This window comes from Eubalaena glacialis, chromosome 8 (assembly GCF_028564815.1).
Source record: "Eubalaena glacialis isolate mEubGla1 chromosome 8, mEubGla1.1.hap2.+ XY, whole genome shotgun sequence".
Classification (NCBI taxonomy): Eukaryota; Metazoa; Chordata; class Mammalia; order Artiodactyla; family Balaenidae; genus Eubalaena; species Eubalaena glacialis.
This window is the reverse complement of record NC_083723.1, coordinates 116,504,447-116,614,738: the sequence shown is the minus strand read 5'-3', so window position 1 is coordinate 116,614,738 and position 110,292 is coordinate 116,504,447. Positions and strand designations below refer to the sequence as shown.

The window sequence follows — 110,292 nt, the reverse complement described above, 5'->3', positions numbered from 1 at the left end:
CAAAAACAAAACCGAGTTCTAGAGAGTTCTGTCTGTGGCCATTACCAGTGGACTATTACACCCTTACGGTCTAGCTAGGCAAGAAGAGAACTCCTCTCAGGAAGCAGAAGTTCCAGCAGAAAATCTTGTGCTCACTAGGTTCTAAAACCTCTAAGTCAATAAAGCCTAGCTTGCGGTGTTGAACAGCAACATTGTGTGTGGATTATTCAGTGCTATTGCGAGCATTTCACCTTCATGTATGTTATTAGTTGAATTTTTTTTTGCTTTGGAAGAAACAGGTGGTTTTTGCAGGAAAGCACCTCAGCCTCTGTAGATGTTTCCCAGTTTGAAATGGTGCTACAGTTTCAATAGATCATACTGATATCTTACAAAGCCAACTGATCCTAGGTGATGAAGCAGATGGTAAGGTCACTGAATTCCATGGGTATCAGCCTACCGTCTCACTGCTACCAGTAAGGTAAGTAAGGTAACTTCCTTGGTTGGAAAGTACATTCCATTTTTGTGGAATATATAAGGGATTCAAGGATGGTGGTGCTGAGAGTGACGATGGCAAAAGAAAGAAAATCCAAATCTAGAATATGTCGGGAATTCCCTGGTGGTCCAGTAGTTAGGACTCTGCATTTTCACTGCCGAGGGTGTGGGTTTGATTCCTGGTCAGGGAACTAAGATCTCACAAGCCACGTGGCACAGCCAAAAAAAAAAAAATAGAATATGTCATGTGCAGTGAGAACAAATAGCTACTCCCTCCATGACAAAAAGGGGCTCATCTCCCACCACAGGGCTGGTGGGAGACCTGGGGTACCAGTGATATGTCATCATTATATTAAGGGTGAGATTGGTCACCGACACTGGCAAATCGGGTCTTTGCAAGAAGTCTCTGCATATGCTCTGTTTGGTTCCATTGCTCACTTTGTTTGTGGAGCCATTTAAAAACCACCGAGAACAATGAGGAAGGACTTCAGAACAGACCAGCTTGTCTATCTGATCGTTCAAGTCTTCTGCAGTGACAGCATTTTGGTGAGAATTCTCATGGGACACATTTTCCTGCTCCAAGCTGACCTTGAAGAACGCTTGTACATAATTCTTCCTCAAATAGATTATCCCCATTCCCCCGTCTTGCTCTTTCTGACTGCCTACCAGGGAAGACCACCAGCCACTCCTAAGAAATTCAAATAAATCTTGACCTCAAGAAAGAGAACTAGATATGTTGATTGAGCTTTTGTCTCCTGAGAAGAATTCAATTCTCCTTTTTCCTTCATGACATCCCTCTGAAGGGTTTTAATATCACAACAGTACACGTGCAATTGGACCAATATATCAACCAAAGTTATGCATAATCAAGGTGAAGTCTTTTCACCCTCAGTGAACTGTTCAGGGAGAAATCTCTTTGAGGTCATAAGTGTGGATTGAGGAAAGGTTGCCCAGAGCAATTGCTTATGCAACTAATTTGGACACTCGGGGCCTGATTTACCTCTGCTCCATTTATGTTTCTAATTGAGAATGGAATGCTACTGAGCATATCCAAGTTAATGACAAGGAGAGGCAGGTGGTCCCACCTAGAGCAAGTTTCATGGTCAACTGGTGGTCGGCAGTCTGGCATTTAATCTCCACCTGACCCTAGTAGCAAACCAGAAGTTTTTCCCAAAAAGCTACCGTGACTTTGCTACCTAGTTTAGAGATCTCTGTATTGATTTTATTAGGCTTTGCCATACACTTCATCTAGGTTGCTAAAAATACTGTTAGCACCATTGGAGCTACAGAGTTTAAACCCAAGAAACAGAACCAATTGCACTTCAACTTGTGCAGGCTGGAGAATCTTTTCTGACTTAGTCTCTCCCTAAACTAGCAACTTTTTAGATCACTCATTAAATGGCTCAGAGCATGATATCCTAATGAGATATATGTTGCTCATAAAATTTAGAGACCTTCGGACATCACTCTTAATGGTGGAGAGCACAAGTTTCAACAATGCGTTCATTTCAGTGGAGGAACCCACCATACACCCACAAGCTTCACTGCAGAAGCAGGTGATTCTATTTTACTTGTTGCATCACCTACTCATTACCACACATCTGTTTTCCCAAGACATCTGGGAAACTTGCTACTTGCTGTCTGGTCCTATCGACATGATATCATCAATACAGCAGACCAGTATGGTACCCTTTGAGACTGCCAAGTCCCTTAAAGATTACATTCAGGTACAGGGCCAGAGCAATCATGATTGCTCTGGAGGTGAAATATATACTGCTGTTTCTGCCAAATGAAAGCTAAGTAATTCTGAACTTCTCAAAGACAACGTACAAAAATGCACTTGCCGTGATCATAAATGGGTAAACAGATAAAAAAAATGTTGTGGTATAGCCATACAATAGAATACTCCACAGCAATATAAACGAATGAACATTCGATACAACTATCAACATGGATAACCTCAAAATAATTAAGCTGAGTGAAATAAGTCAGACAAAATGAATACGTACAGTATGACTCCAGTTTTATCTACATGCGCACAGATCTACAGTGACTGAAGGCAGATAAGTGGTCTAGTGTAGGCAAGGATGCAGAAAGTGGAGTGAGGGGGAGGTAATGCAAAGGGAAACATTTCTACGCGTGATAAATATGTTCATTATCTTGACTGTGGTGACGATTTAATCACATGTTTAACAAACCTGTCAAACTCATCAAATTGTACGTTTTAAATATATGCAGTTTATCGTATGACAATTATATTTCAATAAAGCTGTTAAACAACAACAACACAAATGCACTTGCTAGGTGAATAGTTGCATACCAAGAATGAAGGACTGTATTTATTTGCTCTGGTAAGGAGGCTACGTATGGAACAGCAACTATAATTGGCATTACCACCTGATTACCTAATAATCGAACACTATCATTCCCCACTACTCTTTTGACTTGGGCTAAGCTGAAGAACTGAATGGGATTATAATAGAAATTACCACCCAGCACAGTTCAGGTCTGTGTTGGTAGTACTGATCTCGGCAATGCGTTCATGCTTTAGATTTACTAAAGGAAGTTTCTGTCAACTTCCTCTTAGCCTTTTCTACAACAAAAGCCCTCCCGTCACAGGCCAGGGAGAGATTGTAATAGTTGTAGCAATTCTACCAGTTGTAGATTAAAAAGTGCACCTCCCCCGACAACAGTACACATAGGAAATAAGGAAATAAATTCAGAGCCCCATTGAATTGCTCTAGGAAAGACTTAGGTTAAAAAAAAAAAAATCCATGAATCCCTCAATTTTCATAAGCTCCTCTCTGATCAGAGGATGGCACGAACCATGTCCTCCCACCACCACAAATTAGAACTCATTCAGGTTCCCTCAAAAAATTCAGCTATGTTCTTGTCCGTGGAGCACAAGTCGCCAGGTAAATAGACACTGGTCACTTTTATATAAGTTCGAAGACTCTCAGTGTTAGAATAGAGTCCATTCTCCAGCTCCCTTCCGCTCAAGGGGCACTGAATCAGTTAACATAACCAACAGGTCTGTGAGCGAGAGAGAAGGCTGTGATACTTTAGCATATTGACTCACATCGGTCCACTGTTATCAGATCTGTTGGTGTTTTTTCTGGCTGGTTTTTTGATCATGTAAATCAAATAAGAACTTGAACTTCCTGTCAATTTCATTCCCGGGGATCCCGTTTTTACGGAGAACCCTTGAGAGAATCCTCTTCAAGGCCCCAAACATCATCATGTAATATCATTCATTTCCATTTTAAGAGTTAGAGAAGCAGGTGAAATTAATAACGTGACATTGTCTATGTTCCTTTAGCAAGTTACATTAAAATGTAAAAGGTTCGGGCTTCCCTGGTGGCGCAGTGGTTGAGAATCTGCCTGCCAGTGCAGGGGATGAGGGTTCGAGCCCTGGTCTGGGAAGATCCCACATGCCGCGGAGCAACTGGGCCCGTGAGCCACAACTGCTGAGCCTGCGCGTCTGGAGCCTGTGCTCCGCAACAAGAGAGGCCGCGATGGTGAGAGGCCCGCGCACCGCGACGAAGAGTGGCCCCCACTTGCCGCAACTAGAGAAAGCCCTCGCGCAGAAACGAAGACCCAACACAGCCAAAAATAAATAAATTAATTAATTTTAAAAAAATGTAAAAGGTTCTTTAGCAGGAGATAAATGACACCGAAGGAGGAGAAAATGTGACACCTACAACGTTCTCCTTCAAGGCTTCTCTGTTCATTTGCATTTTGTGTTTTTAACAGAAAACAGGACGGAGGCTACCCCTCAGTATCCTGAAGGGCGGGATAAGTCTTTCCCATTTTAAGTTGCAGCACTGGGCATCCTGTTGTCATATATCTAAGCCGTATTCTCTATCAGCTCCACAAGTAACATTGCTAGAAATTTCCCTCTCCATCTGCCTTACTCCTTTATCTCTCTCAATTTGTTCAGAATTTATGTAAAGAAAATAGGGGTGTCACTCATTAGCCTCCTCAAATCCTAACAATACGTCAGGATTTGCAGAGCATGTTGTTCCATTGGTGATATGCCCTATAACCGCCATTCTCAAGGCTGAAAAGCTATGATCCCTAAAGCTAAATGTGAATGGATAGGGTCTCACAAAAGCTGGGTGAAGATTAGGCTAGAGCTTGTTCTTGTGCACAGAAATGAACACCAGCTACTGCACTGATGAGACTTTCAAGATGTCTTAGAATTTAATTTAGAATTTCTTCCTTTGTGTATTTACTTCAAGGATGGGAGGATCTGAGAAACCATAAAATGAGCTCTGTTCAGTAGGGAACCAGGGTGGAAAAAAAAAAGCCCTGGTTTAAAGTCACTGGCTCAAACAATTGGAATGGAATCAAATTGCCCAGCGGAAGCTAAAGATGGGGGTTTGAGAAGCTGGGCCAGGGGAGGACACTGACAGGAAACCCCAAGGCCATCACTCCCAGGCCCTTTGAAAACTCACAGTACTAGGCTGCTTGATTATCTTACTCTGCGGTTTCTGGCAACTACTCTGACCAAAATTAAACCAATATGCCATAGAGACAAATGTCTTTCCCTTGTCTTTCTCCCAGTCTATACTTGCTCGTCCCTGGCTCTCCGAAGCCCCAAACCCCTACCCTGATCAATTTAATTGGCACATCTATAATCCGTAGAGTTCCATCTACAACAGCAGCCCAAGACCTGGGTCCAATGCTGTCCTTTGTGAAAGGAGTTTAAACACCCTCCTTATTCAAGTGACTCATCACCAAGCCAAACTTGCTATTACATTTTTCTACCTTAACAGGCCCAATTCTAATGACTGGGCTTCTGTTCTGTTCCTGCAGTAAAGTCACTCTTTGTATCCCAGTTCCATTAATGCTGTCTTTGACTTGACAACCTTGTCTGATTCTCTGGCTCCTATAAGCCTAGGACTCTGCTTTACTCTCCCCAGGTGGTGCTAGAAACCCATAAGAGGCCAGCTTCTTGCTGTCAGAACGTCCTGCTGCTAAGTGCCTGCCATACACTTAGTTTCCCTGGCCTGCCACGCCTCTACTGGCCACCTGGCCCTGACAGCCTGCCTGCTTGCCCTTGTACCCTCACTTCAGTATGCTTTGGTGTTAGCTTAGCTGACTCTCCCCATTATTGTCACCCCCATTCCCTCTTTGACTCCTACCATCTGCCCCTCCACTGCAAGTTCATCTAATTTCTAGATTCCCCCAAAGAGTGACCTAGGGTTAGTGTAGTTGAAAGAGTGTGGATTTGGGATCCAAGCTGGTATTTAATCCTAGCTTCAACAGCTACTAGCTGTGTGTCCTTGGGCAAGTAATTAAGTAATTTAACGTCTCTTGCCTTAGTGTATTTATCTCTCAAATGAGACCCATAATACTTTTCTGGATTGTTGGGAATAAATAACTTATGTAAGGCACGTAGCATAATACTTAGCACATAGTAGGCACTCAAGAAATCATAATTCCACTGAAGCCTTTACCAAGGGATGACTGGGAATCTGTCACCATTTCTTTACATCTGTGCTTATTTCTTCAATTAGAATTAAACTTATTTGCTGGGACTTCCCTGGTGGTCCAGTGGTAAAGACTTCACCTTCCAACGCAGAGGGTACGGGTTTGATCCCTGGTCGGGGAGCTAAGATTCCACATGCCTCGCTGCCAAAAAAACCAAAACATAAAACAGAAGCAATATTGTAACGAATTCAATAAAGACTTTAAAACAACGGTCCACATCAAAAAAAATCTTAAAAAAAAAAGAATGAAAACTATTTTCATGTCCAAACATGTCAGGATTCATCCCAAACCCAGTTTATCCAGTTCATCCCAGTTTATCATCAACAAGCTCCCACCAGCGCACTCTGTGTGTATGCCTAAGCTCAAGGGACCCTTGCGTGGATCCTGAAACCCTAACAATTATTAACTCATTATCAACTCCCCTCTCCCCAAGCCCACCTGTATTTAATCCCCTACCTTCACGTTAGACCCCCTCTTGCTCCCCTACTCAGGGGCCCTGAAACGATGGCATATGGGTATTAAATACTAGCTGTGTTTCTGCTTGGGGCTCAGGAGTCTGAATTATAACCAAGATGTTACACAAAGATATATAACTCCTTTCTTTGCCGCTCGGAACTACAAGCGAAATTTTGAGCTCATGCTTTCTGCTCTCTGAGGACCTTCTAAATGAAAGAATAAGGAAGGAAGAGGGGTAAAATTTGGAGGAAGTAAAGAGGAAACATGCCTCTTATTTCTTGAAAGTCACACCCTACCTAGTAAAATACTGACAACTGAGCAGGCATTTTTATACATTGATGGATTGATTGAGAGAGTGACTGAGACAAAGGAGAACAAGTAGACGGCTGTCGTTGGTGACTGTATTCACGTGCCAGTCCTTCAATTGCACGATCTTCAGACTAATCCAAACTGTGAAGATAACTATGGGGCAGAAGCTGGTTTACACAATCAGAAAATACACTACTTTTCCCTCCAAGTGATTAGATTTAATCAGTACAATTCTGTCTATTCCAGTCTGATCCTGAATCCAGGGTGACTAGCTTGGCCCTTTCCTCACTCTTCTTCTCGGGCCACTCACCTGACCTGCTCCACGCGGTGTGTAGACCTCCCTGCGTTCTCTGACCATATTCGCCAAACAGCCTCTCCTGATGGCATCACCAGCAATGTTTTTTATTTCCCCCAACCAGGGTTTGAACCCTGGGCCCCAGCAGTGAGAGCACTGAGTCCTAACCACTGAACCACCAGGGAATTCCCACATCACTAGCAATGTTATGTGCATCCGCTTTCTGGAGGGGGGCAAAGACGCCTGCCAGGTAACACCTCCCCCATCCCAGTAGTAATGTATTCATTATGCAGAGAGAGGTGTTGAGAGTCCTAGACGTAGAATCAGAATTCCTGTTTTTTGAGACCTGGTTCTACTACTATTAGCTATGTGACATCAGGCAAGTCACCCAAACTCTTGAGCATCCATTTCCCTATTTTTAAAAAAATGGTGGTATGTACTTGCCTAATAGAGCATTTGAAAGTATTGAAGGAGAAAATGAAGTTAAATATACTTTGCAAAGTCACGGACAAATCACTCTTATCAACCTGAAGACGGGAGACTCACAGGACATTGATCAATATTTCCTATCTGAGTAACCAGGGAATAACATTATCCATTCAGTCAAAAAGCATCATTTGAACCCCTACCATCTGCCATTCTGCGAGGGCTAGTTTCATTACCATGGAATCAAGGATACAGGCAATAGTATTAAGGCATATTTCATGGTCTGAGAGAGCAGAATTGCATCCAGAAGTCTCCAGAGAGCTCTCAGGGATTGAGGTTGAAGGGAACCCATCAGAGCAATGGTCCTTTCCATCACTCCAGCCAGATGCTTGGCTGTAGTTGTTTTAAGAACTGCCAGCAGAGGGCCCCAGCTTTCCTTTAAGAGCCGGTGGCCCAGGGCCTCCCTGCCCTACCATCTCCTCTGTATTAAACCGCCTCTTGATGGCCTCTGACTGCGGACCTCCCAGTGATATTCTCAAACAGAGGTACCTTTCCTCGAGAAATCAGAGACTACAGGTATCCAAAGGCCCCCAGGGCTCTGGGCCAGGCTCTCGACCTCCTCCTCAGCCCTGTCCTTGTCCTCTAGAGCCGGGCAGGTGTTCACCACCACACCTGAAAGGGGCTGAGAGAAGACCAACACCTATGGCTGCTGTCATGCCCTTGGTGCAGGTCGTGGAGATCCGTGGGCAGATGGCGCTCCCTGATGGAAAAAACTTCTCACTGCCCACAAGCACTGAGGAAAGAGCAAGTGCCTGCAGCTCTGCACCGCAAACCACCCCCCACCCACCCTGCCATCAGCGACGGGGCTGCCTTTGAAATGCCTCCTTATTCACTCCCTCCCACCCTGCACCCCAGTTACCTGCTCATGTGGTCCACACCGTCTGGGATGGAGAAGCTCCGAGCTGGAAGCAGAGTGGATTAGCTGCAGGCTGGTCTCCCATCTCTGCAGGGGTCTCAGGATGGGGGTCTCTCTCATAACACCTCTCCCGCCGGCTCCCGGCCATTTGTCTGGGGCTGAGCTTCCTCGTTCGGCCCTCACTCCACGTGTGCCCTTCCTCAGCCTGCAGACCCAGTTCTGAGCCATGGCTTTTAGGTCAATATTTGGTAAGTCCTCCGCTACGGAACCCAGATGCTGGTCCTTTCTAGGTCAGGTCCTCTCTGTGGATCTTAATTTTAGAAAGATCGACTTGAGATTGAGGTGTGAGAAATTTAGGCGGTGCTGAGTGCCGAGAATGTGGATCTAATTGGAAAAAACATGTGCTTATTTATTCCAGGGGTGTGAGTGGGGGATCATACGTTGAGATATTCACTCTACCCCTTTTCTGAGCTCCCAGAATTTCTCTGGGGTTCTTTTCAGCACCCCTCTGGGCACTGATACTGGTATTGAAATGCAATATGCTTTTTATACACGCATACTGTGGAGAAAATAGCTAACAGTGATTAAGTGCTTCTACGTGCCTCTGTATTTTCCTAAAGGCTTCACCTGAATTGTGTTGTTTAATCCTAGCAGCAACCTTCTGAGTTGGGTAGAGTTACTGTCTGTACTTTGCAGACACAGAAACTAAGTTTCAGTGAGATGAGGTCTTCCCCAAAGTCCCAAGTGGCAGAGCCAAGGCTGCCCCCAGCCCTGCAGAGCCCACGGGTCGATTGCTGTGCACATTTGGCCGAGTGTCTCTGAAGCGCAATGGGAAAGTGGCAGGGGAGGTCTGCTAGTAGTAAAGAGGCCAGAAGGGAGTCTCTGGGTGGGGAGGAAGCAGGCTGGGGAGGGCCGTCAGGGCAGAGGAGGAGGAGGAGGAGGAGGAGGTTGGGTCTGTGGTTGGGAACCAGGGGTGGTTTTTATTCATTTGCCCAAGAAGGATGTCTCACTGTGTCTTTACTGCAGGTGCAGAATAGGGTTCTGCCCTGGGTCACGTTGGCCACGTGTAGGCTCAGCTCTCTTTCACCGACCCGCGTGGCCCGGTAATCTGCTCCAGGAAGGGATATGACCTCCTCATCCCCAGAACTCCGCAGACTGGCCAGCACCTGTAGCTGCCCCTGGAGATCCTGTTGGTACCAGCTCATCCAGGGGTACTGGGAATCCCTGAGGATGCAGCGCAGGGTTTCAGCCTGTCCGCGAGGTACCAGAACCCACCTGGGGCTTTGCTCCACCAAGCTTGTGTCGGCGTCTGAAACACACAAGCAGGTCAGGCTAAAGGTCCTGGGGGTAGTGGTCACTGCCAGAAATAACTAGTTACAGCCAAATCCTGAAGAGGGGATCCTATGAGTAAGGCCGAGAGGAGGCTGCTGGGATCAGGACGGGCACTCTCACAGGGCGAGGAGATACGTAGAGCTGGGATCAGGGAGCAAAACCTTCTGTACCTACAGGGGCCCCAGTGCCCCAGTCCCTTTTTCCCCCCCTCAATGCACCGAGTGGCTGTCTCTGACCTGTGCTCACTGCAGCCATGAGAAGCCAGCCCCACAGGATAGGAAACGGGGCCATTCCCGGGCCTCTCCAGCAGGGCAGTGGGACGGGGGGCAGTGGGACGGGGGGCCGTGGGACAGCCTAGGCAGGAGAGCCGATCCTGGCCTGTAAGGTGGCGATTAGTGTCTGAGACTCTCTGGGCCCGACACTCAAAAGGGAGTGGCTTTTCCAGGAAACTCAATATCTTATCTCATCTTCTCGCTGAGGCTCGAGGCTCAAACCTCAAACTGGAGTTTCCTGTTTCGGCAGGCCAACACGCACTCACACTCGTACACACCCCCCAGGCTCACTGGGGGCCTAGGTGAAGGTACCTGGCCCTGCACCCTCTCAGCTGCCTTGCAGAGATTCCAAACTGAATCCGTGCCTCAAATTTTTGCAAGGAATTAAAATAACTCATTGCAACGAAGCCACACTTACAGATTGAAGAAAGACATCTTCTCATAGGCATAGAGGCTGCTGCAGGTCAGTGTTGGGCGGTCGGCAATGGACACTCATCTCCAGTGACCTGTGTTTTCCTCTGTAAAAGCAAATACAAACCAAATGGAAGAGGCTCAATTCTCCTGTTGAAAACAAGGGGAGAGACTTCCCTCCCCTCCATTTTCTTAGAGCCTTTACTTTAGAAAACTTGTAAGTTCTTTCTCTGTCTCTTTGAAATGCATACACTCTTCTGAAAAGCTAAATCACCTCTTGCCAGCACTAAGACCCAGGAATGTCTTTCTCAAGGACGTGTAACCATCTCTTCAGAATATAAACATCAAGGAAGATGAGCTTAACTTAGTCTAAAGCAGATGGCTGGCACCGAGTTGCAAAATGACTTCATCATAAAGATATAACATGTTTATTTCTCCTTTGGTAAAGCCAGTTTGCAAACACAGATAGACAGCCCAATTACCAAGTGACTTCAGCATGAACTGTGGATTAACAAAAGGTCCTGTCGAGTCCTCTCGTTTGAGGACTAGTTATTGCTTATCTTGAGAACACGTGTGTAGTGGTTTTGATCTGCTGGCCTGTATGATAGGCCGAAATTTCTTTTTGTCTCTTCAATCTCTTAACAAAATGCTTGTGATGTGTATCACATTCTGACTTAATGATTATTCAATAATAAAACTGTTTTCTTTCTCCTCTACCTTTGTGGAGAGATTCTCTGAGTTGGGAGGGGATTTTGTTTTTAATTGTATTTTCCCAGCAACTCACAGTGCTGTCACTTCCTGGCAGTGTGAACTTGGACTTCAGTTTCTTCCTCTGTAAGACGAAGATAATAATGAAAGCCATTTCATAGGAGTAAGTGGATTCATACATGAACATTTCTGAGAATAAAACTTGGCAGAGACTAATCGCTTAATGAGTTGACCCCTATTATTGCAATTGTAAACTTCCGATAAAAACATAATTATAGTGGCTTTTATTGGTCTTTAATCTCCTATCACTTAGTAATCAACTGAGATTCAAATCACAAGTTCTCATAACTTTTTAACATTGATAAGAGGCCTCGTGTTTTGGTAACCAATGATCTGGGAAATGAGATTTAAAAGACCCACACCTACCGTGGCTACAACCTCAGCATTTTATACACAGAACTATGGAGACACAGAGGGGTCTAGCAACCAAACTTTACTCTTTCAGGACCTGGGGCTGCACAATATTCAAGTTGGTGTCAGGACACTCCATAAATGGAGAAGGGAATTAGAGCAGGGCGAGGCCGCAGACCCATCTTCCGAGAGAGTCTGTGTGTCGGGGCCCAGCAGCGGCCTGGCATCCTGGGGGTCTGTGCCTCCCAGAGTCACTATTTTTTCTAATCTGCTGGAGTTTTAATACATGCAACAATACGGTTCACATGAGTCTGGCAAAAGATAACATTCATTGATGGCATTTGGTAATGGCATAATACAGTTTGGCTCGCTAGCTTTGAAACTGTGTGGTTCCTGATTTTTTAAAAATACAGATTTTCATTATGTACAATTCCGTGTATAACTTCGTTAATATTTTCTATATCACACTTTCAAATTTCCATAATCTAAATGTGCACAAAATGTCAATTGCACTACATTCTAAGTAACATGTGCTGATTCCCTTTTTTGGGGGGGAGGTGGGAATCTGATTTTTGTGTGTGTAAGTTTCAGGTGTACAGCATTATAATTCAACACCTGTACACACTGCAAAGCGATCTCCACCACAAGTATGGTTACCATCCATCACCATGCAGTTGACCCCCTTCACCCGTTTCACCCACCCCCGTGTCCCCTTCCCCTCGGGTAACCTCTGCTCTGATCTCGTGTGCTGAGTCACTCTTTGTCTTTGGCCCCCTTACCTATTCCCAGCCACATCTGTCACTCCAGAGAGGGAGAGAGATGAGCTCTGTGAAGCATTGCCCAAATCACACCTCTTGAATACAGACCAAAGGACACGTCGAGATGGTGTGTCCTCACAAGCCTCATGCACTTAATCCTGAGGTTTGCTGCCGAGAGAGTCAACTCTGGGATTTGGATGATGAAAGGAAAGGGGGCTGGGAGAGGGGAGAAAACCATAACTGGGGAAGAAAAGGAGAAAAAGTCGAGAAAAGCCCCATGGAAAGCCAGACAGACAGGACCCAGGAGAAGAGATTCCCTGAGCTGTGGTGGTCACTGGTCCTCCCCGAGGCCAGCACTCTGGCCGGTGAGCGGATTGCAGGAAAACGGATCCTGGGCCCATCTTGGTTTACAGGGCTGGCAGTCCTATCTCCTGGCCCCCTTCTGCATTTGTCTTAATCCCCAAGTGCGATTGGGATCAGAGTGTCTCTGACACCCCTGTTATCTCCTCCCTGGGCTCCGGTTCCTCAAGGTCGGTGCCTCCTCAGGCTCCTCCTCTGGCCTTGGCCAGGCTCCCGTCCTGGGCCAAAGCAAGCCTCTTCCTTCCAGGTGGCTGCTTAGCTCCCTACCTTCTCTGACTGCTCAGAGGTGGGCGGTATGCTTGTCCTCTTGGGAACGGTGTTTTCTCCCCACCGCACCCCAGTTACTACTCAGGTGCTCACAGCAGCTGCAAACAACCTCAGCTGGATCCTTACCAGCTTTGATGGGCTCCATAGGTAATGAGAAGAATATGCGTGGCCTGAATGGAGGCGTAAACAGCCGTGCCAGCTTCCTCCCACTCTCACTTAAGCTGGATTCCTGTGTGAAGATGTGTGGTCCGGATTCTGTGACGGAGGAGGCCCTCGAGGCATGTATCCTTGTTAGTTTTCAGATCCTCTCCACTGTCTGATGGAGGAAGAACACTGAGGGTCAAATGATTATCAGCTCTGTCACTCACACTGGAAGAAAGAACTCTAGGATTTGAGACTTTGGTCCCCTCCCTAAGGAGCAGCCAGCAAATGACACCAGCTCCCTCCACCAGGACAAGCCATGGTAGAGATGCCTCCAGGGGGCTGCGTGTCTTATGGGTGTCTGTGACCTAAGGAAATAATGGAAAGAGCACCATCCTGGGGGCAGGGCCCCTATGGTCTCGCAGTTAGCTCTGCCACCGACGGGATGGGGGTTCAGGCACTACGCATGTTACTCCCTGATGCTTCCATTTCCTCATCAAAAAATTAAGTGGACTGGAGTTTTTGGAAAATCAAGTGGATCTAAAGTTCCTTTTCACTCTGGTGTTCTGATATTTTAATATTCCTCTGCGTTTCTACTGTTTGCCTTGTACCAAAGAGCTTGCCAGCGGGGAAGTGGGCCAAGACTCCAGTGGAGGGTCCCCGAATGTGACTTCTCCAAATGGCAATTTGTGAGAGGAAGGGCAAAGTGCAGAGCATCCCAAAGGCAAATACACATTTATTCCCCATTTTCTCCCTCTCCTTCCCCACCTCCTCCTCCTCCTCTTTGCCCCTCCCCAGCGATCTGCAGAAACTTGAAGCTGCCCCAGACGTGGCCATCTGGAAAGCTGATTATGGCTCCTTCACCTCTACGTGTCCTTCCATGGATTAGTAGCAAAGACTCCTCCAGGAGACGGAGATCACAGCCTTCCCCTCCCCACCTCCCAACACCTCCTCTCCTCCTGCACTGTAGGGAGGCTGGAAGGCAGGGCCGCTTGGAGTCCCACCTCCACTCCCTGTCTGGGCATCACTTCTATATAGAGACAAAATAGAAAATGCCCATAAGAAGTTGGGGTGAGGGACATGTGCCAGAGGCCAGAGCGCTCAGTAAGAACATCCAAGGATACAGGGATGGTGGGGGCAGAAAGGGAGAGAATGGAAGGAGGAAGAGAGAGAAATAGAGGGAGAGGCAGGGAGAAACAAAACCTCCTTGATTCTGCAGGGTCCCTATGGGTAGGACACTGGTCTTGGGTCAGGATGGAGGAGACTGAGTGATTCATTCCCCAGAATTTCATGCCAGGTCCCTACTCCAGGGCAAGGGCAACCTTCTCTGGGCACCTTACACCTCCAAGTTATGTAAGTGGCACCACTCTGAACTCAGAGATAATCAGATCAGAAGAGCCCCAGTCTGTCCCTCCCCCATGGCATGGTGCCTGGCACAGGCAGAGGTGCATATAAGTCTGTACTTCTTGAGTGTCCATCTAAGGAGAGATGCTTCGGACCCCAGGAGCCACGGCCTGTGCCCTTCTCTTTCGGCTTCTCCTACTTACGGCCCTGCCGACCTCCTCTCAAGGCAACCACCTGGGCCCCACATCGCGTCTGCGTTATTCCACGTTCCTAGTTCCTTCTAATGTCATTTTCCTGCACTGGGACTTTGACCTTGAGGATGAGATCATCACTTTTGAGCTCCAGGTCCGGACAGCTGGCTGGGTGGGCTTGGGTATCACAAATCGCTACACCAGAGTGGGAAGCGATCCGGTTGTTGGAGGAGTCTCGCCGGACGGCAATGTCTATTTCTCGGTGAGTGTGAGGGTGACACCCTCCCAAGCATGAGGGTCTCTTGCTGGGTCTCTTGCTCTGAGTCCAGGAAGGATCCGCATTTTCCAAACACATCCAGGCACAGGCCCAGAGCACCAACTGATGGCTGACCTCTCCCTACAGAAATGGTCCATTGGAGAGTTTGAATCTAGGTCTTCCAGACTGCATGTCTCTAAGTTGCCAAGGGAATGGAGCCATTGGACTGAAAGAGAGAGAGTCCTGGACCACGATCTCAGTGCAGGTCACTGGGGGGAGAGTCAAAGCTGTTTGGTACACAGTCCTCATCTTCAGTTACCTTTAGGCTCAGTCAAATAGACTGCAACATAAAATAATCTAACAACAACATCAGCACCTGCAACAATAATAGCTTAAAATTGTTACTCATTTTTGGTTAAGCAGGCATTGGTCCAAATTCTTTGCACATTAAACCTCACAGCATCACCATGAGGTTTCTTACCCCATTTTACAGATGAAGATGCAGCTCACCCATCTCCCAGTCTCACTCAATCTGAACTTCATTTATATGGCAAAGTGTCCATGTTAAGAGCCCCATGAGAAGAGGAATAGCATAGACAGTTCAGAGAATAAGTGAGCTTTTAAGACTTAGGGATATAGGAATATTAGGATTTATGGAGATGAGATTTGAAATGGGAGAAGTAAAGCAAGGTCAAGTGGTTAAACTCCATCAGACACCGTCCATCCCTCTTCCCCACGAATCCCCGCTCGATGCCATGCTCTGTCCTAGGAGCAAATTATAATACATAATACAGACCTGGGTTCTGCTAATTTGGTACTTTAGAGGGGCTAAATGGACCCAGACTACTCTGAATCCGTGACCATTTAGGGCTCCTGGTTCTTACCCCTTGATCTTCCCTGGACCCCAGGATGAGCACCTGGTGGACGAAGACGCTCTGGAGGAGGACGGGAGCCAGGACGCGGAGCTGCTGGCACTGACAGAAGACGCCGTCTATACCACCATGCGCTTCTCCAGGCCCTTCCGCTCCTGTGACCCTCATGACCAAGACATCACGGTAAAAGAGGGAGGAGAGAGGAGCATTTGCTCACAAGCAGCCTTTCCTTCTAGGAGGTGAAGTCACCCCCAACCTGGAATGGCCGTGCCTGTCAGGCAGCCAGTCTCGGTTCCAGGGCCCTCGTCTCTCTCAGCCTTCCCAGGCACGGCCCCAATCCTGCCGCCTCTGATTTCACCAGCCCTCTACAGGTGGCCTCCCACTGACTCAGCCCCATGCCACCCTCCCTAGTGTCCCCTCCTGAAGAACCTTGTCTGATCTCCTTGAACTTCAGTGTCATGAACCAGATGTGGACACAGGCTCAGAGAGGGGACATGAGAGGGGGTGTGACTTACTCAACATCTCCAGCAAGTCAGCCTCTAGGCAGAACTGGAACCTGGCTAGTTCTGACACCCAGTCTAAAGCGTTCTCCTTTCTGAAACCCCTAGGTGGCGTTTTGGGGGGCTCCAAGGAGCTCTGGTTCTTTATGTCTCAGTGCAGAAAGAATTCAGGGAGAGGCAAAGTGATAGATAAGAAGTGACTTATTAGAATAGGAAGCTTGTGAGGCTTACATCAGGTGGGCGGGAGGGTGCTGCCCCAGAGAACTTAGTGGTCTACAGTTTTACAATCAAAGGAAAAGTGGGGAGGGGGAAAAGACCAACTTCTTCCTCATTCTTGAGTAGACACAATCTTCCATCATCAGCTCCTCCTCCAGGTTGGGCAGGGGAGTTTTCTTGTCCCAAGCCAGGACTGTCATGGCACTATGGAAAAATTATTTCAGGTCTCAGTACAGTGAGGGTCTTTCACTTTGAAATGTCACCTTTCCAGAAATTATTGTTTTTTTATGTGTGCAGAGAGCATGTCCTAGGGGTCATTAACTTACTGAGCTCACTGGGCAGGATGTGGGTCTCATGTCACCATTGTTTTATTGTTTTGGGGCATGTCTCATGCTTCTATGGCATGGTTTTGTTGCTAAGCAAGCCTGCTTGGTTTTGTGGTTAAGTAAACCTGCTTTCTTGAGTAATCATTAACTTACAGGGGTCCGCCATACTTTTTTCTCTACTTACAATCCCCTTGTGGGATTAACTATTTAATCACCTACTTTGCCCCTTTACCCTGTCCCTGTAAGTTCCACTGTGTCGATGTGAGCAAGTGGCTTGTGTCGGTGGTTGGGTGTGGGTGTGTGCAAAGTGCTGCTCATGGGCTGCAGCACCTCGATGCCCTTGACACCCCCAGAGTGACACTGTGAGGGTGCTTGCCGCCTACGGCCCAGATGACACTCTGAAGCTGGATCGGGAGAGTACTTTTGTGAAGTCCATCTTCCTGCTCCAAATTGTCCACCCCGATGATCTCGATGTCCCCAAGGACACCATCATCCATGACTTGGAGATCACTGATGTAAGACCCCTCCTCCCCACCCAGCCGCCTCCAGCCACTGCCCATCTTCCTCTCAATCCAGACCTTCCTCTTGCACCCAATATTAGTACGTTCCTGGAACTGAGGTTCCTCTGACTCCCCTCGGTCCCCCGAGGATGGTCAAACTGGCCCTCAAGTGGCCGCCCTTCCCCGACCTGTCCCTTCCCCTGCTTCTCCGGGAGCCTCCCTACCACCTGCTCAGCCTCTGTGTGTCCTGCTCCAGTTCCTCATCCCAGAGGATGACACCACGTATGCCTGCATCTTCCTCCCTCTCCCCATCGTTAGCAAGAAGCACCATATCTACAAGGTACGATGAAACAGACGGCAGGACATCGTCAAGGTGGTTGAGATAGGCAGTGGGCATGGTTGACTCTGAAGAGATGGTGTTCAGAAAACTGCTGGGAGGATGCAGGAGGGAGGTGGTCAGGAGAACATGGGGACCAGGCCAGGTTTGGTGGAGGTGGCAGTTTCATGATTTCCTGAGCCCAGAACTATAGCTCCCAGCACTGTTTTATTCACACCCCACAGTGCAGCAGCAATTTTGATGACGGTCATTGGTTAATAAGTGTTTGCAAAGAACAAAGTATAAGTCCTGCCCTGGGCCCAGAATTGTGTTCTCTTAGCCCAGGAGGAGGGGCAGGCTGGGGAAACATGGCCAAAGGCTGTCAAGTCTGGAAAGTCTGGCTAGAGGAAACTCAAATCGGTCACCTGACTTCACATTTGAGTGATTTCAATTTTGATCGAATAAATATAAGTATGACCTTACAATGAGTGGCAAATGTGTGGGAGCCATTGTTTTCTTTAGAGAGTGAATCCAACAAGGCATGATCACATGCTCAAATATAGAGAACTGACAAGGTTCTTACGGGAAAGTAGAAAGTCTTGGGATGTTCCCGGCTGGATCAAGTGTGTTGTGGTTTCAGGAAGGGATTTTAAAAGGGTGATGGCTGAGAGAGGAGTCAGGCTGAGTGCAGGGGAAATGATAGGTTGGGGAAGGAGAAAAAACAGAGGAAATGGAAGAGAAAGAGAAAGAGAGAGAAGTGGGGACTGGGCATAGTTTTATTTGGGGAAAAGGAATAGGGGGGATAAGGACATGGCCCAGAAGATCTTGACCACACTCTGTCCTGCGTCCCCCGCCCAGTTTGAGCCCAAGTTGGTCCATCACAAGGAGACGATGGTGCACCACATCATGGTGTGCGCCTGCGGCAAGGCCAGTGCTCTCCCCAAGGGCATCAGCGACTGCTACGGGGCCGACCCCGCCTTCTCCCTCTGCTCGCAGGTCATCGTGGGCTGGGCTGTCGGGGGCACAGTGAGTCGTGTGATGAGAGAAATCGGCGGCTAAGGGGACACGTGTGGTTGGGCAACTGGGATTGTTGGATTGATGGAAGGTGGGGAGACGGGAGGTCTGGGACGAGGGTCAAAAAACAAGGGCGGGCCCGGGTCCCTGCACCTACTTCCCAGCCATTCTTGCCGCCAAATCACCCTCCATCCAATAGAGTTACCAGTTTCCAGGTGACATGGGTATCTCCACTGGGACGCCTTTGGACCCCCAGTGGGTCTGACTGGAGATTCACTACAGCAATTTCCACAGTCTTCCTGGTGAGCACCTAGAGCATTTACGGGAGAGCAGCGGGTGAGGCTGGCTGAGTCCTCTAGGTGTCGGGAAGGGGATGCAGGATGCACGCCTACTCCTTTTGCTTGCAGCCCCCCCTCTCCCCCCCACTTTCCCAGGGCCTCTTTCTCCCCACCATGCGACACGGTCTCCTGCATCCTGTGACTGGTCCTTCCTGCACCAGATGTGTACGACTCCTCGGGGATTCGAGTGTACCTCACGGCGCAGCTGCGCAAATATGACATGGGTGTCCTGCAGCTGGGCTTCTTCACTTTCCCCATCCACTTCATACCCCTGGGCACCGAGTCCTTCGCATCCTACAGGCTGTGTAAGACGGAGAAGTTTGAAGAGGTGAAGCTGGGAGGCACCCCTCCTCCCCTGAGCTTCCCGGTTCCCCATCGCAAATCTGGTGTGACCCACCAGGCACAGCTTGAGCCCCAGACTTGGAGAATGACCACTGCCCGGTGCTCAGGAAAATCGCTCACCTGAATGGGGCAGGGGAGCCAGGAGGCAGGGCTGCGGGGCAGGAAGAGGGGCCCGGAGCTCCAGTAGGGACTAAAGGTGTGTGTCTCAGTCATAAGACGAAGGTGTCAGATATGAAAGGAGGAAACCGAGGAGCGGGGCCAGACAAGAGTTCCTAACAAGCCAGGTGGTCTCCTCCCTGCCACAGATGAACGGGGCCCTGGTGCCTGACATCCAGGTCTGCAGCTACCTGCTCCACGCCCACTTGGCTGGCCGCACTCTGCAGGCCGTGCAATACAGGTAAGGAAGACACAGATTGGAAGCTCTCCCTTCTGTATTTGGAAATAAATGTTAGCAATAATTATTTATTCTGCGGCATGACGTTATGCTCAGTTGGGAGTAGGAGAAGCTAGAACTATCCCTAGAGTAGTGATGACAGGAATATGACAGTGGAGGGAGGAGCTTTTTCGTTTTACGGGCAATCTGTGCCCACAGAATGACCGCACACGCTGCTTCTTTGTTGATAGAACCCCTCCCTGCTTCATCCTCTCCTTATTCCTGTCCCCTCCCCTTGTCCCCCTCCAGAAATGGAACACAACTCCGAACAATCTGTAAAGATGATTCCTACGACTTCAATCTGCAGGAGACTCGAGATTTACCTTCTCGAGTGGCCATCAAGCCAGTGGGAGCCTGGGGGGAGGCATGGCTGGCGTCAGGGGAAGGCAGGGTCAGCACTCACTACTGTTAGCCAAGAGGACTGTACCAGTCCCTCTGTGTCTTACTTTGAGCCTTTGTTTCGCTCTGCACAGGGAGATGAATTGCTGGTAGAGTGTCACTACCAGACGCTGGACCACGACTCCTTGACTTTTGTAAGTACCTCTCTCCCCATCGTGGTCAATGACAGTAGCCTCAGAATAGAGCCCCATCCCTGGCCTTGGCTATCACGTGACTCAGATTATTCCAGCTGAAGCCCCTTTCTTTCTCCAATGGTATTACCCAGGCACATGGGGCTTCATGCTCTCGCATCCCCATGACTGTAAGATGGGTACAAGGATTCCCGTTTTCTCTGTCAACAACCCATTAAGATTATGAAAGGAAAGCATGTGGTAGTGTCTACGAGCGTGGACTCTGGGCCTGATTGCCTGGGTCTGAATGTCAACATGATCATTAATAACTTTATAACCTTAGACAAATTATTCAGATTCCTTGTGTCTCAGTTTCCTAATTCTTAAAAGAATTAATACTATCTATCTCATAAGATTTGGGGGAGAGTTGATTAACATGCCTAAAACATCTAGATCATTGCCCGACTTTTTGTAGATTGTCAGAGTTAGCTATTATTATTACGGTCACAAGGAGCCCACATTTTGTGTGTCAGGAATGGCTCAGTGCCTGTAGGATTCAAAATGGATTGCATGCTTCCAAGGAAGAAAATACAGCCATACAAATGATTACAACACAAGTTAGAAAGTAAAATACACCGTAAGAGAAGAATGGGGAAAATGCACTAGGGGAATTCACAGGGAAAAAAAATCATCAGGTCCTATTACAGTGAAGTGAACATGTGACATATTTGAGTGGGTCCTGCTTTCGACATGTAGAGATGGAGAATTCCAGGGAAGCTCAAAGGGAGTGGCTTTTTTGGGAAAATCGGTATCTTATCATCTTCTCAACCATCTTTTCTCCAACTAGGGCAATAGCAATGGAAATGTAGAGGATGGGGAAGATACATGGGAGATTTCTTTGGAAATAATATCAATAATTGTCCACCAATTAGAACACAGGAGGAGAAAGCAAGTGTGGTGAGAAATAGTAAATAACAATTAGTGAGCTGGCTCAAGGTTAAGGGAAAAGGAAAACAGTCTCATTGGTAGAATGATCACCTAATCTAGTTTCTGCCTACCTTGTTCCCCTCTCTCTGCATGCCTGTGTATCTCTGTCTCTCCATCTCCCTCTCTCTCCTTCTCCAGGGGGGTCCCAGCACCGTTAATGAGATGTGCCTCATCTTTCTCTTCTACTATCCCCGAAACAACATCTCCAGCTGCATGGGGTAACCTGACATCATCTACGTGGCCCATGAGCTGGGGGAGAAGGCATCAGGGTGAGTCATCCTCAAGATAAGACCCTCAAGAGTGACCTCTAGAAGTTAGATCACTTGTGTACAAAGTATCTGTCTGCCTTTTTCTCATGCACTACCTGATTCAAAGACTGTTTACTTTCAAGTAGTGACCCTTAATTACTTGGGACTAAGGGGCCTCCCTGAGACTCTGATGAAAGCGCTGAAACTCCTTTCCAAGAAAAATGCACATCTTTGCAGACACATCCCATTTCACATATAATTTCAGGACATTTATAGTTTCCCTGAAGTCACCCTATCAACCTTCTTGGACTTCATGGCCCCCAGATTAAGAAACACTTCTTTAAAGAGTCAGAACTTTCTCTTTTTCACTTTAAAAAATTCTCTTCTCTGAGCTCTGATGATATTTCTCCCTCTGCCAAGCTCACGGTTGTGCCATTGAGTTGTAAGACATTCCTTACGGTTTATGCCAACATGGAACTGATGCTAACAAAAGTGAGGCTATTTTATACACATTTTGTCAAAGCTTTCAGTCAACCCTAAACTAGTGTCTGTTCTTCCTGCCCATGACAGTTCCATGGAGGGCATGATGGCCATGAACAATGTGGAGTGGACCCCGGAGAACATTAAAAAGGCTGAGAAGGCCTGCAAGGAGGCCCAGCAGACGGTGATAATAAAGACCATTGACGTAAGTGTCCCAGGAGACACCACGCTCCCGGGGTTAGGGATGGAGGGGTGTGGGAGGGTACTGGACGAGGCTGGAAAAGAGAAGAATGAGGGGTATGAATGTCAATGGCAGGAACGCTGGGTCAGAGAAGGAGAAGCTGAGGGAGCAGAAAGAGGGCTGATGCTGCTCTGGGTGTGGATGGTAGCCTCCCAGTTAGCTTGTGAGGCTGCAAGGACTGGGGATTACCAAGTAAGGTCTTAGGAGAGGAAAGGAGGTGGGGATGCTTCCACCTTCACCCATTTTCTCCCTTCTCCTGCAGGAGCTAGTGGAAAACACAACAGGCTGGATTCCGGAAATCATCCCTGCTCCCCGGGGTCCTTGCTTGGAGTCCTCCAGAGGTAAAGTGGAGCCCCAGGACAGAACCCCTGCAGGCTTCAGGGCTGGCCCCATCGCCCTCTCGGGCTCCAGCACTGCCACACCAAGGCACCTCCCCCTGACTGCCCTCTTGTTTGGGCAGGGGGCCGTGTCTTGGCTCCTAGCCACCCTGCAGGCTGGAGCCTGATACCGTCTCCTCATGTCACATACTCAGGCTCCTCTCTGCTCAGGCCTCCCCTTATCACCAAACAGAGAAACTCCTCTCTGCTTTGGCCCCCAAAGTCCTCCATCTGTGCCCTTCTCATGACTTCGGCCATGAAACTGCAGGCTTGGGCATGGCACAGAGTCCATAAAGCCTTTCCCATGACAAGCTCGGCAATCCATCCTTTAAAGCTTTAGAAGCATTGGTGGGACCACACATTTTCCAACAAAATCTGGATTCAAGGCTGGGTGAGGTAGTGGGTCTCTGAGCAGTCCAGTGCCCCAGCTTGATTGAGGGGTTGCTGCGTGGGGAGGAGGGGGCTTGAATGCAGAGGGGGAGCCCTGTAAACCCTCCTCAGCCCATGCTGGCCCTGAAGGGGCTCCGGTTTCTCTTTTCTTCTGACATTTTTGTCCAACCCTCCCTGTGAGGCAGAGGCAGCAAGCCACATGTGTGATTTGCAGTAAAGGAAGGTGCTTTGTTTACAAGAAACAAAGCTCAAGACACCAAATTAAATAGAATTCAACTCGCTTCCTGTTGCCATCTCTTTCCTTTGAGCCTTCGGTCCAGGAGAGGCAGCTGGGAGGTCTCTTGAATGGCTCAGGATAAGGCATCCAGAGGGCATCTGAGGGCCTGGTTGCCCAAAATGCAACATCTAATGCAGGCCTTGCTTGCCTCACCTGTGCCTCCACTGTCAGATGATCTTTATTTACTCAACAAGTATCACTTTCTCAATACTCAGATCACCAGGTGTCAAGAGCCTAACTGGCCAGGGAGGCTGACTTGGGCTCTGAGAACAGGTCAAGGGCATGCTAGTCCGTGAACTGCCTTGCTCATGGCTCCTAACTTCTGGAAGGGACCCCTACCCTGAATATTCCGAGGTGTTTAGAGGGATCCTAATTCCCTGGACATCAGGGATCTAGCCTCCGTAAACTCCTTGCCACTGCTTGAGGGGCCGAGCAAAGAAGAAAACACAGCTTACCCGAAGCCAGAGGGATCGTCTGGGTTCACTGCTGGGCTTCTCTGTTGTCATCATTCAAGGGAAATGAAGGCTCTCCTTTAGGTAATAATCTTAAAATGTGGTTGAGGCCCTTTGGCAGCAGTTTGAAATGCACAAATTGCATTCTACAGCATGAAGAAACACACAGATAAAAATGAATCTAGATAGAAACTTAAAACAATCAAAAGAGACCTTTTCTCTCTGGTTTGCCCAATTAACAGATAAGTCTGACATTTCTATTCCAATCTGTGTTACTCCAAGCCCCCCAAGCAAATTCTTTCAACCGCGATCTTTTAGGTAAAAACAAAAAGACAAAAAAAGAAGAACCTCCTGGCTGGGTTTCTGATGACAAACCTCGGTCTGTGCTACAGCCTTATTCTCGGGTCTGTCTTGACAAGTTCAAGTCAGCTGGGCAGCTACTCCAAGGTTCTGCAGCCAGAATCTTCTAATGCTCCATTTGTATAGCTCATGGCCCTATGCAGTTCCTCTCCTCCATACCCACTTCAAGTTCTGGTTCTTATTAAGCCTTCCTTCTTTCATTTTCTTTTCCTCTCCATCTCTTGATCTCAGCATTTAGTCGCCATGCACATATTCACTGAGCATCCTCTGTGAGCTTGACGTTAGGTCAGAACAGAAGCCACCAAAATGAACAGGAAATGGACAAGCACCCCCCACCCTTGTGGAGCTGAGGTGAAGCTTCTATGAGCCCCTGGCTGGCCATTTTCTCCTTGGGTTCACAGCATCCACCTCTGAGTCTTTCCCAGTGCCATGGATCATTTCTCCCGCTGCTGACTGCCTCCAGAGAGGAACTATATTTATATCAACCTATGGAGAATGATTTGTTTCTATATTTTAAAGGGATGCATTTATATTGATATTATGCACATATATTAGACGGGGGTCTTAGACAATACTGCTGGGGAAATGTTTGAAAACATTCCTACACAGGGTAGGAGCGTGAATTAGATGACCTCAAGTGTTTTTTCCAGTTTATGTGTTTTGTGACTGCAGTTTCCAGAAAGCCTAATGATACACTACAAAAAGAAGGGCTCAGAGTTGAGGTGGAAAGGGATGACCCCAACTTCCTCCTAGAACCTTCTGGCAGATGGGTCTCTGTCATTCCTCATCCCTCAGTGGTCTCTAAGTTCAGGTCAGCTCTGAGTGACTCTCAGACTGTAACTCTTTTTCCATCTCACCTCCTCTACTCAAAACTCCATCTTAAATGTGGAGAGCAAATAAAGGATTTATTCCCTCATTACTTTTTTCTGTGATGACCAGAGGACCCACAGGCTAATGTTTACAAGGATCTGGTCTTTCCTGAGGAATAAGAATATTTTGTTACAATTTCAAATTTATAGGAAAGTCGCAAGAATTCCCATATGCCCTATAATGAGCTTTATCCATTGTTTATATTTTGCCCCATTTCTCTCTCCCTCCCTCTCTCCTCTCTTCCCATCTCTTCTATTTGTCTTCTCCTCCTCCTTCTGCTTCTTCCTCCTTCCCCTGTCTCTCTGTCTCCCTCTCCTTCATGAAGCTGATAACTTAGTTTCTTACCTCTGTTTGCTAGAATTCTCATCACGTTTAAATTCCTGCTATACCTAGCTGAGACGAACAAGAAAGCTCCCCGACTCCACTGCTCCACCGTGGCAGTGACAACCAACCTTGACAGCATATCAGAGTCACCTGGGTGATGGGAGAAGCGTCCAGGCATTAGTGAATGATTAAACTCTCCAGGTGTTTCCAATATGCATCCGAGATTGAGGACCACTGAACCAGAAGTTCAATTGCTCTTAACTAGTCTATTTCCTGGATGGGCAGGAATCCCATTCTGGCTTCACATATTGAAGCCACAGCACAGGCACTGACCAGTCCAAGTGAACGCCGGTGAACAGGAGCCCTGGAAGCCCCCTGATTTCCAAGAGTTAGACTTTTAGTTGCTGGATTGTGAGGATGTGTGGGGATCTCACAGAGGGGGTGCATCTGGAGGGGCTCAGGGAAGAAGCTATTTACCAAGCATCACTCAAAAAATAAATAGCAAAGAAAGAAGAGCCCTTTTAATGCCAAGTAATGAATATAGAGAAAAAAATGTGAAGTTAGAAAATCACCATTTAATAAATGTATAGTAATAAATTGAATCAGAAAAGAATCATCAATGGGTGACAAAATAGGAGAGTAACCCAATAGCTACATAGCCTCAAAGTATCTCCTCATTATATATTTATTAATTATGATGAGAGGAAATAGTAATTTTACGATAGAGAGACCTGGCAGACATCACCTCAAGGAAGTAAGCCAATTAACATCACCAATTATGGACAAACAGACATCACGTGCCTCCTGACAGGCGTACCAGGAAACACATAACATCAATTCTGTTATATCTGTCCAAGAAATGTACAACCTCAGTATAATCATGAGGAAATATTAGACAAACCCCAAATGAGGAATATTCTACAAAGATCTGACTTGTAATTGTGAAAATGTCAAAATCAAGAAGGAAAAAGAGGGGCTGAGGTATAGTTCCACAGTAAACTGAAAAACAAAAATCCAGCTAAAGTAAATGCACCATGTGCTCCTCATCCAAATTACTACCTGCTGCTGTTGTCACTGTTGTTGTTTAGTGTTTTTTGTAAAGAACATTATTGGGATGATTGGTGAAATTTGACTAACGTGTGTGCCTTAGATGGTGGCATTGTATGAACGTTAACTTCCTGACTTGGCTGATTGTATTGTGGTTATGTAAGAATATGTCCTTGTGTTTTAGGAAATACACACTAAAGCATTTTGTGATGTTGAGACATTGTGTCTACAAACTCTCAAATTATATGCACGTGTGCACGTGTGTGAGAGAGGAAATATGGTAAATAATTTATAGTTTATGGATAATATTTGGGAAATCTGGGTGAAGAATATAATGAAGTTTTTATACTATTTTTGCAACTTTTCTCCACACTTATTTCAAAATAAAAATGTTAATTTTAAAAAAAGAAACAAGCATAAGATCTATACAAAAAGAGTATGAAAATGGAGCAAATTTTTTTTTAAAGGCACACAGTTACCTAGAAAAAAAAAAAGTCAATTTAGAAAAATGTCAGCTTTTCCAAGCAAGAGTTTTTGACCACTCTGAGCAGAGAACCTCCAATCTGCAAGCTACAGTGTACCCTTGGATTAATTTCACTGGCAGAAAATATGATGTTTCCCGTATAAAATAATGTGCATGAACTTACACACACACACACACACACACACACACACACACACAGTCCATATGAACTCTATTGGCTATGTCAAAATTGTTCTTGTCTGTTATTTGTTCATACATTTTGTTCTCAGCTAGATCTCTTTAGAAGGCAACATGTGAATATTAGCAAGTATAAAAAGCTTAAGAAAAATTATAGAAAAAATATTATAAAATTAGGATAACTATATCCATTAACCTATTATTTTGTAAAGTGAGGAAAGATGGACATTATTTAATTTAACAGTGAAACATTTTGTCCCAGCTCAAAAAAAAAAAAAAAAAAGCACAAACACAAAAACAAAACCTTTTCCCCAGAAGCACAGTTTGGGACATACTAGAGATACATCTGGGGAACATCTGGAGAACACCTTTCGTTTCCAAAACTTCAGTTTGAAAAAGGAGACTCAGAATAGCCTTATATATTTTTTAACATCTTAATTGGAGTATTGCTTTACAATGGTGTGTTAGTTTCTGCTTTATAACAAAGTGAATCAGCTATACCTATATATATATCCCCATATCTCCTCCCTCTTGCATCTCCCTCCCATCCTCCCCATCCCACCCCTCTAGGTGGTCACAAAGCACCAAGCTGATTGCCCTGTGCTATGCAGCTATTTCCCACTAGCTATCTATTTTACATTTGGTAGTGTATATATGTCCATGCCACTCTCTCACTTCGTCCCAGCTTACCCTTCCCCCTCCCCGTGTCCTCAAGTCCATTCTCTATGTCTGCGTCTTTATTCCTGTCCTGCCCCTAGGTTCTTCAGAACCTTTTTTTTTTTTTTTTAGATTCCATATATATGTGTTAGCATACAGTATTTGTTTTACTCTTTCTGACTTACTTCACTCTGTATGACAGACTCTACGTCCATCCACCTCACTACAAATAACTCAATTTCATTTCTTTTTATGGCTGAGTAATATTCTATTGTATGTAAACACCACATCTTCTTTATCCATTCATCTGTCGAAGGACACTTAGGTTGCTTCCATGTCCTGGCTATTGTAAATAGAGCTGCAATGAACATTGTGGTACATGACTCTTTTTGAATTATGGTTTTCTCAGGCTATATGCCCAGTAGTGGGATTGCTGGGTCTGCACAGCAAAGGACAACATAAACAAGATGAAAAGACAACTCTCAGAATGGGAGAAAATATTTGCAAATGAAGCAACTGACAAAGGATTAATCTCCAAAATTTATAAGCAGCTCATGCAGCTCAATATCAAAAAAACGAACAACCCGATCCAAAAATGGGCAGAACACCTAAATAGACATTTCTCCAAAGAAGATATACAGATTGCCAACAAACACATGAAAGGATGTTCAACATCACTAATCATTAGAGAAATGCAAATCAAAACGACAATGAGGTATCACCTCACACCAGTCAGAATGGCCATCATCAAAAAATCTACAAACAATAAATGCTGGAGAGGGTGTGGAGAAAAGGGAACCCTCTTGCACTGTTGGTGGAAATGTAAATTGATAGAGCCACTATGGAGAACAGTATGGAGGTTCCTTAAAAAACTAAAAATAGGATAGCCTTATTATAAAGTATCAGCACTGAGGAGAAACTGCTCTGCTATCAGGAAATCCAAGGGGAAGAAGAAGAAAAAGCTTAGATATAAGAACACTCAAGGCAATTATATAATAATGATGATAATAATAAACCTTTGCATAGCGTTTTACAGACTGAAAAGCATTTCCATGTACATTGCAGTTCCAATGTTTACTCAACCTTGTAGCTGGGGAATCTGAGGCAAGTAAAGGAAAGGGGCATCCATCTGAAGCAGTGGCCTCTGCACCAACTTGGAACAGGTGGTGATCTTAGAACTGGTCCGATGGAGGCAACCGTATGTGTCAGGGGCTAACGTAAGCACAGGCACCAGCAAAGCTCAAGACTCAGACGCAGCAAACTGACATTGGCTTTCACCTCTTCCCTCTCCCGGTTTTCAGAACCTGGTTCCAGGGCCACATCTTGTACATGGACTGGAGTTTCAATTCTCAAGTTTCTTCAAATGTCTGAAGTAAGCCCAGGTCTTCTTTTTCATGTGTGTTTGTTGTTGTTGTGATCGTAATTTTTCATTTTTATTTTTTTTCATTTTTATTTTATATAGTTGATTAACAATGTTGGGTTAGTTTCAGGTGCACAGCAAAGTGATTTGCTTACACGTATACATGTGCATCCTTTTTCAAATTCTTTTCCCATTTAGGTTATTACAGAATATTGAGCAGAGTTCCTTGTGCTGTACAGTGGATCCTTGTTGATTATCTATTCTAAATATAGCTCTTTGTTTGTTGTTTTTGTTGTTGGCTGTTGTTCTGTTTTCAGGAGTACTGCCCTTTTCAGAATTCCACACTTGCAGTTACAGCCCATTTCTATACACAAAGGGACTGGAGTTCAGTAACTACAGAACTATGGTTGAACAAATTCCCCCTCGGTGTTCCAAATCCCAAGTGCCTTCAGGCATGCCTTTAGCCAATGAATCTGCTCCGGTGTGGCGGGCTGGCAGCAGGATCCCGTGTGCCTTAGGACACAGAGCCCTTTGTCCGGGATCATGGTTTGTGGAGCCAATAAGACAAGTGCCCTGGAGCTCCCTCAGTAAACATACAAGTGAGGGAGCCTGTGATCAAGTCCATTGATAAAGTTTAGAATGATGATTTTTGTTTTGTTTCGTTTTCATAGTATATTTGACCAGGATCTGAGAGTGAAACTAGGATATTGTTGTCCTAGGGAAGTGATTCTCAAACTCTTTGGTCTCAGGATCTCTTTACTTTCAAATTTAGTGAAGACCCTGTGCTTTGTTTGGGTGGATTATATCTACTAATATTTGCTGCATTAGAAATTAAAATTGAGTCATTTGTAAAATATTTATTTCTTTGTTCATTAAAAAAATCAAGTGCATGTTGACACAAATAATATATTTTTAATGAAAGACCACTATATTTTCCAAAGCAAAAAAAAGTTAGTGAAAAGAATGACATGATTTTATAATTTGTAAATCTGTTTAATGTCTGGTTTAATAGAAGACAACTGGATTCTTGTATCAGTTTCTGTATTCATCTATTGTGACACCACAGAACATAGTCTCTGGAAAGTGGCACTGTATACCAATGAGAGAATGAGTGAAAAAGGTAAAAACAATATAGTATTAATATGAAAAGAGGCTCGACCTTGTGGACCCCAGAAAGAGTGTTGGGGCCTCCCATGGTTCCCCAAACTACATTTTCAAAATACTGTCCTAGGGTTAAGCCTTCAATAGCACCCAACTGGCAATATTTGGTTATGACCATGAATCTATTCACAGGGGTCTAGGTGATCTAAGAAAATAATAGATGAGGACTAAATGGCGAATTTGGATATGAAAGACCAAGAGTATGCTGAAAGTCTTAACACACTAAAGGAGAGTCTAGACAGTAAAATAAGAAGGAAAAGCTGGTAAGTAAAAGAAAAAGCAAACAAAACTATGAACTCTGATCCCATGGCAGAGACTGTCTCTCTTATGCCATATCTTTACATACCCATCTGTCTGGGTGATTTCTGGTCTGTAGAAGAGTTAGAGTTTTGTAAGTGAATTCAGTCATTAGCAGAAACAGCAACAGCCTAAGATTAGCTCATAAATAAGTACTAACAGCATCAGTACTTGGAAAAGAAAGAGTACTCAGAAGGAACAATATTACCAGCGCTGGCAGCACTCATACTTACAGAAAAAGGAGTAGTCACAGGAGAAAGAGCATTAGTGCAAATAGCATGAGTATCTGTAGGAGAAGGGGTAGTCATTGCAGAAAGAATATTACTAGTACTATTGTCCCCAGACATTGTAGGGAAAGGAGAATTTGTAATACGAGCATCATTACGAGGGCTGGCAGTAGAAAAAGTGGTTACTGTAGGAGAAGTGGTTACAGTAGCAACAGTAGTGTTCTACTTTCAGAGAAATTAGTCATAATAGAAAAACTGTTGCTAGTAGTATCAGCACCAGTATTTGTAGGAAAAGAGTAGTTGTAATGGACCAGTATTAGTGCTAGTAGCCTCAGTACTTGTTGAAGAATGAGTAGTCATAATAAGAACAGTAGTACCAGTGCTAGTATCAGTAGTCTTGCTGGGAAAGAAGTAGTTGTAATAGGAAGAGTAGCACTAGTTCTAGCAGTAGTAGTATTTGTAGGGAAAGGCACAGTAGTTTTAGGAACATCAGTACTCACAACTTCAATAGCACTTGTTGGGAAAGGCATGGTTGTGACAGGAAGAGTAACATTAGTGCTAGGCAGCAGTAGTATTTGTAGGGGAAGATGTAGTGGTATTAGGGACAGTAGTACCAGTTGAAACTTCAGTAGGACTTGTTGGGAAATGCACAGCTGTGACAGGAAAAGTAACATTAGTGCTATCAGTAGTTGTATTTGCAGGGGGAGATGTGGTATTGGGAACAGTAGTACCAGTTGTAGCTTCAGCAGCACTTGTTGGGAAAGGCATGTTTGTGACAGGAAGAGTAACATTAGTGCTATCAGCAGTAGTATTTGTAGGGGAAGATGTAGTGTTATTAGGAACCATAGTACCAGTTGAAACTTCAATAGTGTTTGCTGGGAAAGGAGTGGTTGTGATGGGAAGAGTAACATTAGTGCTATCAGTAGTAGTATTTGTAGGGGAAGATGTAGTGGTATTGGGAACCTCAGTATGAGTTGAAACTTCAGCAGCGCTTGTTGGGAAAGGAGTGGTTGTGACGGGAAGAGTAACATTAGTGCTATCAGTAGTAGTATTTGTAGGGGAAGATGTAGTGGTATTGGGAACCTCAGTATGAGTTGAAACTTCAGCAGCGCTTGTTGGGAAAGGAGTGGTTGTGACAGGAAGAGTAACATTAGTGCTATCAGCAGTAGTATTTGTAGGGGAAGATGTAGTGGTATTAGGAACAGTAGTACCAGTTGAAACTTCAGCAGCACTTGTTGGGAAAGGCATGGCTGTGACAGGAAGAGTAACAGTAGTGCAATCAGTAATAGGACTTGAAGTAGAAGAACTAGTGTTAATAGTCTCAGAAGTAGTAGGCTTAGTAGTAGAAGGATATAAAGAACTCATTGGGAAGGTATTTGTCATAGCTGTAGTAGAAACTATAGGACCACCGTGAATCCAAGCAGCCTCAGTTAACTTTTCCAGGCTGATAATCTTGTCAGTCAATTGAATAGTTAATGTCTGCCAGAAAAGAAGAGATAAAGTTGGTATTTTAGAACTGCTTAAACATCACACTTAAGTTATACCTCAAATTACAATATAACAAAAAAAGATGTATTCATTCTTTTCCCAGACAGTAACAGAAGGATATGAAGATTCCATTTCAGGCCCCAGTGGTTCTGACAGATAAATATAGAGACACGTGCTGTGTGTATAATCCCTATGCTGGAATCTTTCTTTCCACTTCATTTATTCAGAACCATATTGCTCACAAGTATTTGCAGTTTTGATTAAAACCAATGTTTATAAAGGTCTCTTTATTTTGCCACTAGATTTAACCTTCCTGTTTTCATGTTTCATCATCCCAACACCTAATATAGAACCTAGCACATAATAGGCATCTGACATGCTACAAAGTGTCCCCAAAAGAAGGTATTAAAAGATTTTCTGCATCATCTTAACTGGAAGTAATAACTTGCAATGGGTGGTTTTGAATCCAGTATAGTTCAGGAAAAATGTTTTGAAATACCTAACGAGAAGAGACCATGGAGAGAAAATCTATGTGAGTATTCAAGAGGGTCATTTTCCAAAATCCAAATACCAGCAGGACACTCTTTTTCTCACCTTTTAGAAAACAGGAACTAACGCTTGTCACTTTTCTAGACCACCCCCTATGTGTTAGGAACCACATTTATAACAGGTCTAGTGTTCTATAGTGGGGTATTTTACCTCTGTGGTTACCCTTGGTACCTCTACGGGTAATTCATCTTCCCATTAGTTGGCTCTGGTAACTAAAGCAGACTCCCCTAGAGGGCCCAGTAGGGTCTGTTATTTATGTCATTCTGTTTTACTAACCAAATAATCTTATCTCACACCACTGGTGGAACATATTCATTTTGATGATTACCGCAGTTTACTGCCAATTTTCACAAACATATAAGATCTATCAATTCGACCAGGGATACGAGTAATTTTAGAAAAGTGGGGGAAAATCTCCAACAATTTCAGAGGATGACTCTCTCCTTTGTTTTAGCCTCTGTCACAGAAATTAGTAAGTTTTGTTGCACTAGCCTGGGAGACCAACCTTAACACATAGCACAATTTCTTTGGGACACGCATGGGAAGGATTTCATCAGCCCATTGATCATTGATCCCTGGACTATACTGGGAAGATCACTAATGTGCATGTTACAATACGGTTCAACACTTGCAACTACATATTTATTGCACATATCTATAACCTTTCAAATATAAGTAAATATAACAATGATAATAATAGTGCTAATAACTTTGCAAAAAAAATAAAATTAATGTATGATATGATAATATTCCTTTGAGATATACCTGATTGTAAAGGTCACTCTTGAAATTTATCACAGTGAATTGCTGGTTGTCATAGGTGGAAGTGACTTGTGTTACGTAAGTAGGGTTTATGCCCCAGATTCTAATATATCCAACTTTCAGTGAATTAGAGTCACTCAGATACTTATTGTGTACAGTCTGGATTTGCAATACGTTCTTCAAAGAATGTATAAAGAGGAAAAAATACATAATACATATGTCAACAGACTTTATTCCACATTAAAATGTTTTTAAAAAATCTCAAATTACTATTGTACTGGCTTGCTGTTTTTTTTCTTAAATATTTCATGAAGACCAACTTCTTGAGTACTTGTGACAATAAATTTGAGGTGCCAAAAATAGGTTTGTGTATCAACATTATGAAAGATATTTTACCTATATTATTACTAATTATTACAATGATTTTGAAAAGAAAGCATCATTATTTCTGTTTTACAGATGAGGAAACTGAGGCTCTGGGAGAAGAAATGAGAAGGTCAAGGCCACATAGCTAAAGGACATTTATATGGTTGGAATTATGATGGGCCTATGTGCATAGTACTGTATGAGTTAACACAGGTTGAACAAAGAATTATGGCAAACAGTCCCTAGGCTAAGGACAGTTTGCAACAAATATAGGAACTTATCTAAATCATGAACTGTTTTAAGTATCAACACAAGGATTACAACAATGTGAGAGAAGTCATGAGGTGGTGCATGATTAAGGCCTAAATGAAAATCATCATGAATATTTGTTATGGGTGTTAAGAGAAAGAAAAAAATCACTGTGGGAATAGGGTTGTCAAGAAAGGACTTAGGAAGGACATGCAACTTCAGAAGGCCTGGGAGGATGGATGGAGTTTATAAAGACAAAATGAATAGGAAAAGGGAATGAGGTGGAGGGAGGCACAGACACACTGAATAAAGGCACAGAACAAAGGGTGCTAAGCAGAGAAATTACTGGTTAAGCATGTAAGATAAGATGATGAAGATTTTAGGCAATCAATAAGGAGCCAGTTGTAGTAGAGTGAAGCTATAAACTCCTCCACTCTGATAGCAATCTAGAGAAAATGAAGAAAAGGGAATATAACATGAAGTAAACGGGTGTGCTGGAGCTAGCTCTTAGTGATTTGGGAGAGCCTATAATTGCCTGGAATTTTGCAAGCCAGTCAGTAGCTTGAAATTGGCTAAAATGATGGGAGTATTTACACCACAGAAAATCAGTGAATGCTACAAATCAGCCCCCAACCCCCATAACCTCATACCAGCCAGAATACCATTGATAACAATTACACCCAAGGGAAGCTCTCTTTCACTTCAAGCCACTGATCCTTAGGAAAAATTCCATCAAATATCACATAGAAATAAGAATCCATTTATCACTACTTTGGAGTAACAGAAGGAGGGGGTTTTAGAGGTAAAAGCTATTTATGGGAAACCTAATGTTTTACAATTAAGAAACAGATTAAACAGGAGAAATATCTTCCCTAGGTTGAATAACTATTTAGCAGTAGAAATAGAACTAAAATTCAGGACTTCCAGATCAACATTATAGACATTAGAAAACAATATGTTCAGAGGAAAAATATATAATCTTCAATTCATCTTTTCTTAAATTGAGAACAGAGAAGTTACATGCTTAATTAGTATACAGAGTCTTACGTTTAGTTTCAAAAAGGCAAATGCAGGATGGAGACGGCATGACCAAATAATCATGTCTATGAAAACAATTTGATACATGTGTTTAAAAAATTAACATAGTATGAAGCAATAACAGTAAGAAAACAGAGTCTAGCTAAAAGGAAATAAGAGTTAGGCAATGAACTAAATAAGTGTTTATTGTTGCATGCCACTGAGGTTTTGAGGTTGTCTTTTTTGCAGTAGGAAGTCCATGCTGTCCTATAGAAGTGTAATGCAAACCACACATGTAATTTAACATTTTCTCATAGCCACACTTTTAAAAAGTAAAGAGAAATAGGAGAAACTGATTTGAAAATATGTTTTATTTAACCCAGTATATCCCAAATATTATTATTTTAACATATATTTAACATAAAATATTAATGAGATATTTTATAATCTTTTAAATATCTCAAATTAAGCTAGTCATATTTCAAATGCTCAATAGCCACATGAGGCTAGTGGCTATCTTATTGTATACCATAGTGCAGCTCTAAAATGATCTCTCAATCCTGGGCACCCTGCTTTAAGAGAAATCTAGACTAATTTTAGTCCAGACAGAATAATCAAATCTGGAAACCAGTATAAGCACAAAACAGAGGAAGTATGAAGTTAGCCTGGAGATGTATAACTCCAAGAAGAGAAGACAGAATAAATACATGACAGATACCTGCAAATACTTGAAGCACGGTTATGTAGAAAAAACCCAATAGCTTTGTGTTATACTATTCCTTAGTTAAATCTACAGGTAAAAATTACAGAGAAGCAGATTATTGGTTTGACAGAGAATGATCCTCCTACTCTAACTGGAATTATATAGATTATCCATGGAATCATTTAACATGCCTGGTAGATTGATTGTATTATTGTCTCCAATCGTTCACCCCTCCCTATCCATACCCTTTTCCATGTAATTTTGCAATGCCCTCCCTCTCTGGATGGGGTATTCTATCCCACCTTTGTCTCTGGGGTTGGCCATGTGACTTTGCCTATTAGTCAACTTAATGCAAATGGAGATTTTAAAAAGCACTCAGGCATTTCCACTTCTATTTTTGCCCTCTTGCACAATCATGAATAGGTCATGCTCAGACCTGCCCATAAGGCCATTTTAGATCATCCATGAGCCAGCTGACTCCCCAATATGTGACTGCCGCCTCTGGACAGGTGATCATCCAAGCAGCCTAACATTCCCATGAATGATTGCACATGGATATGAGCCAGTCAAGATCAGCCAAGTCCAGCTTAGATCATTTGAACACTGCAAACTTATGAGCTAAATAAGCATTAATTGTTACATGCTGCTGAAGTTTTGAGGTTGTTTTTTATGCATCATTGTTGTGCAACAGATAGCTGATCTAGCATTTATCCTTCAAAATTTTATCAGCCAGAAAATGTCTCATCTCCTAAAAACATGTTATACATTTAAGGACTCATTTTTTCCCCAGCATTATATGAATTACAAGTTTCTTTTTATAGAGTGATGGTATACTGGACAATTGTCAAAATAAGAACTGTTTCTTCCTTATTTTAATGTCAACAGACCTGATTTATAAATGTAAAGGCAGGAAGATGGGGGATATTATATTTATACAGTTCACTGATAATGTTTAATCTGTAGCTAACTGGGAAAGGATTTATAAAATTCAATAAAACAGTCTTACCTGAGCTGCTATAAAGTTTGCCAAGAAATAGTTTCTATTTTCATAGGTATCTGCAAACAAGAAGAAAGAATAAGCAACTACTCATTGTTTCAACAATAGCAGATAATCTTGTATACAGTCAGAAAATATTTCAGTGGGATCACAATTACTGATCAAGATAATCATGACCTCCCTGAGGAGCACTAAAGATAGTAGCTGAGGGAATATTTTACCCCAGGTTAGTGTGGGGATGTACATATGGAAGAGGGTGTTTTGAGGTGAGCATCAGGAGGTTGTAAATACAAGATAATCTGGATTGAACTAAGAATAGACGGCATAGGTGAAAAAGCATGGAGGCTACTGATTGCTTTTTTCTGTGCCTACACGGCAAGCACACAGCCATGAGAATTCACATGGCTGTGATGATAAAGGCTCAAAGCTGAGAAGAGTGGTTAGGAATTCAGGCTCACAAGTCAGATTGACATGGATTAATATCTCCACTTTTGTATTACTGTGCAAACTCAGGCAAGTTACTTAACATTTCATCATCTGTAGAATGGAGATAATAATAGTACCTAGCTCATAGCAATGAGGTCTACAACATGCTACTTGTGCAGAATAAGTGCTCAAAATTTGTTGTTTCATGATTATCACCAAAGTCATCATCATCTTCATCTTCTTTATTCTTCTCTCCTTACTCTTAGCTCATCCTTCCACAGTGTTCCAGATCCTAAGCCCCCCTCCCTGTATATAACTTATGCCATCAATTCTTCCCCATACTCTTGCTGCTCTTACAGGTCCCAATTATACTCCAGAGCACTCCATTCTGATGCTCTCTGTACCAAGCTATCATGACATCTCCTTTTTAGCGTCACATGTCTCAAAAAAGGTAGCCTCTGCTTGTTACGTCTGGGTGCTCAACTCATAATTCAATCCTATAACTACCACTCTTCAGCTCCTGTGTTTCTTTTTTTTCACCGAATCTGGTCCTTTCAAAATCACCAGTGACAGAGTATATTAAATTTAAATATCTCATCATGACGTTCAAGATTTTTAGCCTCTTTGCCCACACATCTCCTCCTTGAAATACTCCTTAGTTGATGTCTACTTTACTCATTCTCCTCATGTGGCTCCTTTAACTCCTGTTTCTTAGAAGTCATTTTCCTTTCATGTTCTATTCTTGGCCCTTGTCAACATTCCATCTCTAACCAATATTCCAGCATAGTCTCTCCCTGAACTAATAATGATCTTTGTTTTCTAACTTACCTACACTCTTGTGGAAACAAACAATTATAAACCCATATTTTTAAATTTAGCTTTGGCTAGAAAATGTAACCTAAGCAAATACCATAGCCTCTTTTAGCAGTTTTAATTTAAAATTTTTAAAGAATGGGATTCTGTTAATACAGGTGATTTAAGATTAACCTTGACCTAGCTATTGAATCCCCTTAAACCTAAGTAAAGTTTAACAAATAATTACAAATCAGTTAAGAGAAAAATTAAATCAAATCTATACTTATACTGTATCTTCGTATTTTAAATTTTAATTTCTAGGTCTGGTGAAAAAGGGCAAAATGCTTCTCTATAGATCTTAAAAAGTGTAAAAAGTTTAAAACTTTCAGGGACTATTGATTTTTAACTTTGAGGCTAAAATATACTTGTTGTAGGAACCTAAAATTTTATAGAAAATTGGTTTTTTCCCTCATATTTTTCAAATATATTGCTCATAGGGAGCTGATTTTACACACTAACTGTGGTGCTATAAATCCAATACAATATCAATCATCTAGTCTAATCAGCCCAAGCTATATAAAAGGACTCTAGATTTCCTTAAAACATTGGTTCTCAAACAGCAGTAATTCTGCTGGTGAAACATTTAGCAGTATCTAGAGACATATTTGGTTGTTAACATCATGGGGCTGGGGGAATGCTTTTGGCATCTAGTGGGTAAAGGGCAGGGGTGTTGTTAAACATTGTATAATTAACAGTTCAGCCACCACCAATAACAAAGAATTATCTAGCCCCAAATGTCAATATTATCAAGGTCGAGAAAACCTGCTCAAAAAAAAGGCACTTTCTTAAAAATGAAGAAAGTTAGAGAACTCTTGCTTCCTGATTACGAAAGTTACTTCAAAGCAACTGTAATCAAGACAGTTTGGTACTGGCCATTAACTCCTTTTGCTATAATTTTTTGCTCACCAAACAAATTCTTGATTGAAATTTCATCTTTCACATAGACTTCACTGAAGGAAAAAATATGTACTTCCTAATAGATGGGAACACCTTAGCCCATTAATAAATACAGTTCTTAAATTTAAAAATTGGCATTGTGGAATATTATTCTCTTATAAGGTTCAAGTCCCACTCCTTTAAAACCTGGTTTGGGTGGCTGGTTAATCTCCTTTCTCTGATTTTTGGGCTTTTTGTTGTTATGTTAACCACCGTGATTTCAATGTAAGATATCTTAAAAGCTTGTAATGGAATTTTATTATTTATCTTGCACATTAATGATACATTTTATTCAGCACCCATGTGCCAGGAATTCTCTCTCTATATTAAATCAACTAAATCTGCATAAAAAATCTACATGATAAGTAGTATCTTGCAGATTTTAAAAGCTGAGGAAATGTAGGCAGAAAGATATAAAGCCGTAAAGCTTTCCAAAAGACATACAAGTAGTAAATGACTGAAATGGTATTTAAAACCAGATCTATTAAATTCCAACATACCACATATCTCTCCACAGAGTTTACTTAAAAAAAAAAGTCCAAAGACTGAATGGAACTTTGAAAACAGAAGTAATCTAATTCCTTCATATCCCTCCATTTAGCTAGTTCCACCTATAAATGAACAATAAAACATCTCTCTTATATGCTATATTAAATGAGTATAGGCTTCTAATGTATTATCCATACACTAAGAAGAGAAATTTAAAGTGTCATTTGCAACATCATCAAAAACTTAGAAATACTTAGGATATACTTAAAATATGTGTAAGACCCATGCACTGAAAATTACAAAACGTTGCTGAGAGTAACTAAAGAATACCTAAGTAATTTAAGATGATATAGATAGATAGATAGATATCCCAAAATTTATCTTTAGAATCAATGCAATTTCAATTAAAATTCTAACAAGTTTTTTTGTTAGGTATTGACAAGTTGACTTTAAAATTTATATGAAATTCAAAGGAGCTACAATAGACAAAACAATTTTGAAACTACATTAGTCAAGACAGTATGGTATTGGCATAAGGATAAACATATAGATCAATAGAACAAATAATCCAAAAATAAACTCTCAACCACGTATAACCTATTGATAGCTAACAACGGTGTCAAAATAATACAACAGGGAAAAAGATTCTGTTTTCAAGAAGGTGGTGTTTGGGGACTTCCCTGGTGGTCCAATGGTAAAGAATCCACCTTGTAATGCAGGGGACGCCGGTTCGATCCCTGGTCGGGGAACTAAGATCCCACATGCCGTGGGGCAACTGAGCTCGCGTGCCTCAACGAGAGAGCCTGCATGCCGTAAACTACAGAGCCCCCGCGCCCTGGAGCCCACGCACCACAAATAGAGAGAGAAAGTCCACACTCCATAACTAGAGAGAAGCCAGCACGCCTCAGTAAAGAGCCCGTTCACTGCGAGGAGAGATCCTGCATGCCGCAACTAAGACCTGACACAGCCAACAAAATAAAAGAAAATAAATAAATAAATACTAAAAAAAAAAAGGTAGTGCTTGATCAACTGGACACTTATATGGGGAAAAAATTAACCTTGACTATTACATACATACAAAATTTAATACTAAAGAGATGATGGTTCTAAATGTAAAAGCTAAAACTGTAAAACTTCCAAAAATATAGGAGAAAATATTAGTAACCTTGGGTTAGGCCAGGTGATGTTGTGATTTATGATAAATAATATATATATGGTCTTCATCAGAGTTTCTGGTACAGAGCCCTAAAACCCTTGGCATTTCAAGTCATGAGAGCAATCAAGGTGTCTTTTATTATGTTAATGAGGTGACTTTTGGAAAGCATCTCAGAATGGTGTCTGGTTGCCAGGAGAACCAACCATGTGGTTTGAGGGTTGAAACTTTCAGTCCCATCCTGAGACTTCTGGGAGGGGAGAGAGGCTGAAGATTGCATCAATAGGCAATGGCCAGTGATTTAATTACCACACCCATGTAATGAAGCTTTCAAAAAAAACTCCAAAGATTGACATATATACACTACTATGTATAAAATAGATAACTAATAAGGACCTACTGTATAGCATAGGGAACTCTACTCAATGCTCTGTGGTTACCTAATTGGGAAGGAAATCTAAAAAAGAGTGGATATATGTATACGTATAACTGATTCACTTTGCTGTACAGCAGAAACATTGTAAAGCAACTATACTCGAATAAAAATTTAAAAAAAAAAACCCCAAAGGATGAGATCCAGAGAGCTTAGGGGCTGGTGTACACGTGGAGATGTGGGGAGATGACACACCTGGAGAGGGCAGGGAAGCTCTGCAACCCTTCCCACATACCTTGCCCTGTGCATCTCTTCTGTCTGGCTATTCCTGAGTTGTATCCTTGTATACTAAACCCATAAACTAGTAAGCAAAATGTTTCTCTGAGGTTGTTAGCCACTCTAGCAAATTAATCAAACCTGAGGAGGGGGTCATGGGGACCTCTGATTTATAGCCAGTAAGTCAGAAGCACAGGTGACAACCTAAACTTGCAACTGGCATCAGAAGTGGGAGGGGAAGGCAGGAGGAGGAAGTCTTGTGAAACTGACTGGCACTGACAGGGGGATCTGACACTATCTCCAGGTAATTAGTGTCAGAATTGAGTTGAATTGTAGTACATCCAGCTGGTGTCCCAGAATTGCTTGCTGGTGTGGAGAAGCACCCACATACACATATGTTGGAATTGATACCAGAACACTTTTTAGGCCAAGACACAAGAAGCACAAATCATAAAAGAAAAGCATGAATAAATGGATTTTTATCAAAATTAAATTTACTCTTTGCAAGACACCATCATGGAATTGAAATGGCAAGTCACTGACAGGGAGAACAAATCATATATCTGATAAAAGACTGGTATAATACATAACTCGTAGAACTCAATAATGAAAAGACAAATGACACAATAAAAAATGGATGAAGGACTTAAACTGATACCTCACCTAAGAAGGTATACAAATAGCCAATGAACACATGATAAGATGCTCAACATTAAGGAAATGTAAATCAAGTCCATAAACAGATGCTCTATACACCTACTAGAATGGTTAAAATTTTGAAAACTGACAACACCAAGTGTTGATGAGGATGTAGAAAACTGGAACTCTAAATTAGTATTGTTAGTAATGGGAAATAGTACAGCCACTTTAGAAAATAATTTGGCATTTTCTTCAACAGTTAAACATACACTTATCATATGACCCAGCCCAGCAATTCCACTTCCAGGTTTTCACCCAAGAGAAGTAAAAACATATGGTCATTTTGTAACTTATACTCAAATTACCATGGCAGATTGTGCATAATGGTAAAAAAATATGAAACAACTAAAATATTTATCAATAAGTAAATGGATAAATGAATTGGGGTACTCCCACAAGATGGACTATTATTCAGGAGTCAAAAGTAATGAACTTTTACATGCAATAATATGGATAAATTTTAAAAAATATTTTGCTAAGCGAAAGAAGCTAAACGCATAAAGAGTGCACACTGTATGATTCGATTTACTTAAAACCTAGAAAAGACAAATCTAATCTATAGTGACAGAAAGCTGACCAGTGGTTGTCAGGGCCTGGAAATGAGGATTAGGAGTGGGGGGCAGTTTGCTGGAAAGAATTAAAAGGGGTTCGTGGTTATGAAAATATTCTATACCTTTATTGTGGTGGTGGCTATGCAACAACTGTATACATTTGTCAAAACTTATAGAACTGTACACTTAAAATGGATACACTTTACTTACGTAAATACAACTCAATCAAGTTGATTAAAAAACAATAATTTTACTTTTAGGAATATACCCTATGGAAATAATCTGAAGTATGAACAAGGTTAATATTCATGGTTGTTATAACAATAAAAACTGAGAACACCCTGTATCCTGTATAGGGAAAAACTATAGAAAGTTAGATAAATTATGGTATACCCTCTCAACGGAATATGATAATCATAAGGGTATTTATAAGGTGTATAAAATAATATCTACACATTTGTGTCATTATGTCAACTGCAAAGAAACAGGATTCACAAATTAAGTATGCAGTATGTTTCCAGCAATATAGAAAATTAAGCATTATTTTAAGTAATGATATTTTCTAATTTTTTATCTTTAAAATGTTTTCTTTAATGAGACTATATTTACCCTTATAATGAAGAAAACCAAAAGGAGGAAACCTTTAGAAATATTTTACTATTGAAAAATAAGATATAAATTCAGTAACTGTTACATGTTACAAGATTAGAATGTTCTGGTCCACAGTAACAGGTATTGGCAAATGGACATCAGCTGGTGACAGTGTGTCTGTAAATCTACAGAAATGCCTGAGGAAGAGGGTGCTCTGACTATAGTGATGAACACCAATTATCTAAGGTAAAACTGTCATATCCCTAGATTGGGGAAAGAAAGCATTCAAAGCACTATTTCATTGATATAAGTATCCACTGACAATATTTAATTCCCTATTTCTGGGACACCAAGAAATTTTCTAAGCTCTAATTTGTCTCCTGAGTGGGCCTACTTAGGAGGAAAATGGTGCCTGGTTCTAGACGGCTGGCCCAAATAATAGAGGCAGGTCTATGAACCACTGAGAAAGGATGGTCAGCTTGATATTTGCACCCACACTCTTTTATCAGAGCAAGACAGTTATACAGAGATAAGTCACCCTGGATGAACCCATAACATCAGATTGATGAACCTACAAAGTTAGGGACCACATACCCTTCTATTACAATTACAACGTAATATAAATGAGCGGGCAAAAGTTGCAAAAATTCTCCCAACAGCATTGCTTTATTAATAGTAGTAGAAATAGAGACAGGTTTTCAGTTCATGACAATTATATCCTGAGCCTCTATGGTATGGTTTTGCTGAATGCTGTATGGGGGCCCTGGAAAGTTCATACTCACCAATGCTTTGTCCATCATCCCAGAACAGCTGACCTTCAGCTCTCCCATTGTCATCCAAAGCAACAATCAATCCCATATATTTTTGTCGGCTATAAAAAAAAAGAGTTATTTTTTTCTCTAGATTGTAGGTTGTAAGAATGAAGGACAGCGTCTGTTGAAAATACTATTCATCCAGAAAAAAGTAAATGCATTAAAAATACACATAAAATTCTAAAAACAGATAAGGTGAGATAAAAGATACTTAAAAGCTAACAGAATAAAACATTTACATTTTAATGAAATATCTGATAAAACTTCAACTTGCAAAAATCAAATACATACACTTTACTTATATACATATTGTAAGTAATATAAGAAGCTACTTCTTCTTTAGGAAGAAGACCACCCTCCCCTGCAAAAAAAAAAAAAAGCCTTTAGCAGCTTCCAGATTGCTACAGAATACAATGCAATGTACTTATCCTGCATTTACAACCCTCCATGACCTGATACTAACCTGCTTGAATTTTATTTTTTTTATCCCTCTCCCTTATCAGTACTCCAGTTAAACTGAATGGTTTACTATCCTCCAAATTCAACTCATTTTTCATCTTTAGTTCTTTCATCCTCCCAGAACATCTCTTTCTCTTGTCTTCATACATTCAAATTCTGTTTATTATTCAAGACTCAGTTCAGAGCCCTATTTCTTAGGAAACCATGCTTTACATCACAAGGGTGAAAGTTAACTTCTCTCTTTTTGAGTTGTTACTATCCTTGTTTTGTGTGTCTCTCTTGATGTAACATGCTCTCTTTCATTTAATATGTATGAGTGTGTGTGTATATGTGTGTGTATATATTGGGTTGGCCAAAAAGTTCATTCTGTTAGTGAATACGTTGTTCAATAAAATTCTTGGTGAAAATGAAAATACGTCTTTTAGTACTACTTAAAACCGAACGAACTTTTTGGCCAATCCAATATATATGTATATATAATCTCTCCTTGAGTTCACCAAAGTAGACCTGGATATGAGCACTAAAACCCTGGGTAGACATCACAAATCAGAGAGCTAATTAATATTCCCAATTTTTAAAATAATGTGTAAAGAGGTACATGCTGCTACCCTCAGGAAAACTTTTATCCTGGACCTTTGACACAGAGCTACAGATCAGAGTTCTCCCCAAGAATGACTTCATGAATTCATTCTTCCCCAGATCCCATTTGGAAGGTACTCACAGAATCAGATCAATGAAACCGTCCATATTTAGTTTATCCACAGAGCCTCCATCAAGGTGGGCCACTTCCCGTAAGGCTGCCTCATTATGGCAAAGTGAGGCCATCAGACACTGCTTCCCTTCCTTACCTGGAGTGAGTGTTCATCGCAGGTTCTTGCCAAGGCACGATGTAGCCTCCTCTGATATGAAGGTTGATATGGTCAAGGGGAGCCTCCAGGATTTTCCACTCACCGGCCGATTCATTGCCAGATTCCTAAAAGGGAGAAAATAGGCAAGGAATGATGACAAAAAAAAAAAAAAAAAGATAAAATGAATGCATGCTTTATTACAAGTCCTTCCTTTCCAAGGAAGTGTGTTGGAAAATCAGCAAAATACTGCAAATCTAAGGAGAAAATCTCTGATTTTCAGCTTTGCTAAAACCTCGAAAATCTAGTCTTTTCTCTGTATTCTCCAGAAAAGGTGGGGGGTTGGGGACGAGTCAATGTAACATGGGTGTCAGATTTTACCTATTTAGGCTTTATGGATACTTTTATTTAAGCAAACCTTGCATGGCCGAAAGGTTGGAAATTATTGCCTTAGAAAATATGTGCCTGGAAGTCAGGAGAAAGTTCCAGGCACCTCTCTCTGACTACATGGACTAACCTGGTTCTTCACAAACAATGTTGGTTCTTACTGTGCTATAGTCATACCAACGGGCTCTGGGAAAATAAGCATAGACCTGAAAAGTGTTCTGAAACATAAAATCAACATGTCATTATGAATATTCCAATAATTTAATTTTAACTTTTTAAAATTACCTCTGTAACTTAAGATTAAAAAAGGAATTTGATTAATGACTTTAAGAGTTTGGAAGGTTTTATAGAGAAAACCTAGGAAATTCTTCTTTAAACACTCAGAAAAATAAAATTTTTAAAAAGGTAGATTTTGCAAGGATGCAAAGTGACAAGACACTAAAATGAGAATCAACTGTGGTTGTAAAGCTTCCATTAAGAGACCTTGAAAAAAGATAAAGATCTCCCTTAGAAGTTCTAGAAATGCATTTGCCTGAAAATAGTGAGCTGTATAAGACAATCTGTAAAATGCCCTTCCTGTACTTTAGATTATGTGATTGGAGGGTGTCTGATCTGTGATGGAGAACTCACATTTTCCAGCACGGGGCTGATTAAGATGGCAGGGCCCAGCATGAACTGATGGTCTATATCCCATGTTGTGCGATCTTCTGTAAACCTTAAAGAATAAATATGAAAAATCCACCCATACTGTTATGACAGGTGCAGGGGGTTATTCCCAAGATATCCCAGACCTGCCGCTTGGGTAACAGGCCCTACTCACTCATGGAGAAGGGGTCAGACAACAGCGCTGCCCTCAACGTGAGCTTTATGCATCAGAGTATAGAGGTAAGGCAGCAGGGTGTATCTGGTCTGGAGGACTTTTCTTGAGAACATCTCAAAGTTTGAGTCCCAGGCCACAGGATCTTGTCTCTAAAAGGATAAAGGAGCACGTGAAAGGTCATCTCCTCTTTCCTCCATCCTAGCGGTATGAGAAAAGGACAAGTGCAGGCACATATCTCATATGTAGGTTACACACCCTTTCTCCTTTCATTGCTAGCTTCCTCTTTCCCTACATCTGCCCTCTTTCTAAACTGGATCTCCTTGCTTCCTCCCCTTCATCATGGACCCCTCAGTATCTGCACAGGTCTAGCCTTGGTGCCGCACATGTGTAGAGAGATGGGTCTCTACGCAGCACTGACATAACTTGGATAGATTTAAGTAAAATACAAATCCATTGTTCTTAAAAGCAAAAGGAGCCTCTTTTATTTTAGCCCCATAGGGAGCCATAAGCACTTTTCTCCTCGTAGGCATTAATCCCCTGAGAGATGAGAAAAAGTATATTCTTGAAAATTGTTGGTAATTCTGGGGTTTTGAACTCTGAGGGTTTTACAAGCAATGGAGCTGCTGCTGGTGATTTTTATATTTTTTCATCATACAAATAAGTACGATGCTCTTGAGGGTTAAAAGGAGGTTGTGATGTGAGGACACAGAACACCTGCAACATAACCTGCTTCCCTCACCCTTGTCCCGAATGTGTTGTGGTTCACAGAAGATGGATAAAACGCCCCCAGCTGCATCCAGCGAACACACATCTCATACTCAGCATCTCCAAAGAATCCGCAAATGTCTGCTCCTGTCTGAGAAGATGTAGAATCAGAGCACATTTTAGGTGGGACTTTTGTGGGTTGCAGACACACTAAGATCTGACTGGGGAATTAGTAATGGCCCAAGTAGGACTTACATAAGAGATTCCAAAGAGACTGAACTCCATCATGCCTGCAATGAGAAGATACAGCTCTGTTGGGCACATAAGAGCAGCCCTTTGGAAGGGTAGTTTTGACCTGTCTCTTCCGCACCGCATTTGAAAGCTCTGGGCCACTCATGATGAAAATATCAAAAGATGGGTGTGGATTAAAACTCACACCCACAGAGAACTCAGCTCCTGTTGCTTTTATTGACCACGTGGATGATGACTAGATACAACCGATGCGGCTGAAGAGCACACACCCCAGTCCCCTCCCCACCAGGAGAGGCCCTGGGATAAGCCCACACACCAATGATAGATTTCTTCAGCGGGTCCCACGCGGCCATGCTGTCACCCAGCCAGTGTGCTCCCCAGCGGCCAGAAGAGGGGAAAGTGGAGTGAGTGATGACGATCCCTTGCTGTCCCGTCACCTCCTGTACAGCTCTGCTCGGAGGGGAACAAGGGGGTGAGCTGAAGGTGAATTTGAGGCTGGACAGCTATGGGACTTTATCACAGAGAGCAGCTTCAGCCTGGAGCATCTGCTATTTAAAAGTGACGCTCGGAGTCCCAGTGAACTTCCCAGGAGAACAAATGGGGATAGAGCATCACCTAATATGTGGATTTCTTTTCTTTAAAAAGAAAGTCTAATTAACTAGCTGTCTACTTCTAGGTAAGAGGAGGGGTGGGGTGAGGTATAGAACATATTTATAGAATGATTACGCTATCCCAGGTATTATACTGGTCACGTTCATGTGTGCGGTCTTACAACCTTGGCCTCCTTTTACTGTCAGGAAACTGAGACTCAAAGTAGATAATCTGTCAGTCATTTAAAGAGCAAGGATGCAGATCTGAGACCCATATAAAAGTACATATGACTTTTGGGATTGACATGTACACACTGCTATATTTAAAATAGATAACCAATATGGACCTACTGTAAAAATAAAATAAAATAAAATGGCATAAATACAAAAAATAAATAAAAGTATATATGACTATGGCTCTTTTTGGTAATATGCTCCCTACTAGGCTACTCCTCAAAAAGTAGGGTAAATTTTGCACACGGGGCAAATACACATAAAAGATGTTTATCTCTCTCGATGGAAGGTTGGTCTTCTGTATGCAGCTTTAGGCAGAAAATAAAAACAATGTGTGAGAGAAAAATCAATGCAACAAAAGAGAAAATCTATTGATAGATGCTAGTATATGATGTAACCAAATATTTGCTAAAGAAAGCGTCACAAATCAATAGACAGAGATAAGTTATTCAATAAGTGATGTCAGGAAAAGAAGCTAGCTATAGTGAAAACGAATCCATTTAGGTTATTTCCAATATTTCACACCCAAATAAATCCAAAAATGGATGGAGATGCGTGAGTGCGTGCGTGCACACACACACACACATTCACACAGTGAGAGGTAATGAAGCCTGAAATAAGGCAGGGATACAGAATAAGGGTGGATGTGAATGATGCAAAGAACTCTGTCACTGACCATGTCAGAATTCTAGAAGTTTACCAGCCACAGAAAGAAATGAAAATTGTCTATCCAAGAAAAACTACTAAATCTTGGCCAGATAGTGAGGCCTCTGGGATTTTAACTTGGGGCTAGTCCCAGCCCGCCCCACCCCTAGCTCACTGGCACCAAAAGCCAGCAGCCAACAGAGTTCTGACCTCTTTTGGAGCTCTGTTAAAAGCACTATCCCCAGAGCACAATAAATACTTTTTTCCTAACTTCCAGTCCCCAGGAAAAAATCTCTATTCCCAGGGTGTTATGGCCACTTGATTTGACTCAGAGCTCAACTCAGCAGGGAGAAAATAATTCCAACCAGGAAATTACCAAAACTGTAACCATTTACTGGCAACATCCCAGGTGCTCAGGCTGTGGCTTCAGCTGAGGCAAAGAAAAGTATGGCTGGGAATTTAAAAGTAAATCCTGGAAAATTGGAACCATGAAGAACTTGGAAAAGCTCTTAGACTATATACATCCACAAGGCTGTGCACATGCTCGGAAAAGAACCATAAAAGAAGGTTCCAGGACCCACTTCTGGCTGAACCTGAGCCCCTAAGTGAGCAGGAGTGGAAGGTGAGGCTGTCTCACAAACTTCCCTAAGTGTGAAGGTATGTTTTCTCATAGAGGCAAGATATAGAGGCAAGGCACTTAAGGTGGCCTTACTGTTGCCCTCAGCTTGACTAAGCTTTAGGCTGGGTTCTTCCTGACTTGAGGACCCTGCCCTCCCTTTTCTTAGAGCATTACTTTAGATACATTTAACTGTAAATTCTTTCTCTGCCCCTTGAGATGTAAATCTTTTTAAAAGCCTCTTGTCTCCCCAGTTTTCCAGCCCTTGAACATCTTTGTCATGGACCTGGGAGCCATCCCTTTGAAATGTAATCAGCAAGGAGGACAGTGCCCCATCCAGAGTCCCCTAGGAGGCTAGGAGCCTAACTTCAGCAGGGTCTCCTTGCTTCAAGTTGTAAAATTACCTCTGTTACGGAAGATAAGAAAAAGTTACTTTTTCCTCTGAGTAAGGCCAACTTAGTAAAAGCTAATTTTACTAATGGCCTAGAAACTCCCCACCCCAGCTCTCAAAAACTCTCCAGACCTTTGTTTCAATGGAGTTGACCACAGACCAAGTTCTGATTTCTACCTCTCTCTCTCTCTTATTGTAATAGCATTAATAAAGCCTCCCTTGCCTGTTTAACTTTGTCCAGTGTAAGTTTTGCTTTGATGAAGGAAATCTTCTGACTGATCATTGGCTGACCACTGAATTCTACTGATCCAGGGGTGTCCCCAAGGAAGCAAGGCTTAAAAAAATAAAAGATCTAAAAAAGGGGCGATATCAGAGAACTCAGTGGCCACACATTTCAGGAGAATATAGAATCTACAGAATGAGACAGAAAAGTTGCTAAACAAATAAATAACAACAATAAAACAATGAAAATTACGACAACAAAAACCTAGCAACAACAAACCTGCTGGGAGTCAGTGAGGGATTTTATGTCAGAATTGTTACAATTTATTTTCTAAATTGTCCAGTTTTTAACAAAAAATTCAGCCATGCATAGGAACATGAAAGATGCCATATAAACAGGGGAAAAGGCAGCCAACAGACTATGTTGCTGAGGGCACTTAGTAGACAATGACTTTAAATTAGCTATTATAAATATGTTCAAAGAACTAAAGGAAAGCATATCTAAACAATTAATGAAAAGTATGACAACAATAATGTCTCACTAAATAGAGAATATCAATAAAGAGACAGAGCTTACTAAAAAAAAACAAATAGAAATTCTGGAGTTGAAAAATACAATAAGTAAAATGAAAAATTCACTAGAGTGACCAGGTTCAACATCAGATTTGAGCTAGGAAAAGAAAGAGTCAGCAAACTTGAAGATGGGTCAATAGGCATGATCCAGTCTTAATAACAGAAAGAAAAAGGAATGAAGAAAAATAAACAGAAACCCAGGGACCTGTGGGACACCATCCAATGTACCGACATACACATAATTGGAACCTTAGAAGGAGAAAAGAAAGAGAAAGGGGCAGAAAAATATTTGAAAAAAAAATGGTCAAAAAGTTATACTCTGAAAACTATAAAATGTCGCTGAAAGAAATTAAAGGCGATGTAAAGAAATGGAAAGACATCTTATGTTAACGGATCAGAAGACTTAAAATTGTGAAGATGGCAATATTCCCCAGACTGTTCTATAGATCCAATGAAATTCCTATCAAAATCATTATTATTTTCAGAAATTGACAAGCTGATCCTAAAATTCATATCAAGTATAAGAGACCCAGACTAGACAAAACAATCTTGAATAAGAAGAATATGAGAGGCCACATATTTTTTGGTTCCATTTTTATAAAATGTCCAGATCAGGCAACCACGTAGACGGAAAGCAGGTCAGTGGCTGCTGGTGCGCAGGGGGTGGGGACGGGGTGGGGAGTGCCTGCTGACAGGTGTAGGGTTCCCTCTGGGGGATGATGAAGGTGTTCTAAAGTTTGATCGCAGTGACGGCTGCACAAATCTGAGAATATACTAAACACAACCTAACTGCTCACTGTATTTTTTAAATTGAAGTATCAATATATTTACATTTAACATTGTATAAATTTAAGGTGTAAAACATGCTAATTCAGTACATTTACATATTGCAATACATTTGCCACCGCAGCGACAAACAGCACCTGCTCCGTTTAAATAGGTGAAATTAGCAACTTACTGGATCAATACACTTAAAGGTATTTTGGTTGCTTGGGCACCCGTGCCTGATATTTTGACCGGCATCATGTAGATACAAGCACAGTATATATGACAAGGCAAAAGTAACCGTGTGCAAGATGATCTTGCTGCCAATAACACACTCACTCGCACGTGGGTCTGGTCTGGGCCCACCCGTACAGGCTGTGCACGTCGTAGTGCCACACCGGGGAGCCGTCAGGCAGGAGCTGCTGACTCTCCGTGCACAGGGTCTTGCTGCTCAGGCCCCTGTCCCTGGACTCCAAATCTGGGAGGAGATGCTGAGTTACTTCTTAAAAAATGTGATTTGCACATTCACTAGAAATGCCCATCACCTTGGTATTTCTCTTCTTCAATCAACAACCTTGTTACCAGTGACAGCTCCAATTTCAAGAATTTTTTGTCTATAAAATCAGTGTCCTGTGGCTTTTTAATTAATGAAGGGTAAGAACAGGGTATGGAGCCCAGAAAGGCACCCTTCTTTTTGCTCCAACACTGACGTTTATGGAGGGCTGTCATAGCCCGCTTATGACACGATAAACTCTTTTGTTGTTAGGACAGTCTCTTCTGCTAGATGGTAATGTTCTCAAGGGATGGGTCTTACCTCGGTCATTGTATTGATATTAATGTTGCTAAATCTTTCGGATTTGTCAGCACTTGCCTGATACACAAATATTAAATTAAGGAAAGAAGGAGAAAAAAGAAGGAAGGAAGGAAGGAAGAAAGGGAGGGAGGAAGGGAGGGAGGAGATAGTGAGCAATAGGAAGCATAACTGTGACCCACACGTCAAGAAACTTGGATTCCAGAGTCCATCCCACGAATTACTGGTACAGTGCTTTTAATAAGGTGAGTCACTTCCTTCCCTAGATTCCTGTAAGGTGAGAGAGCTCAACCTTCTAAGACACCTTTGAACCCAAGGTCCTATGATTCTCTGTTTCTGTTTGTACCACAGGACAACCAGGGAATGTCTTTCATGAAGTACCTGTGAACATGGGCAGAAGGAATGCAAGGGCTAGATTTCTGACCGCTAATCAAAAGAGCGTGTGTGTGTGTGTATGTGTGGTGTGTATGGTGTGTGTATGTGTGGTGTGTGTGTATGTATGTGTGCTGTGTGTGTGTGTGGTGCAGTTGGGTAGGTGGGTAGTGTGCAGGGGGTTATTTGGAGTTTTAGCAATCAGTTCATAGTCATCACTGTAATCAGATGCACGTCATTGCTTGGTTTCTTTCATACCACATCATGTCATTATTTCTATGCTTGATTACTTATTTATTTGCACTTATTCAAGGTTATTCTACTTGGGATTTTATGTCAGGTTGAAGAGTGTTTTTTTGCCAAAATTAGGCTTCCCTTTGACAATAAGAGGAAAATTTGCAGGGTTTTTGAGTAGGGAAGTAATTTGATGAAGTCATCATTTTACATATGTGGCACATAAGGTGGATTATTAAGAATGTCATCACTGCAGCCCCTGACAGATCCACTCACCAAGTTGGATGGTTCATTCATGTCCTGCAATGAGTTAGCAAAACAGATTCTGTCATGTCAGAGGCAGTATGGCCCTTGCTATGGATGACACTGACGAGGTCAACCTCACATCAGCTGGTTGCTTCACTGACTCTGTGTAATCTCAGGCATTGGCCCAAATGGACTCTAAGAATTCATTTTGGTTTAAGAAGAGCGTTAAACTCCTAGTTCACCTGGCATTTCTAGACTCGTGAGGATTGTTTGATAGTGGCAAAATGTTGAAATTATGCTGGAATCATGACCTAAGAAAATCTCCTCTTGATTCATCTCCCCACACAACAAACCCATCTTTGTTTTTCTCTGCGTGGACGACTCACTTTTTATCCGTGGCCTACGGTTACTATGATCTACTCTTTATCAGTAGCTTAGACTGATTCTGACATCAGCATGGACCCAACACAAGGAGGAGTCTCTTACTTTCTGCATTAGACACAATCCTAAAAAGCCGTAGGTAACACAGAAACAAATCTGGAAATCAAGTAATAGCTGCAGGGATTTATTACTTAAATGCAAGAAACAGCAATTCCTGAGGTGACTGCTCACTGCCTACTTTATCAATGAAAAAGTTAAAGTTTTATATATTAGATTATCTTAAATAGGACAAACTAAAAGGGAAGGCAATTATTTAGAAAAACTGTTGGCTATATGAGGTATTCAGCTACCGATTTCCCCCAAGTGGAACAAATACCACAAAGCTATCAGGATCTGTGTTCCTCAGAGCTATCCCCATCTCTTCACAGTTTGGGTTAATCTGTGTCCTTTCTTGTGTCTGCTCTGTGCCTACCTATCCTGAAGGTGGCCCCAGGGCTGCCAGTGGGCTGAGAGGTTTGTCTCTGGGTGAATCGCAGGCTTCTTTCAGCCTGGCCCAGACCTGAGAAGCTCTTCAGAGCTGGCCCAGAATATGCGTGGGATCTCAGGCCATGGGACAGTGGAGGAGGAAACTGGGACACTGATATCTTCCCAGCCCTAGAAAAATACAAATAGAGGAGCCTTTGAGCACGTGTCCCAGAGACATCTCAGGAAGCCCTGCTCTTAAGCCCAACTGACGAGCATCTGAACAGGCCTTTGAAGCCATTTCCTCAGAGAAGTCTTACCAGCGCTCTGGTGAATATCTGTTTCCTCTGATTCGTGCTCTGCCCACCCCCGGCTCTACCTTGTATCACAAGGATAGGCTCTCAGACTCCCTTAGCATTGGCCTCTGTGTAGGTCTGGCCAATGGGAAGCACTGGCAAGAAGTTAGAGGGTGGGGCTAAGAGAAGCCAGGGTATTTGTCCCTCTTTCTTTCTCTGGCAGCATCTCCAGCATTGGCACATTGCCTCCATGGGCTCCAACTTCCATCAGGCAGTATGTCCCTGGGCAAACATGCGATTCTCTCTGCTCTTCCTGGTGGTCCCAGCACCTCAGTTCTGTAACAGCATCCTTCTCTTCCACTCCCGCAGCCCTAGCTCACTGCTTTGCTAGGCTCTGAATTGTCACCCCGTGTTCTGACTGCTAAATATTTCCAAAGAAAAAGCACTCAGGGTAACTTACAATCCACAGTCCATCAAACTTCAGGCTCTTCTCTGGCTCTCGAGGGTTTCTGTAGAACTCTTCTATTTCCTTCTTCCATCAGGCAGCCGTGCTATTCCGCAAGAAGTCAGGAAAAGCAACGTGGGCTCTGTACAGCTGTAAGGGTGACACCTGTTGTCACGTGGGGTCTCAGCCTGTCCAGGAAGGGGAGTGTGGGGACCAGGAAAGGGAGACCAGCAGGTATTTGTGCAAGGCACTGCCTATTCAGCGGGTGCCCTAACCTCAGGTCTGCAGCTGCGACTGCATAGAGTTTACTGTGGACACAAAGACATCAGGGAAGGTGACTTCATTCTCTATTTTCCTAGAAGGTTAGATAGGCTTAAGTCCCTTTTAAACATGGGATTCGTTTTACGACTGGGCATTTCATCATATGAACTGGAAAGTTAACCGTCAGTGTTTAAACAATCAAACTTCAGAGCACAGATGGTTTTTCTACACTGGCCAAATAAAGGAGATCAGTCATCCAGGGAAACACGAATTGCAGTGTGGCGGGATGCTGGATGCCCTGGCCGACGTGGCATCAAGTGTTGACTCAAGGCCATTACTCCTTTCAACTGGCTGACATTTTCTTTTACATGTAGACAATTCTTTAAAACCCAATCTGTTCCTAACCTCTCCAGTAAAAATATTCTAGACTCTGCTTCATTATTTTTCAGGCAACATTAAATTCAAACAAAACACAATCCATTAAAGGTGTACATGTGAAGGTATTTCATTTACGATTTCCTTCTACACATTTCCAGTTTAGTTGTGTGTTGAGTTTTCCATTTGAGGATCTTTTTCTGCCAACAAATTACCAGTTGACAAGTACACTCAACTTAGAGCTACTTAACCAAACATCAGAATAGAACGTGTAAGTATCCAGATGTTTAGATCCATGTAGACAAAAATCTGTGTGTAACTATACCTTAACCTGAGTTTCATGGTCAAGGGATCCATCCACATTCACATTGGGCAGATCTGTCCAAACCTAGAAAAAAAGAAGAAAAATTAAAATCTTTAAAAGGCATTGCACACAGACCATGAGATGTTTCACATGTTAGACATGCATCTCCATACAATTCTGGGGGACATTTGCCATTAATTAAATTGTAAAGTCTGAATAAATGAAATTCTGTTAGGTTAAAATAGGTTGGGGTCTCTTGAGTTATTCCATAAATTTTTAAAATTTTATTTTTTAATATAACTAACTAAATCCGTTTTAAGCATATCCTCTGTAAAATCACTTTGCAAATGATTATTCAGTTCTCGCTGCTATGCCTATCATAGACCTATAACAAATTTCCCCTTATAAAAAACAAACGTTAAGTGTGACTCTAAAGGAATACGATTGATTTCCGTTCACAACCCATAAACTTGGCCTCAATACTTTTAAGCAGCATCATGACTTACTGGGGACCCCAAGTATATGCAGCATTAAAATATCCACAGGATCAACCAATTTCATCTATAATTAGAAGGACATTAACTATATACATTGATTAATTCATTCATTCAGCAAACACTTAGTGAGCATTGATATATGCCAGGCAGTCTTCTATGATCTGTATCTGCTGAGGTTTAAGTAAGAAATAGTCCTGTTTTCTCAGAGTTCACAGATGGAACATAAGTGGTAAGTTGTATGCTATGCTCTCTGAGGGCAACAATAAAGAAAAGGGAGAAAAAGGGAGAATGAAACTAGTCTTTGTATGCCTCCTGAGAGGGAATATTTAAGTTGGTCTTGAAGTGCAGACATTATTTGGGTAAACTGGGGAGGAAACATTCAAAGGCACAGTGAGCACGGCATGTACCTGGAGCAAGAGGAAGTAGCGTTGGATAATTACAGAGCAGTTTGAATCCTGGCTAAGACGCTACTGTCACTGGAGTCAGGAAGTTTACTTAAAATCTTGTTGCTGTGAATCGAACAATGAGGATGAGGCTTGAGTCCACAAAAGGGAATGAAAGGAGATAAGAGAAGGAGAATAATCTGTAGCATTTAGTGATTTATTTAGATATTGATTAAGCATCCTGGGTCAAAGATGAGAGTGGGTGACTGGGAGACAGACTTCAAGAGTCATTCTCAAACGGATTCTTTATGTTTGTTAAATGACCAGCTGGAACACATAAGGGGTGTGGCACTGGAATACTTCCAGACAATAAAACAAAGCTCACTGATATTTTAGAGGATTAGACCTGAAATCTTGGTCTTATTAATAATGTTTATTGAGCTAATCAGTATCAGATTTCTACTCATTCATAATTTATAAATTACCCAATATAGTTTGCCAAAATTTATTAAGAGCCTCTTTTAATCAAGACATTGTGATACTGATTAATTATAGGCACCTTCTCCCAAGCCTTACCTTTCCCCAGACAATATCACTGTTGTCTGGCCATTTGATGAACACGTTGTTTTCCTGCCCTCTGGTGAATGGGAGATACTGGGTCTCATTGCCAGAAATGGCTGGATCCTGCAATGCAAGGGTTTAAAACAGCAAACATGAGAAAAACATCCCCAAGAAAATTCCCCTCCAAATTTTTAACAATTCACAGCGCAGAAAGAAATGGTGAACCTCAATACAACACCACACACATACACACACACACCATGGATAATTGAGAGCTAAAAGAATATATTGATGTTTCTCTATAACAGTCTTCAGGAAAAAAGTATGCTGATGTTTGAAAACAATTCCTGGAGATAAACCAGGTTAATAAGACATTACCCTCAAGTGGAAAAAACCAATTTACTGTGCTTCCACAGTGTAATAGCAATAGTCCTTAAGAACGTGAAACGCCTTTCTTCTATTCTGTGGGCCAGCTTACCTATCTAAAGTGGCCTTCCTCGTTCACTCCATCCTATACCCCCAACTGCTCTCTATAATAGTATCCTATTTCACAATTGTCATAGAAATTGTCACATATCTGAAACTATCTTTTTTTAATGTTTATTTATTGGCTGTCTCCCTCCAACAAAATAAAACCCCTATAAGAAAAAGGATGTTTCTTATTTATTTAGTTAGATTATAAACACAAACACACACATTTTTTAGAACAGTGATTTTCAAAGACCCAGTGTATAATTAATACTTGAATGAACGAATGAACAAAAGTCAGAAAACAATGCTGTAATTTTTAAAAGCTAGAAGGGAGGGCGATTTGCAGGTAACTACTTCTGTGTTTGTCAAGATATAGCTTCCAATGTGAAATAATAAACTGGCATTCTGCATCTTAACTCAGTTGTTTGTGAGTTTAATTAAGAAGAAATAAGTCCCCTAAGCCTCATGATTGTTGAGTAATGGTAATGGTAACTTAAGAGGTTTTTGAACCCCCTAAGGTAAAGATGAGACTAAGATATAGCTATTCCCTCTGAGACACAGCTTAAAACAGTGAAGCTCTTTTTTTATTTTTTTGCTGTATTTAGTGTTTCAGTCCACAGTTCTTCTAACTCTACTGAAAGAACAGTAATTATTAATTACGTACTAGTGACACTCAGTTATGAAAAATAAATATTGCTATGTATCATCTTTTTAAAGCCATTTTTCATTTGTTCTTTCTTCCTTTGTTTATTTGCTTTTTAGTACTTTTTTTTTACATTGTAGATTCATAGGCAGTTACAAGTTACAAAAATGTTCAGGGAGATCTTACATACTTTTCATCCAGTTTCCCTCGGTGGTACTATTTTTGAACCATGAGCATAGAAACAGAAAACGGGATCTAATCTTTCTAAATACCTACCAGAATGAGAACAAATCTCATGCCATTTTTCTTCATTTGCTCAATCATGAGGCCAAGATTTTGAAAGCTGGGGCTGAGGGTGAAGTCCAGCTTCCGGTCCATGTAATCGATGTCTACATGCTGGACATGCTGAAGAAAGGAACAAGCAAGATGCTTGGGATCCTGCAGCAGGGGCTCCTCAGGGCACACGGACTGCTCGGCCAGACTCCAGTCCTGCTGCTTGCTGACCCCAGCCCAGGCCTCCCTGAATTTCTTATCTCAGTTCTCCCCTAGACTGACTTTTCAATTCTGCTGATGGAAACTGCTTTCTGATTCCTGCATCCAGCTCACCTGTCCCCATTCTTTCTCTTTCTGTTCCTCCAACTGGAATTCCCCCTATTCCTTCCCTCAATTTATGGCTTTCCCACTCTTCAAATTGCAAACTCGGTGAGCCTACCAAACAAAGGGTGGTTAAATGTTCAAAGGTAGAAAGCCAGACTTGCCTGAGAAACAGAAAAGATTGTATATCTGTTTCTTTTCTCCCCTCCAGTAAACCTGACTGAATTTATTCACATTTAGAACTACAGTATTTTATAGTTTTTTTAGAATGTATATACTTCTGCCATCCCCATTTGACTGGATGATCCTTGAGATGAGAACCTTGTCTTCCTTCTTCTCTATACCAGGTTTCGGCACGTGAAATTCACTCAATCCATGATTGTTGAATAATGGCTAAAGTGGTTAATATTCAGTTGGGGGAAAAAAAAGATGCTTCTTTTTAACCTGAAGGTGATAATCACCTGTATTGCCTTAAGACTCTAGGTAAAACTTGTTCAAGGGAGCAGAGATTTGTGCATAAACCAAAGCTTGAAAAAGAATGAACCAACACGTTATTAACATTAATTGTCTCAGTGAGGTAGATCTATGGATTTTTAAAAATCTTTTAATTTTCCTATCTTTTCTAATTTATGTTTAATAAGTATCTAGAATAGTAGTGTGTAAAAGGAAAAATTAAGCCTGGATGAATGTTTCAAATTATCTTTGATGAGAACATCATAACACTTTACTTCATTCTCAGCTTCCAATCATGAATTGTCCTCCAAAATCTCAGGTGAATTGAGAACAAAGAGAATGCGTGATGAGAAACTGATCATTATAAGAGGAGAAAGAATGTGCTATTTATGGAATTCTGCCTGTTGAGAGCAAATGACTGTACTTCTAGGGGCTTATCTAGGGGACAGGTTGTCATTGCAGGATATGCTTACGTGCATGTGTGTGTTTAGGAAAAAGTGAAGGCTTGCTTTTAACTTTCTTTCGTATTGTCACTTTATATCCATCCTCTCCAAGAATAGCCACAGTACAATTTCCTAAAATGATCATAATCTTGAGATGATTTTCAAGTCCCCAAAGTCAGGCCTTAAAGCCCAGCCATGGCTACTGCAGGATACTCCTGCCAAGAGGCAGGAACAATGTCCCCCAAGCACACCTCAAACTGCTGAAGGATTTATGCAACTCTTAATTTTGAACACTTGATTTAAAAGGGTAGCATGAAATAAATTTAAAAAGCAATGTTTCCTAACTCCACAGCTACGTTTTCTTTATACCAAAGTAGTCATCGGTAATTTCTATGAAGATTTTTCAATCTATAATTAGCCACAAATTCCCACAACTAATTAAACCACAGACTGAGTGAGGGTTTCATACATAGGGAATCTGAGCTGCCATCATTGCATTATACAAATTGGAGATTTCAGCATCATTCTGGTATCCATAGCGACTCAGCTGGAATCCCAGGGCCCAGTAGGGAATCATTGCTGGCCGACCAATCAACTAAAAGAAAAAAGAAAAATGGATCTAAGTAGGCTTCTTTGGAAAGAAAAGATGATTGGCTTATACTAGAAGCAACTTGAGCTCTTCTATGAAGCTGTCTGATCTAAGAGGCCTCACTCAAGAAAAATAAAGTCAAAGAAATGCAGAATGATAGAAAGTCTACCTATATTCTACAACATCCACTCTAGGAAACCTGAGAACTCAGTGATTATCACTGATTAGAGATTCTTAGAAAGGCTATTTAGCAAATAGTTAAGAGAAGTATGGGATGTCAGTACGCCTTTATAGCCCCTGAACACTAAATCCTGACTTTCAGAAAAGACAGTAATAATGTAGTAGGGACACTCAAGGGCCTTAAGAAAAAACAAATGGCCTTTCTCAGTGCTAAGAACATGGAAATACGTAACAAACACTGGATGATTTATCAATGGATAGAATAACTTCCAACCTCCATCTATTGCTGAGTCACAAGCTCAGGGGTTGGCGCCCAAACCATATAAAAGTCCAAAATCCCTCCTGTGGTGTGGTATGTCAAGGCAGGAGTAGGCTGGAATGACACATCTGTAAAACAAGAAGAAAAAAAAAAGATAGAAGATGAGGAGCATCTTTGGAACTGTAAATCGCCCAGATAGGGAATCTGCCCTAAAATTTGCTATTTTCACTCTCTTACTTTAATGCCCACCTCCTCTAGAAAGTCCTCTCTCATGCAGTGGAATCAGAGATGGATTTTCAGGTACCTCAAACATAATCTCAGTCTCAACATCTTATATCACTCTGTGAAAGAGAGCTGAGGTGTCACAGTAAAATAAGTTCATACAAGAGTAGGGACAATGTTTAGTCAAAATTGTACCCCTAATACCTGGCCTAGCGCTCTTAGTAAAACTTGAAAAATGAACGAATGGAAGGTCATTTCTCTTGCCCTTGAGTTTCTTTATTTCTATCGATATTCCAGATCCCAAAAAAAGTGGTCACAGCTCTTCATGGTGGTCGGGGGAACATGTCTCTGTCTTACCCACGGCATTACTGTTCAACAGGAGCACTCCATGGGCATTGCCATCCTCCTCCAGTGCCATGTAGTAGGGGTGGACACCACAGGAATTCTTTTTGTACTGGGAGAGTCGTGGGGAGCGTAGGTGGGTAATCAAAAAAAGAAAATCCAAGAAATAATTTTCACATCATAACCCAAACAGCAAACTCCTACTCAGTACTGAAGATTCAGTACAATGTCATGTCTTTTGTAGACTTCCTTGACCCTTCCCTCCATCCCAAGTAAAAACCTAAGTGCCCTCTCCCCCTATGCCTTCCCTGTTTATTATTATATGATTCTATTATAGCACCGATTACATTGTGTTACAATTATTTCTGCATCTCTCTCTCTTACTAGCTTACAAGCCTCTGGAGAAAAAGATAGTGTTTTATTAAATAAGACAATGTCTTTTTCTATGTGTGCCTGACACGTAAAACATATTAAATAATAGTTTATGAAATAGGGGCTTCCCTGGTGGCACAGTGGCTAAGAATCCACCTGCCAATGCACGGGACATGGGTTCCATCCCTGGTCCGGGAAGATCCCACATGCTGCAGAGTAACTAAGCCTGTGAGCCACAACTACTGAGCCTGCGAGCCACAACTACTGAAGCCCGTGCACTCTAGGACCTGTGTGCTGCAACTACTGAGCCCGCGAGCTGTGACTACTGAAGCCCGTGCACCTAGAGCCCAGGCTCCGCAACAAGACAAGCCACCACAATGAGAAGCCCGCGCACTGCAACGAAGAGAAGCCCCCGCTCACCGCAGCTGGAGAAAGCCCACGCACAGCAATGAAGACCCAACGCAGCCAAAAAATAAATAAATAATTTTTTTTAAAGTTTATGAAATAAGTAAAATCCATAGTCCACAGGAAATAGATATAAATAGTTTAGGGCAGAAGAGAAAGAAGACCATAACATATGGTGTATTTCATCTGAGAGCAGAATGTATCAGTATAAGGTGGAGCTGATGAATACATGGGCATAGGGTTTAAAATAAATTTGCATAGAGAGAAACTAGTGATAATCTTATTCTTCTGTGCTTACCGCTGGTGGCTCATCTCGGGCAAACATTCCCCACATGTTTCAGCTTATGTTTCTTCTGAAAGTTGTGTGTTCAGTTTCCCCAAAGCCATAGAGGTACTGAGAGGGGAGGCGTGTAGAGATGGAAAGGAACATGTCATTGAAGGTGAAGCCGGGGAGCTGGGAGTCCCAACTGTAACACAAGGGCAGACCTCAGTTCAGAGCTGGGCACAGGCCAGCGTAAACACGGGCTACATGGGGATGTCGAGCTGATTCAGAAACTTCCTGAGTGATTGCACATCTGGATCCACGTTCAAATACTGTGAGATGACCCAGGTGATAACAATGGCCATAATTCACTGCCAAGGTCCTGTGTTTGCATTTTTATTTGTTCTCTGTCTTTTGCAAGACTGAGAATTCCATTACTGGGTCGTGAGCTCCTTGAGGACAAGGCCCACATCTTCCTCATCTCTGTATTTCTACTTCTCTTTGCCTGCCATATCAGCTTGAATAAATGTATGAATAAATGGATAAGGTAGAAGCAAATTTTCCAATAGAAAACGTGCAACTCTTAGAATGACTTTTCTGGATTGGCCAAAGAACTTCTTACCAAAGAAGGTAACAGACAGAAAGTCAGACGTACAGTCAGAGAGAGCTGAAGGCACACGTGCACACACAGGTGACAGTTTCTACACGGATGGGGAACTTCAGCCCCAGGCAAAATCCAGACCTTCACTGCATTCCACTCAGCAGCAGGATAAGGCATGAGAGATGACAGCTCCTTTCGTGCTTAACATTGTGAAAAGGCTTTCAGTCTAAACTCTCAATAGAAGCAAAGGCTGTAAGAAGCCATTTCACTCTCCTCAGAATCTTTGCCCTTCTCTCCTGCCTCTTCTGTTATTATTTCTTAATGAGGCTATATAGAACTGATTTCTATATGGTTATCTGTTGTACTTATTAAATTGAGTTTCCTGTTCTACTTAACGAGAGCAATGAATAGAACATGTATTTTCCTTTCTCTAAAAACAAGCATCACTTAATTAGCTTTTTTAAACCTTTGATCAATTAATTTTTCTTGTTAAGGACTAATAGAAAATAAAATCCTTATTGAAGTAGGGGCAATAGATACACTCTCTGTTTAACATATTTACATAGAGTCTCTAAGATTAATATTTCACTTGCATTAATGAGAGCCACTGTAATTAGATCTAGAACTACTCTAGTTAGAACCAAGTAAACTGTGCTTACATCGCAGTGCTGGAGCTTTTTCGTCGAATCTGGATCCCAAAAGGATTGTTCTGAATCTTGACATCATACAGACAGTTTTCAGGGGAGCCAACTGGAGAGGGAGGGGTGTTCAGAGGCACTGGGACCTCATACCTTTTATTAGCGGGGTCATAGATCTGCCAAGAAGAGAGAAGGGAACTTTCTCATGGAATCTCACACCTACAATCCTCGTGCCAGCTTATGGAATTTGGTTCCCATATTTTCTGGCCAGTCTGAATCCTATCAGGAGGCATCAAATGTCCTGAAACAAATAGGTGTGAGGCCTGCCCACCTGCTGTGCCCAATACAGAGCCTGAACCCCCCAAATGCCTCAGTAAGACCTGTTCAAAGCCAGCAAGGGCACTTCCTCTAAAAACATTGTGATTTTAAGGGTATGAAATCTCATGGATAGAATGTGTGTGTGTGTGTTTATGAGTGTATGGTATGTGAACATATATGTGTATATAACTGTTTAAGATCATGTGTGGGGCTTCCCTGGTGGCGCAGTGGTTGAGAATCTGCCTGCCAATGCAGGGGACACGGGTTCGAGCCCTGGTCTGGGAAGATCCCACATGCCGTGGAGCAACTGGGCCCGTGAGCCACAATGACTGAGCCTGCGCGTCTGGAGCCTGTGCTCCGCAACAAGAGAGGCCGCGATAACGAGAGGCCCGCGCACCGCGATGAAGAGTGGCCCCCGCTTGCCAAAACTAGAGAAAGCCCTCGCACAGAAGCGAAGACCCAACACAGCCATAAATAAATAAATAAATAAAAATAAATAATAAAAAAAATTTTAACTGTAAAAAAAAAAAAAGATTATGTGTGAGCAAGTGAGTATATGTTAGAAATTAGAATTTGCATATGGACCCTGAGATCCTCTTACTGGTGGAACTTCCAGATGTTGTGCAGTTTTTCCATCCGTAAGATGGCTCATTTGTACTTACCACTTGTTCCTACTTACCTCACAGGTTTGATATGTGGGAAAAATGAGAGAAGTAAAAAGTGTTATTGGAGGCCAGGGAGCATTACAAGGATGAGCAGCCATCCTCTTCCTCACCATACTATTAGCCCACACGTTATGCTTAAGACAAGTTTTGTCTAAAGCCTTGTTTCTCAAAATTGTGCTTCTCAGACCAACAGCAGCTTTCACACGTTTCACAATGTTAAACAGGATCACCTGGGAGCTTGTTAGGACCGCAGAATCTCAGCCTCACCCCAGACCTTCTGAATCTGAATCTTCATTTTCGTAAGATCGCTAAGGTGATTAGTCAAACACTGAAGTGTGAAAAGCGACGTCTAGAGCTGAGCTGTCCAAGGCAGTAGCCACCACCACATGTGGCCATTAAACATTTGAAATGTGTTGTTTGAATTAAGACTCACTAGAAGCGCAAAATACACAGCAAATTTTGAAGACTCAGTATGATTAAATTGTATCTGGCTGACATGGGGAAATGATAATATTTTAGTATATTGGCTAAATAAAATGCTACTAAATTTAATTTCACATGATTTTTTTTCAAATACATTTTAAAAATATGGCTGCTAGAAAACACAGGTGCTTCACACTGTATTTCTATTAGAGCAGAGCAGCGGGTCTCAAAGTGTGGCCCCTTAACTTGCAGCATCAGCATCACCTGGAAACTTGCTAGCAGTGCAAATCCTCAGGCTGGAAACTCTGGGGGTCAGGCCCGGCCACCTTTTAACAAGATTTGCAGGTGATTCTGTTGCGTGCTAACGTTTAAGAACCACAGCTAGAGAAATAATTCTGATGTTGGAAGTGGGTTGATGCCACTTATATGACTTACCACAAAGCAGACACACTTTTTCAGGGCTAAGGAATGACTCTTTGAGGATATTCATGACTTAAGAGTACTCATCGTTACAGGAAATTCACGACCCTGGTGGATCTAAGATTATATCCCCGCTCTACGCTCTGCTAACTTTCTGACCTTCACCTCTCCGGGCCTCAGCAGCCCCACCTATGAAACGAAGCATTTGGACTAAAAGACGTTTCAATGTCTTCCATCTGCATGGAGCTGTAAGTTAAGAACTCCATCCACGGAGGCTCAGAATCTGCAACACGGGATTACGTTGAACTGCAGCATGTTTTCTGTGTGGTAGGTCACGTTCAGGCGGAGAAAGCCGATGGTTGCAGAGTGTCAGAGGCAGAGGTGGCCTCCGCTGCTGCTGCAGGTGGGGGTAGTTTAGCCCGTGGTGACGGCGGTGGTGCCGCAACTCGTGCTGATTCAGGGGCCATCAGGTGGGTGAGGTCTATGGTGATGCCCATAGGCAGGTACTGAATGTTATTGGCAGCATAATTAGGGATGGTGTCGTGGAAACAGGTGGGCACGCCAGGAACAGTTGAGGGCTGGAACAAGATGAGGACTTCTCAGTCAGCCTCTGACACACTTTGAGGCTCTAATTACTGCAGAAAGTGGTTAATGCAGACTAAGTCTCTTACCCTGTGCCCATTGTTATGAGTTGAATCACGTTCCCCAAAAGAGATGGTAAGTCCTAACCCCTGGTACCTGTGAATAAGGTACCTGGTACCTTATTTGGAAATAGGATCTTTGTGGATGATCAAGTTGAATGAGGTCATTAGGATAGGGCTAATCCAATATGACTGGTGTCCTTAGTAAAAGGGGAAATTTAGACACAGAGACAGACACGCACCCGGAGAGAACACCATGTGAAGATGAAGGCAGAGATCAGGGTTATGTTTTATAAACCAAGGAACACCAAAGATTGCCAGCAAACCACCAGAAGCCAGGACAGGGACATGAAACAAATCTTCCCTCACAGACCCCAGAAGGAGCCAACTCTATTGACAGCTTGATCTCAGACTTCCAGCTCCCAAAACTCTGAGATAATAAAGGTCTGTTGTTCTAGGTCACCTAGTTTGTGGTACTTGGTTATGGCAGCCCTGGCAAATGAATACATCCATTTAAACACACACATACACACACTGGCCTCCTCTAACGGGTGAGTGGTGAAATGTCAGCAGGAGGCCCATCTGGAGACTGAGTCCTAAGGTAGGGCTCTGCTACCCTTGTCCCTACCACCCCTTACTGTGATCTTGAGGAAATCACTTATTTTCTCTGGCCTTCATTCTCTCTCTGTTTCAAATGGAGAGAAACAGTATTACCTTACCTTTCTGCTTGGACTCTCCAATAGATGAGAAAAAAAAAAATCACTTAAAATACTCAATGCATTCCCAATGCATTATTGCTATGTTCAAAAAAAGAGTAAGGTTTTAAAGGCTGTGGTTGGAGGAAAGAGAGAGCCAGTGAGTTTCTTCTGATTCAGGATATCTGGATGAAACACTGATCGCCTATCACATGGAACTGACAAAATAATTCATTGGTTGGCATAGCGTCATTTGCTGCCTGAAGGACGGTTACTGTTCAACCCATCAATGTTTGGAAAGTGTTTCCTAGGTGCCTGATGACTCGTGGGACACTTTTTACAACTTCCTGCTCACTGTGGTAATCTGCTCCTGGTCATTACCTCCCAAAGGCACCCCCGCTGCCCGCAACTCTCCTCGGAGACAGTGGGCTCCTCAGGGCAGCAGCTGGACTTCGGTAGGTCACTGACTGGAAGATTCCACTCAATGGAGAATTCTTGTCCCAGTACCAGTCCCTCAAGATCAGTGATGCTCACCCCCTGAGGAAAGAGAAAGGAAGCCACGATGACACACAAGGCGAAATACAGACGCTTGGGTGATGTCCTTCCCTGATGGTCTAGAAGTCAGGACCGGGGGAGCTAGCCCTTTGTCGAACACCACTTCAATGTGAGATAGTTGTAATATTATTTTTTTCTCCTCTGGGGTTTTTGACCTCCCTGTCAGGAAAATGAATCTGGCTTATTCCCGACCTTTCTCACCTCATGGAGTCACTGTGGAATATTGAATGGAAAGAGCTTTGATCATGTTAAGAAACACAGAGCATAGGCGGGGCTGGCATTTCAGATTTATTGCTCCCTTGATATGGTGCTCAAACATTTTAATAACAATGGCAGTAATAACAATAGCTAAACTTTACTAAGCAGTTATATGGGCCAAGCACTGTGATAACCACTTTACATGCATTATCTTTATTAATCTTATAAAGCAGTCCTGTGCTATGAATTACATGGCTATCTCCATTTTACAAAACAGAACACTGAGGTTCAGAGAGGTTTAATGCTTTGCCCAAGACCTCACAGCTAGGGCATAGTGGAGCTAGGAGTAGAACCCCATTCTGCCTAACCCTAAAAACCAAGCTCTTGTCCTTTCCTATATGTGTTGTCAAACTGGAAGGGGGCTGCCCTAAGGAATAGTGAATTTCCCAGTGCTTGAAATATTAACTAACAATTGGAATTTTTTGTCAGAGATTATCATGTAAGGGAATCATTCCCTAAGAGAAAAACCAGATTACCCCTTGTGTTTTATTAAACTCTCATTTCCTGTGATGGTATAAAAATAGCTTAGATCAATAAGGAAAAATAGCAACCATGTCTCAAAGAAAATCTTTAACTTAAATGAGAGAACACAGGTGTAAATACTGTCAATGTATTTACAGGCCAATGTACTGAATCATATTTTCTCTATATCACATCCGGGGTCATTGTGTCTCCTTTTAAATTTGCCCAGAGAAGAACTGTCTTCTTTCAGGGTTCTAACTCCTAAGGTCTTCTTCCGAGTCCTAACGCAAACAAAGCTCCAGGGTCCACACTGAGCATGCACACGTTTCTCCTGCTGCATCCTCCCTGTGATTTCCCAGCAAGCCAGTTGTCTCTGTGACCGCCCAAAGTCAACAGAGCAAGGGCAAGCTGGCTGTCAGAAGCTCAGGCCACCGCTGTTGGCAAGGGCAACACAGGATGGAACAATATCCCACCTTTGTTGAATGAGTGTAGACAACATTTGAAATGGAGGTGGCAGCATTATTAAGGAACACAGTAAAATTAGTAGGTTCCTTGTCCATTCCCAAGATTATGATACCTGTAAATGTGAGGTTGTTGGGGCCCATATAATTATCATTTATAATCTTTGCCTGTAGATGGTTCTGGGGGAAAAAAAGTCAGTTTAGAGACCAGGTATATCACATTCTAATTGTGCCCAAATACCACTCTGTATCTTTCTTCCTGAGATCCTAAGAGATCCTTTACCTCTGAGGTTCTAAATGGTGCCAGGAGATGGTCCCCAGGGAATTTTTCAAGCGAGACTCTTAACAGTCTTTTTGTACTCTTTTAGTAATATTATGTGCTTGCTTTGGTTTACTGGTTATTTATTGGTTCTATTACTCAAAATATGTTCCTGACATCATGGAATTTTCAAGCAGACAAGATGGGTACCCACAAAGCAAACAAAAAGACACAAATACACACAGAGACCCATGGGCACACAAAGGTATAGACATACACATACACACAAAACAGTGTCCAAATAATTTTTTTTTCTTTCAACAATAATGATGACAGCTAAAATTTATGAATGCTTCACTGTGTGCCAGGTACTGTGCTAAACATCTTACATGTATTATTTCATTCACTTCTCACAGCAAACTATGAGGTTGAGGCTGTAATGATCCCCACTCTTCAGATGAGGAAACTGAAGCCCAGATAAGTTAGATAACTTATTCAGGGAACCACAGTTCAAAAGTGACAAAGTTGAGCTATGACAAAGAAGGTAGAACTGAAGACTGAAGAAAAATAGGGACACTTTGATGTTTAAAAAGATTAGGCCTCCCACAAATATATGCCCAACTGATTTTTTGCAAAAGCAATGCAATGGAGAAAGGACAGACTTTTCAACAGACGGTGCTGCAGCCACTGGACATCCATAGGCAAAACATGAAATTCAACCTAAACCTCAAATCCTATATAAAAATTAACTCAAAACTGGGAGTTTCCTGGCTGTCCAGTGGTTAGGACTTGGCACTTTCATTGTCATGGTCCGGGTTCAATCCGAGGTCGGGGAACTAAGATCCCGCAAGCCACGCGGCCAAAAAAAAAAAATGTTTTTTAATTTAAAAAATTAACTCAAAATAGAAAATAAACTTAAATGTAAAAGTAAGGCTATAAAAATTTTAGGAAAAAAATTGGAGAAAATATTGAAGAGCTATAAAGAGTTCTTATACTAGACACCAAAAAGAATGATCCATAAATGGAAAAAATGATAAACAAGACCCATCAAAATTAAAAACTTTTGCTCTATGAAAGACTGTGTTAACTGGATGAAAAGAGCAGCCTACAGACTGAAAAAAATATTTACAAGCCATATATCCAAGAAGGGACTGGTTTCTAAAATATATAGAGAACTTTCAAAACTCTCAAAAATAAGCCAAACAATCCAATTAGAAAATGGGCAAAAGAACTGGATAGACATTTTACTTAAAAGAATATACAGCTGGCAAATGAAAAGGTACATGAAAAGATGGTCAACATCATTAAACACCAGAGAAATACAAATTGAAACCACATGAGATATTGCTACACCTTTATCAGAATGGCTAATTTTTTTTTTTTAATGTGACAACATCAAATGCTGGTTTTGATGCAGAGAAACTGGGTGACTCTGGAAAGGAAGGCCATGATGGAAGAACCTCAAAAAGGTACTGCACACCTCATCACCCCCGACCCACACGTCCTACACACCTACAATCCCTCAAATAAGGACATACCTTGGAAGCCCAGACTCAGCATATAAAACTCAAAGGCAATAATTTATTTTTCCAGAAAAAAACAAGTTCTTCACCAAACTCATACTGATTTTCTATAGGCTTATGTATCTAACACAGATTAAAAAATTCATTTTAACGTTAATCTTTTCTGGGACCATGGCAACGAGGCACTGCCCCTAGTCCACAAGACCAAGCATCTACAGCAAACCCAAAACTCAAAAAGCAGTCACAGAAAAGAACATGCACTGTGGGTTCCTCAAAAGCAGTACTTACAGAGGTGACAGAAAAATCATACAGAATATAATTCTTTTTAGTTACACCATCTAAAAGAGAAAGATGGAAGAGGGTTGGTTACTACAGGAAGCAGAGCAGCTGGGCGTGTTCTTCTCTTCCCTGGGAATGTCTCTGCCACCTAGTTCTGCTCACCCAAGTTCTACCTGTTTTTGCAAATCTCCACAGAGGTTCCCTGGACCACTTCAACCCCCAGCAACTGCTCCCTCCTCTAAACCCCATGGCACTTGTAGTACCATTTTGTCGGCATTTAAAATACTTTGACTTGCATTTGTAATCATCCACATGCCCTCTATCTTGCTGGACCAGGACTTGCTCAGGGCAATGTTTATGTCTTATTCATCTTTATATGCCCTGCACACAGCACAATAATAAATAGCCAATAAATATGAATAAACGCTAATTCTATATAGGGCAGGATTTTTATATAATGAGACCAGAGGCTTATGTGAGGTATTTATATGGAAATCTCACAGTGGAAAAACACACTAAACAAATTAGATACTTGCCCTTCAATAGCCACCAAGGCACTATTTTACAAATCTATTAATAAAATGTGTTATTTGGCATTAATCATGACACCCAGAGAAAAGAATAAACTAAATCCAATAATGTCTTGCTTTGGTAGAGTCAATAGCATAGATGTTGCTCATTTGAGGTTTATTTTAATGCATGTGCTTGGCTAACGGGACTTTAAGAATAAATTGATTCTAAGCTACAGAAACGAGCATCGGTGATAATAGGGTTAGTGCCATACTGGGCAGCCTGCAAAGACTAATTTTCACTGAGAAGCACAGTGATGGTACCGTAAGGACGTCTACCTTTACAGACACCATCATCCCAGTACAGCTCTCCCTTTGCTTCTCTCTTATAGTCCAAGGCAATGATGAGTCCCGCGGTATTCTTCCGACTGTAAAAGAGCAATTCTCAGTTTCAGAGAATGAAGAAGGGATAGAAAGAACGATGTTAAACCAGTTCCCTTCATGCCACAGGGACAGACAGTATTAGAGTCAATCCCAGATACTGAGTAGATACTGACTCTGTCTGAAAACACGGAAGCAGGGTGTGGGTGACCGCAGAGGTTAGTAGTGAACGAGCACGAGAAGAACAGTAGAAGGCGGTAGTCCCTGCTGAAAACTGGGTTTGTGATAATACTAACAACTAGCACTTACTGGGTGCTTACCAAGTGGAAGACACTCTTCTATGTGTCCTATATACATTAAATCATTTCTATATTTCATTTGACCCTCTTAATAACTCTACAGTGTTGAACTACCATCATCTGCAGTTTACTAATGACGAGCAGAAACACAGAAAGTAAGTTGCCAATGGTAACACATCTGTAACGCAGTAGAGCTGAGGCTTGAACCCAAACTTTCTGGCTCTTGACCTTGAAGCTATGTTGACTTTCATATGGTAATGCTTATCTCCTGTTTAACTTGCATTCTCTCATTCTTAAAGGAATCTACTTGAGAACAATTTCCGACCCCAGGGGAATCCTCACGAGTGATTACTTTGACTCTTTTTCTAATCTGATGCAATCTAAAAGTGAAAGACAATGGGAATGTAAAGGAACCAAGGCTACATTTATCCCTTGCTTAATGAAGACTAAGATGCCAATTTGGGGCCGACCTTGAAAGGAAGTGAAGAAGATTACTGATTGGAGATGTTTTCCCTTAGTTTATCCAATTTTAGTCCCTATTTGCCTCTCCCATAACACCCTGCCCCTTAGAGCACCAGAGCAGTCACCCCTCAGAAGGGTGAGGAGCTCACCTGGTCTCTGTGGTTGTGTTTGGTTGCTGGGTGGGAAAGATGTAGCCCCCTCACAGGTGAAGTCCTATCTTATCACCTGGCAGTAGCATCTCCACAAATTGTTTCCTCCATTCTATGGCTACTCCCTAACCAACAAAAGGAAAAAAGATCAGATAATATGTTGCTTGGGCTAGGAGTGACCTTGGAAATTATCTAGTTCAGTTGCCTCATTTTAAAGAAGAGACAAATAGAGACCCCCCCCTCCTCAAAGTGAAGTGACTTGCCCAAGGCATATAGGTAATAGCAGAGCCAAGACTCCAACCTACCCTATTTCTTTACATTATACCATGCTGTGGGTGATTCCACAACTGGCCTTTAATCCTCTAGGTCATCACACCCTAAGGCCCATTACTAGTCCCGATAGCTGCATAGTAGCCAGGTTGATATAATGAAAATTGCCATAAACCTACCCCAGTTATTCAAATTATTTCATTGTACCTCTGGACAGGCCTTCTTCCCAGGAAAGTACCCACAAGCAACTAAATGTAAAACCTAGTACTATTATCCTACCCCGAGCTCCCAAGACTGCTGCCTTAGAATTACTCTCTGCTAGAGGCAGGTCTCTGAGCCAAGCAGGGCTGCCTCACTCACCGTTTCATAGTCATACCAGATGGCGGCCGGTATATGTGCTTTTGTGTGGTCCACACCCTAGGGAAACAACAATAATGAGCAACACTGGCACACCCCTTTACAATTTACACAACACCTTCCCACGTGGTGGCATGTGCTCATCTCATCGATCCTGAGAGATAGTTGGGATCATCCCATCCTACGAGTAAAACACAGATACTCAGAAAAATTGGGCAGATTACCCAAAGCAGACCTGTTCCTAGAAATGAAGTTTGTTTTGCTTGGAGGCTCCTGAGAGAAGCAGAGGAAGTTCACTCCCTGAGTTACCTGTGTAATCTGACAGATGGGAGGAGAATGAAGCAGCTAGGCCCCCAGGAGAGCCTTGCAGGGGGACTGCTTGCTAGTTAGCAGGACCTGCCATGAGACGTTGGGGCTGAAACGTCAGCTCCAAGGGCCTGTGACGTGAGTCCGTCTCTCATGTTTATAATGGATCCGCATAATCCTGACCCCGCCCTACTCTTCTCCACTTACCCCTGCCCCAAGTCATACTTAGGAAGGGTAGGTGTGGTCCTTTATACTAGGACTCCAGAGTAGCACCCTCCCCTTGCCCAGCAACTCTCTCTCCCTCCACTCTCCTCTCCCCACCTCTTCTCTTTCTCCACCCCAACTTTAGGAGCATATCCTCTCTGGTCAAAGGGAAGCACAGACAGATGGCCAGCCCAAACTCACAGGCATTCAAAGTCCCCATCAATACCATGGCCACATGCTTAAGGAAACAAGCTTTAAGGTAATTTTGCAAAATGGGGATTGTTTTGCTTGGCAAACAGTGAGATCAAGAATTACTATTTTTCAAATTTCCAAACTTTCACGATCTCTCTCTCTCTCTCTCTCTCATTTATACTCATATTTAAACGCAGCCACAGATACTGAGGACCCAGCTTATTCAGCTATAGAACCAGGAGAACAAGTGTGAGCGTTCACCCCATTGTTTAGATTATAAACACACTTTGTATAAAACAGGCGTGATGAGGAGTCCAGGCCCCCAGAGGAACTGCTCGTGTACCTCCAAGGTAGCTGGGTCCTGGTAGAACCTGGAAAACAGAGAAGGCAGGTGAAGTACCAATACAGGACAGCAGCACATTGTATGGCAACAGGGTCCTAACTAACCTTGTTGCTACTAACAAGGTAAGTGAAATTATGGTCTGAAAGGGATTCTTTGCAGGTCAGGAAGCTTACTCATGGACGAGGGGCCTTGCTACGGTCTCCCCCAGGGTGTGAGCTCGGTAGAAAAGGGTGTAGAGATAGGGTAGCAGGGTGTAGCGGATGTTCAGATAGTGTCTGGAGGAATTCAACAGCATACAGTTGTTTTCACTAAAGGCAGCAGGATCTTGGTCCTAGAAGGAAATGTAAGCAATTACTAAATATTTCCATCAAATTTTTAAAGTTCCCTTATGATAAGAAGCTTTCTCAGATGACAGTAGTCATATTTTCCAATTTGGAGGATGTCAAAGCATTTCCAGAACTGAAAGGATCTTGGTTCTGCTCTTTCATTTTACAGATGAAAAAAATAGTATCAAAGATTACATGACTTCCCCAATGTAAAATTGCAAGCAAGTGGCAGAGTTTAAATTTGACACATCTGCCAGTCTATGACAGCCTCAGGGTGAAAAAGAAGCCCACAGAAGTTGCCATGGAGATAAAGGGGTTATAGTGGGCCCTGCTCCCTCTAGAGCTCCTCCAATTTATGTTATTTATTAAGGTTTCTGATAACACTTCATTTGGCATATAACACAATAAAGTTGTAATACTACGAAAAAAGAATTTGAAACCCATTGCCTTAAGCCGCATTGCCTACCACCATGATCTGCAATCCATCTTTCCCTTTCCTTACACTTTTAGAAATTTGCAATTTTAAAATTTATGCCTAGTTTTGTCTGTAATGTTTTCACCATCAAAATATGTTTTATTTTCTCTATTCCAAAGACAGTGACCTCTATTTGTTCTTCAATATACCATGTGCAAAAAAATTCATGAGGGCAGTTTTTAGCAGATTTTATCAAAGAGCAAAGAAAGAACGCTTTAGATGGGAGATCTAATTTTCTTAGTCCCCAGAAACAGAAATTTCCCATTAATGATGGGCATTCATTATGTTCATTTTCATTGTAATTGGAAAGTTGTAAAAGAAACCTTACTCACTCCTGGTATTACCATAAACATCTCCTTAAGAGGGACTTCGACTAAATGTCCATCGACAGAGGAATGGGTAAAGAAGATGTGGTACATATATACAATGGAATATTACTCAGCCATAAAATAGAATGAAATAATGCCATTTGCAGCAACATGGATGGACCTAGAGATTGTCATACAGAGTGAAGTAAGTCAGACAGAGAAAGACATAGATCATATGATATCGCTTATATGTGGAATCTAAAAAAATGGTACAAATGAACTTATTTACAAAACAGAAATAGAGTCACAGATGTAGACAACAATCTTATGATTACCAGGGCGGGGGGAAAAGGGGGAAGGGATAAATTGGGAGGTGGGATTGACATATACACACTACTATATATAAAATAGATAACTAATAAGGACCTACTATATAGCACAGGGAATTCTACTCAATACTCTCTAATGACCTATATGGGAAAATAATCTAAAAAGAGTGGATATATGTATAACTGATTCATTTTACTGTACAGCAGAAACTAACACAATATTGTAAATCAACTATACTCCAATGGAAAAAAAAGAATGTAAGGGGAAAGGAGACTCACACTACTAGGTGAAATGTCAATTTTACAGTCTTTCTGGAAAACAGTCTAGCAACATCTAACTAAATTTAATATACTTAAAAGAAAAGAGGGACTGTGAAACTACAGCTATATACTTGCCCGTCAACAATATGACTTTATATAGAATAAAAGCATGATGAGTCATGAGAAGCAGTGGGGGTGATTTCCCAAACCGTTCATAGAAAGAGAATGTGTAACAAGGTGAAAAAAACGTTCAGGTCACTGGCCTGTCCCTCCCTAAATCCTTCCTCCCTGCTCTCCCTTATCTTGGAGGAGTTTCCCTTGTATTAACTGAAGTAAAACACCAGTGGACTCCAATTTTCTCATCTTATGTAAGGTGATAACAGAAGCGATAGCAGTACCATAGACACTTTAACAACAACATTTGTTGGTGAGTTTTCAACAATGGAACCATTCAGTTATATACATTCCATTCCCCATATACCCTCATCCCAATACCCTGCTTTTGAAGCCTATCACCCAAGATTTATCTATTCTGCTCCTGTACTTAGGGCCACCCTGTAGGATTTTCTTCAATCCCTCTTTGAGTGCAAGTAGATCATACAATCCAAGAAGTTTCCATCACTTCTCTTGGGGCCTTACCCTGAACCCAGGCCCATTGTGATTCCTCGATAGTCGATAAAATGCTCCAAGCTGCATCCACCTTCTGCAGAGTTCCTCTGTGACATTTTCTGTATAACCACAGATGTTGGCACCTACCTGGAGAATTAGCACACATACAAGCACAGTGGTCAGTGAGAGAGGAGAAAGCATTGACTGTGTACCTATATGATAAGGAAAAAGAGCATCTCTTATTCCCATCCTTCCACGTTTAAGGAAGTCCCAGGCTTTCAGGGAAAGCCTTCAGCCACATGGGAGAAGGAAGCAAGTATGCATCAGGAATCTACTGACAAGAGGAAGACTGATTGTTTTATTAAGGGCTCTTCCTCAATATTCAGCGTCCACTTTCAAACTTTGGTATTTACAAATGTTCTGCTGATGAGATTTTTCTGTGATAGTAATACATTTTACTCATGGTGTCTCCTTCCTAACTTCAGAGAGTCCATGAATGACAATCCAATGATATAGTTTTACCATCCGACCTTCAGAAGGCAGCTCATGCGACACATAAAAATTAGTTTTTCCAATACATATCACAGTGAAATATATGCTCCTTGGTTTTCAGATACCCTCAAAGACTGGTAATGAAAACAATGTCAAAGGACAAAGGGTGAAAGCTCCTTGGTTGAGAATGAAACTCACCATGGGGATGCCAAATAGGTTGAACTCCAGGATACCGGGGATGGACCATCGGAGATCATCCCATCAGGCTGCACTGTCCCCCAGCCAATGAGCAGCATATCTGCCAGATCCAGCAAAAGTAGAACGGGATAAGATGAATTTTCTTTTCTTGGGGAAGATATTCTCCATGGCCCTGAAAAGGAATACAGTCAAGGGAGCTGTGAATGTCTAGGACTCACCTATACCCAGGGCAGTAGTGGGCTTTCCAACCAAACTCAGAAGGAACACCAAAGTATCATGAATCAGGTAAGCAAACAAGTTTAGCATTTTTAAGAGCTTCTTTCCCGCTTCTGGATAAAGTTTCAGATCTCACATGACAGTACAAACCTCTACAGTCCTTCCCCCCAAGGAATTTCTCTAGACCCCTGTCCTCTTGATTATCTTTTCTCTATCTTGTTGGATCTGGTTGTGCTCTGCCCTTTGGGTCAAAAATACCCTGGAACCATGTTTTGGGCTGTCAGCCCGACTTCCTCCCTCTAGACAGAGTTTTCCCAGCATCCCTTGGTTCCATGCATTGCTGCTCATCAATAATCCTGTTCAGCACAACCAGCTCAGGACCCTGTACCCACTGCTTGCCCAAGAAGAGAGTTTGTACACCAGCTGGGCTCCAGGCACCTGGGTTCCTCTGAAGCTTCAGAGCTTATTATTAGCAATCCCCAATATTAGAAAATTGTAATCTATGCAAAAACATCAATAATATTAATTGAAATGAGAGTGACAAATGAAATGTCAAATGAAATGACAAGTGAAATGTCAAGGATGACATGTGACACCCTTTATCAAGTTAAAAACAACTAAAATGGGGGCTTCCCTGGTGGCGCAGTGATTGAGAATCTGCCTGTCAATGCAGGGGACACGGGTTCGAGCCCTGGTCTGGGAAGATCCCACATGCCGCGGAGCAACTGGGCCCGTGAGCCACAATGACTGAGCCTGCGCGTCTGGAGCCTGTGCTCCACAACAAGAGAGGCCGCGATAGTGAGAGGCCCGCGCACTGCGATGAAGAGTGCCCCCGCTTGTCGCAACTAGAGAAAGCCCTCGCACAGAAATGAAGACCCAACACAGCCATAAATAAAATAATAAAATAAATAAATAAAATTAAAAACATAAAAAACAACTAAAATATAGAATATTTTCATTGTATTACATATAAAATATTACATATCAAATAAAACTCTACAGAAAAGAAAGCAAAGGAATTAAAAACAGAATTCAGAAAGATAATTGCTTCAGGATGCGGGGATGGGGTGGGATAACATACAGTTAGATGTAGGCTATGTTCTTTTCTTATTCTGCACACTCTTTTACATTGATACTTTACTAAAAGGCCTCTGCCACCCTTCTCCTTCCACACTAAACAGTTCACACCTTCCTTTAGATTCCAAAATTGAACAATAATACAACTACAAGATAGTAACACTTGAGCCACAATTGCTGCTAGCTCTCTGCAAGCAAGCTCTTCTATCCTTCCTTTCCATACATGGTCTGAGAAAAGGGTACCACCAGGCACCAGGTAATTCCTCACAGACACTAGCACAACCACCAATGCTTCCCTACTTCATATTCCTAAGGATTTTATGGAGAGTCTATAAATGCAGAGTGACTTACAACGACAAAAGGGAGAAAATTCTGAATTAGAAGCCTGGTTTATGAAAGAGAAGTGTTCCATTCTGACAATTTAATGACCAAAAAAATGGGGGATTGGAGGAGAGGACCTACTCTTCAACTCTCGTCCTCATCCCTCCTTTGGTATAGACTGGCAGATACTTTGCCTTTATTACTGCTGCTAGAGGGTTTACTGCATTCTGCAATCATCAGTCATGAAAGAAACACATTTAGCTTATAGTGTGAAACTGAAACAGGGATGAAGTTATCTGCGGTTACAGTTTACTTAGAGGCGGGCCATTATGGTAACACAGATGAGATAACTGTTTTTTCCAGCTCAGAGATAAAACCTTATTCAGAGATCCTTAAATTTTTCTTTTCCATCCCTCAGGTTTGACCTACTTATGGTCAGGTTCTGATTTCTGAGAGGATCTGGCCTTCTGCTTTCAGCCTAGGCGGAGGTGAATTTCATCCTTTGGGTAGATCAGTAACCTCTGTCCCCAAACTGGTCTTCCAGCTAAGGTGGAGTCAAATATTCATCAGATCTAAGACTTTAGTTCTCCTGATGCCCAGATCCCACTGAATGAAAGACTTACCTGTTTTTTAGCGAACTTTGCCTCCAGCCCAAAGGCCAAGTTATGGTTATTTCCACTGTTCTCTGGGAATTTAGGCCATTCTGCCTGACCCAGGGAAGTAAGAAGGGTACCTACTACTTTCTCAGTCATAGTTACCTTTTAACTATTAACCATAGCTAGTAGAATGTATTAATCAGCCTCATCGTGATGTTATAGCACTTTGCTACATGGAGACACTAGCAATAAAGCAATTTAAACTCTCCCACTTCCTGCCCTTCCTTACTTTTCCTTTCTGCCCTGGCCATTTATCCACTCTCCCTCTTACCTTCCATTCTTAGACAGACGCATCTAAGTGTCCAGATAGATCAGAACAGGAAGGGACCATAGAAAACATTAATTCAAGTCTCTCATTTGAAAAAATGAGGAAACTGAGTCTTATTCATCTACTTTATTTCCCAGGAAAGGTAGAGTGAGAGAGAAAGAAGCCAGAAAAGACAAGATAGAAAATCAGAAGCGTGTGTCCTTCTTCTTGAAGCTTTTCTTTCATTGAAATAAAAACCTTTGCATTTACTAGACAAGGATTCTCTCTTATCTGGATGATCCAGCATTAATACAAAGTCATAAGGGCAAAAATGGTGCTGGAAATCAAAATCGGCACAGCCTCTGCCTCTAGAATTAGGTCCCCTGGGGGCCCATCCTGCCCTTCTTCTCTTTCTCAGGCCAGGCATTTATTCAACAAGCATGTCTAGCTCACACAGTACAGACACAGGGGCAACTTTGCCCTCAAGAAATTGACAGTCCAGCAAGAAAAAAAATGAATACCTCAAAATTATAAGATTTTGGCATATTAAGCATATTGCAATATTAAGAAGGGCAGCACAAAAAGAGAGGAGACTGTTTTTCTAGCATTAACATCTGAGATGAGGTTTTATTTAATTTTTAATTAATTAATTTTTTAATGATTGCATGAGGCTTTAAAGATAAGTGTAGGTTTGCAAAATGGACAGGGCAGGGAAGGCCATCCCATGCAGAAAGCACAGCATATGCAAAGACATGGAAGAAGGAAAGAGCATTTGATTTGGAAACAATAAGCAGTTACATATTACCAGAGCATAAAATACGAGGAGTGGCAAAGATGAAAGAAAGAGTCGAAGAAGGGGTTCGGTTATAAAGTACCTTACAGGTTTTGCTAAGGTGATTGGATTTTATTGTATAGAAAATACCAAGCCACAAATAATTTTACATCAGGGAGTGAAATGAACAGACTGTGATTCAGAAAGATCACTTTGGCAGTAATATAGACAAGTGTTTTTTAAACTTTAACATACATTCAATACACCTGGTGATCTTGTTAAAATGCAGATTCTGATTTCCAAGGTCTAGGTTGAGGCCCGAGATGCTGCATTTCTAATATATTTCCAGGTGATGCTAATGTTGCTGGTCTTTGGACCACACTTTGAGTAGCAAGAATAGAGGGCAGATTAGTGGGAGATAAAGCTGAAGTCAGGAAAGGGAGAGTAGTCAGGGGAGTAGTGTAGTGCTTTATGTGAGTGGTGATGATGACCTTAACTAAGAAGTGTTGGGGGGTGGGGGGAAGAAAGGCGATGGTTATAGGAATGTTTTAGAATCAAAAGGATCAAAGACCGATTGCATGTAAGGGTGTGAGAGAAAGAAAGAACTCAAGGATGACACCAAGTTTCTCCCTTGGGAGTCTGGGTGATGGGGATGGTGTTGCTACCAGCCAAGATAGGGAATTTAACAGCTTCAAAAATGATTAGCCAGAGTGTGGCAGCTGGGCAGAAACAGGTGACAGAGTAAGCTGAATGGTATCGGAAGTACTTAGAGAAGGTCAGAACGTAGTTTTGGATATCTGGGTCTGAAAATCAGGGACAGCTCTAAGGTAGAATTATAGATTTAATAAATAAAAAATCAGAATAAATTACAGTAAAAACCAGGAGAAGAAGCCTGACCCCTAAGACTTACCAATAGTGAGAGAGTAGATGAAAAAGATTCAGATCTGGATGTTGAGAATGGGCAGCTGGGAAGAGAGCAGGGGTCACAGGAGGGAGTGACGTCTTGAGAACCAAAGGAGTCAAGTTTCAAAGGAGTGCTCAGGATTCAGGGAAGTCAAGTACTAAAAGGGCTGAGAAATGTCCAATAAGCATATCAAATCTCCCTGCCCGATGATCCCCACCATGGAGTTCTCGAAACACCAAAGCAAAAGGAAAGAAACAGAGAAAGACTAAGACACTCTTTCCTAAGCCACTGGAAGATTCCCAACAATTCTTCAGATACTTTAGTTTCCTTGTCTGCTTTGCAAATCTAAAATTAGAGTCTGCTTAGCCCTGAATTTCTTGGTCTCTTAGGTATAATGATTGTACTTTAACCACCTTCCAAGGAAGGAACTTGGTGGAGGGAGTTTGCGGGGAGCTATTCCTCAATTTACAACGCCATCAGCAAAAAATCCACCTGGCAAGGTACAAAAAGGACTGAAGTGAACATCTGTCTCTTTGTTAGACTTTCCTACTGAGTGGTGCTGCTGGTGGTGGTGGTGTGCATGTGTTCTGGGGCAGAGGGGAGAACTGAAGGGAGACTGGAGCAGGCAGTGTGTAGGGAGCGGGGAGGGAAGCCGGGAGGGTGTGGTGTAGCATTGCTAGATAAATACAGCCCACTCAGGTAAACCTGAATTTCAGCTAAACAATAAATCATTTTTAGTATAAATAAGTCTAGTGCAAATTTAACTGGGTGGCCTGTATTTTTATTGGCTAAATCAGGCAACCCTACTGTGATGACCCTAGTACATTCAGTAATAGGACCCAAGCAAGGACTGATGTCCACCTGGGCCCTCTAAATACCTTGTATGTTATTGCCTATGAGTATCCTTGAAATAATGAAGTCCCTGAGTCACAAGCCAATCAAAAATAATCCTGCACAGAAACCAAGGGGTTATATGAGAAAATCTCTTAAGTAGCCTGTAAGACCTGAGTTTCTATATCCTTATAAGCACAAAAAATATCTGAAAAATACACTTAAGAAAGACAACAGAAACCCTTCACCACCCACCTCCCCAAATCTGGAAATAGGAGGAAAACCAAGTGCTTACGAGTCTGTGGCTCTTGCTGTGGTGTAGCCATACAAGCTGTGGACATCATAGTGAAAGCCCCCTTGAAACTCTGTGTCCATGCAGAGGGTTCTTGCAAAAAGCAAGCCGTCCAGAACTCCTGTGGGAAATACCCATCCAAGAGGCACATCCCTATCAACCAACTTTAACAAAATGACTACCTAATCGTTTACTTCCTGGTTACGTAACTTCCCCACCAGTCTTCACCTGAAAAAATACTTTCCAGATTTTAAATATCCTAAATGCTACTTCCTATCTGGGGCCTATCCTGAGATAGATCTTTCAAATTAATTTGCATTTCCGTGCACTCACAAAGAATGCTGCTAAGTGGGGGCAAGTGAGGAAACCTGTTCAGAGGAATGGTTAATCTGAGATTAAATATCAACAAGGCACCTGCATTTATCTACATGCATTTAGTCGAGAAAAATTGAGAACAGATATGAGGGCAGTGAACATTCTCACTCATATTATAGGCATTCACACTCCAGTAGACTTGTTTTCTTAAAATGAGATAAGACATCTGAGTGGTTTCATGAATAAGAATTCAGATCCTGCCTCTAGAAATCACTACTATTACTGTATTTTCCCTTTCTCATGTCTAAAATGCTCAATATTTTCTGCCTTGTGATCTGTAATTGCCTTTTTTTCTTTTTCTTTTTTTTATTAATTTTTTTATTGAAGTATAGTTGATTTATCAGATTGTGTTAGTTTCTGGTGTACAGCAAAGTGATTCAGTTATACATATATATATTCTTTTTCATATTCCTTTCCATTATGGTTTATTACAAGATATTGAATATAGTTCCCTGTGCTATACAGTAGGACCTTGTTGTTTATCTATTTTATACATAGCAGTTTGTATCTGCTAATCCCAAACTCCTAATTTATGCAATCGCTTCTTTTCCCTTATCCTTGAAGACCAATGACTGGGGGCCTTCCTTCGTGAAGTCTTGCCTGCACATAGGACCTCAGTATAAGGCACAATTCCAGAGAGTGGTGGAACCAGCAAACACTGAGGGTGAGTTTTTCCCACCAGCCCAAGAGAATCAAGGTTTGGAGTCAGAAACTAAGTTGAATCATAAAACATAAAGAAAATTCTGTTTCTGGCACAGTTCAGATGGTGGAATGAGATTCACAACTACTTCAATTATAAGAAAGGACACTAAAATTTGCCCAGGGTCAAAGTTAATCTATCCAAATCTTTATCACGCTAATGTATACTGTCTAATCCTGAAAATGTGAGAAGCAGACCAGCTATGAGGCAAACCTCCTGGTTATTAATATGTAGGTAGACAAAATGCTGGCAGGTAGAGAATGGGGTACTCAACAGAAGTAGGCAGAAGGTGATGGGATTGCAGTTTTCTATTGTGAAAAAAAACTCAGTTTTGGTTAAGAAGAAGATTAAGAGATTAAAAGAGAAAAATGATAAACTGATCCACAGTGAAAAAAATTGGGGGAACATAGAGTGGACAGAGAAAGATAAAAGAATAAGCAGGGGAGGCAAACAGAAGATTTTGCAAAAAGTTAAATAGTTTAAAGTCAAGATTCCACCTGAAAAAGTTCTCCACTCCTGCAGTGACCAAAAGGGGCTAAAGAAAGAGCTGCACCTTGGTCCCAGGATGCACATGAAGTGGACAAACCAGAATAAGCTGGCAGAAATTGGCCAGATGCTCACCACTTGAAATTAAGCTGAGACTATGGTATTGGATTCTGGCCAAAGGGATGTGAGCATATTAAATACACCTCACTTCCTGGCGTGTCCATAAGACTCCCTCTACCCTCTCTTTCACCGGGAAAGCTGGAAACAAAGAACTCCAAGATGGGGAAACAGGCTATGGAAGTAAGTAGATCCCTGAGTCACTGCTTGGATGAGAGCCACACATCCCACACTGGAGCATTATATGAGTAAAGTAAACTTGTATTGTGTTTATCCACTGAGATATTGGGGTTCATTTGTTTCCAGATCCCAGCATAATCTATTCTATACTATTTCTCTCTCTCTCTTTCTCTCTCACACACACACACACACACACTCATTCTTTCAAAATCAGAGATTGGAAAACTGACTTTGATTAGAAATGGCCCTTAAAAATAGGAAGGACTTAAAAGAAATCATTCATGCTTTAAACTGTTGCTAATGAGCTAAAAAAAAAAGAAAGAAAAAAGTTAACAAAATTAAAGATTTACTGCTAGTCTGTACCTTAATATATTCTGATATTCTCTGATTATAAAGTTTAACATTGAACCACTTGTATGAGGGGTTTGGAGACAGTGAAAAGGTTGGAAGAATGTAACACTCTACAGCCACGGGAGGTATGGCTTCCACCACGTGCTTGCCCTTGGATTATGTCAGCAAAAAGGTAATTAGAGACCAAACAGTGGAGCAAGGTCTCCAGCAGAGGAGTGGTCAGGGTGGTCAGGGTGTTTGGAGGGGGAGTCCCTTGAACTGAGAAATAGAATTGCTCTTGGCCACACTGAGTGCTACCGAGGTTGTTTTAAACATGCCTCATGCCTACATCATTAGGAAAGAGCTGAAAACTTACGAGGAATGAAAGGAGGAAAGTTCAAGTTGTTTATTTCACACTCATGATCAGAATTTTGGAAAAAGCTAGATACTTCATCCATTTCCTACAGAGACACAAAATACACAAAATGGAAAATGTTACTGATATACAGTTAGCTATTGAGTAATGTTTACCGAACTAGAAGCCCCAAATTTTCTTGACCTCCATTTCGTCTTTTCGGTTAGATTATATTTAAGGTGCTTTCCAACTCTAAACGGTATCAGGCACATTTTACCTTTTATATTTTGATTTCAATCAGTTAATTAAGAAATACCATTCCAAAGGCTAATTCTTACCTTATAAATATTGTGATTTTATTATTGCTGTTATTGTTTCAGTATTCTTATAAAAAACATAAGATAGGGTAATATTTCTATTTTATAATTTCCTCTCTCTTTTATTCCGCTCAGTGTGGGGCAAGAAGAAGACATATTTGAGATTGTATCTATTTCTCTAAAGTAGATTAAAAATAGGTGATGCCTAATTTTACTGAAAAACAGAGTTAATTTTTTAAATTTGAAAGAAATATACCCACAAGCTATCCCTACCTGAAAAATAAGTCTCATTAAATTATTCTCTAATGATTAACTTTAAATTTTGATGAGTCATTGTGACAAATAATAACAATGATAACTTCTAATACAACAATATTTTTAAGTTAAAATGTAGTTAATAAAGGAAAAAGCTGAAGCCATGAGCAAACAAAGGACTTTCTCAAAAAGAAATAGCCAGTTAGTGGCACATCCAGAATTAAAATTCAGAGTTTTGAGGAGCCTAATTTGCTGCATATAAATTCAGCATTAAGTAAAAGGATTTTAAATACCACTATGTCAAGCAAACTATTTTATTACAGATCAGGGTCAAAGTTCATCTCACAACTTGGAATATCTATTTCCACGAGAAGCTTGATCCTGAAATAACAACTTACAATCCACACTCCATCAAATTCCAGAGCTTTATAAAATTCACTGAACTGCTCTCTCCACCACTCAGTACTAACTGGATTAGTGAAATCAGGAAAAACTGTCCATCCAGGATACCCCTAGAGAACAAAGAAGGCTGTGGCAATTAGTCTGTTTGACGGTTTACTTATGGATTTATTGCTGGCTACCATTTCTTCTACTAGAAGCCCCATGCATCTTATCATTTAAGAATCAAAATTTGTGACTCTCTTCCAAAAACTAAGTAGTAAAATAGATGCAAGGAACCAAAGAAAGAAAAAAGGAAAGGAAAAACAACTGATTAAATAGATAAGAATGTCTTTTCCTATTTAAAAAAATGTGAAATTTCATTATGTCAGGCCAATTGGGAGAAGAACTCGTTAAAATACTGGAAATCTAACTAGACAACCTTTTAGAAGAGAATGATTGAATTTGTTTAATGTGTTGTCAATTAAAGGTCATCTGAAACCCACTTTGAATAATTATGTTTATAAATAATATGTTGGTTTTGGCATATAAATGCTATCTATTCCTATCAAAGTGTAGCTTTTAACATGTTGCACAAATAGGGCAAAGATATAGCTTTAGCCAAATTATTGTAAATTCTGAATTGATGGGATACAAGCTTTTGTGTATATTTTCTTGCTCATTTTCCCAGAAAATTTATAGGTTGTCACTTAGAGACAACTTTACACTCAAGTAATATAATGTATATATAATTTATATATATGTGTGTGTATATATATATACACACATATATATAAGTGTGTGTGTGTGTATATATATATATATATATATATATATACATATATATATATGCAGACCTCTTAAACCTCAAGATGAGAGCTTAAAGTTCCCCCTTTAAGTGGATTGAACTCCTGGTCCTTTGTTTTAGGTGATGGGACACCAAATAACAATTAGAGGTAATTTTAGACTTCAGGGAACGAGCTTGTGGCAAAGTCACCTGCAGCAACATTCTATTCAGAGCAGGGTGAGCAAACTTTATTCTAACCAAATGCCTTTATAATGAACCCCAAATACCTCCACTACAACTATCTCTGCCAACATCTTAGCTCAAATGACTCGTGTTATTTATTGGCCAGTGGAAGTAACTATAATTATATGAAAATCCCTAATTATATACCACTCAAATATAAGTACTACTGGAACAACTCACAGGGCTGGCTAATCTACTTTTTAGATAACCAAAATAAAGTTTCTGTGACCACGTCCTCTGATTTTGTACTTATACATGAATATCAGTCTACCTGATATTTTAGAAATTCAATTGAGACAGAGTTCACTTCCGGCAATACAGTAAAAGCAAAGAATTGGTTTGGAGAAGGAAGGAAACTTCTCTATTGCTTCATGAAAAGTTAGAATCAATGAAAAAGAAAGTTAATAGAATCCAGTGTTGTAAACAACAAAGTCAGTGATAGGTATTAAGTGAGCAGTTAAGCAAGAGGGCATGGATAACCCTGAAGAGACAGTTTAGCAAAGTAAACAGCTCAGGAGCAACAAGAATTACAGTCACATAAACTTTTAGATTAAGTACCAGTGTTAGCAAATCCCACATAATCCAATCATCTAGGGCTGACCCCATCCACAACTGAAATAGAAGTTTGCCTACGTGATTTAAAATACTCTCAAATGCTCAGCTGACCTGAAAATAGGCCCCTAGGCAGTCTACTCCAGTGCTTGAAACTGCAACCTTGGAATAAAGACTGAGCTCTATCCAAAAGTCTCCTGTAAATTAAAAATATATTAGCTGAAATAGGTTTCACATGAGCCTAAGAGCATCTTACTATATTATCAGAGATGAATTTATTGTCCTGGAAAAGAGATAGAAATCGGGAGGCAGGAGGACCTTAAGAATAAATGAATTTTCTTCTAATAATATATTTCTTCTCAATTATCTGTAGTATTAGAGAGTCAGAGTCTAGCTTTTTAGGGATTAGATCTTAATTTTTCCCATCACGGAAAAGAAATGTTAACATGTGACATGATAGAGGTGCTGACTATCCCTACAATAGCAATCCTATCGCAATATATAAATGGATCAAATCAACATGTTGTATACTTTAAATTTACACGTTATGTATCAAATATATTTCAATTAAAAAAATAAATCCTTCAGAATTTTAATCATTCTACTATTACATCTACTGGTCTAAAAATAATAATAAAAGAAAACTCTAAAGTCATGAAAACAGTAATGATACTGTAACTTGCCTTCTACCCATCTTCATAACAAAAATACAAACTCCCTAAAATTATTGAAATTTACTCTGATTTTCTTGACAAATTACCTGTCCAACGACAAAGGCTTTGCCCCCCAAGATCCACACTCTCCTTTTACTTCCATTCACATAAGGCTGGTAGTCAATGTTATTTAAGATGCCAGGATTCTAATAAATGAATATAATAATAAATAGTGTTTTGTAACCTTTTTCCACTTTGAAAGGAAAAACTAGGCAACAGAATAAGTGTTTGAACATACCATAATAATTACGTATTTCAGTCCATATTTATGTAACTCGTTGGCAAAATCTGAGAGACCATGGAAAGCCACTCCATCAATAGTGAAATCCTTCTTTCCATCCATGTAGTCTATGTCAGAGTACTGGACATCCTGAAAGATAGTGCTGGCCAGTTAGAACTGAGAAGTAAGACCATGCTGATAGAAAATATTATAGTTCTGGTCCTTGATCATGAAAACTGAAGCCATATTTCTTAATGATCCTGGAACTTCCCAGACTTGGCTACCCTCTAGGAGTAAAGAAACACTTTTTGAAAGATGCTGGCACTCTTAGGTTGCAGGTTTACCTTTTCATCCTGATAGAGGCATGTTATAAGGTATTGGGAAGAACTTGAGGTAGGGACTGGATCTTGTTCATTCTTGTAACTTGAGAGCTTGGATGCTTGACACGAAACAGGTGCTCTTTAAATGTGTGTTTGGATGAGTATATTAGTAATATTATAACCATGTTCTAACTTGGAGCCTAAACATCAAGCTAGAATAGATCATAAGAGGAGAAAAATGGTCTTCTTGCCCTATAAAACTGCTAGTAATTAATAAAGATAAATAACAAAAGCATAGAGCTTTAATTAACTGAACTCTCGTGCATACATAGGTTTTGTGTTTGCATACCAGCCTGTGAGGAGCAGGTGTTATTCTTAATGAGAAGATTGAAGTGTGAAGGGGTTAAGTGACATTTCCCAAGGTCACGTGCATGGGTGGATGGGGGGTGGGCTGGGGCTTTGGCGATAGTCTCTTGGATTCCAGATGCTCTTGTTTTCCAATCTACCACATGCTCCAAAGACATATGAAAGTTTTCTAAGTAAGTGTTCCTCATAGAGTCATGCATTCGAAGGCTCTAGCCTACAGGCCTGAAGGAAAACGTGGCTGTAGAGTGCTGCCAATGCAGCATCATCTGTTTTAATACTGGGCGGGCATTTAGGACCCAGGTGTCCTCCACAGCCCCATGGTGGGAAAGATTCGATCCGTGGAAGGAAAGCTCATTTGTTTCTGAATCAGCAACACCTCAAAAAAGCCCTTCCCATCAGAAGCACGAGGACAGATTGAAACCAGCTCTACATGTAGTCAAAAGAACTGCTTTTGAACCCTGGTCCTGCTACTTAGCCAGCTGCAGTGACCTTAGAAAAGTTATTAACCATGCAGTGTCTCCATTTCCTCACCTACAAAATACCAATAAATGGGGGTTAACCGCAAATGTGAAAGCACTTTGTAAAATAACAAAGATGTGACAAGATTTGATCTGATTCCTCTTGGAATTGGGTTTTTACAGATAGCAGATATGGGCAAAGTAAAATGAAACACATGATCAGTTTCCCCTTAACACCAAGACAACGCAGTGGGCATGTTTTCTCACAGGAACAATTCATCCTGCCTGCCCTCATTGCTACTCTGAGAAGGGACTGAAAAATTCTGAGATCAGGCCAAAGTCATTTCCACCCATACAATCTTCCTTCAGATGCCAAACAAATCTGTGCCTGCAGCACACTTCCAAAGATCTAGCCCAAAATAAGTTGCTTTGATAACTTCCTTAACTACGTTATGCATCTCCTGAAGAACTTTATCAAACACTGTATGATTAAAATTATCTATTTGTTAGTGGACACTGAACATCATACTTTACAACCATAGAGCTTTCAAAATCAGGGTTCCTGCCAAGAGAAAAAGATGCTTCCCACCCATAGGGTTACTGTTCATCAGTAAAAGCCCGAAAGAGGAGCCACGGGTGTCTTCAAGGCACAAGAAGAATGTGTGAGCTCCGTACAGATTAATCATGCCCTGACAACAAAAATGAAAAGAAATAATAGTAGTATATGTTGAAAATGTTTGTATTCACCCTAAAATAAAATAAAAAGCCAGGCACAACACGTACTCTGTCAACACGATGTAGTATAGTATTGTACCAAAAAGTTTTGGCAACGGTAACATCAACTGGCAAATGGATGGACAAAATACGGTTTATCCCCCCAATGGAACACTGTTAGTAAGCCGCGAGGCTTGCAGGACCTTAGTTCCCCAATCAGGGACCTAACCCGTGCCCCCTGCAGTGAAAGCTCGGAGTCCTAACCACTGGACCGCCAGGGAATTCCCATCAACCTCATAAATGTTACGGTAAGTGAAAGAAACAGACACAAAAGACCATATATTACATGATTCCATTTATGCGAAATGTCCAAAAAGTCAAATCTATTGAGACAGAAAGTAGATTAGCGACTGCCTGGGGCTGAAGTAGGCACTGGATGGGGATGAGTTTAAGTCTAAAAGGGAATGAGGGATCCTACTGGGGTGCTGAAAATGTTCTGAAACTGGATTATGATGATGGTTGCACAACTCAGTAAATGTGCTAAAAACGATTAAATTGTACACTAAACAGGTAAATGTTATGGTATATAAATTATACTTCCATCGAATTATTTTTTTAATTGGAAAATATTTGCAATGATTTACAACAAAGTGTTGGCAGAAGATGATAATATTATGAGCAATTTTGAATTTCTTCTTTATGCCTAACTGTATTTTCTAATTTTTCTATAATTAACATATAATAGGTAGTATAAAAGTTTCAAATTTTTAAAGAGATACTGATCTGTCACAGGGCTGTGATGAGCACTGATATAAAAAGAGAGAATGTGTATAAATGTAGGTGCTGTAAGAATAGAAGATATGGAGATCATAATATACAGAAAGCTTTACGAAAGATCCCTGTGTGATGTCGGAAACTGAACCCCTGGTATAGTGAGATGTTTTTAAAAATCGATATATTACTGATTGTGAGTTTATAAACCTTAAGAACAAATATTCTCCAACACAAACAGATCTAAATTGGGCAAAATAATACATAACTCTGTAGGCTACTTTACTCGATGGTATACTTCACTCTGCAGGTTACCTTCTGGAAAGGAGAGAAGGTATTCCTCACTGTAAGCGGCCAGCAGGAGGAAGGGAACGTCACCTCGGTGGGAGCGGCATCCCGGCTGAAGATGGGTCAGGTCCTCCAGGCCACGTTGTGCCCGTGCTGCTGGTGCACGTGTCCTCCCAGCCCATACACGGTGGCACTGGGCAGTCAGATGGAGAGCTGCAGGAACTGCTGGGCAAACTGGAGGGGCCCGAGGCCGGTGTCCAACCTGGAGAAAGGGCCATGGAGCAAGAGCGGGAGTCACCAAACAGCCCTCTCTGCCAGCAAACAGCTCCTTTCCCTGTACACTCGGAGAACAGCTGTTTCTGTGTCATCATCGTCCACTTGTATGCTACCTTTGAAGCGCTTTCTAGGGGGTCTCTGATTCTTTGATTCTCGAGGAGCACAGCACTGGAGATGTGAGGCCAGAAACTCAAGTTGGATGATTGAGGGAAGAGAGTAAATGCAACCTCACATCTGCTGTCCATGTACTTCCTGCAGGCACCTCTCTAGATGCTTTATGAATATCATCTCAGCACACAGAGCAACAGTGGATATTTTGATTCTCTTCCTAGGTCCAAAGAAACGGAGACTGATGAGGTGAGGTAATTTGCCTAATATCACACAGCTGACTGGTGATTCACGTGTGCTAGGATTTGAATACAGATTTCACTGACATCATCCTTGTATTTTCTCCAGTACAATTTACGATTTAAGCTTAAGCTGCTCTTAGGTGCTTGATGGTAAGTTTCTCAGGAAATAATACTTTGGAATGATAAACAGTGAAGCTGAGTTCCAGTGTAAATAGTAATCCAAAATATCAATAATAAAGTTACCTCTTTCATAGTATATGTGAATCACAAGTGTATTTATATAACTGAGCAAGTGAGCACATCACATTTCAGTATTCTTTGTTCTGCAGTCGTGACAGATTAAAGGTGTTAATGATTTACAGCAAAAGCTTTGACATTTTATCAGGTTCAAACATTTTCCCAAGTCATACTTATCTCTTCACCCGACCGCAGTTAAGTCAGAATGAGTGACACTGGGAAGTACATTCAAAGATATACAGAGTGTTGCAAAGCTCACAAGACTCTTTTGTTGCTGGTCCTCTTTATTTTGATGCTGAAGGGTTTATGAATGACTTCTACGTGATAGCTCAAATTGGAGGTATCGGCAGTCCCATCAAACAGCTTAACATTTTCATGGGGGACTTCATAGCACATGTAGTTGAAATCAGTGATCTGTCAGATGGAAAACAGAAGGGACACTTCCTTGTAGAGCTTTTACAAAAGATTTTCACTCTCGAATAACCCTCAATAAGAATAGCTTCTAATTCTCGACCCTGTGTTTCCTGATTTGTAAAAAGGAAATCACCCAATCACATGTCCCCCATCAAATAAAAATTTGTCTGTCCATCCCATCGGGAGATTGCTGCAGAGAGAATCAGAGGCACCTCCGGCCTCCAGAGCTGAATGCAGTGCATAAAGAAAAATGATCTGAACCCAGAGTAGAGGCCGTGCTTTCTGCAGAGATGTCTTCAACGGTAACTATCAAACTAACCTTAAAATGAAAACGATTGGATGTCTGATATTCAGCTCTGAAGAGGGTGTCGATTATATCATGTCCAAACAGAGATGGGGATGGCAACCTTCTCAACTGGGCAGTGTACACTAGAGGTCGGGGAAGGAGAAAGAGAGAGAGAGAGAGAAGCTTTGAGCCTTTATTTTGCAGTTAACTCATCTGGTTCATACAAAGTTATTCCCTGGGGCAACATTAGGGCAGCGCTCACCTGTGCTTGTATTTGTAACCCAATTGCTGACTTCATAGCCCCAGTTCCTGGGGAAGAAGCACCAGGGGACATCAGTATCTGGCACAGACTTCCAGCAGCACAGATGGAAATCCATCTGCAGGCTTCCTGTAACGACGGCACAGAATTAGCATTCCATGAAATGGAAGAAGGAAAGTATTAGTCATCTACTTATTTATAACCAAATTCCAAGAAGAATTTATGACAGGTCATAATTCCATTCGGTCATGTATTTATTCTTTTTTTATTCATACATTTATCCAGCCATCCAATATGCATTTATTACCTACCACACAAGGAACTAATAATACAGATAAATAAGATACAGTTGTTGCCTTCAGCAAACTTACAGTCTCGTAGTAAATCCAGGTAATCTCAGTATGATGCGTGCTGCAGTGGAGTGTGCCCAGGGGCTAAGGGAACACACACACACACCAGCCACGGGATCCAGCCTCGAAGGCTGTAAGTGGGGTGGGGAGGGCTTCCAGGTAAGTGAAAGGTAAGTGCAGTCCTCATGTACCAGGAGGGGTTAGACCCATGGACGGCAGAGCAGCACTCCACGCAGAGGAGGCAGCAATGCACGACAGACTCGGAAAACCCACAAGGTCGTTGTGACAAGAACACTGAGGAGGAGAAATGAGACGGGAGGCACCCAATATCCACACCACCAGTGAGCTGGATGCCGGACCACGCGCTTTGCACTTTCATGAGGAAGAGGCATGGAAATGGCTAACAATATGGCACGGAGAAATGCATTTCTAAGACGTACGAAAAGGAAAGCAAAGCAAAACAGAGAAAATGAAGATCAAACTGGGACAGACAGTGACATCAAAAAATTCACAGTGTCCACAAGGTAAAAATAAACCTTGTGGTTTCTCAGAGCGGTTTGATTATAGGTTTTCTAAATTATTATTATTTGGTGAGACATATTTTCTAAAGAGCCTACAAATGTCAGATTAATTTATATAAAAATTTGTTTTGTTATAATATAATAAATTAAATAAATGGCAAATTGAACCAAAATGTTGAAATAAGCACAGGCATCCACCTCTCCACCCAACTAAATTTACATGAATTGAGAGAAGTACCATTAAGAAAAAGACGACAAATCCATTTTAGAACAGCAAAATATAATTCAATACAGCAGACCAAAAAAGTTATGAAATTCCTGAAACATAGAAAATCGACTTTATCAACTCTAGGGAAAACATATATTCATAGCCTAAAACACAAGAGAAGAAAAAGAACTGCTCCAAGTCAGGTAGGTGTGGAGAAGTGGAAGAGAACCTGGGCTATAGTTTTGGATAATTAATTGGGAAGCTCTAGAATGAACATTTAGCCAGCCAATCAGGCATTCCTTACAGCTATTGGTCAGCTCTTGCTAATGGGTGGGCATCTGGAAGTATTTGTTCATAGGCTATGGGACTGAGGAGAGATTCTGGGAGCCAGAAGGTATGGCGATGCAGTAGCTGATAAACTGCCCCTGCCCTGGCCTCCACCCCCAGGCAAGTGTCCATTTTTCTCTCTAGCAGTCCTTTCCTTCTCTCCTAAATACTCAGCGTGAGCTAAAGTAAATAGGACAGGCAGTCATACATAAAGAAATAGAAAGATGACAGTCAAGAACCACTGAACATTTGAGAGAAACCAGCATCATGATAGAAAGGCACCAAACGTAATAAACAAATTGGAGGAAGAAGTTAATAGAAATAAACATTATGAGCCTTCAACATAAAAATAATTACCACCTTCAGAAGAGACACACAGCTGTTGCTTCCATTAAGGAAAGCAACAAAGAATATTGAAAGTTAAGCTACCAAACAGCAAGGTTTAAAACTCCTTCATATTTGGACTGAATAACAAAAAGGAAACAATAAAAGAAAAAAGTGTCAAGGCAACAAAAATATTTTTAATTAAGTTTAGGATTATCCAAGAACATAATACACAAAGGTAAAGAAATGGAAGTATGAAAGGGTAAGTCAAGTGACCAATGGACTCAGACAGCAACATTCAAGTAAAAGATTCCAAAAGCAGTGAAAAGAGAACACAGATGAGGGAAGGGGGAATCAAGGAAAGAAAGTAATGTTATATATCATGAACAACTCAATATACAACACAGGAAACTAGAAAAGGATAAAATAAATCCATAAAAGCTACATGAAAAACTAATGAGTAAAAGCAGTAATTAATGAAAGAGAAAAGAAACACGTATCTACAACCGTTAATTCAAAACATGAAATTCATCTAAGGTCATGTGCTATGGTGTTGTCAGCAAGCATAGTAAGTAAGCCAGACACCACCATGAAATAGACCTTGTTTCCACTACTGATTTGAAATTCCACTTTTATTATAAACTAAATTTAAATGCACAATATGCGTATGTGTTTGGGGACTTCCTATTATATTCGAACGGCATACGTATCAACTCCTGCTATAATTCCACACTGATAATTACTATAGTGTGAGGATATGTTTTGGTATTAGTTTGGCAGATTAGTAAATCTGAAGGAGACTCTTTGAAAAGACCTAAGAAATATCAAAACCTTATCACGTCCTATTTTGACTAAAAAGGAGGGAGACAAATAAGATTAGGAACAAAAAAGGAGAATGACAACAGGTACATAAGATTTCTTAACATAAATAAGAATTATGAGAAAACTATTTATACAAATATTTACCAATAAATGTGAAACTGCAATTCGAATCTTCAAATAGTAAAATATTAGATAATCAAGATAAGAAGAGACAGAAAACCTGAAATGACATTAACTATGAAAATCATAAAAATAGTCAAAGAGCTTTCCCTAAAAAAATGATACTTTGCCCAGATGATTTGGGGAATAAAATATTCTCATATAATATATATATATTTTCAGAACAAGGTGGAAAAAGAAAGTTTCCTGATTCATTTTATTAAACTGGAATAATTCTGGCAACAAACTAAACAAGGAAAGTCCAAGTAAACAATCAAATAAAAATATATAAGCTAATATCACTTAAAAAAACATAGATGTGTAAAATTTTAATAAAATGTTAGCAATATGAATTAATTAGTGTATTAAAAGAATTAAGGCAAAATAGCCAAGTAAAGGTTATGTCAAGTGAATGCTACAGTGGTTCAAAATTAAGAAATCTTTTAATGTAATTTACAATACTGACCAAAAAAAAATCATATGATCATCTCAAGCAATTTTTAAAATAATGCTCTATATTTAAAAAGCAAGTTATAAAATAAGCTATATAGCACAATTAAATTTATGTTAAAACAAAACCAAAATATATAAATATATGTGCAAAATATATAAATAACGTATGCAAAAGCATAGAAAGATCAAGAGAAGGATACATACCAAGCTATTGACCTGAGTCTGGGAGGTGATTTGGAGGCAGAGAGAAAGCATTATGCATTAGGACTTTCCTATTTTTTTCTGTACCTAACTATAACATCTGAATCCTTCTTATTAAAGTAATATATCCAAGTATAGATTTTGTGATTTAAAAAACAAAAGAATAGGTCACAATACTACTCATTTGTAAAAGATATAGTACTAACAAGCATTTTATTTTATTTTTTTTCCTGTCGTTTTTTCTGACAAGTATTTTAGATGCTAACATCTAATGTAACTGCTCTAAAAAACCACAATATGAATATAAGAAATCAATGTTTCATGCCCATTATAAATAAAGCAATTACATTACAACCATACAATCTTCTTAAATGTACTTACTAATTCTCCACATATATATAACTGACATTCCTGCCTCTTCCTCTTTAGATAACAAAAAAAGTTGGAGGGGATCAGTGGAGAAAGAGTTTGGGGGTTCTGGATAACTTCTGGGTAGCTGATTTTCCTAAATCTGAGGCAGACACTTAAGTACCCCTTCTACCTCTGAGTCTGAGGTCTGTAAAGTTTAAAAGGTCAGTTAGATTGCCATAAATTGTTCCAAAGTTTATCAAACTCTATAAAAAAAAAAAAAACAGTAGCATAAGAAATCCAGTACAGTCAGGTAAACATAACACTTTCGCCTACAGTCTACCCTAACATTCCTATTTCAGGTTTAAGCCATTACCTGTATCCCAGACACCAAAAGTCAAACCTTTGAGATATATACACAGCTCTTTCTTTTCCCTTTCCATAGTCACACAATAACACAGACCCTCATAAACTCACGCCTGGATTATGGCAGTTGACTCATAACAAGTCTCTATCTCTACTCTTTCCTTAATACCAAGCTTTTCTAGAGCATACTCTCCAGTTGCCTTCCAAATAGATTTTTATGTCATTTTCCACTCAGAAATTATTGACTAATAGAACTTGAGAACTGAAAATTGACTTGGAAATTATCTAATCCAACTTCCATTTGATGCAAGGATTTTTTCAGTAAAGTCTCTGATAGATGCTTTAATTCTGTGAATCATGTGTAGCCAACTTCTTCTAAAATTAGAAATTCTCTTTTAGAGTTAATATTTTACTGAAAAGTTATTTCTTAGGTTTATTTAAAATCAGTCTCTGGAAGGTTCCGTTCCCTAAAACCTACTAAAGTCGCATATTGATTTTCAGATAAGATATCCCAAACTGTATTGAAAAATTAGAAGGAAAAAGCATCTTTAGTGTTATAAGGAAAAAAAGTGCACATTTGAGAAAATCTTAAATGGTCATTATTTGCAGGTAACATTGTTGTATAAGGAAAATCCAGGAATCTATAGACAAACTAGGAGAACTAATAAGTAAATTTAATATGATTTCTGTTACAAGATGAATAAATACTCAAAAAATCAATTTTAAGTCTATATGCCAACAGGTAAATGAAAAATTAAAATTTAAAAATAATATTTAAATAAAATCAAACATCAAGTACTTAGAAAAATTTTGGAAAAAATTTCATCCTCTATACCAAAACTTTCAAAACTAAAAATCTTAATAAATAGAGGGATATATCACATTAATGGATCAGAATATTTACTCTTGTAAAGATGTCAATTCTCCCAAAATTAATCTGTGACTTTTATGTGATCAGAATCAAATGTCTGGTAGGTTTTGTGAGGAAGCTGACAGGCTGATTCTAAAATATATTCAGAAATTTAAAGGGTCAAAAATAGGCTAGGCAATCTTGAAGAAAAATAAGAATAATTTGGAGGACTTACACAACTATATATCACGACTTACTATAAAGCTATAGTAATGAAGGCAGTGTGGTACTGGCAAAAGAACAAACTAACAATGGAACAGAATAGAGATTCCAGAAACAGATCCACACATATCAAAACATATGATTTATAGTAAAGGTAGCATTACAAGGCAGAGGGAAAAAGACGGTAATTTCAGTAAGTGGTGATGGGTCTATTAGAAATTCAAGAAAAAAAAATGTCCTGGACTCCTACCTGATACCATACACAAAAACCAATTCTAGATTGATTAAAGATCAAATTTGGAAGATAAAACAACAATGCTTTTAGAGAAAAAAATAGGAATATATTTTTCTAATGTCGGAGTAGGCAAAAATTTCTAAATAGAATACAAAATGCACTAACAATATAAAATTGATAAAGTGGGTTTGTTAAAATTAAGAACTATTTTTCATCAAAAGTCACCATTAAGAGAGTTAAAAGTAAAACAACAGCATAGGGAGATACTTAAAATTTATATAAACAGAAGATTTGCATCCAGAATATGTAAATACTACAAAGCAATAAGAAAAACATGAACAGCCCAATAGAAAAAACTGGACAAAAAGAGAAATGGAAAGGACACTTCACAAATACGATTATCCATCTAGCCAATCAGCATATGAAAAGGTGCTTAACTTCATTAGTCATGAGGAACATACAAATTAAAACCACAGAATGTTTATATTGAAAAAGGAGAAAACACCAAGAGTAGGTTAGGATGTAGAGCAAATTAACTCATATTTAATGCTAGAGTAAACTGAATGTAAATTAGCACAAATACTTTGAAAGAACTTTTTTGCAATATCACCGAAGATAAACATGTACATACCATATGAACTGGAAATTTCATTCTTATGTATGATTATTTGCCTAGGATATCACTGTATGCTTAATAACAATAAAAAGAGCTACAAACCATTTTAGAAACAACAGGAAATTTAAGTTGGTCAATTATATAATTAACATAATATAGTATAATATAAATAAATATAATATAAAATAAATATGATAATCATTAGTAATAAAAGAAGCACCAGTTAGAAAATATAATGAATGGGATGACATAGAAACTATGTATATGAAATATCTAGGAAGAAAACTTCATAATGCATATGTAATAAAATATATATGAAGAGAAACATAAAACAGTTGAGAAATATGCATGTATATAACAAAAGAGTTGAAATTGAGAGACTTTCTATGTTTTTAAGATGGGAAGATTTAAAATTATTATGTCATTATTACCTATATTTCACCTAAAATTTAATGCAGTCCTAGTTAATATCCCAATAGGATATTATGGGATATAGAGTATAGAATATAGAATAAAGAAATACAATCTAAATATGTATACCTTTATGATAAAGTCATTAAGTCACAACGAAGCGGGGTTCAAATAGTTGATATTCTTGTGGAAGCTACTCAGATAGAAAACCTATGTTTTTTAGCACGTGTTCGTTGGGATGGCTTGCCAATAACATGATTTCAGATAACTCTTGTTATAACAAGTCACTTGAGCTCTACAAGTGACTCAGCCATCCATATGTGCTTGATGGCCTCTATTCTCAAGAAATACATAGTCTAGCCCTCAAACATTTAACCTTTCCATGGCTATCCTTGGAATCACACTATGACACATTTAGCAACACTGAGAGTTCTCCCTCCACTCTGGACTTTAGACCCCACAGGCCAACACTTTTGTTAGTTTCTCCTCCTCTTCCCTTCACCCCAGGCTGCTTCCCTAACTTCCTTAGTGTTGCTGTTTATGTCATCAGGCAAGAAAGAAAGAACTCCAAACAAATCAGAGGCCCATATCCACTCCATCACCACCTTCTCCCCACTTCACATACTCATTTCTTTTCAATAAAACCCAGCAGACCAACAGCAGGGACCCTTTTTCTCTGACCTCTGTCACCGCCTGGCCAGGGGTGCAGTCTATCCTTTCTGATTCAGGGGTTTCTGGGCACTCCGGAATAAATGAAGTATCTGCACAGAAATTAAAGGACAAAGTTGAAAATTAGTAGTGTAATTACAGTTCCAGGAAGGAAGCAGTTCCAGACTTTCAGCCAATTCTCCAGTCAGTGATCACTAGTAGCTGCATAGAATGTTTAACACTTCTCCAAGGGTTAAACACATTTACTTTTTGTTGAGTTGTTTTTTTTTTTTAAATATAATTCACATGCCATAAAATTCACCTGTTTAAAATGTATAATTCAATGGCTTTTAGTATTTTACAAAGTTGTGCAACCAACCACGACCATCTAATTCCAGAACATTTTCATCACCCCAAAAAGAAACACACACCCATTAGTGGTCACTTCCCAGTCCCCTCTTCTCCCAGTGCCTGGTAAACAAGAATCTACTTTCTGTCTCTATGGATTTGCCTATTCTGAACATTTCATATAAACAGAATCATAAAATATGTGGCCTTTCACATCTGGTTTCTTCCACCTGTCATAATGTTTTCAAGGTTCATCCATGTTGCAGCATGTAACTCTACTTTATTCCTTTTCATGGCTGAATCATATTCCATTATATGAATATAACACTTCTCAAAATCTATTCATCAGTTAATCTACATTTGGGTTGTTTTTACTTATTGACTATTATACAAAATTCTGCTATGAACATTCACATACAAGTTTATGTGTGAACATACATTTTAAATTCTCTTGATTATATAGCTAGAAGTGGAATTGCTAAGTAATATAGTTAACTTTAACTTTTTGAGGAACTGTCAAATTCTTTTCCAAAGTGGCTGCACAATTTTACATTCCAACCAGCAGTGGATGAGGGTTCCAATTTCTTCACATCCTCAACAACACTTGTTATTGTCTGTCTTTTTTTATTATAGACAGTTTAGTTGGTGTGAAGGGTATTTCGTTTTGACTTGCATTTCCCAAATAACTGATGATGTTGACTAGTTTTTTATTGGCCATTTGTAGACCTTCCATGAAGAAATGTCTGTTAAATTCTTTGCTCATTTTAGAAATTTGATTATTTTTCTTCTAATTTTGAATTGCAGGATTTCTTTATGTATTCTGGATTCCAGACCATTATTAGACATGTCATCTGCAAATATGTTCTCCCATTCAGTGGGTTGTCTTTTTGTTTCCTTGATAGTGTCCTTTGAAACACAAAATTTTTTGATTTTTAAGTCCAATTTGCCTATTTTTTTTTTGGTTGCTATGCTTTTTTGAGTGTCATATCTAAGAAACTGTTGCCTAATCCAAGTCACAAATATTTATACCTATTTTTTTTTCTTAAAGTTTTACAGTTTTGGCTCTTACATTTTGACCTGTGATCCATTTTGAGCTGTATTTTTCATATCATCTTACAGAATCATAGTAATGTTCCTAGAAAGTGCCTTAATGTTTACTGTGAAGAGTGGTGAAAACAGATTGAGTAGGTAGGGTTCTGCTCTGGGTACAGTTTCTTTTCACTGCATGCTAAATCTACATTTATAAAGTGAGTTTATCAAGCAAAATAAACCTCAAATTCATTTTAAGAATAGATTTTTGTACTGCATATATTATTTTATTATTTAGAGTATACAGTGTGCATGAAGGAGAAGACATTCTGTTTGATGTTTCTGTGAGAGAAGAGTTTCAAAAATATCTATGAAGAAATCATAGCTATTTAATCAGAATATGGGCTGGAGGTTAATTGTAATTGTCATATTTAGGTCAAGTTAATCAGTCCTTAACTCCCCTGTAACCCAATTTCCTTTTCCATAATGTAAAGTGACTGGGCACCATTACTATTCTTTCTTCTTGAAGATTCTATTATGACATGACTCTAGGTTGAAGAACAGGCTTCTGAAGAGCCTAATTTTTCATCTTGTTAAAATTGCATCAAATGGGACTTGTGAAACCTCGAATATCACTAGCATTCAAGGTTTAGTTGCAGAAAAAGAACACACCATTTGGAAATTTATTTAAATTAATGGTGGATGTATATTTTGAATAATGCAATGTGGTGGCACGCTGAAGAATGAAGAAATAAAATGACGTCTTTGGCATCCAGAGGGGACTTCTGTTCCAATCCTGCCAATCCAGCAGCCACAAGCATCTCCTTTACCTGAAGGATTCTCCAACACAAAAAGCAGCAAGAGGATATCTACGGCCAATACAATTAGGATGAAGATGATCAGAAGGGCTTGCAATACACTAAGCCTCCTCGCCATCTAGATGGACACAGATAACAGGATTGAAGTAGGCCACAAAACCCCACCAATCCAGAAGAACAGACAGGCATCCTGATTAGAACGTGAACTCCTTTGCAAGATGAGTTGATTATCAGCTTTACTCTTTACGTAATCCAGAGAGTATTTGTTTTCACTCATCACAGTGTCTCCAATTAACTTTAGTCAGTGCACCCAACACCTGCAGGACTCTTGCCCTTTTTGTCTGCAGAGGGATTGAGTATTGTCTAAGGAAAAATATATCAGACATAAAGAATTGAAGGGAGGAAGGGAGGAATGGAATAGAGCATGGGAGAAAGAGAGATGAGGGGTTGAGATGGCTCACAAAGCACTTCTAGATGCCACTTTGATCTTCACACCCTCCCTGGGCAGAGACAGGAAGGTCCACTCAGGGAGGGGAAAAGTAGCAAAACCTGAATCTAGGTCTTCTTATTCCAATTCCCATGCCATGATGCTGAGGTGTTTAACTGTTTACAGCTCACTAATCCTTTTAAGAATCTGGTAACAAAAATGAACCTAATCCTGATCTTCAACATCATGCTTCCTTGTATGTTCACAGCACACAAATCCATATAAATTTAGTGGCTCACAGTAGCTCTAAAGATCAGGCCTAGACCCAAGTTTTAAAATATTTGGTATTTTGGAGGGTGTGAACTGAACTGGGAATTGAAGAACTTCAATTCTTGTCCTAGTTTTATATTGACTGATGGGTATTTCAACAATTTGGATGTGTGTTTCCTAATCTACAAAATGAGGTCAGATTCTGGAGGTATTCATTTTTCCACTCTAATTATAATTTATATATATATATGTGTATATATACATATATATATACACATATATATATACACATATATATACATATATATACACACACATATACATATATATGCCTCACAATTCCCTGACAGCCCTGAACTTCAGTGACTCATCACCACTCCATTCCCATCATCCCCATACATTGGCTATTCCCTGGAATTTATCATCCCCCAGAATTGTTCCACTTCTGAACTTTAACCTCTACCTCCTGTTTACTGGTCTGATATATAATATATATATACACATATATACATATAGGTAAATATATATATATATATATTACTGGTCAGAAGCTCATGTCTTTTTAACTTCTCATTGTATCATTTCCTTATTCTCTGATCACATTAAAGCTTCTGTTCTCTTTCATTTCCTTTTCATCTCTTAGCCCCTCCTGGCTTTCACCCCTAACTGACCTAAGACCTCAATATCTATTATTGCTCTCATCTCCCTTGCTCCCTTATCTGCTATACCGAACCATCCATCCAAATATCTGCCCTCTGGGTTTATGCACTTGGCCCAATGTAAATGCCTCAGTTTATAATCTCCCAAACATCCTGGGCCTGCAGGCTGACAATCTTGCCAGCTCCTCTCATTTTTCACAGCAGAAATTTCAAACACTGATCCTTCTTTTCAAGCCCCCACCTCTGTCACCTGTACTCTTACTCTAGCCAATATTATCTCCAACATCACAGACAAGTATTTTGCAGAAACTGTTTCATCTTCCTGCTTCTCAACCCAAGCTTCTCTATAAAAATTATCCATATTTAGATAAATTCTAATTTTTTCCCCTCTCTTCTCAATGAGAGTTTTCCCTCTTCTTAAGTATAATCCTAGTATCTATTCTCTAGATTTCAAAGCCTTTGAATTTCTCAAAAATCTTATTCCACCAAATATCCTTCTTCTCTTTTGCATGATCAACCTCTCCCTTTGAATTTGCTCTTTCGCCCAAGTCACCCTAAACTCTGTTGATGACTTTGTATTCTTCTCTAGACCATTATAATTTTCTTTTTCCTTTCTTTGTAACTTTCCAAAAAGATAATTCCACACTGTCTGCATTACCTTCCTCACCTATTACTGGCATGGATTCTGTTTCCTGCATTCCACTTAAACTGCTCCTGTGGAGGTCACTAGTGGTTTAGCTGCTGAATACAATGAGCACTGGCTTAATGATAGCCCTATCAACCACTCCCTCCTCTTTAAAATTCTGGTTTGTATCATTTGCTATCATTCGATCTTAATTTTCCACCTACTTTTCTGGCTCCTCTTCAACTTTCTTTGTAGGCTCCTATTTCGTGAAATGTTGACATTCCCTGTATTTCATCCCAGGTCCACTGCTCACTCTCCTTTAGCCATCTCCACCACTCACATGACTTCATATAATATCTGAGGACAATCCAACCTGTATTTCTAGCTCATAGATTTGGATTCATATATTCAACCGCCTCTTAGATATCTCCCTTGGATTTCCCACAGACTTAACCAAATTCAACCTGTTTCAACATGAAATCATCTCTCCCCAGAACCCCATCCCAGCTTCTACCAATTGTGCCAAATTGGCTCCTTCTCAAATAATTAATACCTTGAGGAAGAGAATCACAATTTCTTCAAAAACCTAGGTATCTTTTTTGACTCTTCTCCTGTCAGTTCTCACAGCCAGCTACAAGTTCAGTCAGATACTTTACCAATATCTTCCAAATTTGTTCCTTCCTCTCCATTCCTACTGGAAATGCTTTAGTAAGGCCATCATTTCTAGCCTGAACTGTCACCACAGCCTCCCCACTGGCCCTCTGCTTCCATTCTTCTTGTTCCCAAAATCCACTGCACATTGCAGCTGGATTGATCTTTCTACAGCACGAACAAGATCGTTTCATTCTCTTATATTCTAGTCTTCAGTGGTTCTCCAGACAGAACATAAACTCTTTAGCTGTGTAACCAAAGGTTGTCATGACACCTCCCATGCCCAGCTGCTCAGCCTCTTCTCCCTCTGGGTTTCAGCTGTACCAAACCAACAATTATGCAGTGACAATCTATAAACTGATAGGGACAAAGAATTTTCTCTCTCTCTTTTTTTTTAACCTTGCTTTTCCTTTAATTTTCCATTCCCTGCACCCCTGCTCTTCTCAACCCCAGCCCAATGCCATGACCATTTCTACAAGCACTTTCATATGTGTATAGCTTCACTTTTCAACTGAGGCTGCCTTTAGGTTAATATTTAATAAGCCAAGAAAAGAAGCACCTTAATTGTGAAATGGGAGTGAGGAGCAAAGATCTACAGCCAATTTGCCAACATGGAGTTTAGGATTGGGGTTTGGCATTGAAGTTGGAGTTTATTAACTATTCTTTCCTATTTGCCTAAATCTATCAGGCGTCTCTCCACTGGCCTAAATTATCCAAAAGTTTACTCTAATCCCCAGAAGATACATCTCATATGATTATGTTTCCATAAAATCCCTGTATCAAGGTTGATCAGGCAGATGTCATGATTCACATTTTATAAATGAATGTTAAGGAATTTTGTCTAACCACGGTTAGTCATGGAACTGAGGCAAAAACTGAGAGGCCCTCCTTCTTAAATTGGTACTTGAATATTCTCACTCTCTCCACCATGTCTCCTAGACTCAAGAGCTTAGAGATCTAGAGACTAACTCTCCAATGCTGGAATTTCAGGCAGTGAAAGCAACCTGAGGGACCCACTCTGTATGCTCGCAGTACCTGACTAGTTTCTTGTACATGCAGCCCATGACTCACTACCACAGTAAACACACTGTCCATCCGTTAGCCTCCTCCTCCAAATACTATCTCTCTCCATGGGGAGACATTTCTCTCCAGCCTCTACAAACCAAAAGTAAGCACCTCTTCCGTAGCTCCTTAATCCTCTTGGGGAAGCAGGTTCTCCAACACCTGGAACTCCAGATGTTCAGGACACTCCGGGGAAAACCCCAGGCATTTTCCTGCCATTGGAACTATTGTCATCCACGCAGAGGGTAGGAGTGGGGATTACTGAAGGTAGAAAGTCTTCCCTACTTAGAAACCCTCCCTGCCCAAAGCTGCTTTTCTGTGTCAAACAAAATTTTAGCATAATGAAAATCCTGGTTATTATTCAAAAACCTTAAGGACTGGATAACCATCTCCCTCTCTGCCAAAAGAGACAAGTTCACCTTTCTCCCAACCCATGCCACATTCAGCTAGCTACCAGAAGAAGCCCATCTGTTTATTCTTTCCTTGGTTTCTCTCCTTGGGAAAGGAACATCGCACTTGAGACCCTCCCCCAAACACACACACACACACACACACACACACACACACACACACACACACACACACCCTTCTCCTCTCCAGTCAGCTCGTGCCTCCATGCACTATCTCATCCCCACTCCTCATCGTGGAAAGGGAAGAAGAATCAGGTTCAGGTCCAGAAACACAGTACAGGTTGTCCAGATCACTAAGCAGAGGAGACAGAGACATTTACAAGAAGAAAGGGACACTCCTTGTTCAGAGAACCATGCACATGGGGAAAAGTACTCACCTCATAACCATGTCTTTTTATGTGCTGTGTCTGTCCTTCGGTGGTTCTGGAGGAGCACTGAGCAAAGGTAACTGGGTGGATGTAGTCAGCTTCTGCCAGGGTTGATTTATTGCCCTACAAAGTGGGTGGCAATTGGAGGAAAGAAGCGCAGTTTCCAAAAGACCATAAAAGGGCCCTTATTTTCCTAGTGGCATGAGGAAAGCTCCACTTGCTAATAAAAGGGGAAGGTGGGATTTTGTCTAATAGTTGTGCCTTTTCTGTGTTCCTGTTCATACCTGATTACTTTGCTTGTCACACTGTATTATGCTTGCTTGTCTGTCCATGTAGCCTAAAGAGCTCAAGAGCCAGGGTCTTAGCCATTTTCTTCACCTCTGTATCTCCGGTGCTTAGTACTCGACCCAATGTCCACTGATGTTTTTAAATACATAGCTCTTTGTTGAATAAGTAAGTGAAAGAATGAGTAATGCTTGGTTCATCACACTGTTTCTTTCTCCATTTTTATTTCCCCAAGTTCTCTTGGTATAACTCAGTTTTTCATTAATTCAAATAAGCATCCCCACCAATTATCCTAATAAGAGAAACACCATTAAAATGGAAATTATATTATCTTAAAGTGGGAAGACACCTCTACTGGATATTTGTCATGCTTTCTGACTGCTCAGCATCTTCCCACCTTGAGAATTCCGCCTCTCCAAGGAAGAGGCTAGACATTCTCTTTCACAGTCTTCCTTTTAGCCAAGGTAGAGGCAAGGAGCCTGGGCATGGCCAATGAGATATGCCTGAGAGCCAGAAGAAAGTGGAGAGAAGGAGGAAGTGCCACGTGGATTCCAGGATATTGGAGGGGCATCATTTCAGAGGCAGCAGGAACAGGGGACCTAGTAGCATCCTATGCTCAGTATTGGGGTGCAAGTTGCCAGACATGCACTAATGGAAGTGGCAATAGAGTATCCCACTGGGTAATCATGTCTGGTCCCTGACCATGTAGCTTACAAACCTGATGCTCTTGCCCTCCTGGAGCTTCAATGAGTCACTAATATCTTTTTTAAAAAATTGTTTCTTCTTAACCTAGCTAAAGTAGGGTTTTTCTAATTGAAATATAATTTGCATACCATGACATTCATCCTTTTAAAGTGTACAGTTCAGTGGTTTTTAGTATATTCACAAAGTTGTGCAATCATCACCACTATCTAATTCCAGAACATTTGCAACATCCCAAAAAGAAGCCATGTGCTTCCCTCTCCTGTGTTCCTGCAACCACTAATCTACTTTCTGTTTTGATGGATTTGCCTATTCTGAATATTTCATGCAAGCGGAATCATACAGTACGTGGCCATTTGTGTCCGGCTTCTTTCACTTAGCGTAATGTTTTCAAAGTTTATTCATGTTGTTGCAGGTATCAGGTACCTGCAGGTATCAGTCTATTATTTCTTTTTATGGCTGGATGATATCAATTGTACTGATATATCACATTTTGTTTATCCACTCATCAGTTGATGGTATATTTGGGTTGGTTACACTTTTTAGCTATTATGAGCAATGTTGCTATGAAAATGTATGTACAAGTTTTTGTGTGGACATATATTTTCAATTCTCTTGGGGATATACTTAGGAGTGGAATTTCTGGGTCATATGGTAACTCTAGTTTTAACTTTTTGAAGAACTGCAGAACTGTTTTCCAAAGCAGTGGCAACATTTTACCTTTCCATCAGCAATATATGAGGGTACATAGTATAGGTAGGATATTGCATATTCTATATATAGCAATATATGAGGGTATGCCATCTTTTGATGGCATCTAAGTAATATAGTACCCATAGTAGTCCATGTTTGCTTCAAATGCTCAGTGCATGACCAGTATACACATACACATACACACACACACACACATGCACAGAAACTTGGTTTCTGCCTCTATAAACTCCTAGAATGACATAGACACCATATCTTTTGCTTTAGTACAAGAGAGCCTTTGTTAAAAGGGAAAATGCACCTGGATCTCATTTCAAATTGGGACAATATGTTGGCAAAAGATCCAGAAAGGAGATTTACTGTTACACAAATCTTTCTATTCTTCGTGTGGTAGTTTACTCTTAACTCCCCACACCCTGTGTGCACTTGTGACATCATTCACGTTAAACGCTAACTGACAATCCCAGCTATAATCTGTCTCCTAAAGTGCAGAAGACAGCTAGCTTCACCATCCCTTCTTGCTAACCAGCAACTGGAAGATATTAGGTCACATGCTTGTGCTGACCAATGAAAAAGTAACAGAGACATTTTGAAGGGAAGAGACAAGCTTGTGAGCCAGTATCTTTCCATTTTTTATTAGTAAGAAGGAACAGTGAAGTTAGCTATTGGCAGAACATTGTAAATCAACTATACGTCGATTAAAAAAATAAAGTGTAAAAAAAAATTGTAGATATCTCAAAATATTGTTTATGCTGCTCATCACACTGACGTTATGACATTAGTTCCACTTGCTAGATCTTGTTATTTAATGTGATAATTTTTAAAAACACCTCATGTATTACTATATTAAATTTTTTAAATATTTGCATAACTGTATTTTAATATAATAGGATTCCTTTACAATAGTATGCATTTTACTTTATGCATTTAAGAACATCATTCTTAGGAGGGGTTCCATAGATGCCACTAGACTGTCAATAGAGCCCTTGACACTACAAATGTTGTAAACCCTTTCATGCTTCACTCAGAGACTTGGCAATCAGGATTCTCTAGTCAGAAATCTTCTCCTTGAGCATTTTGTAGCAACCAGAGCCAACTTCTAGCAATATGTCCTTTATGATAACATACAATATTTCTCATATATCAAGTAAATAATTCTTTCCTCCTGGTAGCCTTCCTGGGTTTATCAAAGGATAGCTCACAAGTTTCCCATCTTTTTGATCAAGGGATTCCTGTGGTTGTTTTCCATGTTTCACTAGTTGCCTAGTTAGTGCAAGCTCTCATCCAAAAGCCTCTTATTTTGATAATTAGAATACTAAGCTAATTTACCTATATTATTTTTATGTAGCCTTATGGAGGCATTGATACATGAGTAAACAAGTAGAATCTGGCTTCCTGGTATAAGAAAGAAAGAGAGAAAGGAAGAAAGGAAGGAAGGAAAGAAGGAAGGAAGGAAGGAAGGGAGGGAGGGAGGAAAGAAGGGAGAGAAAGAAAGAAAGAGAGAGAGGGAGGGAGAGAAAGAAAGAAAGAGAGGGAGAGAGAGAGGGAGGGAGGGAGGAAGGAAGGAAGGAAGGAAGGAAGGAAGGGAGAAGGAAGGGAGGGAGAAGGAAGGGAGGGGGGATAAATTAGGAGTATGGGATCAACAGATACACACTATTATATATAAAATAGATAAGCAACAAGGATTTACCGTATAACACAGGAAACAATATTCAATATCTTATAATAACCTATAATGGAAAGTAATCTGAAAAAATTATATATATACACATATATATATATATATAACTGAATCACTTCGCTGTATACCTGAAACTAACACAAAATTGTAAATCAACTATACTTCAATAAAAAAAAAGGGAAAGATAGAAAAA

The 110,292-nt window shown here is 40.8% G+C and overlaps 2 protein-coding genes across 2 annotated transcripts; one reads left to right on the top strand and one right to left on the bottom strand.

The window, feature by feature from the left end:
• Nucleotides 1-14,517: 14,517 nt before the first annotated feature.
• LOC133096652 (putative DBH-like monooxygenase protein 2) lies at nucleotides 14,518-22,647 on the top strand. Its single transcript, XM_061198268.1, is given in 13 exon segments — nucleotides 14,518-14,826; nucleotides 15,729-15,875; nucleotides 17,088-17,249; nucleotides 17,491-17,574; nucleotides 18,409-18,576; nucleotides 18,764-18,866; nucleotides 19,064-19,230; nucleotides 19,550-19,641; nucleotides 19,927-20,023; nucleotides 20,151-20,210; nucleotides 21,312-21,442; nucleotides 21,992-22,106; nucleotides 22,405-22,647. Coding segments are annotated over 13 exon segments (1,878 nt in total).
• Nucleotides 22,648-35,817: 13,170 nt separating this feature from the next.
• On the bottom strand, nucleotides 35,818-102,394 carry MGAM2 (maltase-glucoamylase 2 (putative)). Its single transcript, XM_061198267.1, is given in 46 exon segments — nucleotides 35,818-35,823; nucleotides 36,743-36,792; nucleotides 43,865-43,953; nucleotides 45,202-45,326; nucleotides 45,747-45,803; nucleotides 46,216-46,300; nucleotides 46,406-46,554; nucleotides 47,145-47,261; nucleotides 47,366-47,400; nucleotides 47,679-47,812; nucleotides 51,738-51,876; nucleotides 53,031-53,115; nucleotides 54,661-54,795; nucleotides 55,607-55,669; nucleotides 57,042-57,149; nucleotides 58,417-58,545; nucleotides 60,100-60,225; nucleotides 60,674-60,786; nucleotides 61,238-61,334; nucleotides 62,298-62,466; nucleotides 63,522-63,676; nucleotides 65,627-65,686; nucleotides 65,773-65,904; nucleotides 67,044-67,199; nucleotides 68,411-68,578; nucleotides 70,469-70,518; nucleotides 71,308-71,396; nucleotides 72,260-72,384; nucleotides 72,890-72,946; nucleotides 73,875-73,959; nucleotides 74,105-74,262; nucleotides 76,270-76,386; nucleotides 76,930-77,101; nucleotides 82,249-82,366; nucleotides 84,810-84,894; nucleotides 85,759-85,872; nucleotides 88,081-88,179; nucleotides 88,272-88,403; nucleotides 89,964-90,086; nucleotides 91,261-91,432; nucleotides 92,293-92,447; nucleotides 92,767-92,876; nucleotides 92,996-93,104; nucleotides 93,107-93,121; nucleotides 100,087-100,166; nucleotides 102,261-102,394. Coding segments are annotated over 46 exon segments (4,953 nt in total). The 5' UTR covers nucleotides 102,367-102,394.
• Between the last annotated feature and the right edge of the window lie 7,898 nt (nucleotides 102,395-110,292).